This window comes from Eretmochelys imbricata, chromosome 1 (genome assembly GCF_965152235.1).
Source record: "Eretmochelys imbricata isolate rEreImb1 chromosome 1, rEreImb1.hap1, whole genome shotgun sequence".
Taxonomy (NCBI): domain Eukaryota; kingdom Metazoa; phylum Chordata; order Testudines; family Cheloniidae; genus Eretmochelys; species Eretmochelys imbricata.
The window spans coordinates 215030019-215174197 of NC_135572.1; the positions used below are offsets into that span (position 1 = coordinate 215030019).

At 46.9% G+C, this 144179-nt stretch overlaps 2 protein-coding genes across 2 annotated transcripts; one reads left to right on the forward strand and one right to left on the reverse strand.

The window, feature by feature from the left end:
* Window positions 1-7343: 7343 nt before the first annotated feature.
* ZYX (zyxin) lies at window positions 7344-30356 on the forward strand. Its single transcript, XM_077823616.1, has 10 exons — window positions 7344-7533; window positions 13780-14066; window positions 25206-25387; window positions 25877-25987; window positions 26478-27011; window positions 27349-27493; window positions 27598-27767; window positions 28001-28179; window positions 28400-28520; window positions 28737-30356. The coding sequence occupies exons 2-10, from the start codon at window positions 13802-13804 to the stop codon at window positions 28845-28847; spliced, it is 1818 nt and encodes a 605-aa protein (XP_077679742.1). The 5' UTR covers window positions 7344-7533; window positions 13780-13801; the 3' UTR covers window positions 28848-30356.
* A 14406-nt stretch (window positions 30357-44762) lies between these two features.
* On the reverse strand, window positions 44763-106280 carry EPHA1 (EPH receptor A1). The gene is made up of 18 exons (XM_077807358.1): window positions 106184-106280; window positions 95028-95095; window positions 72848-73123; window positions 68835-69225; window positions 61252-61407; window positions 60663-60995; window positions 59476-59600; window positions 55096-55255; window positions 53269-53365; window positions 51164-51219; window positions 50771-50896; window positions 50464-50649; window positions 49912-49973; window positions 48687-48896; window positions 47915-48064; window positions 46769-46962; window positions 46285-46440; window positions 44763-44841 (listed from the first exon to the last, which is right to left on the reverse strand). The coding sequence occupies exons 1-18, from the start codon at window positions 106278-106280 to the stop codon at window positions 44763-44765; spliced, it is 2922 nt and encodes a 973-aa protein (XP_077663484.1).
* Window positions 106281-144179: the final 37899 nt, after the last annotated feature.

Sequence of the window (144179 nt, forward strand, 5' to 3'; positions counted from 1 at the left end):
CACTACAAAAGGTCATCCGTCCACCCCCTCCCCCCCCCCGCTCTCCTGCTGGTAATAGCTCAACTTACCTGATCACTCTCGTTACATTGTGTATGGTAACACCCATTGTTTCATGTTCTCTGTGTACATAAATCTCCCCACTGTATTTTCCACTGAATGCATCTGATGAAGTGAGCTATAGCTCACGAAAGCTTATGCTCTAATAAATTTGTTACTCTCTAAGGTGCCACAAGTACTCCTTTTCTTTTTGCTGGTCTGTGGGGAGCTTGCTTCTGATGATGACCTTGGAGAAGCTGGGGGGTTGTTTGAAGGTCAGAAGATGGGGTTCAGGAAAAATTGTTTTCAGGATGGGGTCCCCATCAAGTATGGGTTGTAGCTGTTTGATGATACCCTGCAGGGGTTCCAGTGTGAGGTAGTAGTTGACAACTAGGGGTGTGCAATCAGGAGGTGGGTATTTCTGTATTGAAGCATGTTCTCTTGGGGGTATTTGGGTGGCTCATTCCATCATGCTATCTTCTCAGGAGGGTAGATGCTCTGGGGAGAAAGTCTGGGATATACGCCTACTCAAATTCAAAACTGCCTTCACCAAACAATGACAGTCCACCAGAGAAGTCGATCACATCATAGGTGCTGACTTTTATTTTTCCCTGGAGGTGCCCCACCCCTACTCTGTCCCTTCCCCCAAGGCCCTGCCCTTGCTCTCATAGAATCATAGAATATCAGGGTTGGAAGGGACCTCAGGAGGTCATCTAGTCCAACCCCCTGCTCAAAAGCAGGACCCATACCCAATTAAATCATCCCAGCCAGGGCTTTGTCAAGCCTGACCTTAAAAACTTCTAAGGAAGGAGATTCCACCACCTCCCTAGGCAACGCATTCCAGTGTTTCACCACGCTCCTAATGAAAAAGTTTTTCCTAATATCCAACCTAAACCTCCCCCTTGCAACTTGAGACCATTACTCCTTGTCCTGTCCTCTTCCACCACTGAGAATAGTCTAGAACCATCCTCCCTGGAACTACCTCTCAGGTAGTTGAAAGCAGCTATCAAATCCCCCCTCATTCTTCTCTTCTGCAGATTAAACAATCCCAGTTCCCTCAGCCTCTCCTCATAACTCATGTGTTCCAGACCCCTAATCATTTTTGTTGCCCTTCGCTGGACTCTCTCCAATTTATCCACATCCTTCTTGTAGTGTGGGGCCCAAAACTGGACACAGTACTCCAGATGAGGCCTCACCAATGTCGAATAGAGGGGGACGATCACGTCCCTCGATCTGCTCGCTATGCCCCTACTTATACATCCGAAAATGCCATTGGCCTTCTTGGCAACAAGGGCACACTGCTGGCTCATATCCAGCTTCTCGTCCACTGTCACCCCTAGGTCCTTTTCCGCAGAACTGCTGCCTAGCCATTCGGTCCCTAGTCTGTAGCTGTGCATTGGGTTCTTCCGTCCTAAGTGCAGGACCCTGCACTTATCCTTATTGAACCTCATCAGATTTCTTTTGGCCCAATCCTCCAATTTGTCTAGGTCCCTCTGTATCCTATCCCTGCCCTCCAGCGTATCTACCACTCCTCCCAGTTTAGTATCATCCAAAGTGATGAAGTGAGGTACTCTGTTTCTTCCCGCCCCAAAGCCCTGCCCTCATTCCGCTCCCTCCCCCTAGACCAGAGGTCAGCAAACTACGGCCCGTGGGCCACATCCGGCCCAAGGGACCGTCCTGCCCGGCCCTTTAACTCCTGGCTGGGGAGGCTAGTCCCTGGCCCCTCCCCTACTGTCCCCCCTTCCCAGCACCCTCAGCTCGCCGTGCCACCAGTGCTCTGAGCGGTGTGGCTGCGACCTCCTGCCGGGCAGTGCGGCAGCGTGGCTGGCTCTGGCTGGGTGGCATGGCTGGCAGTCCTGGTGCTCTGAGTGGCATGGTAAGGTGGTGGGGAGCGGGGGGGTTGGATAAGGGGCAGAGGGTCCCAGGGGGCAGTCAGGGGACAGGAAGTGGTTGGATAGGCATGGGAGTCCTGGGGGGTGGGGGGCCTGTCAGGGGGCAGGGGTGTGGATAGGGGTCGGGGCAATCAGGGAGCAGTGGTGGTTCCCAGGAGGGTGCGGTCAGGGGACAAGGAGCAGGGGGGTTGGATGGGCCGGGAGTTCTGAGGGGAGCAGTCGGGGGCAGGAATTGGGAGGGGACAGATAAGGGGCGGGGGCCAGGTTGTTTGGTCCTGTAGGGTCTTCCCTACCCAGCCCTCCATACAGTTTCAGAACCCCGACGTGGCCCTCAGGCCAAAAAATTTGCCCACCCCGCCCTAGACCCTACCCTCGCTCCACCTCTTCCTGCCCCTGCTCCACCCCTTCCCCAAGCCCTGACCCCTCCTGCTGCTCGCTGCTCTCCACCCTCCCCCAAGCCTCTCCCTGAGCCACCAAACAGCTGTTTGGCAGTCCCACAGATCAGCTGTTTGGCAGTGCCACCAAACAGCTGTGACTCGTGGGTGCTGAGCACCATTTTTTTTCCATGATTGCTCCATGGGGGTCGGCGCCTATGGATCACATCATGGGATGGGTCACACAAATGCCCCAAGATAACCTGCTTCAGGGGCATAGGAACAGGGGGGGCCAAGGGATCATGGCCCTTCCCCTTTTGAAAGTGAACAGGCCTGGCCCGTCCACTTTTTGCCATTGGCCCAGCCTCCTGTCCTTTCTCTTCCCCCAGAGGTCCTACCCCCAGCCAGGCCCAAAGCTTGAGCCTGGCCAGGGTAATTGAGGCCCGGGGAGCCCAGGCAGCTGTGGGGAGCCACAGACCCTCCAACTGCCCAGGATGGGGGGCCTCTGAGCAGCCCCTGGCCTGTGTCCCCACAGCCGTGCCCCCCGCACAGGGCAGGTAGAGGTCCGCGACTCCCCACAGCTGCCCGGAGACTGTACCATGGCCAGTTGTGGTTCTTCGGCCCCTGAAATCCCACCCCAGGCCAGGACAGAAGCCAGAGTTGAGTTGGGGTAAGAGCCATGTGGGTAGTTGTGGGAAGCTGCAGACCCTTCACCTGCCCTGGGCAGGGGGCAGGGACACAGGCCAGGGACTGCTTTCGGGTCCCCCCATCTCGAGCAGATGGAGGGTCCATGGTTCCCTGACCCAGCTCTGGCTTGACTGGGAGGCGGGGCCTTGGGGGGGAAGAGGAGGGGCAAGGGCGGGGCCACATAGGGGGTGTGGTCTCATATCTGCTCCACTTTTAGGAAGAATCCGTTGCCCTGACCTGCTTCAATACAGAAATAAAACCCCCTCCCTAGTTGTCACCTACACATGCCTATCACAACATCTCATGTACCTCATTTAGTGCACTAAATGCTCTAATAGTAACTATGGGTGAAACCAGACAATCACTATACTCTTGGATAAAAGGAGGACTTGTGGCACCTTAGAGACTAACAAATTTATTTGAGCATAAGCTTTCGTGAGCTACAGCTCACTTCATCGGATGCAACTCTTGGGTGAACTCACCCAGGAAAATGAAAAGACTATAACATCAGATCGCCTGTGGATAAACATTTTTCACAAAGCGATCACCCTGTATCTGACTTATCAGTCCTCAGCCTCAAAGGAAACCTGCATAACACTTTCAAAAGATGAAAGGAGCCTAAATTCATAACTTTGCTCGACACTAAAAATCATGGACTGAATAGAGCAGAAGTGGGCAAACTACAGCCTGCCAGCCACATCCGGCCCGCGGGAACATCCGGCCCGGCCCTGAGCTCCCCGGCCCCTCCCCTGCTGTTCCTCCTCCCCGCAGGCATGCTGCCACGCGGCGCAATGCTCTGGGCAGCAGGGCTGCAGAGCCCGGCTTGACCTGGTGCTCTGTGCTGCGCGGCTGCCTATCCTGGTGCAGCCACACTGTCAGCCACCGGTGCTCCAGGCAGCGCGGTAAGGGGGCAGGGAGCTGGGGGGGGGGTTGGATAGAGGGCAGGGGAGCTTGGGGGGTGATCAGGGGCATGGATAGGGGTCGGCGCGGTCAGAGGGCGGGGAACAGGGGGGTTGAATGGTGGCAGGGCTCCTGGGGGGGGACAGTCAGGAAGGAGAGGAGGGGTTGGATGGGACGGCGGGGGGCGGTCATGGGACAGGGAGCAGGGGGGATGGATGGGGCAGGGGTCCTGGGGGGGGGCAGTCAGGAAGGAGAGGCGGGTTGAATGGGGTGGTGGGGGGCAGTTAGGGGTAGGGGGCAGTTAGGGGCGAGAGGTCCGGGAGTGGTCAGGGAGAAGGGGTGGTTGGATGGGGCAGGGGTCCCGGGGGGGACAGTCAGGAAGGGGGGGGGTTGGGGGGGGCAGCAGGGGGCAGTTAGGGGTGGGAGGTCCGGGGGCTGTCAGGGGACCGAGAGCAGGGGAGGTTGATGGGGCAGGGGTCCCCGGGGGGCCTTCAGGGAACAGGGGGCGTTGGATAGGGCAGAAGTCCCGGGGGGGGCCGTCTGGGGCGAGAAGCAGGGGGGTTGGATAGGGGGCGGGGCCGGGCCATGCCTGGCTGGTTGGGGAGGCACAGCCTCCCCTAACCAGGCCTCCATACAATTTGAGAAACCCGATGCGGCCCTCAGGCCAAAAAGTTTTCCCACCCCTCAAATAGAGGCACCGGATTTATGGCTTATTACAACAATCTGTAACCCACTAACCCTCCTCCCTCTTCTTTTCCTCCCTGTGACTGTAGGGATGTTAACGGGTCACTTCACTGTGAATGGTCCCTTGAAATATGTGTTAACTACTTATGCTAAATAATCTGTTCAAACCTTGTATTTAGCTGTGACATTTTGAGTTACTGTAGTTTCTCAGACCTGAAGAAGAGCTCTGTGTAAGATCAAAAGCTTGTCTCTCTTACCAACAGAAGCTGATCCAATAAAAGATATGACCTCACACCCACCTTGTCTCTTTAATATCCTGGGACCAACATGGCTACAACAACACTGCATGCAACACTGGTGTAGGACATTCAATATTGCATAGATACATGCCTTACTGTAATGTACACTGCACGATTATAATTCTTAAGGACAAAATGGCTGAGAATTTAGAAATAAGATTGTAACAGACTGAAAAACCCAGTGATGATTGAAATTGGTGGTATTCTGAACAAAGTGAGATCTCGACCACACCTGTAGCTGCTTGTATAACTTCACATGGACTCAACAGATGTTTTAGGCTCCAGATCAATATTCCTGGAAGCTTTTATTATATAGATTATTCATATTCCAGTAGTGCCTTGAGAACCAAATGAGATTATGGCCCCATTGTGCTAAGCATGGTACATAGTACAAGGCAATCCTGGCCTTGAGGAGCTGAGTCTAAGCAGATGAGACGGACAAAGAGTGGAAGACTAAACAAATGGAAAGTAACATGCTCAAAATAGGTCACCAGCAAAGCCAGTAATAGAACTCATATCTCCTGAGTCTTAGTCCAGTGCCCTAATGCACTAGATCACACTGTCACCACCACACTGGGTTCTATGCTCTTGCAGCCAGAGCAGTTTGGGCTGGAACTCTGTTATCATAGCTAGCTCATATATCCTACAAAATCACATGGTGCATGAACTGTGTCTGGGGACAACCAGATTGTAAACGGGTCTCCTGACATGTCTGCACTTGTAGTATCATAATAACAATACTCAGCACTTGTATAAGAGATAATCAGTATAGTTAGTCCCATTTCACCAACAGAAAAATTGAGGCACAGAGAAATGCAGTGACTTGCTCAGGCTACACAATAGTGGAGGTGTCATGTTTCACATGACATGTACAATTAAGGGTTTGTCTGTGTTAGAGTTTTTAGACACTCTTGTAGCTACACCAACATAGCTGCATCAGTACAAATCCCTAGTTCAGACACTTTGTACCAGTGTAAACTGGGATTTGAACTAGTGCCTTTTACCCCAGACAAGCTGCACCAATGAAAGTCCCATGCACCACTAGGGGTGTGCACTGTGGCAGCTACATCAGTGTAATAGGTGGATAAATACCCCAGTGTAGATATGTCCTAAATCTTCTGAGCATTGCAAAGAGTAAGTAACCTCTGGAAATTTGGCAAAAGGAGGGCAGAAAGCCCAATATCATGGCCAGATTCCAAGGTGAAAGTATGGTGATTACATAAAGAACAGGAATTCCCCCTTGGCTCCCTACGTGGAAGCAATAGGTTTAGGGAGGCTGCCCTGCAAAAAGAAGGGCTCAAGGAAAGAGAACACCAAAGATAGGAAATTTCTATTTTAAACTCCTTGATGCAGGGACCAGATCTTCTTCTGTGTGAGGTACAGCATTAAGCACGGTATCCATGCTCAGATTAAAAACAAAACCTAATAGGTAATACTGGAATGGATTTGGGAATAATGTGGATCCTACAGATCAGTAGGTACAATTTGCAAAGCACAAAACTGGAATAGCCAGAGGATTGCATCATGGCTATGTTAGGAGTGAGGGGCATCAGTAGAGCTGTGTGGCCTGTGAGAGCATGTCACCAGGGAGTTAAGTGGTCTGTTTGGGTGCTGGGGTTTGGGATAAGGTCCTGTCCAGTACTGAGTAAATGAGGAATTACATTACTTGCAGTATTGTGGGTTTGGTTGTTTTTTTAAAAAAACAGTGCCTGTAGGATTGGGAAAGTCTGAGTCACATTCTCTTGCAGCTGGTTGCTGTGGGGAGGGGGTGGGGAAGAGACTGAGAGGGACCCTGACTCACCAGAACTGCCAAGTTTCTCCTTACATGTAGGGTTTAGTGGAAATGAAGTCACTGGTGGGTGAGGGAAAAGTGGGGGTCACTGGGTGAAGGAATGGGGTGGGGGTTGACACAGGGAAAACACCAGCTGCTGAAAAAGAAGGAGGCAGTTCCCATTCTGGAGCAAGAGATAAAACACAAGCCAGCAGGGGGAAGCCTAAACTGAGGGGCTTTGACTGAGCTGGGGGCTAGGGGGAAGAAGACAGGAGTGGATTGGAAGGGGCTGGGAAGCAGGATTAAGAGGCCTGGCAAATCTCGGGGGGAAGAGAAAATCCAGGAATAGAAAGAAAGCAGAAAGGGTATGAAATATGGGCCTTCCATAAGCAGCAATAGGACAGAAAACTAACACCTCCATCCCTTGAAAACACAGAGAGAAAGGGGGAAAGATAATGAGATGCTGATTTTAAGAGTGGGAGAGTTGCTGTTTTCCCCCCAACAGCCCTGTCTAGTGAATTCATCCTCCCCCGTTACCTCATTGCCACATTCCCTGGTGAGTGAGCTCAGCTGTTCACATAGCCTCTCTCCTTTTATGGTCAAACAGCTTCGCTTGGGCGAGGCCTTTTTGCTAGATGTGAGGGAAGTCCTTAGGCCTGGTAACTCTACCTAGAGCCACTCCTCTTCCTCCCCCCTCCCCTTTTTGGCAGACATGAAACTGAAGCAAGTCCAGAGTGGAGCGCAGGGGGCAGAGAGAGCAGGACGCTCAGCTACGGGGAGGAAGGAGTGAAGCTGGGCTTGTGTTCCAGCAGCACTAGAGACTTTACAAGCAGCAGCAAACTTTTAGTCCAAGGGACGCCACCCTTCTCTTCCTGAACTTCTCCCCAAAGGTGAGTCCTCTCCCCCACGCTCCCCTTGGAGAAGTTTATTAGTTTTATTGTAGCTTTATGCTCAGAAACTAAATGCATGTTTGTTGATCAGGGAACCCCACCCCCCAATTTCCTACCACACCCACGGCGGATGAGAGGCTGAACTTGCTGTTGTGTTTTGTGGTTTATGCTGGTTGCACAGCTTGGGACCGTATTTAGTGTTAAATTTATGGGTTTGACGTGTCTGTGTCCCCGACTTATTTTCCGTGGGAGCCTCAAATTTTTGAAAGCCTGACAAACTACTTGCCAACTTTTAGTTGGGTACGTTCCTCCCCTCCCCATCAAAATGAAATATCTTCCAAGTCGCCTCCTTTCCTTTGTAAAGGTTTAGCAATGGGGGGAGGGGGGAGGAGAAGGGGCTCCGCTGGCTGGTTTGAGTTGAGACATTCTTCTAGTGTGTGTGAGACCCGCTCTAGAGCCTTTTCCAGATGTGTTTAGGTGGGGAAAGAACCCGTAACACTTTTGGGAACTGCTTCATTTCTCCTCTGCCTTCCTGGGCGGGGATCTGAAGATACTTGTGCCTGCAAATTTGTGACTGCCTGGAGTCTGAAATATGTTTGCATGTTCCTTTCCTGCTGTGCAGAGAGGAAGACCGGGGGGCGGTATTTAGTTATGTGTGTGTTACAGATTCACTCCAGGCCTGGCTCGTAGCTTTGAAAGTTCCCCTTTCCCCGGTCCGATTCTTGATTACAATTTACATGCAGGGTTTAGTGACTGGAATGAATTTACTGGTGGGGGAAGGGAAGTGGGGGTCACTGGGCAAAAGAATGGGGGTGGTGGTTGAACAGGGAAACACCAGCTGCTTGAAAAATAAATGACTTTGTTGCTGGGGCTTTGTAACTTTTTTTGCCAACCAAGCAAACTTTGCAGGATTAACCAGAGTTTGAAGGGGTGGAAATGCATGTGGCTCTTTGTTTAATTAAAAACAAAACAAAATCCTTCAGTTTTTGGGTTTTTTGTAAATCAGCTTGATTCTTTCACTTCATATTTTTAATAGCACATCCCCTTTCTCCACTTTCCATTTGGAGGAGGCCTGTGACTCTGTGGGTGCAGTTGCCAGAGTTACTGGATTGTGGCAATTCTAAAACATTACCCCCCCTCCTCCCACCCAATACTTCCTGCTTGGTCTGAATTGATATCCTACATAGCAGGGTTTCTCAAACTTCATTGCACTGTGACCCCCTTCTGACATCAAAAATTACTACACGACCCCAGGATGGGGAAACTGAAGCCTGAGCCCACCTGAGTTTCAAAACCCAAGGGCTTCAGCCCTAGGCATGGGACTTATAACCTGAGCCCTACCACCCAGGGCTAAAGCCCTCAGGCTGCAGCTTCAGCCCTGTGTGCTTGGGCTTGGGCTTTGGCCCGGGCCCCAGCAAGTCTAAGCCAGCCCTGGCGACACCATAAAAATAGGGTCACGAACCGCTGCTTCATAGGGAAGGAATAATTTTGGAGGATGTTAGGGTGGGTCTCTTTCCATGTTCCCTTCCCTACTTGAGAGTGGGATGCACTGGAGACTGGCCCATGGAGGCAGAAGCCTAAGAAAGAGTTGGTTAGTTTCCCTTCCCAGAGTTGGTGGGTCACTGAGTAGGTATGGTTTAGGTCAGGGGTCTACAGCACTTGCATAGAAAACAGAGCAGTCTGTGATGCCTTAAAATGGATTGCTTTCATGTAACCAGTGCAACTATGGCCAGTGAAAGGATCTAAATCTCAATTTCTGCCCCTAATCAGTAGAGACAGGTCATACATAGCCCTTGCTTGAGGCTTTGGTGTCATTAGCCTCTACGGCTATATGGATCTGTGGCTACATCTTCTCATTGATGTAGATGTCAGGAAATATCTTTCTTTGGGGGAGGTCTGATAACTAATTTAGGCTCAGGCTTGCCTAGTGACACACCCTCAGTACTTTTTTTTTTTTTTGGTATGCTTGAATAACAGGACCCTGTTAATGCACATTTCATAATCGGGGAGCTGCAGGTCAGGATTGATGGATACCAGTAGAACTGTGGCGGAACCATAGCATGGATAGGGGGAGGAGAGGAAGGCCAGTCCCTGGCATCTCCGTTTTCCCTTCCCTCTAGGCTATAGGGTGGCTGGTGGACAAACAGAAGATATGCCTTCATGCTGTTTTTTAAGCAGAACTTGGGACAGACAGGGGCAGCTGTAGGAGGGAGGCTGCTGTGAGGAGAGAGAGGCTTTGGGCTAGAGAGAGTATATGGGGAAAAGGACTGCTCTGGGGTCAGGGAGATGGGAACAGCTGCTGGTAATGAAACTAAGGTATCTGCATGAAGCAGCAGATGTCCCACAATCCATCTCTATAAAGACCAGCCCCATTATAGAGTATGATCATGAGGTGAGTAGGATGTCATCTTCAAGTGCCGACAAGGGGAGAGGATTTTTCATGTCGGAGGACACTTTAAACTAGCCCGTAAAGGCATAACAAGACCCAGTGGCTGGTAATTAACCATTGGAACAGTTTACCAGAGTACATGGTGTATTCACCATCACTTGGTGTCTTTAAATGAAGACTGGATATCTTTCAAAATGATATGTCTTAGCTCAAGTGGAAATTAGTTAGAAGCAGAATCACTGGGTGAGAGTCTATGATCTGTTATGCGGAAGGTCCCAATAATGATGGTGTCATAAATATAAAGAGAAGGGTAAACATCTTTAAATCCCTCTTGGCCAAAGGAAAAACTTTCACCTGTAAAGGGTTAAGAAGCTAAGATAACCTTGCTGGCACCTGACCAAAATTACCAATGAGGAGACAAGATACTTTCAAAGCTGGCGGGGCGGCAACAAAGGGTTAGCTCTGTCTATGTGTTGCTTTTGCTGGGACCAGAGCAGGAATGCAGGTCAGAACTCCTTTAAAAAGTCAGTAAGCAATCTAGTTAGATATGTGTTAGATTCTGTTTTGTTTAAATGGCTGATAAAATAAGTTGTGCTGAATGGAATGTATATTCCTGTTTGTGTCTTTTTGTAACTTAAGGTTTTGCCTAGAGGGATTCTCTGTTTTGAATCTGATTACCTTGTAAGGTATTTACCATCCTGATTTTACAGAGGTGATTCTTTTACTTCAATTAAAATTCTTCTTTTAAGAACCTGGTGGTTGTTTCATTGTTCTTAAGATCCAAGGGTTTAGGTCTGTGCTCACCTATGCAAATTGGCGAGGATTTTTATCAATCCTTCCCCAGGAAAGGGGGTGTAGGGTTTGGGAGGATTTTCGGGGGAAAGACATTTCCAAGTGGGCTCTTTCCCTGTTATATTTGTTAAATGCTTGGTGGTGGCAGCAATAAGGTCCAGGGTCAAAAGGTAAAATAGTTTGTACCTTGGAAGTTTTAACCTAAGCTGGTAAAAATAAGCTTAGGGGGTTTTTCATGCAGGTCCGCACATCTGTACCCTAGAGTTCAGAGGGGGGAAGGAACCTTGACAGATGGTAAGGCCCCTTCTGGGCTTAACATTTGGTAATCTACTCCCCAGCACCCTTATGGATGGTTGATATGCCCAGTGCCTGACCTTGGGGGAAAAATAAGGTCTTGTGGTTTCAGACACTTAGGGCTTGTCTACATTGGCACTTTACAGCACTGCAACTTTCTTGCTCGGGGTAGTGCTTTAACATGGCTTTAACATTGCCAGTATAGATTTGCCCTTAGTCAATGCTGATGATGATTCTTCCCTCCCTGACCCTCAGCTGGATGTAAGTATGATATAGGGGGTGGAGGGGAGAGGGAGGGCTGGTGAGGATTGGTTCCAATATAACAACTAACTCAAATACAGTATCTGAGGTATCAGAGTACCCCACAACTTCGAGAACTTGTATGGGTAAGTGGCCCACGTATGTCTCCTCAGTGATAGCAGCACTGTGGAATAGCTGCAGGAGGACGTCCTGTTGTTACAGCAGCCCATCATCATCCATGCTGACAGTGCAGCAGCAGGCACTGTAGAAGAATGTTGTTCAAAACAAACTAAGTCCAAATGCTGGCATACTTGCCTCTCTACCGTTGGGAGCATTACTGTGTGCGGTCAGCATGATAAACTTAGTGCCTCTCTGGCCTGGATACCAGCATGGGGAGAAATCTTAGACATCTGGGCTCTTATCAGGAGATTGTCAATAGCTCCTGGCTGTTGTGAGTTTGGAAACATCCTGAGGGCAACATGAGTGGTGGTTTGGGGGTGGGGGGAGGATGGGGCAGGAGATGGGGAGTGTTTCAGGGAGTTCCAAGTTCGCCACATACAAGCCTTAGAGAACTCGCTTTTCAGGACATGGCTGGGCCCTGATCCTGGGAGTGGAAATATGCAGCTTGCTGTACCCTAGCTAGACCAGGGATTCTCAAACTAGGGGTCGGGACCCTTCAGCGGGGTTGCGAGGTATCAACCTTGCTGGGAACCCTGCTTTGCCTCTGGCATTTATAATGGTGTTAAATATATAAAAGTATTTTTAATTTATAAGAGGGGGGTTGCACTTGGAAGCTTGCTATGTGAAAGGGGTCACCAGTACAAAAGTTTGAGAACCACTGAGCTAGACCCTAGGAAGACACCTTTGGTAGGATGGACCTGTGAGCATATTCTGCGGCAAACAGGAAAGTGCTGCGTGCTGTGCTGTGCTATGCTGCACCCTGAGGCCAGGCCATGGATGGGCTGGCTTTAGGGCAGCATCTATACCAGAGGTGGGCAAACTATGGCCCGTGGAACCCTTCTGCCTGGCCCCTGAGCTCCTAGCCCGGGAGGCTAGTCCCCGGCCCCTCCCCTGCTGTTCCCCCCTCCCCTGCAGCCTCTGCGCCAAGCCACTGGCACAATGCCCTGGGCGGCCGGGCAGCGCAGTTGCAGAGCCACGGCCTGACCCGGTGCTCTGGGTGGCGCGGCTGTAGCGCCGCAAGCCACCGGCTTCCAGGCAGCACGGTAAGGGGGGAGTGGGGGTTGGATAGAGGGCAGGGGAGTTTGGGGGGTGTGGATAGGGGTTGTGGCGGACAAGGGCAGGGAACAGGGGGGTTGGATGGGGCAGAAGTTCTGGGGGGGGGCAGTCAGGAATGGGGGGGTTGGATGGGGTGGCAGGGGGCAGTCAGGGGTGGGGTGTCCGGGGTGGTCAGGGAGCAGGGGGGTTTGGTGGGGCAGGAGCCCTGGGGGAGCCGTTGGAGTGGGGGGGAAGGGGGGGTCTGATAGGAGGCAGGGGCCAGGCCAGGGGCCTGGCTGTTTGGGGAGACACCGCCTCCCCTAACCGGCCCTCTATACAATTTTGGAAACCAATGTGGTCCTCAGGCCAAAAAGTTTGCTCGCTCCTGCTCTATACAGCAGGGGCTGGGAGGGAATGACTCTAGGAATGTGTTAGTGAGGCTGGCTGGATCCAGGAGCTGCTTCCTGCAGGAAGGGGCGGGGGCAGGGCAGGCAGCCGTTGCGGCCATTGAGGATGCTGTAGGAGCTCTTGCTTATTGCTACAATGACAGGAAGGGACAGCAAGACAGAAATGACAGCAAGACAAAGGGCTTGGCTGGGGAATGTGTGACCTTATGGAATTGCCCAGGCTTCCCTTTGTTCTGCTTGTGCTGCAGCTGTCGGAGCTTCCCCACTGACCAGAGAGGGCTGAGGGTCTACAGGTAAAAGGATGGGGGTGGGGTTGTGAGGAGAGGATTGGGAGAGGTGGACAGACAGAGTTGGTGGGGATGCAGTGGTGACACACCCTCCTGAAGCCCCGAGCTTATGGGTGGTGGTGTGATGTGAGAGATGCTAAAGCTGCCTCTTGGTGGGGGGGGGGGGGGGGGCTTCAGTCTGAGGTGTGGGGATCTGAGCCATCTGCAGAAGGCTGGCTTCTCGAGCAGTTCTCTTCTGCATTGATCCCAGCTTTGTCCTTCTTTCAGTTTATAATTACTGCCTCCCCCCCCCCCGACCCCTCCATGTTTGTTAATCCCATTCAGCAAAGGGCTGAAGGTGGAGAGAGTTTATTGGTGCTTTGGCCAGTTGTTTCTCCCCTGCATCCCAGGGAGAAGCACTTGTTAAGGGTTTGCCTCTGGGTTAGACAGTATTTCTTACTTCAAAACATATTTGTCTCCCAGTCCTGGGGGCATCCAAGCTCTACTCATGTCCCTCAAATCTCACTCAGGTGCACCCACCCTCCAATTCTGTTTCCTGCTATGCCTTTCTCCAGATTTGTTTTCCCTTGCAGGGTCATGTCTGATCTCATGTCTGTGTCTCCACTCTCCTCCTGGCCCCCAGGTGCTGAGCAGCCAGCAGCAAGATGGCATCATCTGGTAGCCCGGGGACTCGCATGACTTCCACAGTCAGCATCAATATTTCCACCCCAACTTTCTACAACCCGCAGAAGAAGTTTGCACCAGTGGTTGCCCCTAAGCCCAAAATGAATCCATTCAAGGCTGGGGGTGCTGTACCTGGGAGTGCCTCAGATCTGCCACTGCCCCAGCCTTCTGGGGCTGGTGCCCAATGTGCTCGGATAGGGAAAGTGGGGGAGATCCCACCAGCTGCAGCACCTTTGCTTGCTGAAGGTATGTGATATCCATAACTTATTACTTTCTCCATCTGTGGGAGCTTATGTGCATTCTTGCGTTCTCAGTGCATATGGTCTGTGCCTGGTCTAAACAATGAATAAGCAACTTGCTACGAAGAATAGATGGGTGCTCACACTGGGAGGGTGGCAGGACTCCAGAGCGAGCTAAAAGGGGTGTGTGTGTTTGGGGGGGGGGGGGGAAACAGGAGGAAACTATTCTGATCACTTTGATCTAGGCATGCATAGCATCTTCCTCCCCAAGAGGAAAGGGGGCGGAGAGATTCTGGTCTCTCACCAGAGTCTGTAGGAATACCATAAATATCAGTGTAGGGGGCAGTTATATTGCAGGGAAGAATCCCCCAGCTTGGCTCACTGTGGGATGGCTCACACTGTCTTCCATATCTGTGATTCATCCCTTACCTCACTCTGTAGCTTGTCTCAGATTGTGAAAGCTCTTCCCCTTTGGTCTCACTCACTTCCTGCCATTTCACCATTGTGCATACCCTGCCTGAGTGGGTGGAGTAGTTGCAGGGACAGATGGGAGCTGCCATAAACAGGAAGTGAGACGTAGCGGTTTGCCTCCCTGGGTTTTGTTTTCTCTTGTGGGGTGTGTGTGGTATTTGTTGTTGTTGTTGTTGTTTGTGTTTCTTTTCTGGGCAGGGTTCTGGTGCAAATATAGCTTTTACTTTAGCTTTTGATCCCTGTTGGGGCCCTTTCCACTCCTCTAAGACCACCTGGTGATTTAGCCCCCATGCTAGACCTGGCCAGCACAAGCCACTAGGAGTATCCTTACTACCCACATTCTCCTTCTTGACATCCCTGTATATCACCACAGTGTCACTGGGTTTGTCTCGACTAGGATAGGTGGTGTGATGTTAGCCACCATCTTCTAAAAGGTAGTGTAGACAAGATAATGTCAACTTTAATGTCCGCTAGCTGGCCAAGTTAGTCTAGCAGGCAGCCTAACTGATGTTCTAACACCATCTTTAATTCATGGTTAAGACACACAGCCACAGAGGAGATAGGTGGTAATGGGAAAACTTGCTGTGCGCGCTGCCCCCCCGCCCCCCCTCCATTTTTTGGCAGTGTATCTGCATTGACTTCAGTGCTGTTCCTGACTGTACTCCACTGGTAAAATGAGAGCAGGATTAGGCCCCCCCACTAGCTTTTCATTGGTAGTCAGAATGAGGAACTGAGATGAGGAACTTTTTCTCTTGCCTTCTGAGTTTCTTCTGTTAATTTGCCCTACTGAAATGCTCAGTCCCTGTTCCTGAATTCAGCCCTCTGTGGCTTCGGTATCTCTTAGGTATATGCAAGTTGTGTGCTGCAGCCAGCTCAGAATGTCTGTGGAGATGATGGCTTGCAGTGTGTGGTCTGTCATTGCAGTAAAAGACACTGACTACATTGGGAAACATTAGGTTGGTATCCTGTAGCTGCTCTTCATCCAGCTTTAGGAAGCTGTGGTGTTGTCCAGTTGTGAATACTAAGTAGGAGTAGAATGGGGCAGTTGCTTAATGGGAGGATAAGAAAATTGGGGATGTGCTTTCTTCCTTCTGAGTAAGTAGTGATCTCAATGCCCCACGGTGGTGCTTTGCTGCATGGAGGTGGCTGGATAGATGGTGGTTGAGCTGTTGTCTATATCAGATGCTACTTCATTGGGTTATGTTCCTGATGCAGTACTATAGCCCTGGGCTCAGGCTGTGGGGAGGGAAGAACTTGAACAGAATATTGTATTTTTTTTAAAGGGTGGTACATGCTGGGAAACTCAAGGTTACATTTTTAAAGTAGACCTGCAGAGCGTGGTGAAAAATGAGCTTTGTACCCTTTCTTTGTTACTTTATAGGGGATAAAGGAGGCCTGAAATGCTTTCCCTCTGGGGAAAATATGGAAGGTTTTTTGTTGTTTGTTTCTCCCTCTTCTCTCCCTCCGTGCTTATTTCTTTTGTCTGGGAATTCAGGCCCTGTCTAGCTTAGGAGACTCTGGTGACCTAGAGAACTAGTGAAAATTGTGACACTAAACAGCAAAACCTGAGCAGGAAGGGGACTTTTAATTGGACTGGTTAAAACTTTTTTAAAAACACTACTCTAACTTCAGTGAAGACGGGTGCTCACTATATATATTCTTATCTATCCATTTCTCTGCTGTGGAGTCATATTTCAGTGTGTTCAAAATTCTGCACAAACATGAAGATTGGATAGACTTGAATCCTTAGTACTGCTTTGTGAGGTAGCTGTTCTCCCCGTTTTACTGAGGAGGAAACTGATGCTGAAAGGTAAAATGACTTTCATAATAGGCAACGTGGCTTTATTTATTAATCTCTGAACTGGGAGTCTAGAGACCTTTGTGTTCCCACTTCTGCCATGGGCACACTTGGACAAGGCACTGCTTCAGACCCTTTTTCCCCAGTTGGGAAACAGGGATATCCACTCCGTGGACTGTGAAACTCCCTTTTTCTGGAGTCTGGCTGTTTGTAAATCACATAGTGAGTCCTTGGAAAGGAGCTGTATAAATCCAAAGCTGCCTTGTTAGGGCCCACCTATTGTGACAAGGCTGGGACTAGATCTTGCGTATTGCTGGCTTCCAGCTTTCTCTTTGGCCACTAGATGTCTGTGTTCCTGTCCAAACAAGATGGCTGCTTGAAAATGGCAGGGTGATTATAAAACACCCAATACTCTCCAGACCTTAAGAGTCTGGAGAGGATTGGGCTCCACCTAACGAAGAGAGGGGAGAGCATCTTTGCAAGCAGGCTGGCTAACCTAGTGAGGAGGGCTTTAAACTAGGTTCACCGGGGGAAGGAGACCAAAGCCCTGAGGTAAGTGGGGAAGTGGGATACCAGGAGGAAGCACGAGCAGGAGCGCGCATGAGGGGAGGGCTCCTGCCTCATACTAAGAAAGCAGGACAAACAGCAAGTTATCTCAAGTGCCTATACACAAATGCAAGAAGCCTGGGAAACAAGCAGGGAGAACTGGAAGTCCTGGCAGAGTCAAGGAATTATGATGTGATTGGCATAACGGAGACTTGGTGGGATAACTCACGTGACTGGAGTACTGTCATGGATGGATATAAACTGTTCAGGAAGGACAGGCAGGGCAGAAAAGGTGGGGGAGTTGCACTGTATGTAAGAACAGTATGACTGCTCAGAGCTCTGGTATGAAACTGCAGAAAAACCTGTGTGTCTGGATTAAGTTTAGAAGTGTGAGCAACAAGGGTGATGTCGTGGTGGGAGTCTGCAATAGACCACCAAGCCAGGGGGATGAGCTGGACAAGGCTTTCTTCTGGCATCTAACAGAAGTTACTAGATCACAGGCCCTGGTTCACATGGGAGACTTCAATCACCCTGATATCTGCTGGGAGAGCAATACAGCAGTGCACAGACAATCCAGGAAGTTCTTGGAAAGTGTAGGGGACAATTTCCTGGTGCAAGTGCTGGAGGAACCAACTAGGGGCAGAGCTCTTCTTGACCTGCTGCTCACAAACTGGGAAGAATTAGTAGGGGAAGCAAAAGTGGATGGGAATCTGGGAGGCAGTGACCATGAGATAGTCGAGGTCAGGATCCTGACACAGGGAAGAAAGGAGAGCAGCAGAATATGGACCCTGGACTTCAGAAAAGCAGACTTTGATTCCCTTAGGGAACTGATGGGCAGGATCCCCTGGGAGAATAACATGAGGGGGAAAGGAGTCCAGGAGAGCTGGCTGTATTTTAAAGAATCCTTATTGAGGTTACAGGAACAAACCATCCCGATGTGTAGAAAGAATAGTAAATATGGCAGGCGACCAGCTTGGCTTAACAGTGAAATCCTTGCTGATCTTAAACACAAAAATGACTCTTACAAGAAGTGGAAGATTGGACAAATGACCAGCGCGGAATATACAAATATTGCTCAGGCATACAGGAGTGAAATCAGGAAGGCCAAATGACACTTGGAGTTGCAGCTAGCAAGAGATGTGAAGGGTTTCTACAGGTATGTTAGCAACAAGAAGAAAGTCAAGGAAAGTGTGGGCCCCTTACTGAATGAGGGAGGCAACCTGGTGACAGAGGATGTGGAAAAAGCTAATGTACTCAATGCTTTTTTTTGCCTCTGTCTTCACGAACAAGGTCAGCTCCCAGACTGCTGCACTGGGCACCACAGCATGGGGAGGAGGTGACCAGCCCTCTGTGGAGAGAAAAGTGGTTTGGGACAATTTAGAAAAGCTGGACGAGCACAAGTCCACGGGACCGGATGCTCTGCATCTGAGGGTGCTAAAGGAGTTGGCGGATGTGATTGCAGAGCCATTGGCCATTATCTTTGAAAACTCATGGTGATCGGGGGAGGTCCCGGACCACTGGAGAAAGGCTAATGCATTGCCTATCCTGAAAAAAGGAAGGAGGATATGGGGAGCTACAGGCCAGTCAGCCTCACCTGAGTCCCTGGAAAAATCATGGAGCAGATCCTCAAGGGATCAATTCTGAAGCACTTGAAGGAGAGGAAAGTGGTCAGGAACATTGAGCATGGATTTGCCAAGGACAGGTTAGTCAGGAATGACTTAATTGCCTTCTGTGATGAGATAACTGGCTCTGTGGATGAAAAAGCAGTGAATGTGCTATTCCTTGACTTTAGCAAAGCTTTTGACACAATCTCCCACAGTATTCTTGCCAGCAAGTTAAAGAAGTATGGGCTAGATGAATGGACTATAAGGTGGATAGAAAGTTGGCTAGATCGTCGGGTATTGATCAACGGGTATTGATCAATGGCTCCATGTCTAGTTGGCAGCTGGTATCAAGCGGAGTGCCCCAAGGGTCGGTCCTGGGACCGGTTTTGTTCAAAATCTTCATTAATTGTCTGGAAGATGGCATGGATTGCACCCTCAGCAAGTTTTCAGATGACACTAAACTGGGAGGAGTTGTAGATATGCTGGAGGGTAGGGATAGGATACAGAGGGCCCTAGACAAATTAGAGGATTGGGCCAAAAGAAATCTGAGGTTCAAAAAGGACAAGTGCAGTGTTCTGAACTTAGGACGGAAGAATCCCATGCACTGCTGCAGACTAGGGATCGAATGGCTCGGCAGCAGTTCTGCGGAAAAGGACGTAAGGGTTACAGTGGGTGAGAAGCTGGATATGAGTCAACAGTGTGCCCTTGTTGCCAATAAGGCTAATGGCATTTTGGGCTGTATAAGTAGGGGCATTGCCAGCAGATCGAGGGACATAATCATTCCCCTCTGTTCGACATTGGTCAGGCCTCATCTGGAGTACTGTGTCCAGTTTTGCACCCCACACTCCAATTTTTCCACATCCTTCTTGTAAAGAGTCCAATGGAGGGCAACAAAAGTAATTAGGGGCCTGGAGCACATGACTTATGAGGAGAGGTTGAGGGAACTGGGATTATTTCTTCTGTGGAAGAGAAGAATGAAGGGGGATTTGATAGCTGCTTTCAACTACCTGAAGAGTGGGGAGGGGTTCCAAAGAGGATGGATCTAGACTGTTCTCAATGGTAGCAGATGACAGAACGAGGAGTAATGGTCTCAAGGTGCAGTGGGGGAGGTTTAGGTTGGACATTAGGAAAAACGTTTTCACTAGGAGGGTGGTGAAGCACTGGAATGGGTTACCTAGGGAGGTGGTGGAATCACCTTCCTTAGAGGTTTTTAAGGTCAGGCTTGACAAAGCCCTGGCTGGGATGATTTAGTTGGGGATTGGTCCTGCTTTGAGCAGGGGGTTGGACTAAATGACCTCCTGAAGTCCCTTTCAATCCTGATATTCTAGGAAGCTTTTTTCACGTAACTTCCCTATCTATAAATTTCCTCTCTGATTCACTCAAAAACTTGCAACAAAAGTCTAAGGGCAAGAGGCCAAAGACAGACTTCATGCAGATTGGTTTTGTGAATTTTGAAGCTTAATTGTGGAGAGACACTGCCTTTGTGTTTATGGAGAGAGAGTAAAGAGAAAATGCCATGTTAATGTGGAAACTAAATACAAAATCAAGTAATGCAGTGTTAACTGTATCAACTTCTGTGGCCTGTTTTTATAGAGGAGGTCAGACTAGATGATTTGATGGTCTCTTCTGGCCTTAAAGTCTATGAAACTCAGCCATGCTGCACAGACAGACTCAACTAGTAGTACACAAACACTAGTAGTATAATGTTAAATGGGAAGAGAAAATGCTGCTTCTATGCAACATGGCAAGTAAATATTGCTATAAGAATTCTCTCATATCTACTATTTAGGATTAAGATCAAGCTAGTGTAGGTGCAGTAACTAACCAATTAATCCTTTATGAATAATGGTATGAAGCCATTTTGGTGGCTAATTCATAATCTGTCCTGGTACTGCACCTACCATCCTGGCAGATCTTGGTTCCATTTTGCAAACTGCTTTGTGGTGTTTGAGCAACTATTTTCTTTTTGCATTCAATCTTCCAGCATTATCTTTCCTTCTCCAGTTGAAACAGCTAAATGGACTTTGCTTGAACTTTCCGTTCAGTTGCGGGGGCGGTGTGTGCAGGCATGCAGAAACCAAGGTTTGAAAATTCCATTTGTTGGTGGCAAGCAGGAAGCTTTCCCTGAGTTGGGGGTCAAATTGCAGGTTCGGGGTGAAGGTGGTGGTACTTTCTCATGCTCTAGCTACAAAAATAAGCTCTGCCCACTTGAGGAGAAAATGAGATGGTTCTAGCAATAGACTATGCAGATGTTCAGAATACGATCACGTGTTCCACTGGGCTTTTGGTACCTGGCTCCTTCCATGAGCTCTTCTGGGTGCAGTGGGTCATAGAATCATAGAATATCAGGGTTGGAAGGGACCCCTGAAGGTCATCTAGTCCAACCCCCTGCTCGAAGCAGGACCAATTCCCAGTTAAATCATCCCAGCCAGGGCTTTGTCAAGCCTGACCTTAAAAACCTCTAAGGAAGGAGATTCTACCACCTCCCTAGGTAACGCATTCCAGTGTTTCACCACCCTCTTAGTGAAAGTTTTTCCTAATATCCAACCTAAACCTCCCCCACTGCAACTTGAGACCATTACTCCTCGTTCTGTCATCTGCTACCATTGAGAACAGTCTAGAGCCATCCTCTTTGGAACCCCCTTTCAGGTAGTTGAAAGCAGCTATCAAATCCCCCCTCATTCTTCTCTTCTGCAGGCTAAACAATCCCAGTTCCCTCAGCCTCTCCTCATAAGTCATGTGTTCTAGACCCCTAATCATTTTTGTTGCCCTTCACTGGACTCTCTCCAATTTATCCACATCCTTCTTGTAGTGTGGGGCCCAAAACTGGACACAGTACTCCAGATGAGGCCTCACCAATGTCGAATAGAGGGGGACGATCACGTCCCTCGATCTGCTCGCTATGCCCCTACTTATACATCCCAAAATGCCATTGGCCTTCTTGGAACAAGGGCACACTGCTGACTCATATCCAGCTTCTCGTCCACTGTCACCCCTAGGTCCTTTTCCGCAGAACTGCTGCCTAGCCATTCGGTCCCTAGTCTGTAGCGGTGCATTGGATTCTTCCGTCCTAAGTGCAGGACCCTGCACTTATCCTTATTGAACCTAATCAGATTTCTTTTGGCCCAATCCTCCAATTTGTCTAGGTCCTTCTGTATCCTATCCCTCCCCTCCAGCATATCTACCACTCCTCCCAGTTTAGTATCGTCCGCAAATTTGCTGAGAGTGCAATCCACACCATTCTCCAGATCATTTATGAAGATATTGAACAAAACCGGCCCCAGGACCGACCCCTGGGGCACTCCACTTGATACCGGCTGCCAACTAGACATGGAGCCATTGATCACTACCCGTTGAGCCCGACAATCTAGCCCTTGAACAGGGAGGGGAAAAAACAAATGGTATCTACTAACTTGTGGTGCCAAAATGAGCTTGTCACTCAGAGTAGATCCTTTTGTTTTTTACATACTTTGAGCAGTGAAAGAGCTAACCGTGACAGTTAACTTCAATACCGATTGATACTTTAACAGATGCTTAGATCAGGGTTGGCCAACCTGAGGCTGAAAAGGAGCCAGAATTTTGGCAATGTTCGTTGCCAAAGAGCCACAGTAATACATCAGCAGCCCCTAATCAGCACCTCCCCGCACCTCCCGATTAACTGTTTCATGGCAAGCAGGAGCCTTTGGGATGGTAGAAGGGAGAAGCAAGGGCACTGCAGATTCAGGGGTGGGGCGGGGGCAGGGTCTGTGGCAGGGCCTGTGGCAGAGCCAGGGGTTGAGCAGTGAGCACCCCCGGCCCATTGGAAAGTTGGCGCCTGTAGCTCCAGCCCTGGAGTCGGTGCCTAGACACGGAGCCGCGTGTGGTTCCGGAGCCACAGGTTGGCCACCCCTGGCTTAGGTGAATGGGCAGCGCCCACATCCCTGAGTTCTTGTTTTGGGCTCTCTGTAAACTCGAGCAGACCATGCTGCTATGGTTATGTTTGTATCACATCTTCATGGTTTTCTTTGCAACCATAACAGTTAAACTTATTTTTTTTTTTTTAAATGAAGGCAGAAATTTGGAGAATGAGAGCGGCTTGAGAGCAAGTCTGCATAACACCAAATTCACGAAAAGAGAAAAGGAGTACTTGTGGCACCTTAGAGACTAACATTTATTTGAGCATGAGCTTTCGTGAGCTACAGCTCACTTCATCGGATGCATTCAGTGGAAATTCAGTGAGCTGTAGCTCACGGAAGCTTATGCTCAAATAAATGTTAGTCTCTAAGGTGCCACAAGTCCTCCTTTTTCTTTTTGCGAATACAGACTAACACGGCTGCTACTCTGAAACCAAATTCACGGTGCACCTTGGCTAAAAGGAAATCTTAAGAAAAGGTGTATCCTATCCCTTGTAGTTTTGAAGAGAACCTCTCAAATGTGATCCAGCATATTGCTGATGGTTGAGTCTAACTTCCCCAAGCAGCAGCAAGTCAAAACCAACAAGGCTAGAAAGTTTCACTTCTGCTGCTCCTGCTCAGAGTTCTGTATCCAGCAGTGGAATGGACAATAATCAGGTCAATTTCATGCTGCTAGTCAGGGGTAACTATAAGCAGCAATAGACACAGTGGATTTCGGGTAAGGGATATAATAGTGGATGCCTTCCCTTTCCTAGCAGGAGCCAGAAGCCTTTGTAGCTTTGGGTTGAGGGGAGGAGAGAATGCAAGGAGAGTTCTATTCTCTTGTAGAAGGTGGGGAGGAGAAGAGGGTACAGGTTTATCTGAGCTCTGCTGGCTTGAGGACATCTGCCTCATAAGAACCTCAACAACTGGAGGGGAATGGAATTTTTCACCAGATGATCCCTGGACTTATGGGTCCCTTCCTCTTTCTTCTCTACCTCTGTCAAGAAGGTGTCTGGTAAGTTTCTCAAGGCCTTGTGGAGACCAGGCATGGAAAACTTTAACCCCAAAGTCAATGTTTCTTTCAGCTACCAGAAAAAGAATAGCTGCCTACAACAGCACCCTAGTGTCTGGTTTGTGTGATGGGCCAGATAGCCTAATGCAGTGGCTCTCTATCTTTCCAGACTATTGTACCCCTTTCAGGAGTCTGATTTGTCTTGTGTACCCCCAAGTTTCACCTCACTTAAACTGCCTGCTTAACAAAATGACACAAATATAAGAGTCATAGCACACTAGTACTGAAAAATTGCTTGCTTTCTAATTTTTACCATATGATTAGAAAATCAACTGGAATATAAATATTATGCTGAAGTGTAAGTACATAGTATATAGAGCAGTATAAACAACTCATTGTATGAAATTTTAGTTTGTACTGACTTTGCTATTGCTTTTTATGTAGCCTGTTGTAAAACTAGGCAAATATCTAGAGGAGTTGATGTACTCCCGGGAAGACTTCTGCATACGCCCGGGGTACATGTAGCTAGGGTTGACAATCACTGGTCTAATGCACCGGTTCCCAAACCTGTCATCCATATGTACTTGCTGGCAGGTTATATGGTCATATCTGCTTGGACTTGATCTATTTAGCCTTCTAGGCTCTTCATTGCAAAAAGCCTGGGTGCCTGAAAAGGTACTGGAAAATGAGGAATAGGCACTCTAACCTGTCCTAATGGAAGCTGCTATGTAGGAGTAAGAGAGGAAATGGGAAGCCACCTGCTAGTGGGAGAGGATCAGGCACTGGAGAAGCATGTGCAGGAGAATGAGGAGAGAGGACAAAATGGCTGGGAAGGGAGATATTTAAATAAGGGCAAACATGCATGGTGGTATATGCACACCCCTTCCCCTGCCAGGGTGGATAGTGGGTGTGTGGACACTGCGGTTACTGTCTACCTGACTGTCTCATACCTCACCACACAGAGGTCCAAGAGCCAGAGTGAAAGCAGCAGCCCTTGGGTTCAGGGTCGCATGGCCTAGCAGCCATTATCCAAGGGGCTGCTACCAGGGGTGTGGCAGCCCAGGTAGGGGGGCCTGGGCCCACCCAACTCCACCAGACCGCAACCCAGTGACAAAGTGGACCACCACTGGGTCAGCAGGGAATCCCAACGAAACATGCTGACCTCACACAGGTGGGGATATCACTTGCTCACCCTCCCTGAGTCACTTTCTGCCATGCTTTCTGAAGCTGTAGTCCATAGGCTATCAGGGTCTTTGGGCTCTTCAGCCCAGGTAAATCCCTGGGGCTTCATTGGCCACAGAGATCCAGTCTGGTTCTTGAGATCTCTAGCTCCTGCAAGCAAGGGCTGTGATGGCTTCCCAGTTAGAGACTCCACCAAGGTCCTCCCTCTCCAGCAGTCAGTCCAGACTGGGCTGCTCCCTTTTATACTGGCATAGCACTTGGATCATTCATCCGCCCATAGTGTGGTGTTAATCCCTTCTGGCCCAGTGTGGGGTATGCACACCCCATCACAGTGTGCAGGAGATCAGACTGGATGATCACAGTTTGTCCCTTCTGACCTTAGTCTGCATCTAAAATACATTAAATGCTATGGTAACTCTCCAAGGTGCACAATTGCTGTGTTTGTCTTTTATGCACTGGCAAATGTGTTGGGGAATAGTCTGTGTGATGCCAAGCTCGTGAGGGTTGTGGTCCCTGTGGGATGAGAGTTAGAGACCCCATAGTTTCACAGTTCTTGTGTCTCTGGTCTGACAAGCTCTCGGATCTTCTGTCTGAGTGTTGCTGGAGAAGCATGGTCAAAACCTGTCCTTTTTTTTCTTTTCCTTGTTCTTACCTGCAGAACTTCCACTGCCACCTCCGCCCCCTCCAGGAGAGGAGACAGTCATCTCCCCAACCAGTGCTTTCCCCCCACCCCCACCGCCATTCGAAGAGCCCTTCCCCCCAGCCCCAGAAGAGGTTTTTCCTTCTCCCCCTCCCCCCATGGCTGATGAGGGGCTTGTGACTGGGGTACCTGCCCCACAGGTAAGTATAGCCATGGCTAGTCTGGGGTTCTTTTCTTAGGTGGGCCACTCTAGTTCCCTCTGTTCTGAACACATACAGGCACTTGGCAGGGCTGTGTGGCCTTGAGTCAACATTTCTGCACGCACACCTCAGCACTGGGAAGATGCTGGGAGCAGAGAAGCTCTCTCACTTCAGGCACCTCCTCAGTGTTTTCAGAGTGCTTTGTTCCTGGAGAGGTCACTACTGTGGCACCATCTGTCTGGGCCTGCATTCCGTACTGCCCACAGTGCTCCTACAGCATGCACCTAACCCCCACCGTCACCTCCAGCTTGCCTCTCAACCGAAATGAGTTGTAGGATTATGCTATGATCCAAGACTCACAGCATTCTATTGCAGCAGAGGACTGTGGGGTTGGATAGGGATGACCCCAGGTTCGCAGCTGTTCCTGATAGGGGTGAGTCACGTAACATGTCCTATTGCTCCTTCCTCCCCCATTGGTTGATGACACAGGTGCGTGGGAAGATGAATAGCATTGATCTGGAGATTGACTCACTGTCCTCAATGCTGGATGACATGGAGAAGAATGACCCCTTCAAATCCCGGGTGGAGCTGCCCTCTAGGGTACATTGCGCTCTCTGGATGGATCATGTTGAAGGGAAGGGGTGGTAGGCTGGTTTCACTAGGGGTGAGGTGGGGTCAGAAGGGATGGCTGAATGGGGATATTGTGGGGGTGGGGGAAGGGGTAGCTGGAGCTGTTCCTGAAGTAGGAAATGAATAGATAAACCATAGGGAGAGGGAGCATAGCTGGAAGGGGGGAAAACAGTCCTGCAACTGAGATGTCAGGGATGTTTAGTGGATTGAAGGGTTAGCCAGATAGATGAGGTGGGGTGTGGAGTCAGGGAGAAGAAAGAAGGGCAGCTCTAGCCTTCCCTCAGTCTGTGGGAGTGGATGAGCTCAGTGTGTGTCTGAGGTTGGGGATTGCCTCAAGCAGTGATGCAGACTCTCCAAGGACCTTATACTGAAGTGCATTAACACTCCCTGCAAAGCATGGTGGATTATCACTTCATAATACTGATTGGCTGTCTGTTCTCCCTATCTGTTCTCCTTGCAGGCGTCTCCAGGATCCACAGCTCCCCTGGAAACACCTCCTGCCCCGAAAGGCCATATAGAAATCATGGCTGTGCCTAAAGATCCCCTAGCTCCTGCTTCTTTCCCCCCTAAGTTCACCCCAAAACCCAGTGGAGGCTTCATGCCAAAACCATCTGAAGTGGATGTGGTCCCTGCACCAGCACCTTGGGCAGCCCCACTGCAACGTAGAGACCCCACAGCAATGCAGTCCAAAGCACCAGCCCCATCTGCGCACCTTCTTACCTCAGGCCAGCCTGCCCCCAAATTTACTCCATCCCCGGTTGCCAGCTCCCCCAAATTTGGATCCAAACCAGCTGCCAGTGCTTCTGGGGTCCCCACAAACTCCATGAGATTTACTGCCCCACCCCCTGCTCAGACCCGATTCACAGCCCCTTCAGCTATGGGCTTGGCCCCAAGGCCCCAGCCTCCCAGTTTCACCTATGCCCAGCAGCGGGAGAGACCTCAGGTGCAGGAGAAGCCATGTCCCACAGGACAGCCTGCTGCCCCACAGGACATGGTAAGGAGCAGAGCCACACTTCAGATAGCTTGTGACAGGGAGTGTGTCTGGAGAGAACGCTGTTTCTCCCCCTCCCCATGTGAGGAAAGTTAGTACTCCTATCTGAGAGGGATCAGCTAAGGAAGAGCCTTCACGGTATCTTATTTGAGGGGAGGGGGCAGGCAGTATGTGGAGAAGGGTGTTCCCCAGAGATACCAGGGAAGGGGGCAGGCATTGCAGGGTGCTCCTGAGAGATACTGTGCCAGTGGGGAAGGGGGTGCAAACATGGAGGGAGGGAGGCTCCTGTCCCCCAGTAAATGCTCTCTGGCACTGAATGTCTTCCTCTGCCTTTCTGCAGCACAGGGCTCCTGTGGGCACTGGTTCAGAGTCCCCCAGGGGAAACACCTCACTGACCATGAAAGAGGTGGAGGAGCTGGAGATGCTAACCCAGAAACTCATGAAGGATATGGAGCACCCACCCCATGCAGAAGCCTCCACTTCTGGTGGGTGCTGGCAAGTGAGGTCCCCCCATGGAGAAGCTGGGTATTACAGTCTGGGTTGTGGTGGCTATCCCCCTTCTCTAACCCTCTCCCCCCTCCTGTGGCAGAGCTGTGCGGCCTCTGCCGGAGGCCCTTGTCCCGAACTCAGCCGGCTGTACGTGCTCTTGACCATCTCTTCCATGTGGAGTGCTTCACCTGCTTCAAGTGTGAGAAGCAGCTGCAGGGGCAGCAGTTCTACAACGTGGATGAGAAGCCCTTCTGTGAGGACTGCTATGCTGTGAGTGATGAAGGGGCCCAGGGTGTTGGGGCATTGCTGTGCTGGAAGGGGAATGGGCATGGGGTTGCTGCTGTGCTCTCAGTGGGCACAGGGCCCTGTGTGGTTGGCCTGCCCCAGTCTCCCCTCCCTCAATTGCCTGAAGGAGGGCTGCCCCTCCTGTCCAGTGTGCCACCCTGGGGATACTGTTGGGTTGGGCTCTTGTCTCTGGTTCACTTGCTCTTTCCTCTCCCTAGGGTACCCTGGAGAAGTGCAGTGTCTGCAAACAAACCATCACAGACCGGATGCTGAAAGCCACAGGCAACTCATACCATCCCCAGTGCTTCACCTGTGTGGTGTGCCAGACCCCACTCGAGGGAGCCTCTTTCATTGTGGACCAGGCCAATCAGCCCCACTGTGTGGATGACTATCACAGGTAGGCAGGAGGCCTCTGGCCAGAGGAGGAGCCAGCCCCATAGGTAGGTAGTCTCCCAAGAGAGGGGAGCCACACTCTTCCCCCCCCCCCCCCCCCACCATCCTTGCTGCAGGGAGGCCCTCTTCCATACCAGGCTGCCTCTCCGCTCTCCTGCACTGTTTGACTGGATCCCCATTGGGAAGGCTGCTATTGTCAGTGTCTCCTCTCCTCTGGGCTGCAGGAAGTATGCCCCCCGCTGCTCAGTCTGTGCCGAGCCCATCATGCCAGAGCCCGGAAAGGATGAGACCGTGCGTGTGGTGGCCTTGGAGAAGAACTTCCATATGAAGTGCTATAAGTGCGAGGTAACCAGCCGCTCTTCCAAATCTCCCTCCGTTTTCCCTATGTCCATTTCCTGTCATGTCTCACTATGGCATTGTCCTGTTCTCAAGCCTGTTAACCCTCCCACGGGAGTCCCCCATGTGCATCTGTCTCTTCTCCTCCCCCCCCCCCCCCCCCCCACCATCTCATTCACATTAGTGTTAGTTGTCACTGAACTTCATTCATCTTCTCCTCCCCAGGACTGTGAGAGGCCCTTGTCTATTGAGGCAGATGAGAATGGCTGCTTCCCTCTGGATGGTCACGTACTGTGTATGAAGTGTCACACCACTCGTGCCAAAGCTGCGCGCTGAGGGGCTTGGAGTGGGGTGGGCCCCTGATACCTCTCCTCCCCCATACCAATGGCCTGCATTCCCCTGCTCTCAATGGTCCAATCCCTTTGCCCCACAGGGCACATTCCTACCTACAGATACCCTGGCAGCAGTCCTTCCTTCACACAGGGATCACCACCCCTAATCCCCTCCTCCGTGCCAGGATCCCCTTCTGCAATGCCCGCTTTTCCTGGCCACAGTGCATTCCAGACTAGGGAGTATGGGAGATTCCTCTGTTTCCCCTAAATTGCTCTAGAATGGATATTTAAATAGTCTGGCCTCTCCAGCCCTGTGCTCTCTCACTCCTTCAGCTCCACCTGGTAGAGCTAGGCAGAACTACCTAGTGGTTGTCTGAGGCTAAAGGTATCTTTACTCCACGGAGCAGTACACGTATTTGGCATTGTGAGGTGAAGTGCCTTTCTCTTCAGCGCTCCTTTCTCTGCTGTCTCCCTCTCATGCCCATGCTCCTAGATGTAGGTATTTATGAGAAGAGTGGAGACCGAACTTGGTGGGTGGCCTTGCTCCCTGGGCTGGAAAGAGTTAATCTAGGTCAGGGGTGACCAACCTGAGCCGGAGAAAGAGCCAGAGTTTACCAATGTACACTGCCAAAGAGCCACAGTAATATGTCAGCAGCCCCCCATGAGCTCCCTCACCGCCCACCCACCAGTAGTGCCACAAATCAGCACCTCTCCTCCCCCCCCCATCAGTTGTTTTGTGGCATGTGGGAGGAGCGAGGGCATAGGCTCAGGGGAGGGGGTGGGAAGGGGTGGAATTGGGGTAAGGCCTGGGGCAGAGCCAGGGGTTGAGCAGTGAGCACACGCCACCACATTGGGAAGTTGGCACCTGTAGCTCCAGCCCTGGAGTCGGTGCCTATACGAGGAGCTGCGTATTAACTTCTGAAGAGCTGCATGTGATTCTGGAGCCACAGGTTGGCCACCCCTGTGCTAGGTTATAGCTTTCCTGCCTCTGTCAGATCTCACCAGCTGGCTGATCCTGTCTAACATTTTTCCCTGCCAGATAAACTAGTCAGCCTGGAGAGGGGCATCTCGCTGGGTTTGGGACCCTCTTCCTCCCCTCGTCTCCCAAAAGGTGTCTACTCCATTTCCTTTCATTCAGTGTCTTCCTTGGTGCTTGGCCCAGTTGCTTGGCATAGCAAACTATCCAAAGGATTTGTGTGTTTACAAAGGACTCTTAGAGCTCATTGTGGGGGCTGCCAGTGCCCAGTAGGGAATGGCCCCAGGGTGTGGTATGAGGATTCACTGCCAGCACAAGGTGGGAGGGATGTCTCCTCAGGTACCAATAGGGGTTGCTCACTGTTACTGGGAAGGCTGCAGTGAGATTGCAATGTCCTTGTTGGCTCTGCCTGTCACTAGGGTGATCCCCTCTTTCTGGGCTGGAATCTCTCTCTGACTGAACTGGCATTTTGGATACTGTACTTTCCAGCCACTGTGTGCATCTAATAAAGTGTTTTTGGGTGTTTTTTAATTGAAATCTCCTCCTTGGTCTGTTAATCCAACCTTGTGCACGAGAATCACCATGTTCCACCACCGTACAGCCATGAGATAGCATTGCTGTCCCAGCAATGATCCGGTCACTTCCCCATTCCACACCTGAACCCCAAGGTTATGGATTCTGCCTTTGCATGGGCAATGAAAAGGGCTAGGTTTCCCCCACCCTCTGTCATTCGCTTCCTCTTCACACTGTGTAAGCTGAAGAGCTCAAACTCTCTGCAAATCTGGCCCTTAGATCAAAGGTATTTAGGCACATATTGATGCAGATAATCAGGTGTTTTATCTGCTTAGGTACGTAACTCCTGTTGAAGCATCTCTAGGAGCCTTAGTACCTTTCAAAAATCTGACCCTAAAGCCCTCCATACTTTTGATTAGGCTAATTGTTTTTGTTCTCTGGACTGTCTCTAGAATTGAATGGTGCCCAACCTTGAATGCATGTCCTTCTTTGGAAGTACAGTAGCATCGCTGGGCTCATTCACAATGCTCCTGTTGTATCCTCTGCATTTTGACACCTAAATCTTTTTGTGGATCTAGCCCCACATGACACAGATCTTCAATTCCCCACTCAACTACTGCCTAATCCTCTAGGCACCTAAACTTCCTCTACTAAAGTTCCTTAGGTGCCAAGTTTCTGCCAGTGAGCATGTTCACAGCCTCCTCAGTTGAGGTGCCTAGGTACTTATCTCACACTTAAGTATCAGTGGGATTCTCAGGTGGGGAAACACCTACTTGATCTTGCCTGTGGGGCCTGATCCATTCAGAGTTCTCCAAGCATGCCAAACCCCACATAAAATGGCAGGAGTGGAGAGTAGGTGGGGTGCCCACTGGTTAGAGCTCTCAGCTGGGATGTGGGAGACCCAGGTTCAGTTCCTTTCTGCCTGATGTGGAGAATGGATTTGAATTTGGGTGTGTGTCGTGTCTCTCTCTCCTCCCCCCCCCCCCCCCCCGGCACGCAAAAGAATGCCCTAACCACTGGTCTATGGAGTCCTCTCTCAGAACAGCTCAAACAAGGGAATGAGAAGCATGTATGATGGGATAATATGATTTTGGCAATTAATTGATCTTTAAATATTCATGGTAAATAGGCCCGATGGGGTGGGATCTGAGTTACCCAGGAAAGAATTCTCTGTAGTATCTGGCTGGAGAATCTTGCCAATATGCTCAGGGTTCAGCTGATCGCCATATTTGGGGTCAGGAAGGAATTTTCCTCCATGGCAGATTGGAAGAGGTCCTGGAGGTTTTTTGCCTTCCTCTGTAGCATGGGGAACGGGTCACTTGCTGGAGGATTCTCTGCTCCTTGAAGTCTTTAAACCATGATTTGAGGACTTCAATAGCTCAGACAGGTGAGAGGCTTATCGCAGGAGTGTGTGGGATTCTGTGGCCTGCACTGTGCAGGAGGTCAGAGTAGATGATCATAATGGTCCCTTCTGACCTTAATATCTATGCCCCAGAATACTCCATAGACCAGTGTCTAGGGCACTTGCAGGGGAATGGGGGTGGGGTGGGGACTCAAGTTCCAGTTTCTTCTCCACATGAAGCAGAGAGGGCAATTGAGCCTGGGTGAGTGCTCTAACCCCTGGGGCAAAAATTATAAAGGGGGAGGAACAGTGCCACCATCTCCCTGCTTGTCTGTTTTTTAAAAAAAAACAAAAAACACACTCCTTGCCTGGCTTGGGTGCCTAGCCCCAGAAGAGGGGTTTGTGGCTGTGAATCCTGAGCAGAGATAGGCACCTAACCTCCTGTTAGCTTTGTCTAGTGTCTCTGTGGCACTCACAGGAGTGAAAAGCAGGAAGAACTGTAGACACTACAGTGTGTAGCTGGGACTCTGCTACACATGGTGTAGCAGTATAGAATGAGGAGGGGCCAGTTTCTCATAGAACCACATTTTGTCTCCCTCTCACTTGCAACGTTTCATGTGTTTAACCAGTTCAGTATGTAGGTTGCCTTACCTTTACAATTTACATACCATGAGTATGATTAAATTTTTGAGGCTTCAAAGTCAAACTATTAATTCAGTTTTCTATTTTAGAGACAGGCAACAGTTGCCTCTCTCCAAAGATCACTTGCAAACTGAGACGTGACTGACCACTGAGACATCCCACTAGCAGCTTAGTGGTCACATGAATGCTTGATGCTTCTAGCAAGCAAGTGGTTGTGTCTCTCGTTCATAGGCCTTTCTAGCCTGAATAAGGATCAGGTGGCAATAATACTTGTTGCTTTACACACAAGTTCTTACATTCATTCCATCACTTCACAACCATCTACTGCTAGCGACACCTCGGGGAGTTAGATGTATAAATACTCTCTATTTGACTGTCACTGTTGTCAGAAAACCCAGTAGCTCTTAGAGCTTGTCTACACTACCAAGTTTTGTTGACAAAACTTATGTTGATGCCCAAAAGTCGACAAAACAAAAAATTGCCAGTGTTCACACTTGCTCCCTCTGTCGACAGATCACGTCCACACTGGGGACACCATCAACAGGTTGAGCAAAGCACCATGTGTATGTATCCTACAGTGCAGTGTTGTGGGAAGGAAGAACTGATCGCTGTGCATCTTGGGATTCTCTGAGTTCTCCTACGGCCCCCTTAGCTACTGAGAGCAGCATCACGAATAGCTCTGTGAACTCTCTGTTATTGAGGAATGGCAATAACACGGCAGTCTGCCTGCTGCTATGTTCCTAGTGCCAGGCAGAACAGGAGCATGCCAATGATTTGCTCTTTGTTCCCCAAAGGGAGCAGCACACACATACTTCCAGGAGCTTTGAAAGGGGCCGGGCGCATGCCTGCAGGGCAGCAGAGATCAAAACACTGAGCAGAGCAATCAGGGCAGGCATTGTGGGACACTGGCAGAAGCCAGTTTTGTTGACAAAACAATCAGCAGTGTCTACACTGGCTTTGTCAACAATAAAGAGAGGGGAGAAGACAAAAAGTCTCATAGGGATGGAAGTTTTTAGTTGCCAAAACTGGGCCTGGGTGTTTTTCGTGATGAAAGTTCCATTGTAGTGTGTACCACTCTTGCTGTTTTGTCACCAAAAGGCAATTTTTGGTGACAAAACTTGCCAGTGTAGACAAGCCCTTATTTTGCCTGCATGTATGTGTAATCTTTTCTGCCTGATACTTGTTTACAGCTGAATTAATGCTTCTAGAGCAGTGATAGGTGCTTTTGATTTTTGGTGCTGAAGGCTTCTATATACGTAGATAGGTTAAGGCGATGCTGAGCTTTCAATTGCATTGAAGTTGGAAAAGCATGTCCCATTGTGCATATGACCTCTCAACTCAGACAGCAAGCAATAGGACTAACATTATGGGATTATAACAGAAGGTACTTGTAAAATGCATATGTAATGCATACACACCCCACCTGGTTTGTGTGCTGAGCACTGTGGGGTGTGTATGCATTTTACAAGTACCTTCTGTTATAATCCCATAATGTTAGTCCTATTGCTTGCTGTCTGAGTTGAGAGGTCATATGCACAATGGGACATGCTTTTCCAACTTCAATGCAATTGAAAGATCAGCATCGCCTTAACCTATCTACGTATATAGAATGTAACCTATTGCTTGTAATAAACTCATTGTTCCTGATGGCAGGAAACAAGGATGAGAGAGTTAAAAGCAACACTGCCAACTTGAAACTCATGTTTCCCTCTGAATGCTTCATTTCTATTCTAAATAACCCGCAAGATCAGTAGAATAGATGCACTCCATGCATCTAATGAAGTGGGTTCTAGCCCACGAAAGCTTATGCCCAGATAAATTTGTTAGTCTCTAAGGTGCCACAAGGACTCCTTGTTGTTTTTGCTGATACAGACTAACATGGCTATCACTCTGAAACCTAAAATAGAAGTGAAAGAGATTAGAGAACTATTCTCCTTGTTTGTTTACAATGTGTATTTGATAACATTGTCTAGCCATTTTTCCTGTTTTGTTGAAAGTTGGTTGCCCTTCCTGTATGATCCACTAGCATGATATCACTCAAATATTGCTCTGGGGAAGCTTCAGCCTATTCCCCAGGTTCTGCACAAGGGTATTTTACTTGTAACAAGTACAGCAAAGGGGTAGCTGGTAAATATATTGGGGAGGGTGTGTGTGTGTGTAAGGGACAGGAGAGGTAGATTCCAAGTTGCTCTTGAACTGACCTAAAAGTTCCTTCCACACCTAAGCTGGGTACCAGAAAACCATCACTGCCTGAACGTTTTGAAATTTGTCACCTTAAATTTAACTTTCAGGTTTACAGGGTCTTGCTGGGATAGATATACTGGCAAAGCAATTGTCATGTAGACAAGACCTTAGTTCCAGTGGCTGAGGCCTTAAAGGACAAAGAATCTGCATCTGTGTGTATGTGGCTATTGCTTGTCACATATACATCCCATGATCATAAAATTTGCCATAGAACCATAGGGTTAGAAGGGACCGCAAGGGTAATCTAATCTAGTCCCCTGCCAAGATGCAGGATTTATTGTGTCTAGACCATCCAAGACAGATGGCTCTCCAGCCTCCTTTTGAAAACCTCCAGTGAAGAAGCTTTCACAACCTCCCTAAGCAGTCTGTTCCATTGTCCTACTGGTCTTAAAGTTAAGAAGTTTTTCCTGAGATTTAATCTAAATCTGCTATGCTATAGTTTGACCCCATTGCCTCTTGTCCTGACTCTGTGGCAAAAGAGAACAACTTTTGCCATCTTTTTTTTATGGCAGCCTTTCAAGTATTTGAAGACGGCTGTCCTGTCTCCCCACCCCCACCTTAATCTCCTCTTTTACAAACTAAACATACCCAGGTTTCAGAGTAACAGCCGTGTTAGTCTGTATTCGCAAAAAGAAAAGGAGTACTTGTGGCACCTTAGAGACTAACCAATTTATTTGAGCATAAGCTTTCGTGAGCTACAGCTCACTTCATCGGATGCATACTGTGGAAAGTGTAGAAGATCTTTTTATACACACAAAGCATGAAAAAATACCTCCCCCCACCCCACTCTCCTGCTGGTAATAGCTTATCTAAAGTGACCACTCTTCTTACAATGTGTATGATAATCAAGGTGGGCCATTTCCAGCACAAATCCAGGGTTTAACAAGAACATCTGGGGGCGGGGGGGGAGTAGGAAAAAACAAGGGGAAATAGGTTACCTTGCATAATGACTTAGGTTTGAATAGAGACTGGGAGTGGCTAAGTTAATTGTATCAAATTTGCAAATGAATTCCAATTCAACAGTTTCTTGCTGGAGTCTGGATTTGAAGTTTTTTTGTTGTAATATCACAACTTTCATGTCTGTAATCACGTGACCAGAGAGATTGAAGTGTTCTCCGACTGGTTTATGAATGTTATAATTCTTGACATCTGATTTGTGTCCATTTATTCTTTTACGTAGAGACTGTCCAGTTTGACCAATGTACATGGCAGAGGGGCATTGCTGGCACATGATGGCATATATCACATTGGTGGATGTGCAGGTGAATGAGCCTCTGATAGTGTGGCTGATGTTATTAGGCCCTGTGATGGTGTCCCCTGAATAGATATGTGGGCACAGTTGGCAACGGGCTTTGTTGCAAGGATAGGTTCCTGGGTTAGTGGTTCTGTTGTGTGATATGTGGTTGCTGGTGAGTATTTGCTTCAGGTTGGGGGGCTGTCTGTAGGCAAGGACATCCATAGCGGCCAGGATGGTGTTATCAGAAGATCACCGATGGATTGTAGTTTCCTCAGGAAGTCAGTGGTGTCTCGAAGGTAGCTGGGAGTGCTGGTAGTGTAGGGCCTGAGGAGGGAGTCTACATAGCCAGACAATCCTGCTGTCAGGGTGCCAATGCCTGAGATGATGGGGCGCCCAGGATTTCCAGGTTTATGGATCTTGGGTAGTAGATAGAATATCCCAGGTCGGGGTTCCAGGGGTGTGTCTGTGCGGATTTGATCTTGTGCTTTTTCAGGGAGTTTCTCTATATCATATATCTATATCTACATATAGACATATATACATATACATGATATATATATATACACACATACATATATATATATATATACATATAGATATATTTATATCTACATCATAATCAAAAAGGCTGACAAAGGAGGTGCTGTTGTCATCATGAATAGGTCGGAATATGAACAAGAGGCTGCTTGGCAGCTCTCCAACACCACTTTCTACAAGCCATTACGCTCTGATCCCACTGAGAGTTACCAAAAGAAACTACAGCATTTGCTCAAGAAACTCCCTGAAAAAGCACAAGATCAAATCCGCACAGACACACCCCTGGAACTCCGACCTGGGATATTCTATCTACTACCCAAGATCCATAAACCTGGAAATCCTGGGCGCCCCATCATCTCAGGCATTGGCACCCTGACAGCAGGATTGTCTGGCTATGTAGACTCCCTCCTCAGGCCCTACGCTACCAGCACTCCCAGCTACCTTCGAGACACCACTGACTTCCTGAGGAAACTACAATCCATCGGTGATCTTCCTGATAACACCATCCTGGCCACTATGGATGTAGAAGCCCTCTACACCAACATTCCACACAAAGATGGACTACAAGCCGTCAGGAACACTATCCCCGATAATGTCACGGCTAACCTGGTGGCTGAACTTTGTGACTTTGTCCTTACCCATAACTATTTTACATTTGGGGACAATGTATACCTTCAGATCAGCGGCACTGCTATGGGTACCCGCATGGCCCCACAGTATGCCAACATTTTTATGGCTGACTTAGAACAACACTTCCTCAGCTCTCGTCCCCTAACGCCCCTACTCTACTTGCGCTATATTGATGACATCTTCATCATCTGGACTCATGGAAAAGAAGCCCTTGAGGAATTCCACCATGATTTCAACAATTTCCATCCCACCATCAACCTCAGCCTGGTCCAGTCCACACAAGAGATCCACTTCCTGGACACTACAGTGCTAATAAACGATGGCCACATAAACACCACCCAATACCAGAAACCTACTGACCGCTATTCCTACCTACATGCCTCCAGCTTTCACCCTGACCACACCACACGATCCATCGTCTACGGCCAAGCTCTGCGATACAACCGCATTTGCTCCAACCCCATCAGACAGAGACAAACACCTACAAGAGCTCTATCAAGCATTCTTGCAACTACAATACCCACCTGCGGAAGTGAAGAAACAGATTGATAGAGCCAGAAAGAGTTCCCAGAAGTCTCCTACTACAGGACAGGCCCAACAAAGAAAATAACAGAACGCCACTAGCCATCACCTTCAGCCCCCAACTAAAACCCCTCCAACGCATTATTAAGGATCTACAACCTATCCTGAAGGATGACCCAACACTCCCACAAACCTTGGGAGACAGGCCAGTCCTTGCCTACAGACAGCCCCCAAACCTGAAGCAAATACTCACCAGCAACCACATACCACACAACAGAACCACTAACCCAGGAACCTATCCTTGCAACAAAGCCCGTTGCCAACAGTGCCCACATATCTATTCAGGGGACACCATCACAGGGCCTAATAACATCGGCCACACTATCAGAGGCTCGTTCACCTGCACATCCACCAATGTGATATATGCCATCATGTGCCAGCAATGCCCCTCTGCCATGTACATTGGTCAAACTGGACAGTCTCTATGTAAAAGAATAAATGGACACAAATCAGATGTCAAGAATTATAACAATCATAAACCAGTCGGAGAACACTTCAATCTCTCTGGTCACGTGATTACAGACATGAAAGTTGTGATATTACAACAAAAAAACTTCAAATCCAGACTCCAGCAAGAAACTGTTGAATTGGAATTCATTTGCAAATTTGATACAATTAACTTAGGTTACCTTGCATAATGACTTAGCCACTCGCAGTCTCTATTCAAGCCTATTTCCCCTTGTTTTTTCCTACACCCCCACCCCCCCCAGACGTTCTTGTTAAACCCTGGATTTGTGCTGGAAATGGCCCACCTTGATTATCATACACATTGTAAGGAGAGTGATCACTTTAGATAAGCTATTAGCAGCAGGAGAGTGGGGTGGGAGGAGGTATTTTTTCATGCTTTGTGTGTATATAAAAAGATCTTCTACACTTTCCACGGTATGCATCCGATGAAGTGAGCTGTAGCTCACGAAAGTTTATGCTCAAATAAATTGGTTAGTCTCTAAGGTGCCACAAGTACTCCTTTTCTTTAAGCATACCCAGTTCCTTCAGCCTTTGCTCATATGGCTGCATTCCTTCCCTTTAATCATCTTTGTTGCTTGCGTCTGGATCGTTTCCAGGTTCTCTGTTTCTATGTATTGGTGACCAAGATTGGACACACTACTCCAGCTGAGGCCTAACCAGTGCCAAGTAGAGTGGTACTATCATCTCCCGTGACTTGCATGCTATGCCTCTGTTAACGCAACCTAAAATTGCATGTGTTTGCGTTTTTTTTTTTAACAGCATCGCATTGCTGACTCATGTTGAGGTTGTGATCCACCACAACTCGCAGATCCTTCTCAGCAGTGCTGCAGCCAAGACATTTTTTTTCCCCATTCTGTATTTGTGCCTTTGGTGCTAAACTCCAAGTTTAGCACCTTACATTTGTCTTTGTTGAATTTTATTTTGTTGTCTATAGCCCAATCCTCCAATTTATCAAGATCCCTCTGAATTTTCGCTCCAAGGTATCGGCAAACCCCTGCCCTCTCGCAGCTTTGTCTCATCTATAGACTTGATCAGTATGCTCTCTACCTCCAGGTCATTAATAAAGATCCCTGTGGAACTCCACTTGAGACCTCCCTCCAATCTGACATCATTCCGTTAATAGTTACTCTTTGCAGTTGTTTAACCATTTTTGTATCCACTTAATGGTAGTTCCACCAATCCTGCATTTCTCCAGTGTAGTTATCAGAATGTTATGTGGGACTGTCAAAAGCCTTGCTGAAGTCCAGGTATAATATGTCCATCATGTAGCAGTTGTGTGTGCAGTAGACAAAAGCCTTTCTGCAATACACCGGTGGGGGTGGGGTCAAAATTTGCAATAGGAAATCTAATTCTGGATTTCTTGTGTGCATTTAAACCAGCAATATGCCTTGTTGATTGTCTACTACATGCTTCCTGTAGTAGGAAGATGCTGAAGTGCTTGTGTTTGCATATAGAGACTTGCCCAGCGACCTAATAGCTGAATGTGGTTGTTGCTAGGGTGACCACACACAAGTGTGAAAAATCGGGATGGGCGTGGTGGGTAATAGGTGTCTATATAAGACAGCCCCAAATATCAGGACTGTTCCTATAAAATTGGGACATCTGGTCACCCTAGTCGTTGCATACCTGAAACTCTACCCAACAGGACAAGAAGTGAAGCATAATATTCCATCCTGTTGAAATGGCATGGGAGAGTGATTGGGAGTATAGAAAATGTGGGCTGCTGGCCTGAAATATGCAATTTTGCAGATGGAAAACTGGATCTTTTCCGGAAAACCAGTCTCACTGATTGGCGTGGGGCAGCGAGCACTAAGTACAAGCTAGACAAGATGGATACTGCATCTAGTACCGCAGTGGTCACCAACAGGTCGATCACAATTGACTGGTCGATCCTAGAAGATGTCCCAATTGGTTGCGATCTCTGGTAGTGGAGCATGGCTGCCGCTAAGGCAGACTCCCTACCTTGGCCCCACACTGCTCCCGAAAGCAGCCAGCGCGGCTCAGCTTGGGGGGAAGGGGTCTCCCTTTGCATGCTGCTCCTGCCTGCAAGCATTGCCCCTGCAGGTTGCATTGCCAGGGAGAGCTGTAGGGGCGGTGCTTGCAGAGAGGGCGGCATGCAGAACCACATGCCCCCCTTCGCAGGGGTACGTTGGCTCCTTCCTGGAGTGGTGTGGGGCCATGGTAGGCAGGGAGCCTACCTTAGCCTCCTTGCACCTGCCACCGACCGGGAGCTGCTGGAGGTAAGTGCTGCCTGGTGGGAGGCCGCACCCTATACCCCCCCTCCTGCACCCCAAACCCCAGCCCTGAGCCCCCTCCTGAAGCCAGCACCCTGTACCCCCTCCTACATCCCAATCCCCTGCCCCAGGCTCAGCCCAGAGTCCCCTCCCACACTGCGAATGCCTCAGCACCAGCCCGGTGAAAGTGAGGGTGGGGGAGAGCGAGCAGGGCAGGGCTTTGGGAAAGGGGCAAAAAAGTTGGTTGAAAAGTGATCTTGGGTGTAAAACAGAGACCCCTGTACTACTGACTGCGAGTGTCCTTCCACGGGGAGTTGCTGCTTGGTTGTGCCTCCTATTTTTATTCTGAGGGTATTTTCATGCTGCTGCTGTGCTTCTGCCTAGCTTGCCTGGCATTCTGGGGATGTGTCGTCATTCATGTCTGAGTAAAACACAAATACTCCAGTGACAGACAATGCATTTGTTTTTTCTTAGCACACTAATTCATTGCCAATTGTAGCCAACAGGGATACAAGTCCTAGAAGTGTCTTTGCTTGCTATCGAAGCAAGTGTGTTCAACAGGAAACTGATGAGTAGCCCCTCAAGTTGAATCAGCGGAAGGATCTTGTGCTGAGAGAACTTGGACTGGTGTGCCTTTTTGGAAAGGTGGTGTGGAACTGGAGCCTGCTGATTCCTCCTGTTCCCACCACACTGGAACATACTCCTAGCCAACTAAACCTGTGTGAAATGGGGGTGTCCAAACTGATGCAGGGGTATTTTGAGAACTGATTGGTCTTTTGAATTTAAGGGTTTTTAAAAATCTATGCTTCGGCTTTGTTTGAGGTGTGTGGTTTGTTTGTTTTTTTTTGTCAGAGCACAAGCAGTTGAGGGTTTTCTGGGATCAGGGATCGGGAGAAGGTAACTTTGGCAATGTGTGATTTTGTTTTTAAACAAAATCAGCTGTAACACCTCCATAGTTTAGAGTAGGAATTCAAAAACTGGCCTGTCATGTGTTGAGAGAAGTTGTCTTTTGTTGTACCTGTGACTTCCAAGTATTTGCCACGTTATCTATGCCTCTAAACATCTCACTGTTTGCCCAAGCTCAGTGCAGCTTACTCTACAGATGTTCCTTGATTTTGAAGAATGTTCCAAGTGCATAGATTCTCAGTACCCCTTTGTTTAGGGGAAGATGCACCAGGCTTGAAGTCAGCGGAACAGGGCCTCACGTATAGCCTTTTCTACTGCCTGGTGTTAATGTTTCTGTATACTTCATAACCCTTGTGGCTAAACAAGGCTGCATGTCCCTACCCAAGGGGCAGACAAATATTCTTCATTCTTTACAGCTGGAGGCAACTGAGAAATTGCACAAGCTTATGATCACATTACATACTTTCTTTCTCTTTCCCTCCCTATTCCATTATAAAGGATCTATATTGGCTGAAGAAGGGTTGCTTGTGGGATGCCTACCACACCGGAAGATGTGTAGACAATTAGGGAGGACGTTGCATGAAAAAAGATGACTTTGTGTTTAAGCCCCTGGATTGGAAACTAGGCAGTTTTTCTGTGTCTGACATAGACTTCAAGCTGCTATTGGGCAAATCACTTAAACCAGAGTCTTTGCAAGATTGCTAATTGTATGCTTCTCATTTTCTGGAGGCCCACCATGAAACACTTATGACCTGACTTCTGCAATTGTGAGAATGCTCTCAACTAAAGTTGGAGACAGTGGGTGCTGAAGATGGTCGTTGTATCAAAGGGGACTTAAAATAGTGGTCGTACACAACTTTGGCTTTAATGTCTCTGTGCCTGTGTTAGTTCTTCAGCTATCTTATCTCCATCTCCCAGGGATGTTGGGAAGTCGCATTCAGTTGTGTGGGAGGCTCTCTGACATTGTCAAAGAAGCCCAAGAGAAATGAATATTTTGTTCCTGCAGTCAAAAAAATAAATATTGGATAGCTGCCTCAGTGACCTGAGCACCATTGTTCTTGTGCACTGAATGAGGGAAGGTCCTAGGGAAAGATAGTATGTGATCATGTATATGTTGTACCCCAATATATACTAGGGTTACAGCATAAGGTAGGATGATAGTAGGGAATGTGTTACTGAACGTGGGGATTGTGAATAAATGTGGCTATTGCTGTGCAAATAAATTATTTAGCCCTGTGTTTACTCTGCCACTTTTGGTGTTGAGTAGAAACCAGGCTGCATCAAGTTTCTGAATCTACAGCAAGTAGGTTATCTCATCAGCCTCCTATGTTCCAGTTTATTAAGACAAATGTTTAGTTTTAGGTCAATAAGGTCAAACTGCCCCACTTGAAATCCAGCTAGACTTAACACTGCTGCTTAAAAATTGATGAAAGCTTTAACCATGGCTGTTCCAGATGGAGGACTGCACCCTCTTATTACCTATCATTCTGCATGGACTAGAAAGGCAAAAGTCTAGCTTGAGTTCCCAACATCTCTTCCTGTAGCATACAGCACTTGGGGAGGCACCCTACCCACCTATGAAGCCAGCCCCCTTATGGGGTGAGCACTGCTGAGCTGAGTCCCACAAGTCAAAATTAAGGAAATTCTGCATCTCCTGCAAATCCTGTCTTTTGCTTTATTTTAAAGGACTCCAGCTCTCTCCATCTCTTTTGTTCTTCTCTCCATGGCCCATGTGCCACTAGCACCCAGTGACAGCCCTCTGCTCTTGGCAAGGACATGAGGAAATCAGATTTCCTGCAGCACTAATAATGAGTGGGGGCCTTACATAAGCTAATCAACAGCATGTGGTATATGATCATGCAGTTCAGATAACTTTTTTTTTTTGTGACCAGCTGCAGAACTAATCCGAGGGAGGGGGAAAGAATGTCTTCTAAATAGAGAGCCAGGGGTAATGGTTTCTGGAAAGGGGTCCAGGCCTGGGGCTCCTGTTCAGCAGCCTGCATTGTATTTCACTACTGTAATTAAAATGCTACCTTATGCTTCAGTGGCGGGGGTAGGAGTTTTCTTGGGAAAGATTTGACATTCTGGTGTCTGACTCCCTTGAACTGGGGGAGGTTGAGAAAGCAAGCCTTGTAAGTTGAAGAGAAATCTCCATTCTCTGATGCTGGCTGGCCATAGAGTAGGGTCTCTCCTGCAGTGTGGCTGCAGAGCTGACAGGAGTGTCATTTCTGCAGCAGCAGCTGGGAGTGCCTACACTGGCTTCACTTGAGTGCTTGCATGGCTGACAGCTGTGCCACTGCAGCAGGGCTGTGGTTTGTCAGATCTTACAATGCCAGGGCAGCCAGTTTGGGCTGGAGCTGGGAGATCCCCAGGGACAACACAAGTGATACAGTATTAATAGATACAGCAGTAAATCCTGCCCCACTGGGGTGAGGGACTCCTGGGATTGAGTGCTGTTGGGGAACAGGGGAAGGTATAAGCCAGCTCAGGTTTGAGCAGTGCGGCACGAGAGAGCCTATGCCTAGCATAGCTGGCCCTTACAGATCTCGCCCTGCCTCTGGACACTACTGAAGGAAAGCTCCCTATAGTGCCCACATACTAGTCAAGGAAAGCCACAGAGCCCCTGCCTCTGCCATTAGTTTATTTACAAAAAAGTTACAGCCCACAGTGCCTTCCCCTGAGCACCAAGACTTTAAAAATCCATATTTATTCCACACAGGAACAATTCCCCCCTTGCAGCAAAAGCAGCCCATCCCCACATTTGGAACAGGCTGCAGAGGAGAACAGGAGAAGGGGAAGTACAGGCTACACATGGTGGGGTGTGAATACCCCTGCTTCAGCATTAACCCTGGTTTTGTCTCATGGAAGAAACTACAGGAAGCACATGAGCAAGAGCAGGGTACCCCATTTCCTTCTTTTTCAGGCTCTCCCCTCCCTCACAGGGAGGATGGTGCAGTGTATAATAGGGGAAGGTGTATATAGTTATTTAGCATTATTGGCAGATAAACTCACTGCAATGAGAGCTAAGAACAATCCTTACCCTGATCTCTGCAGATGATTGTACCTGCTTCCACCATAACAATGAAATGGGGAAGGCAGATGCCCTGTTGCTGCAATAAGGAACATGCTCCAGAGGTGGTAGCAGGAAAAGCAGGGATGGGGCTTTCTTCTGTCCAAGCCCCCATATAGGTTCCCTAGAGATTTCAGTTCTTGTCTCTCAACACATCTTAACAGGGCCGTCACTCCATGTGTCTCTGCATCCCTAAAGATTTCCTCCTCTGTATCACTCAGGCCCCAATCTGTGCTGCAGGGGCTATTTCAGTGCTGCACAGAATATTGTACAGAGAATGTCAAGTGCTGGAGCTGAGAACGCTGTCCTGGCTCTGGTGTATGTACAGCACCCTGCAGCCTCGGTGCAGACACACTCATGGATGGAGTAAAGGAGCAGGCAGAGCAGAGCAGGCAGGTTTTGCAAGAGAGTTCTTTTTGTTCTGTTAGTTGCTTTGATCACCTCAGTCTCTCATCTTGGAAACAACTGCTATGGGAATGGCTCCAAGTGACACCCAGTAGGCTTGGGAACGTTGGCAGCTTGAGGGCCTGAGGCCCGGTCACTCCTTGAAGCCCTGGATGCTACAGAGAATCCTCTTCTGGTGGCCTGGAAGTGACACCCCCATCTTTTTCAAGTCCCTTAAAGAGATTGGGGGAGGGAGAAGAGAAAGATCAGTTGACTCAATGCTCTTGCTCCTTGTTGACAGGGGAATGGAGTGGCACAGGGCTACCATTCATTCTGTGGAAATCAAACCCTAGGATCAGTTCCTAGGTCCAGGCACTTCTCCCTGCCTTTATCTTAGAGCCTACTGCCCCCCAGTGCCCTCCCCTGTAGTCAATGGATGTTGAGAGCCTACAGCAGGGCTGCATGTCACTACTGCCATCAGACTCAGCAACTTACTCTTCCTGCCGGCATGGGGATGTGGGACGTGAAGGGAGAAAGATGGACACCCATGACACTGGACCTAAATGTCACTGTTGTAACTATCACACATGATACACCAGTTGTCTCCCCCCCCCAAAATAAACCAGCATCTTCCCACGTCCCACTCCTGTGGCTCCTGCCCTTCCTCTAGGCAGATGCTTCCTTAAATTATGTACTTACCATACTCCCCTGGTGCTATGCCCCTCCCATTTCCTGATATCTCCTTACAAGCATGAGGGCTATGCCACCCACGCAGCTTGCTCTGACTCCTTCCTATTGAGCATCAACCGCATGGGCTCTCTGCTGTCCAGGTGGCATGGATGAGCAGCACCTGGTTCAGGCTCCCCATGGACAGAGCAGAGAAGACTGTCAGTTGGCAGAGCCTGCAGAGGAATCTGTCCTCAAAGGTAGGGGAAGTCCTGTTAGACTCAGCTCTGCTCCTTGATGTACTTTCCCCTCTGGGTCTGAGCAGCAGACAGCCCCCTTTCCTGGCAATGGAGTCCCAAGCAGAGCTTTAGCATCTCCAGACCAGACATGCTGTACCTGCAGCAGACTGTGCCTGCCACTGAGAAACTAAAGCTGGTAGAGCACAGAGTGGCTGGCCAGCTGACCGAGAGAGACCATGGACAACATGTCCCTACAGAGCCTCACATTCTGCCTTCCCTGCCTAGCCAGTTCAGAGTCTGATGCAAGCCCCTGCTCCTCCTTTCCAAAGTCCTACATGGCTGGGAACAGGCCTGCTCAGGAGACTGCCTCTCAGTGCTCAAGAAGAACAGCTGCCTGTGGCTGATGGCTGTCCACAATACGTCTGGGAGGACACAGCAGAACCAGAACTCCAGGAGGGCAGAGCAGAAAAGACTCAGCTGGCAGAGCCTATGAGGAGGTGGAGGGCTACAGCTATGGAACAAGCTCCAGGGGATTAGGATGAGTCAGTTTTATCACCTTCCAGGAAAGGGGAAAGCTTCCCCTCTTTGTGACTCCAGAGAGCTGGAAGGGGATGCTATGATCCCCATGGGTAATCTGTGTACTCATTTCTGGAGGTGTGCTCAGATACCACAGGGATGGCTGCATAAGTTTAGTGTGGGTCTCACCCCATGCCCTGCTGGCTCTAAGAGGAGCCAGGTCCACCCAGGAGGACCACAGTGGCTTCTGCTTACTCAGTAGTGAGCTCCAGGATGGATTCCATGGTGTCCAAGCCAGCGGTGCGGAAGTTGATGATATACCGCTTCATGCGGATGGATTCCAGCCATTCTGGGATTGACCTATAAGGGATCCCGTCAGACCCACTGCAGCTGGGGAGCCGCAGCGTCACCCTGGGGACAAAAAGTCATTATCAAGGCAACTACCTTGAACTGAATGCCAGCACCATAAAACTGAAACTTATCTAAAGAGCAAGAGTATCCTCTGCTGGGGCCAGGCAGGTTTGTCTGCTCCCTACACTCCCTGAGCCTTAACTCAGCAACAGTGTCCTGTGCTGGCACCAAAGAGACAGTACTTCCATGTCCTGCACACACAGCCTGGAGGCTCCTCTCCCCTGTGTTGTCAGTGCCCCATCTTCTGGGGAGAGCACCGATGCTGGAGCCAGGAACCAACTGCATTCTCTCCCAGTTCTGCGAAACCTCCCACCCCAGCACCACCTACCTGGGGTCGAAGTCTGCAACAGATCGGAGTAAATGGGGGCTGGAGATGAAATGTTCTAGCTGGCCCTGGATCTCCTGGAAGCGGGGCCGTCGCATGCGATCGTGCGACCAGCAGCCTTTCATGAGCTCATAGAGGATGGATGGGCAGTCCACAGGGGGGGGGAGTCGGTACCCATCCTCTATGCTCTTCATCACCTACACCCAGAAGGGCAGAGAGACTTGTGAACAAATTCTACTCATGGCAGAGACAGAGTAATGACAGAGATTATCAAAGAGGAGCCAGAATGCCTCCCTAGGGAAAGCCATGCGATGGTCACAGAGTTTTGTGGAGCCCTGTGTGATGAAAAGCAGGTGGGGTCACTTCATAAACACCCGTATGGGGGAAGGTTACTGGGCAGCCTAGTGAGGGATCAGGATGCTTGGAGGTGCCAGGGAGCACATTGATAGGTACAATGGGGTTTAAATTGACACTTGTCACTGGGCTCCCATCTCCATACACACATGTTCATCTTTCCAGATGTGAGATATGGGGGTCTATAGTCCTGTCCCAGGATTAGTGGGGAAAGGGTTAACAATCTCTGAGGAAGAATTCAGCGGGATAATCTTGCTGAGGCAGGGAGTGGAGAATAGGGATGATGAGGTAAAATAATTATCCAGAATACTACAAAAGGGTAGTCTGGGTGGGAGGAGACTGAGAGGGGTTTTCAGAGGTGAAGGGAGGAAAAGAGCTTTTCTCTGTACTTATGGTGGCCTTGGCCAGAGTAAGCCATCCTTTATCTTTATATGGGATTATAGCTGAAGAAGCCCTTGCATAACCAACTCTGCTGGGAACAGCCTGCCACGTGGTGTGGGGGAAATATAAGTGTGACACCTCAGAGGGCTGGGTCTTTTTTCCTCGCTCCACTAACATGAATGAGGTTAGGGTAACAAGAGTTTATTCCCCTGTCATACGGCAGGGGTTAGCATACACTGGTGGCAGTGGCTACTCTTAGAGGGGCAGGGGTGCCACGAGCAGGGATTGCAGACAGTGGGTTCCCCAAAGCAGGTGGTCCTGTGTGCCTTCTCCATTCCATTCAGCTTAGGCCCAGCCCTGCCTGCTCAGCACATGACCTCCACGCCAACACCACAGCCTCTCCCTCCCTGTTACCTCCTGATTGGTCATGTCTCCGTAGGGCTTGTCCCCAAAGGACAGCACCTCCCACATGACAATGCCGTAACTCCAGACATCACTGGCTGAGGTGAAGATCCGATGGGCAATGGCCTCGGGTGCTGTCCAGCGGATGGGGATCTTCCCGCCCTGCAGGGAGGGGTCAGAGCACAGCTAGCAGTTACCATCTGGTCATATTTCAGCACTGTTCACCCCAGAGGATCCCGAAGTGCATTACAAAACACATATAACAATGTGCTTGCTTCATCCACCAGTGACATGCAGCCATCGCTGGGCTAAATAAGACAACTTTTTAACAGTGAGTGACAGTTTTGGGGAAAAAATGAAGGAGACTCCTCTATCCAACTGAATCCATAGGGGGAATGCTAGGGAGGTGTCACAGAACCATCCAAGTTGGAATTTGGTCAGGACGCCATAGTTAATTCCGAAAGTTTATACAAAGTGACATAGGTTCTTAACTGACTGCAAATGGTCAGGACTTTGGTTTTACGCCTCACCTAAATGACAGCCACTCCAGCACAGTGCTTACCAGCACCACTCTGAGGTTCATACCGACTCCAGAGGGAAGAGCACCACCTTCTGAGTCACCCACACCCCTCCTTGGAGGTTTCCCATCCAAATCTTCACCTGGCCTGGTCTCCCTTAGCATGAGATCCAGAAGGCTCTCTACCCACAATGTACAATAATTCCATTTAGAAGTTATAAGACCCTGAGGGGCCCCCAGCATTCACACAGGTTGCTGCCATGTCACCTTAGTTTCGTATGTCCCCTCCACATCATTTTCCAATATCCGGGACAGGCCGAAGTCAGACACCTTGCACTGTAGGCTGTGAGTTACCAAGATGTTGCGGGCAGCCAGGTCCCGGTGCACGTAGTTGCGGTCTGAGAGGTAGGTCATGCCTGAGGCAATGCCCTGCAGCATAATTACGAGCTGTACAGAGCTGAACTTCTCCTCGTTCTCCTGCAGGGCAAGGGGGAAGATGTGGCAGTTCAATGATGAGACAGAACACAGCTTTATGCAAGCAAGCAGGCTGGTCAGCTGAGATGGGCTGTTCTGCCCCCCGCCTTCCACCTTCTCCTTTTATTATATTTCTCCCCCCTAAGCATTACACACTGCTACCGCAAAAAGATACACAAAGGAATGTATGACGTTGATTAATATACTTATTTACCATCTTTTATCTACTACAATCCTGGTTCTCAGGCCTTGAGCCCAGGCTAAGAAAGCTTCCCACAGCCACTGTCCCAACAATCAAGTTCTCATGGTTCATAGTGGGGGAGGTTTAGATTGGATATTAGGAAAAACTTTTTCACTAAGAGGGTGGTGAAACACTGGAATGCGTTACCTAGGGAGGTGGTAGAATCTCCTTCCTTAGAAGTTTTTAAGGTCAGGCTTGACAAAGCCCTGGCTGGGATGATTTAACTGGGAATTGGTCCTGCTTCAAGCAGGGGGTTGGACTAGATGACCTTCTGGGGTCCCTTCCAACCCTGATATTCTATGATTCTATGATATCTAGCCCTTGTCCTTGGGTAGAGCAATGTGTGCATTGCTTCTACAAAACAGTCAGGGTGTGCCCTGCCTGCTTCCAGGTGGAATAACTAAACATGAACCCTTCAGGAAGAAACAGGTCCCATCAAGTCACTGGAGTCTGCAGATTCTTGGCTAGCGGGCTTACCAGTTCGCAAGGGGACTAGCAAACATCACAGGTGAGAGGATCAGAAGGGAGGAAGGAGAGCCCTCTGGAATCATATACAGGGATCTGCAGTTCATTCCCCAGCAGGGAAAGCCCTTGGACAATAAACAGTCTGAATGGGATCCAGCCTCAGCTGCTGCAACTGCGGGAGCAATTCCCAGCAAACAGAGCTCTCTGTGAGTGGAAGTGGCCAAGTTGGCCTAGTTTCCCTGCCCCTCAGCACAGGCAATGGCTGGCAAATGCCAACAGCATACAAACACATTACAAACTCCTGTCCCTCACCCGGAGGAACGTGTCCAGGGCACCATTCTCCATATACTCAGTGATGATCATCATTGGCTTCCCTGGGGCAAGAGGAAAAAACAGCATCACCCACACTGCACCCCTCTCTGCTACAGGACCCACCGTGAGCCACCTGGCTCCCTTACTCACAAAGCAGCATGACTCCTCACCTCCTCTTCACCCTGCAGTGCCCTTCACCCCACACCCCCAACTTGGAGCCCAGCCCCAGCCAGCTCCCTGCCTTCCCCCCTCACACCTCCAGAGATGAATTCATACCTTTCCTCTCCTCATGCCCACAGGAGACACATCCCTATTCCTCACTCCCCCACCATCCCTACTGGGGGCTCTCATGATGGTGTCCCCCAACTCTCACAGAGCTACATCCCTCTCTCTGCCACAGGCTAACATGATGGTAGTCTTCCTCTCCCCCCTGCACAGGCTAGTGGGCAGCACTCTCTCCTCCTCTGGCTCTCACAGGAATATTGCTGTTCTATCCCCACCCTGGACTCACACAGCACTGCCCATCACTGCCCATCCCACATGGGATCTTACGCTTGGTGACAACCCCCTCCAGGCGCACGATGTTGTGGTGATTGAACTGGCCCATGATTGTTGCCTCACGCAGAAAATTCCACCACTGAGAGTCCGAATACGTTGACTTCAGGGTTTTGATGGCAACCACAATACGCTCCTTCCCTGGCAGGCGTAGGGTGCCGCGATAGACCTCCCCGAACTCCCCTGCGGCACCACCAGAGACAGGAGGTTACTGGGGAATGCAGGAATAGGGGCAGCAGGCAAGGGGAGGTGTGAGGGGGAAACCCAGGAATGAGGGCATGGAGCCAGCCCCAACGAGACTCACCCTCCCCGATAACATTCTCCATGGTGACATAGGCCACATCTAGTTCCTTGGTGAACTCCAAGACCCCCCTGCTCGGGTCCTCATAGGGCTGTAGATCCACATAGGGCTTCAACCAGACCTTCTCCTCTATGGCAAAGGGAAACAGAGAGAAATAAACACCCTATCACCAAGATTCCTGGGCGAATCAGCTGGCAATCGTATGTGGAAAACCAGAGCCATTAAGGGAAGAAACAAACTAATGTAGAAAGTGCTGACAGCCAAGGAAGCTCATCCAGAGCCAGGGCCCTCCAGTCTCTCTCATTAAGAATGTCTGACCCACCCCAGACCTCCTCCTGAACCCGCTGCCCTCTCTCCCAGCAGAGCTCCCCTCCCCTTCCTGGCTTTGGATTTCACCTCGGTCGAAGGCTGAGATGTCATAGTCTGGCCGTGCTTGGTGACAACGGGCTTTCCTGGAAGACATAGATAGACGGTCATCATTAAACCTGAACGATTAGCAGAGCAACAGGACACTAAGGCAAAGGCAAGAACAGACGTCTCGGAGTCCTTTCCCCAGCTGGTCAGGATCAGGGCTCCATGCACTCTGCAGCAGTGTGGATTCAAGTGCTGCACCCACTTCCTGTGTTCTGATGACGAAGGTGCAAAATACCGGAGCAGCTTCATTTACGCTTAAAACTGAGGTTTTAACTCACTACGCATGGGAATGAACAATACCATTGCACAGGGCCCAGGGAAGTTACTTAGAGATTAAAATCCATTAATTTACATTGTCCCCACACTTCTAGTTTTCAGTGTGCCACAGGTCCTTCTACTGACAACATATAATGGCATCATAGAGAAGCTGGAGAATTTAGTAGCTGAGCTGGCCTGGGGACAGCTGTGGGAGGTGGCATATGGGAGATTGAGATCATGGATATGAACATGAGCTGGATGTTTCTGCTGAAGTGATCAGTACTGAAATAAGTTACCCGTGCTATGTAAATTATTGCATAACAACAACAAACTGTCACAGCTAACACTCTCTTAATAGAAACAGAGCAGTTCACACCTCTGAGTTATTGTTCAGGCTGTCTGCAGACCCAGTCGCAGCACCACTTACATTTGGTTCACATTCTCAAGATTTTCTTTGCAACCAGGAGAGGCAGACCCATAATTAATAGGGGGTGGAGTTTGCTGCAATTTCTGCAGCTGCAGAATACATAGGCCCTTGTGAAAATGCACAAGACTGCCGGCCTCAAACCGCTGCTCTTCTAGTTCAGACTATGAACTTTACAATCTTTAGTGGCTAAAATGTCACAGACTTAATCAGCTCCTGCTTCCTTCCTCCTGAAAGAGCTCCCCTTCACATCCAAACATGAGCAGACAACATCAGCTTTCTATGGCAGGGGGTGGGCAGGGCCAGGGTTAGAATTTGGAGTCCACCATCCCAAACCTGTTCTGTCCCCCTGCAATGCATGAAATGGCACCCTGACAAAGATAATGCCATCACAGTGCCAGATCACAAAGGGGCAGTGTCCAAGCAGGGCCAGTGCAACCACTAGGCAAACTAGGCGGCCACCTAGGGCGCCAACTGGTTGGGAGTGGCTAAAAGCACGCTCTGGAGAGGCGGTGGAGTGGAGGTGAGCTGGGGTAGGGGGGCGTGGGGAGGGCTGCCTGCAGCTAGTAATGGGGCGGGAGGGGCTCGGCGCACAGGAGAACCACTCCCAACCCCAGCTCACCTCTGCTCCACCTCCTCCCCTGAGCATGCCAACCCGCTCTGCTTCTCTCAAACAGCTGATTGGCACCGCAAGCCTGGGAGGTGAGAGAAGCGGAATGGTGGTGGCGTGCTCGGGGAGGAGGCGGAGCAGAGGTGAGCTGGGGTGGGGAGCTGCCGCACAGACTCCCTGGGCCAAGGGGGGTGGGCCGGGGAACTGCCGCATGGCTCCCCGGGCCAAGGGGAGGAGGAGCTGCCGCAAGGCTCCCCAGGCCGCGGGGAGGGAGTGGGGTAGGGAGCTGCTGCATGGCTCCCCAGGCCGAGGGGAGGTAGGGAGGGGTGCGGGGAGCTGCCGCACGGCTTCCGGGGCGGGTGGGTGCACGGTGGAAGTTTCGCCTAGGGTGTGAAACTTCCTTGCATTGGCCCTGTGTCCAAGAGGAAATAGGATAGTGGGGAAAGCCACTACTCCTTTCTCAGTTGTCAGCAGTGAGTGCCAACCCCACAGACCTATCATGCAAACCTCATGCCAGCCCTGCAAGTCACCTTCTACAGCATGAGCACATTGTCAATGCAAATGGGTAAGTCCCTCAGTACACCGTCAAACCACAACTGTCTCCTTCCAGCTGGCCATGGCCTCCCATCCTTCCTTCCATCTCTAACCAGTCACCCCCAACTTCTATCCGTTCTGCTCCCCAATGAACAGCCAAGCCTCACCATCACACTGCCCGGCTCCTCTCTCCACAGCTCGTCCCTCACCATACCACCCAGCCCACCCCCCCCTTTTAACCCAAGAAGGGGCTGAGTTTACCTTTGTGTGAAGACGAAGATTCCCACAACCAGCCCAATAAACAGTAGGATTCCAAAGACAATGGAGACAAGCACCCCGCCAGATGGAGCCCCGGTGTCTGCGGGATAGAACGACAGTCACATGCTTTCCCCACACAAATGCAAAAGACCAGCACTCCCCTCCCCAGGTTGTGGTGACTGCGAATGTAACAGCCAGCCGGTCTAACAGATGGTGCTGAACGAGCCATGGCCATCTGCCCTCCCTAGTGCTGGGCAATAGCATAGAACTACAAGTGGCTAGAAATACCAGTAGTGTCATTTCAGGGAACATGGGAATGGGAGCAGGGAAGGAATAGCGCTGACACATCCTGAGGTGTGGCCATCAGCCAGACTGGACTCCCAGTGTATAATTATTACCCATGTACATAGTGCATAGCCACATGGCACTTTGAGTGTAAAAGCCAGCAGGTTTGGGCCAAATACCATTATTATTGTTATTTCACATGTTGGATGAATAAAATTCACCTTCAAATGGATGTCTGGATGAATCCCAGCTAAGATCCTGATATTCAGCTCCAACTGAATTATTTTTCCAAATACTTTCAGATACCAAATATTTCCGCTCCCTCCTTCTCAGCTGTTTGTACCTACCCACTTTGCATTAGACCCTTCGTTCTGCTCAGGAATGAAGTCAGGGAGCCTGGCACACAGGAGGCTTGAGTCTCCAAAGGAGTCTAGCTTGCCTTCTTCCCCACTCATGCAATCTGTCCTGAAAAATTGACATTTTCCTCCACCTTCTGCACACATTCATCAAACTCTGAGCTTGGTCCTGAGGCCAATTAGTTCATTGGCAGTTGCTGGGTACTGAGCACTTTTGAAAATCCAGCAGATGACTAATTATGGATTTGGGAGCCTAACTGCAGGCTCCTGTTTTTAAAATATTGGTCCTAGTTTCTGTCTTGCAACGGGGTTTGTGTCCGGTTTGTTTGGATAAAGCAGATTCTCTTCTCCATTCAGATTCTTGAGGCAGAGCAATTCTAGTCCACAACAGCCCATGCATGTTTATCACAACAAGAGCTACGTGACTAAGAGAGCTGGGTGAATTATATTAACTGAATCACTTACCTGACACAACTTCTCAACTCTATTATTTGATTTTTTTTTATTATTGTTTTTTACCCAGTTCTAATAACACCACTATTCTTTAGAAAATTTAACTAGTGGGACATTTGGGGAAACACCCAGGAGAAAGAAAAACAGGAAATTCCTAGACAAAGAAGAACTAAGGGAGAATGAAGGATGAGACAATATTTCACTCACAACCAATGCTAGCTAGACCACTAATTCAAAAGCCAAACAAAAAGCGTTAGAGCTAGTGGCAGCAGTGTGACATTAAGGAAGAGAAAGTTTAGGCTGAATGTCAGGACACTATGTTGAGATCTGTGAGTCTGTGGAATTGTCTCCAAAAGGGATTGAGAGGGAGACCCTTCATATAGGATGTAGGGAACAATCCTGCACTGACCTGGGGCTGGGGGTGAGAGGCCTGTGAGAGACAGGGTGCCTCCCCTATCACGTGGTGTCTGCAGCACTAATCGCTACACTCTGCGCTCTCAGGGAGACCTCCCTTCCTTCACCTACCTTGTTCCAGCTTGTAGCTGAGTTCACAACCAGAATCATGCTCAGGGGCCAGGTAAAATGCGGCAGGACTTGGCCCCAGATAACAAGAATCCCAAAAGTACTATTCGTCTGTTCTTTTCTTCCACAACTCTATGTGTTGGGGGAAGAACCTAGGGCATAAGTGGGAAGCCCCTGCAACCCACCAATCAGATAGAGGGAAGCTGTGCCTCACCTGGCGGGAGGGTGCGAAACTCCTGTTCCTGGGAGAAGGGGCCAGGGCCTAGGGGCGTGATGGAGCGCACACGGAGCAGGTAGGCTGTGTCCGGCTGCAGGTCCCTCAGAGTGACATTGGGTTCATGGAATTGCTTCACTGTGTAGTGTGCATCCTCTCCCTGTGGGGGCCAGACAACAGATAACAGCTAACACACACATAGAAACAGAGAACATAAGAACGGCCATAATGGGTCAGACCAAAGGTCCATCTAGCCCAGTATCCTGTCTTCCGAGAGTGGCCAATGCCAGGTGCCCCAGAGGGAATGAACAGAACAGGTAATCATCAAGTGATCCACCCCCTGTCGCCCATTCCCAGCTTCTGGCAAAAACACAGCCATTGATGGACCATGAACTTATCTATGAACTTATCTAATTCTTTTTTGAACCCTGTTATAGTCTTGGCTTTCACAACATCCTCTGGCAAGGAGTTCCACAGGTTGACTGTGCATTGTGTGAAGAAATACTTCCTTTTGTTTGTTTTAAACCTGCTGCTTATTAATTCCATTTGGTGACTCCTAGTTCTTGTGTTATGAGAAGGAGTAAATAACACTATCTTATGTACTTTCTCCACACCAGTCATGATTTTATAGACCTCAATCATATCCCCTCTTAGTCGTCTCTTTTCCAAGCTGAAAAGTCCCAGTCTTATTAATCTCTCCTCATATGGCAGCTGTTCCATACCCCTAATCATTTTTGTTGCCCTTTTCTGAACCTTTTTCAATTCCAATATATCTTTTTTGACTTGGGGTGACCATATCTACATGCAGTATTCAGGATGTGGGCATACCATGGATTTATAAAGAGGCAATATGATATTTTCTGTCTTATTATCTATCCCTTTCTTAATGATTCCCAACATTCTGTTCGCTTTTTTGACTGCTGCTGCACACTGAGTGTATGTTTTCCGAGAACTATCCACAATGACTCCACAATCTCTTTCTTGAGTGGTAACAGCCAATTTAGACCCCATTACTGTATATGTATAGTTGGGATTATGTTTTCCAATGTGCATTACTTTGCATTTATCAACATTGAATTTCATCTGCCATTTTGTTGTCCAGTCACCCAGTTTTGAGAGATCCTTCTATAACTCTTTGCAGTCTGCCTTTGACTTAACTATCTTGAGCAATTTTGTATAATCTGCAAATTTTGCCACCTCACTGTTTATCTCTTTTTCCAGATCATTTATTAATATGTTGAATAGGACTGGGCCCAATACAGACCCCTGGGGGACACCACTATTTACCTCTCTCCATTCTGAAAACTGACCATTTATTCCTCCCTTTGTTTCCTATCTTTTAACCAGTTACCAATCCATGAGAGGACCTTCCCTCTTATCCCATGACAGCTTACTTTGCTTAAGAGCCTTTGGTGAGGGACCCTATCATAGGCTTTCTGAAAATCTAAGTACACTATATCCACTGGATCTCCCTTGACCATATGCTTGGTGACCCCCTCAAAGAACTCAAGTGGATTGGTGAGGCATTATTTCCCTTTACAAAAACCATGTTGACTCTTCCCCAACAAATTATGTTCATCTGTATGTCTGACAGTTTTGTTCTTTACTATAGTTTCAACCAGTTTGCCCAGCACTGAAGTCAGGCTTACCGGCCTGTAATTGCTGGGATCACCTCTGGAGCCCTTTTTAAAAACTGGCGTCACATTAGCTATCCTCCAATCATTTGGTACAGAAGCTGATTTAAATGAAAGGTTACAGACTACAGTTAGTAGTTCTGCAATTTCACATTTGAGTTCCTTCAGAACTCTTGAGTGAATACCATCTGGTCCTGGTGACTTATTACTGTTTAGTTTATCAATTTGTTCCAAAACTTCCTCTAATGACACCTCAATTAGGGACAATTCCCCAGATTTGTCGCCTAAAAAGAATGGCTCAGGTTTGGGAATCTCCCTCACATCCTCAGCCGTGAAGACCGATGCAAAGAATTCATTTAGTTTCTCCGCAATGGCCTTATTGTCCTTGAGTGCTCCTTTAGCATCTCGATCGTCCAGTGGCGCCATTGTTTGTTTAACAGGCTTCCTGCTTCTGATGTACTTAAACATTTTTTTGCTATTTCTTCTTGAGTGTTTGGCTAGCTGTTCTTTTTTTGGTCTTCCTAATTATATGTTTACATTTCATTTGCTAGAGTTTATGTTCCTTTCTATTTTCCTCGCTAGGATTTAACTTCCACTTTTTAAAGGATGCCTTTTTGCCTCTCACTCCTTCTTCTACTTTGTTGTTTAGCCACAGTGGCACTTTTTTGGTTCTCTTACCATGTTTTTAATTTGGGGTATACATTTAGGTTAAGCCTGTATTGTGGTGTCTTAAAAACTTTCTATGCAGCTTGCAGGGATTTCACTTTTGGTGCTGTATCTTTTAATTTCTATTTAATTAACCTTCTTATTTTTGTGTAGTTCCCCATTCTGAAATTAAATGCTACAGTGTGGGGCTGCTGTGGTGTTTTCCCTGCCACAGGGATCTTAAGTTTAATTATATTATGGTCACTATTACCAAGCGGTCCAGCTATATTCACCTCTTGGACCAGATCCTGTGCTCCACTTAGGACTAAATTAAGAATTGCCTCTCTTCTCGTGGGTTCCAAGCTCAATGGGTAGTGATCAATGACTCGATGTCTAGTTGGCAGCCAGCATCAAGTGGAGTGCCCCAGGGGTTGGTCCTGGGGCCGGTTTTGTTCAGATCTTCATTAATGATCTGTATGATGGGATGGACTGCACCCTCAGCAAGTTCATGGATGACACTAAGCTGGGAGGAGAGGAAGATACACTGGAGGGTAGGGATAGGGTCCAGAGGGACCTAGACAAATTGGAGGATTGGGCCAAAAGAAATCTGATGAGGTTCAACAAGGACAAGTGCAGAGTCCTGCACTTAGGACGGAAGAATTGTATGCACTGCTACAGGCTGGGCACCGACTGGCTAAGTGGCAATTCTGCAGAAAAGGACCTGGGGATTACAGTGGACAAGAAGCTGGATAGCAGTCAACAGTGTGCCCTTATTGCCAAGAAGGCTAACGGCATATTGGGCTGCATTAGTAGGAGCGTTGCCAGCAGATCGAGGGAAGTGATTATTCCCTTCTATTTGGCACTGGTGAGGCCACATCTGGAGTACTGTGTCCAGTTTTGGGTCCCCCTCTACAGAAATGATGTGGACACATTGGAGAGAGTCCAGCAGAGGGCAGCAAAAATGATTAGGGGCCTGGGGCACATGACTTATGAGGAGAGGCTGAGGGAATTGGGCTTATTTAATCTGAAGAAGAGAAGAGGGAGGGAGGATTTGACAGCAGCCTTCAACTACCTGAAGGGGGTTTCCAAAGAATCATAGAATGTTAGGGTTGGAAGAGATCTCCTGAGGTCATCTAGTCCAATCCCCTGCTCAAAACAGGACCAACACCAACTAAATCATCCCAGCCAAGGCTTTTAGAGGTTGTTCTCAGTGGTGGAAGATGACTGATCAAGGAGTAATGGTCTCAAGTTGCAGTGTGGGAGGGCTAGGTTGGATATTAGGAAAAACTATTTCACTAGGAGGTTAGTGAAGTACTGGAATGGGTTGGTGAAGCACTGGAATACCTAGGGAGGTGGTGGAATCTCCATCCTTAGACTTTTTTAAGGCCCAGCTTGACAAAGTCCTGGCTGTGATGATTTATTTGGGGTTGGTCCTGCTTTGAGCAGGGGTTTGGACTAGATGACCTCCTGAGGTCTCTTCCAACCCTAATCTTCTATGATTCTATGACTAGCTGCTCCAAGAAGCAGTCATTTAAGATGTCAAGAAACTGTAACTCTGCATCCCATCCTGACGTGACATGTACCCAATCAATATGGGGATAGTTGAAATCCCCCATTATTAATGAGTTTTTTATTTTAATAGTTTCTCTAATCTCCCTGAGAATTTCACAGCCACCCTCACATCCTGGTCAGGTGGTCGGTAATAGATCCCTACTGCTATATTCTTATGATTAGAACAGGGAATTACTATCCATAGAGATTCTATGGTAGAGTTTGGTTCATTTAAGATTTTTACTTCATTTGATTCTACACTTTCTTTCACATATAGTGCCACTCCCCGACCAGCAAGACCTGTTCTGTCCTTCCGATATATTTTGTACCCTGGTATTACTGTGTCCCATTGATTACACTCATTCCACCAAGTTTCTGTGATGCCTATTATATCAATATACTCATTTAAAATGAGGCACTCTAGTTCACCCATCTTATTATTTCGACTCCTAGCATATTATTGAGACATCTAGAGGAGGAAAGTTTCTGAGTGTCACAAACAAAAAGCAGAAGAGACACAGGTAAGGAGCAGAGAGGAGGTGCCTCTCACCTTCTCAAAGTACATGACCTCGTACTGCACTGAGCTCCGGCTGCGGTGCCGTGGGGCTGGCCAAGACACAGACAGGCTGCTGTCATCACGTTGGGTGAGAGTCAGGTGGGACACCGTTACTGGAGCTACAGGGGAGAGCAATGGCATGAAACAGAAATTGATGAGAACACAGACTAAACCCACTCCATCCTCCCAGGCTCTGTGTGGCCCCTTTGCCCAGATTACAGCTTCTCCCATTGCTGCCCCTGCTGAGCTTCCAGTACTGCATTCAGCTCATCCTTTTCTGGTGTGCCTGAGGGTAAGCCAGGGGTTCAATAGTAAATCATTGCTGATGGCAAGGGCACTTCAGCTGTGATTTTGTTGTATTTTTGAAACATCATCCACACCCACTGTAGCTCTATTAATGCAGCATCAAGGTGAAGACTTTAAATGCAGAAAGGAATTTCCATAGGTAGGGCTCCTACAGCAACATGAAAACACCCTCACTTAACACCATACAGCTCTGACAAGTGACAGTGAAATGCCATTGTGAGACTTCACATTTATCATCTCTCAGCTAGTCCAGGGCAAACGTGTTCTGTTTAGGTGTGAAAACATGGTCCCCTAATGGCAGCATTGTGAATTATCCTGGGATCCAAGAGTCAAGCCACACTCTTTCCATGTCTCACACCATCATTGGTGGATAAGTGAGTGGCGAGGTAGGAACCTGCACTTGTGAATGTCCTGACTTCAGTGTGTTTAAAGGCTCTATTTGCACCAAGATGTTGTGGTTTGTTTGTTGCATATATCGGGCAGGGAGGTGTCTCTCTCTACAGGCCCAGTTCGGTACTGTTACATGGGGGCAGTTCCCATTGCCTTGCGGCTGTGTAACGGAGAGCAGACTTGGGCCCCATCATGACTGCAAAGCGCCTTGTGAACTTACTGCTTTTTCTGAGTGATTATTACAGCCACTACTTTGGTTTATAAACAGAACAGGAAAGTGACTGACAGAGACAGCGGCAGAGCTTAGATGCCAGAGCTACAGGCACCTTAGAAGAGACTCAGTCAATAGGCAGAAGGTAGGTACCATGCTGACGGGTGCAGCATAAGGAGGGATATAAGATGAAGAAGGCTCAGAGACCCACAGTGACTCTCCCCTTGCCTCCCCTTCGAAGGAAATCGCTCCCCTGCCCACCTCGGTGACTCACCTGCGTGCCCGACAGAGACCCAGACTGCAGGGGAGGTCCGCTGAGGGAAAGGGCTGACCTCTGAGACACCATTACGTGCCTTCACGGTGAAGCTGTAGTTGGTATAAGCCTCTAGACCATCCACATCTATGGATGTATTGTTGAGGCCTGAGGCACTGGGGGAGAAGACCACGCTATCCTCACATGGCTCGCATGCCAGGACAGAGCAGCGCTGGCATGAGATGCTGTAGGTCAGATCCTTGCGCCCACCATGGTCGCTGGGTGGCTGCCACCAAAGGGAGAGTTGCGTCCCCACCAGGGAGAAGCTGACATTGCGGGGAGTAGAAGGGGGACCTGCAGAGAGTGGGGGAGAGAGAATTAGATCCAGCATACAGGCTCCAATGCACAAACCAGTACAGTAGTTTCTCTTCCCCCTCATGCGGCTCAGGACTGCCTCTCTCCCCACCCCATAAGGCACTTCTCTCTCCACAGCACCAGCATCTCCCTCTCCAAAGCCTTCTCTCTGCACCTGGATCTCTCCCCTCCTCTCTTCTGCTGACCCTTCCTCTTCTCCATGTCCCCTTGCTCTCCTCCCCAAGCCCTGACTCACGAGTGCAGGCAACACTTTGACTCTCCGTGGGTGCCCGGTAGAAGCCCAGGTTGCAGGGACAAGCTGTGGCCCCTGTAGCACTGGACGAGCTGTTCGGGGGGCACTTGAGGCAGCGCTTGGTCTCTGGGGAGTGACGGTAGAATCCTCGCGGGCAGGCTGCAGACACACAAACAACAGGGAAGCACAGGGTTAGTGGTAAGTAACCAGCCAACTCTGCCTGGCTCCCACATCTTCCACCTCCACAGCCCTGGTACTCCTCCCTCTCTCCTGCTCCCAGGGGTAGGGAATACAAGATCATGGCTGCTGGAGACTGCACATGGGAGGTCCCTGGAAAAATCAACCAAACACTTAGGACTTGGTCAGCCTCAAAGAGACTCCTCCCAACATAAATACAGCACATTTCCTGTCCCTTCAAGATTTACACCAAACCTGGCTGTGCCACCCTGGGCTGCAAATGCCAGAGCTGGGTGTGGTCTAGGGCTAGGCAGCATTGGAACTGCTAGCACTTAGTTTTCTTGTACTACTCCTCTACTTTCTGGACCATCTGCTTGTCCAGAAGAGCAACTGTGAGGCAGATTTGATGCAGCCTGGTACCAAAAAAATGCCCACACTCTCATGAAGACTTTCCTTTTCTTTCTTATTTGATTGTTTCCCTTAATCTAAAATAAAAATTTCACTGGACATACAGGGTTTCTCTTTGGGCTGTGGAAATCCATAACAAGGAGGGGTGCCCACTGACACCACAGGTTTCAGTCGGAGGACTGTTAGCACGAGTGGCCTTGCCGATCTTGACAATGCATTACCTAGCCAGCCTCGGGGCATGTAGCAATTTCTAGATCAATGTCAACACCCTGAACTACACTTGGATGCAGCTGGACATGAAGCCAGTGTAGACTGCAAAGAAGAGGTACCATGTGCTCCCTATGGCCAAAACCACTAAGTCAGAGGGCAGCTGTATTCTGCATTGGTTGTAGCATCTCAGGAGTCTTCTAGGGAAGCCCAATGAAGAGTACTTGCAATCACCCAGTAGGGAGGTCACAGGTGTGGGTTACCGTGGTGAGGTTTGCACCACATAAATGACTGTAATCATCTCACCCAAAGGAGATGGAAAGAGATGCTCCAGGCCACCAATGCTATTTGGGAACTGGGGAGCAGTTGAGGGACCCAGCAATGTTTCCAGGAGCTCATTGACAAAGGGCAGGCATACCCCCTTCAACAACAGGGTCAGGCACTCTCTCTGCCACAAATTCAGGCTTCTCCCTAACTTCTGTCACTGCTGGACTGAGCCTCAGCCTTTCATTTCCATCCATCCTTTGTCTTGGCCAGGGAGAGCAGGCAGACCGCTCCATCCAGGTTTGATGACACAGACTTGTATGTCAGTCACATAATAGTGGCGTCATGACCCAAAGAGTGTCACAGCCTCACCCATCAGCTGTGGATACACATTGAGCAGGTAAAGCACAAAGAGTGAAGCCTGCAGAGTGCAGGAAGAGGGAACCACTGAGGACATGTGGGCACTTGCCCAGCAGCACTCTCTTGTCATCTTTCAGGAAAAAGCAGAACCATTCAAGTGTAAGCCCATCTTTGCTGGCCAGTATCTGCAGCTGAATCAACAAAATTACGTGCCCCGTGGTGTTAAAGGGTGCTGATAGATCTAGAAGAATCAAGGATGGGCCCCTGGCTAGTGCCGAGTGAATAACTGATTTGTCAGTTCATCCAGCAAACTGAAAAAATATTCAGTTATGAAAATGTTCTGATTTTGTCAACAAATTGAAAAAGTCTGCTTCAGGTTAGCAAACCATCTATGGGTATGTTTACACTGCAATTAAAATCCTGTGCCTGGCCCGTGCCAGCTGACTCAGGCTCACGGGGCTCGGGCTGGGGGGCTATTTCATTACACACAGATGTCTGGGACCACCGTGCAGGATCCTAGAGCCCAGGCTCAAGCCCGAGCCCAGAAATCTATATGGCAATTAAACCCTTCTAAGCAAACCCTAGTCAGATCACTAACACCCCAAAAGGGGCAACCATCTCACCATACAATTCTCAACCAACCCTACAGACCTCTTCTCATTCATGGACTGGAGGGACAAAAGCACTTATGTGATGCTCATCCCCTATGGACCTCAAAACCCTTTACAAACCCTGGGGAGCAGGAGCACTATCACCCCACCAGACAGACAGGAAGCTGAAGAACAGAGGGGAAGTGACTTTACCAAGGTTTCAAGCAAGTCAGTGGCAGAGCCAGGAATGGAACTCAGGTCTCCTCACGCTTACTGAACTACACTGCCTGCCAGGTATGTGGAGATGGCATATATACCCAGTCCCTGCTGCTAAGGTGAGCAAGGGCTGAATGGGGAAACCAAGTGAGGAGGACAACCACTTCAGGGGATACCAACCCTACATCCTGACTTTACCACCAGAAACCTGACTTCCTCTGCCCTTCCTTCCTCTGAACTCTCACTTGTCCAGCAATATCATCTGCATCCTCTTGTCATCTGCAGCAATCCTGCCACCAAGCAGCTTTGGGGGGTCTCTCTCGCCCTTCCCCAGGTGGCAAGGACTGCAGGTGGGAAAGAGTCCAGCGGAGGGCAACAAAAATGATTAAGGGACTGGAACACATGAGTTATGAGGAGAGGCTGAGGGAACTGGGGATGTTTAGTCTACGGAAGAGAAGAATGAGGGGGGATTTGATAGCTGCTTTCAACTACCTGAAAGGGGGTTCCAAAGAGGATGGATCTAGACTGTTCTCAGAGGTAGCAGATGACAGAATAAGGAGTAATGGTCTCAAGTTGCAGAGGGGGAGATTTAGGTTGGATATTAGGAAAAACTTTTTCACTAGGAGGGTGGTGAAACACTGGAATGCGTTACCTAGGGAGGTGGTGGAATCTCCTTCCTTAAAAGTTTTTAAGGTCAGGCTTGACAAAGCCCTGGCTGGGATGATTTAATTGGGAATCGGTCCTGCTTTGAGCAGGGGGTTGGACTAGATGACCTCCTGAGGTCCCTTCTAACCCTGATATTCTATGATTCTATGGGCTGCCAGGATTGGACAGGGCCTGGTGAAGCAGCAGCCTCCAGGGGTTTCCAAGTGCTACAGGCAGGGAGTGGGATGAGTGTGTTTTTATACTCTCCCCTTACGCTGTCCTGATACGTTTCCTCATGTACTACCCTTCTCCCCTCTCCTGCCCTGCACGGCTGGTGTTGGTGACAGTTGGCAAGCCCATCAGAAGACAATGCTTGGGGATGAGGCATCATTTGGTATGCGGCAGAAAGGGCATTTGACCTTAGCTCCCCCCAGCTCCCAGACTTTGAGGTTGGTGCCGAGGGTGGCAGATTTGGTCCAGCTGTCCCTGTGTCATGACAGGGGGCGGCTGGGCCTGGCCAAACAGGAAGAGGAACAGAGAGCCTCTGCCCTACCAGCCAGACAGGAAGCAGCACCAACCAGGGCCAGAGCTGAGCATGGAGCAAGCTGGGCCCTGATCCTTGTGCCAGGCCAGCCATTGGTGAAAAACACCCCACCCCCACCCCCACTTTTACCTCACTGCCCACTCCTCAGGATAGAACCAGCCAGCCACTTCCCCGCCCCCCACCAGGATAGGACCGGCCCACTAACCCCCCACAAGCTGCCACAGCCTCAGTGGGGAGGCGGAAGCAGGGATGCTGCTCGCCCTCCCTGCATTTTTCTGAAATGATGGCCCTGGGTGAGGAACGCCTAGTTAGACAGAGTGGGCTGCTGCTTCTAAAGGTAAGAAAATAAGATGGGAAATTGTAGTGTGGGCCTATGGAGGGTGTGCTGACGAGCAGGGGAGGGAACACGACTAGAATCTAACAGGGAAGAGGCATGCCAGACAGACAGGATTATGTCACCACACTGAGCTAGCATGAGAGAATGGAATGAACCCAAGTCAGATGGAAGGTGCAATGGTAACAAGTGCCTGCAAGGGGCAGCACCACACCAGAAAGGCAGATTCTTACTGCAGTGCAGAGTGTGGCAGCTTGCTTCCCATACCGGTGTCCTTAGGGACCCCTGCACACACTACCCCTGGGGGCTGGGGTGGCTGGATGGCAGGAAGGGGTTAAGCAAGATGGCAGGGGTAGCAGAACTAGGGGAGGAGCACAGGCTAATGCCGCAGCAATGGAAATATTATGAGAGCTGATCTATGTTTTGGTCCCCGCAATATTTCCTCTGTCCCATGGGAGGATTGATTATGAGAAGGGGCAGCCTGGGCTCCCTTGGCATGAGGGAGAGACATGGGGGCTGGTGGTAGGCTAGGTGGGAAGGGGTGGCCAGGCAGGTGTCATTTCAGGGATGTGAGGAGAGCTGTTTCCACTCCAGGGCAGGAACCTCTGCCAGTAGTCTAAAAGCAGCAGATGGGGAGCAGGAAGGTGGCTGGGGGGATGCTTTTGAGGCCTGGGGTGGGGGTAGCAGGGATACCAAGCTGCCTAACTGTGCCACTTCCTCAACCTGCTATTTGGGTCTGAGGCCAAGGTGAGTGCTTGCCCCGCTGCTGCCCTCCCACCCCCATGACTGCCAGAACCCCAAGCTCCCTGGCACACACCCCAGCCCCCACCCCCCACATTCAAAGCAAGGTTTCCCTGCCTCTGTCTGAGGGGCAGCTGTGCCGGGTCTCCATCCCAGAGCCGAGAATTCTAATTCACATGTGGGAGGAGGATATGAGAAGGGAACAAGTTTCAGATAAATCAGATACAAACTGGGGTGACCCCGCCACGTTAGCAGAAAATGAGGCACCCCTCCCCTGCGGGGGCGGTACAGAGCGTGGGACTGGCCCAGCGCGCTGTTGCCATCGCTGCCGCCACGTCCCACCCACCAATTATCTTTAACAAGGCCTCTGTGGGCTCATCAAACAGGAAGAGGAACAGAGAGTCTCTGCCCTCAATGCACCCAGAGTGGGAGGTGACTCCCCGTTAGAGACGTCAGCTGAGCCCTTCTCAGACTTCCTGTACCCTGCCCCTCCTCGCCACCCCCAACTGCCTGTTCCCCATGCCTTCCCAGCACATAGCATATGAGCAGCTTTGTTGTTTGGAATTAAAGTCCGAAGGAATCAAATGGGGAAAACAGGTTCTGGGAAAGGCAAAAGACCAGGACCGCCCTCCTGAGGGCAAAGATCAGAACCGGCTGCCCTGCCCTTCATTCATCGTTATTACAAGTATTTATTTGGTGCATGTCACTAGGGTGACTGGGCACCTTACAAGGATTAAGATGAGGCAATCAAGAGTTCAATAATAAAAGACCAAACCACATGCTCCCTGCTGCTTTGCCGTTCAGCTAGGAAACCAGGGGACCCAACTGGCTTGGAAGTCTTCGGCAAAGAGAGGCATCCTGCACCTTCATAATTAATTGTTTTACCGCAGGGAGCTCATGCCAGAGGTGCAGGCTGGCCACTGGGAAAGTTATGCCACCAGTGCCCACAAGCAACACCTTTGGGATGCAGAACCATCTATCTCCACATAAGCATAGATCTATAGTGGGTGCAAGGAGGTGAGATGCCTGGGCTTAGACCCCTTAAGGCTTTACACTCTGATATCAGTACCTGGAAAGTCACCCAACAGTTGTCTGAACTAGTGCACAGCTGGGACCCCCTCACACCACAATTACTATCCCTCCTCATCCTCCTATTCCAAGGCAAAGGTCAGAGATGTCTTCCATGCGATGCCCTCCTCCCTTATCAGAGGGTACAGGTCACAGCTGGATCTCCCCCCGCCCCCATCCCATCCCATCCCATCCCATCCCATCCCATCCCATCCCATCCCATCCCATCCCATGACTCTTCCTACCTTTCCACCCCTCTTCCCATCAGAGGACAACAAAGGCCAGAGCTGAGTCGTCCTCATGGAGGACCAGAGCTGAGTCCTCCTCCCCATGCCAGGACGGAGCTCTGAGCTGGAGCCCGCCTCCTTCCAAAGGCAAAGGTCAGAGCCACGATCCTGGCCTCTGCCGCACTGGGTGGGTTCAGCAAGAGATCTAGATCAGTTCTGATCCTTTGCAGAGCACTTGGCCCCTTGCCACTGGCAAGCAACTGGAATGGAGATGTGGGTGGACAAACAGGTGCCCTAGACCTAGCCTTCCTTCTTTGCATCCACCAACAAGATGCCACTTCAAGCTTTGCCATTCCCTCACACACACCCCACCCCACCCCCACCACCCGCTGGGCGACTACCCTGATCCCTGCTGTCCCTTTGGAGGACACATCTGGCTTCAGCTATATTTTGGTTGGGAGGGGGAGTAGCCAGGACCTGGAGGCTGTCCCACCCCATGATAGCGGTGAGAACCAGCCCAGGCATGATGGGTTCCCTGCCCCTTCCCAGGAGAGCGTGCTCAGCTCCCAGGAGGGCGGGGAGAGTTCAGCAGCAGCAGCTAAGTGGAAAAACTGGCTGAGCCATTGAAGGAGAGCAAAGGGGAGGGGCAGGGATCTCCCTTAACCCTTCATCAGCTCCCAGAGCAAGGCTGGAATGGGGAGGCATCAGCAATCCAAACAGAGATCAAGTTGCCACACTGGAGCAAACAGAGGGAGAGCAAGGCAGGGAGACGGGGAATCAGTCACGGCCCCTATAGACACTAAGAATCTAGTGTGGATTGCCTGACACCCTGTGCACTTAGGCTCCCATCAATTCTCCCTTTCCTCTTCATTCTTGTAGCTGCAACTATGCGGGACATGAGCCGGAATGTATCACTTGTGGACCCTGTAACTGCCTGGGCACAGTCACCACCCCCATCAGCAATATAGGTTCAGCAATGTGCCATCCACACACCCTCAACACATCCCCTTTCTCTCCCAGCTGCTACAGGCTGGAAGACGGTCCACTAGCACCTTCTCTCCCCTCGCTGCCAAAGGGAGACTCAATCTACTGCTGTGATGGGCCCAGTTCAGTTTGTCAAGCACTCCCCTCCAATACAGTCGGTGTGCCCATGGTCTCTCATGTGCTCGTTCTCCCTGAATGCTGAGTTGGGCTGTGCAGGGGGTGCTATACTCATTCCCCAACATAGCAGAATTCTCTCCCACACAGGGAATGCATGTGCACAATACAGGGGGAGCTTTGACCCTTCCCACCCACATATCCAAGTTCCTGGACATGGGGGACAAAGGTGCTGATCTGTCCATCTGCTCTTCCCTAACCTAGCTGCAGTACCCCAGAGAACACGGCTGCCATTTAATGGTTGGGAGCTGGTTGCTGAGTGAGTCAGTGTCAGTCATATACTTACAGCTCCCAGAAACCAGCTCCAGACCTGAAGGGCTGCTGGAAGGAGACCAAGAGGGAGTGGAGGAGTGTGTGCAACTGTTACACCTGACAGGGACAGGAACAAAAGAGAGAGAGAGAAATAAAGAGAGACTAACTGAATCAGTGAGAGACAGACAGGGCACAGACAGCAGGGGTGAGAGATGGGGACACAGAGAGAGAGGCAGTAGCAAAGTCAGATGCACTTAGGGTAGCTCTTGGTCAGGTGAGTATAACTCACCTCTCACCCCCTGCAAATACTGCTGGATTATATCACTGCCCAGATCTCCATCTCCCCATTGTTCCCCTTGCACCTGACTGCCCCCTTCCCACCTCTGCACACCTACCTACACAGCTTCTGTCAGCCTCCTCAAACCCAACAGCACACAGGCACCGGCCCATTGGCACCAGCCACTCCCCATCAGCACTGCAATGCATCCTGGGTGGGAAGCCTGCTTCTTCAGCTGCATCCTTTACACAGACCCCTGGCACCTCTGTCAGCCCCTCTGAGCCTGCCAGTGTCTCTGGAAAGCGGGCCAGTCCCCCCACTGTTTCTGGGCAAGTCTTGTAATATACCCGGACAGAGACCAGAGCCACACAGGCCCCAGAGTTCTGGAAAGCAAGGTAGAATCCGCGCTGAGACAGCTTCCGTATCGGGCACACTTCCACATTCAGCTGCATAGCGCCTGACTCAATGTCCCGGCTTGTGAAACTCCGATCTGCTGCCACTGTGTTGACCTGAATAGGAGAGGAAGAATCAAGATCTATGGCACCTGAAGATCTTCCTCCAAGGTTACATTTGTCATGCGTCTTTCACCCCAAAGCCCCTGTGTCAAGAGTGCTGAGATAGATGGGCCAGCACTCTGATCACTGTAGCCTCAATTAGTTTCCCAGTGACAGCTGATTGAGGAAATAGAGGAATTAGCTAATCAGATGGGGAATCTGGGTGAGTGAGGGAACTAACTGGCCCATCAGTTGACTATCTTGATAAAAGGCAGGAAGGAAGCATTAGCAGGAGGGGAAGACAGGGCTAGCTATGCCCAGACTGAAGCTGATCCCAAGAAAAGGAGGTCTCTTTTCCTCACAGGGCCCTGAAGAACAGGTAATAGGGTCATAGGTATTAGAATTGTTGTTATTGCACTGCACAAGTGTTGGTGGAGGCAACTGAATAAATTCTATGGAGTGGACACTAAAAGAAGAGAGTCTGAAGGGTTTTTGCAGTGATCAGGGATCAGGTGTGGGGAAGAAAACCTATGCCCTGTTACAGCCCCATACAGCCTTCATTGTAACTTCTTTCTCTATGGCCTCTCTAGCTCTGGTGCTCTGGACTCCAGGATCTTCCCATCTTTGCATGTGGATGACTAAGCACAAACACATAAAACCAGTGCACTCGTTCCCCATTGTTTCCCTCATTTTATATAACCCCTATGGACGTCCCCCATCTGCCTCACAAGCCTTGTTTCTATTTTTTCCTCCCAGCTCTCCACTTAACTTCTCTTCAAGAGCCATGTGACGGATTCATTGTTTGTACACCACCTAGCATAATGGGCCCTGATCTCAGGATGGCCTTTGAGCGCTGCCACAGCACACTTACAGACTACAGAAACAAGTCATTCTTCTGAGGTGGATTCGTTCTTTTTCTGTCAGCAATTTGTCTACCAATAAACAGTGATAGTCTTTGGATTTGTTTAGTTGAAATTACATGTTGAATAAACTGCTGCTGACAATTCTCTGTCTGTCAGGTGCTTGTGAGCAGTCCTGCATGTGCCTTCGATATTTCCCATCTGTTGATATAATCCATAGGGGACAGTGGGTGTGTTTCCAGACCCTGGCTAGATGGGCATCGCTTCTGCATTTAGGCTTTTGAGGCAAATCTGAAGTCCGTGGGAGTTGGGCACCTAACTCCCTTAGGTCTTGTTTACACTTACCGGAGGATTGATGCTGTGGCGATCGATGCATCGACCGCCGATTGCTCTCCCGTCGACTCCTGTACTCCACCTGATCGAGAAGAGTAAGGGGAGTCGATGGGAGAGCATCTCCCGTCCCCGTCGCTTAGTGTGGACCCCGCGGTAAGTAGATCTAAGCTATGTCAATTTGAGTTACGCTATTCATGTAACTCAAATTGCGTACCTTAGATCGACTTTTCCCTTTAGTGTAGACAAGGCCTTAGACTCCTCTGAAAACCCCAGCCTGAAACATCTCTGCAGTCAACTGGTAATCAGCTCACAAGAAACTTCAAGTGGGCTCAACTGCCATCTTTGGATGCAGCAACAACAGACGTGAGGAGTGGGGAATTGGGACAGCTGTTGCCGTAAAGCTGGATGCAAAGAAGTAGGTGTTAAAATTCCACAAAAAAACATGTCTAGTCACTTCTGCCCCTGCCCCAAGGGGGAGGAAAAGAGGTGATGAAGGCAGTGTTGCCTAGTGGATACAAAACCAGACTGGGACTCAAGAGACCTGGATTCTATTCCCAGCTCTGCCACTTGCCTGCTGGGTGACCTTCAGCAACCCTCTTCACCTCTCTGTGCCTCAATTTCCCCATCTGTAAAATGGGGATTTGATCCTGTCCTCCTTTTTAAAGTGCTTTGAGATCTACTGATGCAACATGTAGATATCAAAAAACATAGGCCCGTAACTACAGGATGTGGGACTCTGCTTTGGGAAACAGTGACTCTGAAAAAAATTTGGGGCTTGTGGTGGATAATGAGCTGAATATGAGCTCCCAGTGTGATGCTGTGGTTAAAAGAGCTAATGTGATCCTGGAATGCCTAAAGAGGGGAATCTCGAGCAGGAGCAGAGAGGTTATGTTACCTCTGTATTTAACATTGCTGTGGGACCATGGCTGGAATAGTGTGTACAGTTCTGTGCCCACAATTCAAGAAGGCTGTTGGTAAATTGGGGAGGATTCAGAGAAGAGCCACAAGAAAGATTAAATGATTAGAAAACCTGTTTTACAGTGATTGAGCTCTTTGAGTCTATCTATTTAACAAAGGTTAAGGGGTGACTTGATTGCAGTCTATTAGTATCCACATGGCGAATACATATTCGATAATGGGCTCTTCAATCTAGCAGAGAAAGAGATAATATGATCCAATGACTGGAAGCTGAAACTTGACAAATTCAGACTGGAAATATGATGTAAATTAATGTAAATTGAAGTGAGGGTAATTAATCACTGGAACAATTTACCAAGTGTCTTGGTCAATCACTGACAATTTTAAAATCAAGACTGGATGTTTTTTCTAAAAGGTTTGCTCTACAAATTATTTTGTGGAAGTTCTGAGACCTGTGTTATACAGGAGGCCACAATGGTCCCTTCTGGCCTTGGAATCTATGAATAAGATCTGGGTGATGATGATCTCCTCCTTTTTAATACTGGAAGCCCCAACTTCCTCCTACCTGTCAAAATCCCCACCTGTCCCCTACCCAACTGCCTAAATCTCCAGAATTTCACTAGAACATAGTGAAAATGTGGGGGCAGCGGGAATGAATAGAAAAACATGAATTTAATGTCAAAATAAATAACCCAAATGAAGTTACAAGATACTTGTATTTTTCATTTTCCTATTTAATTCAGTGCAACTCTCTGGGCTTGAGTTTACTAGAAGCTGCTGTAGAAATTTCAAGAAGAATTTTATCATGATGTGTTGCAGAAAATGAAGAGGGGAGGACTGCCAAAGAATGTAGGTCTATGGCTTGCCACAAAACATACTGGGCCCTGATTATGGGAGACTGTTTACAGGAAAGCTGAGATTCTCTTCACTGGAATTCAGCTGCTTCTGGGGAAGAAGGGACAATAAGTACCATATCCAAATGAAACTGCAGGAGAAACATAGGGCAGCAGAGCATGGTGATGCAAATAAGAATTTGGTACAACCAATGAGACCATTACCTCTACCCTCAAAGAAAATGCCACGCACTCTTTTCTGACCAGTGATCAGAGCAGGGGATTAGGTGTCGGGAGACCTATGTCCTATTTCTTTATCTGTCCTGACTTACTTTATTACCTTGGGCAAGTCACTTGATCTCTCTTGGTCCCAGTTTCCCTATTTGTAACATAGGAATGATGATGTTTGTTAGAACCCTTCATGGTCCTTGGATATGTAAATGCAAAGCATTACCATCAACATTAAATGTTCTCAGTCCCTCTGTTCTACAGCTCATTTGACAATTGGCACCTCCTGCAGCAAAGAGGGCCCTGACCATCATGCTCGGGCAGCAGGGAGAGAGCATTTCCTATGGCATCACCCATTCTGTTCCCTATGGGACCCCTGATTTCCATGGAGGTCTCCCATCTGGCCAGCCTCATCTTGTTTAGGTTGGGGGGTCAAAAGGATCCCCAACCCCCATTGCTACTGACCTTGGTGAACAGGGGGCGACGGAACTGGATACCGACATCCTGCTCTGACTCCATATAGTAGAGATTGAAGGTCTCTTTGCAGGTCACCACCTCACCCCTGAAGCTCTTGCAGTCACGCACGGTGAACTTTAGCTCCACGTAGATGCGGGAGGCTGCCTCACCCCGGTATATCCAGTTGGTGCGGAGCCAGTGATCAGTGTCGCCCAACGAGAGCACGCTGCAGTCCTGGTACATATAGATGGGGGTACTGTTTATCATCTGCTGCACCTCGCTCCACTACTCCCAGGGGGAAAAGAAAACACAACACATGCAAACAAGCTGATGTTATCCAGAGGAGAGACATGTGGCACTTAAATATGCAATAAAACCAGGCCCACAAGATCCAAGCCCCTGCAAACTTCGGACTCAGATTCTGACTAACCTCAAGGCCTTGAATAATGAACAAAATCTGCTTCTGGTTCAGAGCGCTGAACCTGCCTTAACACTGTGAGCACGGAGCAATAAATATGATCTGCAATTCGGGTATGACTCAGGTCTAGCTGACAATGACTCACCACTTCTCCTGAACATGAGCTCCTGGTGCAATGCTGTGGCCAGAAGGGCTAATGTGATCCTTGGATGTATAAGCAGGGGAATCTCAAGTAGGAGTAGGGAGGTTATATTACCCCTGTATTTGGCACTGGTGCAACCACTGCTGGAATGCTGTGTCCAGTTCTGGTGTCCACAGTTCAAGAAGGATGTGGATAAATTGGAGAGGGTTTAGAGAAGAGCCATGAGAATGATTAAAGGATTAAACAATATGCCTTCTAGTGGTAGATTGAGCTCCTTGAGTCTAGTTAGCTAAACAAAGAGAAGGTTAATGAGTGATGATCGCAGTCTAAAAGTACCTACAGATGGGGAACAAATATTTGATAATGGGATCTTCAATCCATCACAGAAAGGTATAACATGATCCAATGGCTGGAAGTTGAAGCTTGACAAATTCAGACAGGCAATAAGATACAAAATTTTAGCAATGAAGGTAATTACCTTTGGAATAATTTGGAATACATCTATGGCGTATTCTCCATCACTGGCAATTTTAAAATCAAGATTGGGTGTTTTTCCAAGGCTATGTCTACACAAGATAGGGCTGTGATTCCCCTACTTATGTACACATGTTCATGCTAGCTCTCATCAAGTTAGCATGAGTATAAATAGCAATGTAGCCTTGGCAGCATGGGTAGTGGCTGAGCTGTGCCAAGTACAAACCCAACTGAGACCTATGGGTATGTAGTGAGTATGGCTAGGGCCTCCCATCTGCCCTTGAAAATTGTGTCACCAGAAGGGGTATCAGACGCTAGCGTATCCCCCTCTACAAAGGCAATACCAGCTTGGAGAGTAGAGTGAGTAAGGAGATGGGTCTGTCACAGAATCTCATTGTGGGAGGGTCAATCACAGGGCTTTCTTTCTTAATCCTAGTCTAAAATGACATGGAAACACACAGCTGCCACACCATTCAGTTAGCATCTGGGCTGGCAGCTGGCTCATGGGGAATTTTAAAGTAAATAAGCATTTTCCATGCTGCAAAAGAAAGCAAAAGATTTATTGGATGGTTTATTAATTGTGTAAATCTACCAGTGACAATCTAGACTAATGTGTTTAGTTGTGTCTTGTAGAAACACTCTCCTCTTGCTTATTGTTTTTCATAAATATGTTTTAATTCTTTTAAGGAAACTGGCAGCCTGCTTACATAAACGAGTAATGTTTACCCCTTTCAGCCAGCATGGTGCTACCATCAGGGCTGGCTCCAGGCACCAGCTTTCCAAGCAGATGCTTGGGGCAGCATTTCATAGAATATCAGGGTTGGAAGGGTCCTCAGGAGGTCATCTCGTCCAACCCCCTGCTCAAAGCAGGACCAATCCCTAATTTTTGCCCCAGATCCCTACATGGCCCCCTCAAGGATTGAACTCCCAACCCTGGCTTTAGCAGGCCAATGCTCAAACCGCTGAGCTCTCCCTCCCCCCATTGAGAATGGGGCTGCAGTCCGTGTCCCGCAGCAGCAATTTGGTGGCAGCTCCGCTGCTCTTCCTGCTGTGGTGGCTTGCGGTGGCAGCTCCGCTGCTTTTGCAGCGGCAGCAATTCGGTGGCGACTGCTTGGGATGGCGAAATTGGTAGAGCCGCCCCTGGCTGCAATGGCATCTACCTGATGAACATCCGGAAACAGAGGCAGAGACAAGAGACCCCATAACAGAGAGATGGTTTGGGGAGAGTTTTCATACAGCAGGCAGCACAGGAAGGGTTGGCTAACCATTATTTCTTCAGGAGGAAGTTATACTTTGGTAACAGATACATATTACCTGCAGCAAACTCTTATCTGAAATACAAAGATTCTCCTGCACAGCCTCATTATACCTAGGAGCCTGATTTGGCTAGCATTTCCACTGATGTAACTCCATTGATTTCAGGGGACTCATTCCTGACTTACATTGGTGGAAGTAAGCTCAGATTCAGCACCAGGTTGCCTATTTGAAAGCCACCTTTTCACAGGAAATCATACATTATTTATTTTGATAGTCTGCAGCAGCGATGGGTAGCTTCTTCCTTTGGTCTGGTCTATGCTATGGATCTATATTGGTATAACTACATTGCTCAGGTGTGTGAAAAATCCACACCCCTGAGCAACGCACTAATACCTACCTAACCTCCAGTGCAGATAGTGCTATGTTGGCAGAAGAGCTTCTCCCATCAACACAGTTAATCCACCTCCCTGAGAGGAGGTAGCTATGCCGGCGGGAGAAACTCTCCCATCAACTTACAGCAGCTTCATTAAAGCACTACAGCAGTGCAGCTGTGTCAGTGCAGAGTTTTAAGCGTAGACTTGCCTGTAGTCCTGTTTATGTCCCTTGCCTGTGAAATGTTTAGCAAGCTGCTACTGTTTTGTATGGGAATTTACCAGGAATCAACTAATCACTAGGGCTGAGAGTTTGTCATAGTGACTGTTTCTCACTGGCATAAACTAGTCATGTGCCCTGCCACAGCGGCCCATGAACAACCAAGGGTACCACAGAGGTGTGTGTGAGCAGTACAGAGACTAACAATGGATGCAAAGTAGGTTGAGGGATCAAGGTAGTGAGGGTGGGGGAAGAGGAAGACCATAAAGGTTAATTAACAGCAAACCTGACACTGAAAGAGATAAAGGAAACTGAGGCTGGAATATTTTGAAGGAGAGAAAAGACAAGGAATAAAAGAGAAACAGCAAAGCCAAGGGAGAGGCAATAACTCTAATGTCATATACCATTTGAGGCAAACACAGCGAGAATGGTATAGAGTTGAACTTAACTCAGGAGACATGATTAGATAGAGGATGGGTGGGTGTGTGGGTGGATGGGAGACATGGGAATGCTGTGATGTATTTTTCAAGTTCATTACACTGAGACGGGCTTTTGGAAGGTTTTCTGTATACAGTATGGCTGTATGCCTGCATGTCTGTTGGGAAATACATGAGTATGCTGCTACAGCAGGTCAGAGCAGATGATCACAATGGTCTCTACTAGCCTTGGAATCTCTGAATATGAGGCCCAGCAGCTGTGCTGCACTGTTTGCCACAGGCAAGATATTTAAGTACAGCATTTCAGATGAGTACCATCAGGTGGCTTAGTGATTTTGCATACATGTTTGAGGGAAGGGAAGGGCAGCAGAGGCTGGAAAGGTTCGAAAAGATATGGAAAGGTTAGAAAATAAATGAGATCTGTGTAAAGACTTGCATGGACTGGATAGCAGTCCTGTGGAAGATGCTGGGGGGGCTTCAGTGACAAATGTGCTTGGGAAATTCCAAAGCTTTCCATTGTAACCCAAATGACGGTGTACACAAAAAGGAACAGTTTCCAACATGACTTAGGCCCTTAGGCGCTTTTGAAAATTTTACCCTAAGTTCTGGACAAAACCACCGAGTCCTCCCCACCTGCAAACAAATAACAATGAAACTGGCAACAAACCCTACACAAGTTAGACCGGATGGATAAAGCAAAGCAGAATGAAGCCATCACCTATTAACGCAATTTTTCCCATTAAACAGTTCAACTTTTAAATTCAGCTAACTGTGAAGTATGCAACATTGATTAAAGGGTTAATCAGCTCACCAGTTGCTAGGCAGCAGTGTAATGTCCTTGGAACATCAGCAGCCAATCAGAGTTTATGCCTCTGATGCAATGCTTATTAATTCAATGTCCTTGCAGAGTTGTGTGGGTGAAATTTGGCTCAATCACTCTAAACTACCTGCCCTTCCAGCTTGCCTGCTGGTGGTATTTAATTAATCTCCTCTAAAACAGTCGTTACCTTTCCATTTCATCTCCACACTCTTTACCATTGCTCCAGTCACCACAGGTTGGCAATGAGGAAAAGAATTGGTGTTGCTTAGGAAGAGAGGGAAAAACAGAGAAAGGACCATTTTAGCAGTGAGTCTGGATTGTGCTTTTGTGATCCTACAGAAAGCATTAGAGCTCATGAGAAGCATCTAAGAGTTTTTAGAAGCAGGGCCAAGATTTTCAAGACAGGATCCCATTAGGGACCTGGTTTTCAAAGAGGGCTAAGCACCTTACCCACTCCACCTGGGATCAAAAGGAGTGATTGGGTACTCCATACTTTTGAAAAATTAGCCCTCTTACTTAGGCATCTAATTTTAGACTCCTAATAAGCAAGCCTTGGCTAAATACCTTAAGAATAATGCAGAAAGAGAGCCAAGTTCTTGTCACTGTTGTGCCCAAAGGCATTTGGTCAGCTAAAGGACATATCCAGGATAAAACCAGGTTTAATGTTACCATCAGAGCGCTAAGTGAATGAATATCTCTTAAGATAGCTATCTTAGCAAAAAGAAAAGGAGTACTTGTGGCACCTTAGAGACTAACCAATTTATCTGAGCATGCTCGGGGGTCGCATAACTTAGCAAAAGTACCATTAGTGCCCATAGACAGCTGGGAGCAGCAAAGCAATCTAATTTAGAGAAAATGCAAGAGGCTTGGGCTTCCCTGGGCAAGTGTGATTTTATGTCAGGAGAATGGCTGGGAGGTAAATTTGTTCAGGGGATTATTAGTAGTGAGCTGAGCAGCAAATCAGTAAAGGCAGCCTTTGGAGAAGACTGGTCTTGGATCTGAACTCTGGCCATTGCGAATCATTGGGAGAGCATTAGACACAGCATTTAATGATTTAACTCTGATAACTGGCGATTTTAAAATCGAGATTGGATGTTTTTCTAAAAAAATATGGCTCTAGCCTAGTTCAGAGAGGAATTAATTCAGGGAAGTCCTATGGTCTGTGTTATACAGGAGGACAAACTAGAAGATCACAGAGGTCCATTCTGGTCTTAGTATCTACAAACTGCATAATGCTGCTCTACACAGGCATACTGAACATTCTGATCATAGAGCAATATGGAGCTGGAAAGCAAGACTTATAAAGATTTCAGCCCTTTGTTTTCACTGACTTAGGGCTTGTCTACATTGCTCACTGGATCGACGGGCAGCAATCGAGTCAGCGGGGGGTCAATTTATCGTGTCTAGTCTAGATGCGATAAATTGACCGCCAAGTGCTCTCCCATCGACTCCCATACTCCACCGGAGCAAGAGGCGCAGGCGGAGTTGATGGGGGAGCGTCAGCAGTTGACTTACCACAGTGAAGACACCACGGTAAATAGATCTAAGTACGTCGACTTCAGCTACGTTATTCACGTAGCTGAAGTTGCGTAACTTAGATCGATCCCCGCCCCTACTGTAGACCAGGCCTGAGGACTAGCACTGGATATATTCAGGTTTAAAGACATTCTAGAATTGGATATGTTCACAGTGGAGGCAGATCAAGAAGGATGTGGAATTAGGAATCAGATTTCTTTTGGCCCAATCCTTCAATTTGTCTAGGTCACTCTGGACCCTATCCCTACCCTCCAGCATATCTACCTCTCCCCCCAGCTTAGTGTCATCTGCGAACTTGCTGAGGGTGCAATTCATCCCATCATCCAGATCATTAATAAAGCTGTTGAACAAAACCAGACCCAGGACCGACCCCTGGGGCATTCTGCTTGATACCGGCTGCCAACTAGACATCAAGCCATTGATCACTACCCATTGAGCCTGACAATCTAGCCAGCTCTCTATCCACTTAATAGTCCATTCATCCAAACCTTACTTCTTCAACTTGCTGGCAAGAATACTGTGGGAGACTGTACCAAGAGCTTTGCTAAAGTCAGTATATATATCACATCCACTCCCAAGTCATGCTTCTGTCAACCCTCCCCTCATCCCTACAGTGAGTACCTTAGTGTAGAGAAAAAAGAATGAGGAGTACTTGTGCTACTTTAGAGAATAACAAATTTATTTGGGCATAAGCTTTTGTGGAAAACCCACTTCATCAGATGTATGGAGTGGAAAATACAGTAGGAAGATATATATATATACACATACACATATACACAGAGAACATGAAAAGATGGTGGTTGCCTTACCAACTCTAACGAGATAAAGCAATTAAAGTGGGCTATTATCAGCAGGAGGAAAAATCACTTTTATAGTGGTAATCAGGATGGCCCATTTTAAACAGTTGACAAGAAGGTGTGAGTAACAGTCGGGGGAAAAATTAGCAGGGGGAAATAGTTTTTAGTTTGTGTAATGACCCATCCACACCCAGTCTTTATTCAGGCCTAATTTGATGGTGTCCAGTTTGCAAATTAATTCCAGTTCTGCAGCTTCTCGTTGGAGTCTGGTTTTGAAGTTTTTTTGTTGAAGAATTGCCACTTTTAGGTCTGTAATTGAGTGTCCAGGGAGGTTGAAGTGTTCTCCAATTATTTTTCGAATGTTATAATTCTTGACGTCCATTTATTCTTTTGTGCAGAGACTGTCTGGTTTGGCCAATGTACATGGCAGAGGGGCACTGCTGGCACATGATGGCATATATCACACTGGTAGATGTGCAGGTGATTTCTCCCCTCTTGCCTCCCCAGCCCACAGCAAAAGCAGTTCATTTTTCACTGAGCTGAATATTTATTATGAGGAAGAACATGGCATTTCCCACCTGGTGCGGATGAGGAGCAGCAGGAGTGGAAGAGTGAGAAGGCAGAAGGAGGAGATGGTATGATGGGATAACATGATTTTGGCAATTAATTAATCTTTAAATATTCATGGTAAATAGGCCCAATGTCCTGTGATGGGATGTTAGATGGGGTGGGATCTGAGTTACTACAGAGAATTCTTTCCTGGGTATCTGGCTGGTGAATCTTGCCCATATGCTCAGGGTTCAGCTGATCACCATATTTGGGGTCAGGAAGGAATTTTCCTCCAGGGCCTCTTCCAATCTGCCCTGGAGGTTTTTCACCTTCCTCTGTAGCATGGGGCATGGGTCACTTGCTGGAGGATTCTCTGCTCCTTGAAGTCTTTAAACCATGATTTGAGGACTTCAATAGCTCAGACATAGGTGAGAGGTTTATCGCAGGAGTGGGTGGGTGAGAGTCTGTGGCCTGCATTGTACATAATGGTCTCTTCTGACCTTGATATCTATGAATCCATAAGAAGTGTTTCTATTTCCACAGCCAGTCGCTGTTGATTTTGCAAGTCAAACAAAACCCTACCAGTGTTTTATCCCAGGTTTTCTAACTTCCTTGCAAACTTAGTCCAGATGAAGGAGCTGCAAACCTGACAAGCCCCATACATTAACAGCAGGTGGAATTACAGAAAGCAACCCCACCCAGGACTTCTTAGCGAACCCCCCACCTACACACCCCTTGATTCAGTCCTTCCACTCAGAGCCATATGGAGACAGACTCATCAGCTGGGGGACAGACAAATATTAGGTATAGAATTTCCACAGGTTATTTCCCCTGCAATCTATCAATCTATCTCAGTCTTATCTGGAATGAGCTTCAACTGGCTAGGTCTCTGCAAGCCCTTATTTCAGGAAGATACTGAGAAAGCTGATTAATTGCACTGTCTAGGTATGATGCAAGACACAGAGCTGGTATTTAGCTGCACAGGGAAGGCAGCACAGCCCACAATGCTTCCCTATCTCCCCTAATGACAGTGTTGAGGTGTTCAGCAGGAGTGATTATACAGCCCTCTGATATCCTGCTTGTGAATGCCCTCAAGGCAGACGAGCAATCAGCTAACGCTACCCTTTGGGACCTCTCAGAAAGGGAAGGATTTTACAGGAACACTGTCTATCCTTGCCAAGGTCAGCAGGCATGTAAACAATACCTGGTAGTCAGTGGTATCAAAGACTGCTGACAGGTCATGGATCAGTGATCTTCACCTATCACTACAAGAAAATCATTGACCAATGCAGTGCCTCTGCAATGCCTGGGATTGAACACCAGACTAACAGGGAAGAAAGAGAACACAGGGAACTATAGCCTCACTTCAGTCCCCAGCAAAATCATGGAGCAGGTCCTCAAGGAATCCATTTGGAAGCACTTGGAGGAGAGGAAGGTGATCAGGAACAGTCAGCATGGATTCACCAAGGCCAAGTAATGCCTGACCAACCTGACTGCCTTCTATGATGGGATAACTGGCTTGGGGATATGGGGAAAGAAGTGGATGTGATACATATTGACTTTAGCAAAGCTTTTCATACATTCTCCCACAGAATTCTTGCCAGCAAGTTGATTGGATGAATGGACTATTAGGTGGATAGAGAGCTGGCTAGATTGTCAGGCTCAATGGGTAGTGATCAACGGCTTGATGTCTAGTTGGCAGCCGGTATCAAGCGGAGTGCCCCAAGGGTTGGTCCTGGGTCTGGTTTTGTTCAACAGCTTTATTAATGATCTGGATGATGGGATGAATTGCACCCTCAGCAAGTTCGCAGATGACACTAAGCTGGGGGGAGAGGTAGATATACTGGAGGGTAGGGATAGGGTCCAGAGTGACCTAGACAAATTGAAGGATTGGGCCAAAGGAAATCTGATGTGGTTCAACAAGGACAAATGCAGAGTCCTGCACTTAGGAAGGAAGAATCCCATGTACCGCCTCAGGCTGGGGACCGAATGGCTAAGCAGCAGTTCTGCACAAAAGGATCTGGGAATTACAGTGGATGAGAAGCTGTATATGAGTCAGCAGTGTGCCTTTGTTGCCAAGAAAGCCAACGGCATGTTGGGCTGTATTAGTAGGAACATTGCCAGCAGATTGAGGGAAGTGATTATTCCCCTCTATTTGGCACTGGTGAGGCCACACCTGGAGTATTGCGTCCAGTATTGGTCCCCCCACTACAGAAGGGATGTGGGCAAATTGGAGAGAGTCCAGCAGAGGGCAACGAAAATGATTAGGGGGCTGGGGCACATGATTTATGAGGAGAGGCTGAGCAAACTGGGCTTATTTAGTCTGCAGAAGAGAAGAGTGAGGGGGAATTTGATAGCAGCCTTCAACTACCTGAAGGGGGGTTCCAAAGAGGATGGAGCTAGGCTGTTCTCAGTGGTGGAAGATAACAGAACTAGAAGCAACGGTTTCAAGTAGCAGTAGGGGAGGTATAAGTTGGATATTAGGAAACACTATTTCACTAGGAGGGTGGTGAAGCACTGGAATGGGTTACCTAGGGAGGTAGTGGAATCTCCTTCCTTAGAGGTTTTTAAGGCCCAGCTTGACAAAGCCCTGGCTGGGATGATTTAGTTGGTGTTGGTCCTGCTTTGAGCAGGGGATTGGACTAGATGACCTCCTGAGGTCTCTTCCAACCCTAATATTCTATGATTCTATGAACAGCGGCAAAGAAAATCTGACAACTCTGTCTACTGCTGAAGTTGTCCTATTCACAGATTCCAAGGCCAGGAGGGACCATTGTGATCATCGAGTCTGACCTCTTGTGTAACACAGGCAAAACGACCTCACACAGTAATTCCTGCACCAAGCCATAACTTTTCACAACAGTAATGGCTGGAGTTAGCGGTACTGACTTGCTCACCGTTTTGTGACTCTGACCAGGTTCAGGTGACTGGGATGAGGTGCACACCCTTATTACCAAGTGTCAAAATGAAACTACAGTAGAACCTCAGAGTTACAAGCACCAGAGTTAAAACCTGATCGGTCAACCACACACCTAATTTGGAATTATAATTATCATACTATCTATGATTCTATGAACTGGAAGTACGCAATCAGGCAGCAGCAGAGACCCCCCCCCCCAAAAAAAAGGAAAAGAAAAGGCAAATACAGTACAGTACTGTGTTAAACATAAACGACTAAAAAAATAAAGGGAAAGTTTAAAAAAAGCTTTGACAAAGTAAGGAAACTGTTTCTGTGCTTGTTTCACTTATATTAAGATGGTTAAAAGCAGCATTTTTCTTCTGCATAGTAAAGTTTCAAAGCTGAATTAAGTCAATGTTCAGTTGTAAATCTTTGAAAGAACAACCATAACGTTTTGTTCAGAGTTATGAACAACCTCCATTCCCAAGGTGTTTGCAAAGTTAGCAAAATTGGACTAAATGAAACCTCCTTCATCCTGAAAGGTAAACGGTCAGGAAACTGAAGCCGGTGGCAGCACTTCAAAGCTTTCACGGAAGTAAGTAGCACTGCAGAGAAACCAGAGAGGCTAAATCCTCCACAACACTACATGGGGCAGACCCCGAGCCACTGAAGGCCCGAGGCCTGCCATACTCTCCAGTGGGAGCACAAGGGTACTGCAAACCACCCAACAGAGCCATTGAGAAATCAGCAAGATACTGTGATCCATGCAAGAATGTCAGTTGGAGAAAATATATTTTAAACCACAAGAAACTAGCTGATAGGTGAGAGCAGAGCCTATGTAATAATGCTAAGTCATGCAAATTTGAAAATTAAGAGAAGGACTAGAGACGAAGTTATTTGTGAAATAACTGATGACCAGGTCAAAACAAAGTTTTTGTGAAAAACTGACTGTGAAAAATAATAGGGTAGTTGCAGGGCTAGTGAGAAGTTGTGCTTCCCAAATAGAAGCATTAATAAGTAGCAAAACAACTAAAGTGCATTTAATTAAAGATGTATACAGAGGTATAAAGATAGAACACAAGGATAAACAGCAGAGTGTGCAGTAAATGTGGAAGCAATTGCAATACCACACACAGATATCTAGAATAAGGAATATAGTGTTAAGCATGCAATAAAAGCAAGTATTGTGCAAGTGTCACTCACAACAGACGGCAAATAAATACAGTAGCCAAATATATTCATGAACATTGATCTGAATGATGCAAGCACAGTTGAGCATCTTAATACATTTACCAAAAAAAAATCTATAAGTGTGGCATTTTATGGTAGACACTGGAGTTGAGTTGCAATGTAATCATAGCAAACATATATAAAAAAATAGTGATTGTTCAATGCTGAAGTTGAAAATGTCATGAACACAAAAGAAGCCCATGTGGCAAAATTACATTGGCATATCAATAGGCACAGATACCACTCTGTTTAAAATAGCCGAACAAGAAGAACTGGAAGTCCCCTGTGTGCTTGGGCTGAAAAGCAGACTGAAAATGCAGCTAATCAGCAGGTATATAACTTGTCTACAGGAAGCAAATGTGAATGAATAATAAAACACATGAGACTTCTCATCACCCTTGATCCAAAATTGATGTAAATCTATTTCTTTTAAAGAAAAAAATTACTGTAGCTTTTAAAATTGTGTTATTCTACAACACACCAAGTAGCAGGATAATAAATGTGTTGTAAATCAGTTTGCTTACTTTTAGGATTCCAGATGAATTCATAACAGATATCTTGAAGTATATCAGTTCAAGTATCCCATGCTAATCTGTACAGTTTAGTGTGCTAGGAGAAAAGTCAAGACAAATAATAAAGGAGTTGATTTAAAGAGTCCTGATGAATTCAAGGGATCTGTCTTTAGTTAGCATTGTGAGAATATCACAACAGACTTCACAATGCTTTACTGGATTCACTAGCTCAGAGACTCATAGATACGACAAAATATATCTAAACTCCTTGATAAAAGACAATTAACTTTGCAATAGTTATGAGCTATAGGCCCCATCTCGTCAGGCCCAGAAAGTTCTGTTTTTCAATCATGTTTGCTTAAAATGGGTTCTTAACAGTCATTAAGATGCAGACTAACACACTTTCATACATTTTAGCCTGTGACTTAGACCTCGCCCAGACTAGGATTTAAGGTTTGACAGTATGCTAGCTACCACATACACCCTTTAGAAGTCTATTGTAGAGAAGGAGTACTTGTGGCACCTTGGTGCCACAAGTACTCCTTTTTTTTTTTGCGGATACAGACTAACACGGCTGCTACTCTGAAACCTGTCATTATTGTAGAGAAGACACTGCCCATGTAAGTTAAAGCTTAGCTTGCCCACTAAGCTTTAAACATGAGTTTTGCATGTGTTAAAGGAAACAATGTCTACACTAGATATTTTTAAATGTGTTAGTTAGCAAGTTAGCTAGCACATGCTAACATCACACCTTGAAGTCTAGACAAGGTCTTGTCAAGTACTGAGTGCTTTTCAATCACATTAAGCAACTTGACTGAAGAAAAAAAAAAACACACCTTTTTGCCCATTGTGGTCAAAACTCAATAACTGAAAAATGTACAGTTCTGTTCCCACAGACAGACAATCTCCTCTCTAAACCCAAGTGACCGTATCCACAAAGTAAACTAAAAATTCCTCCCAGCGAGAAATGCTTGCTGCCTCTATAGCTAAGCAGACAGATGATGACTTGAAAGCTCCAGGTTATCCACCACTGATGAGGCCTTTGCAGATTGGGTGGAGGCAACAAATCGTTTCTTTGCTCCTGTATAGATGTTAGCTTTCAAACATTCTTTATTTCACAAGTCAACTTAATTTGGGCCACGGTTTCACCACAAGGTACTCTAACCTTCACCGCTCCCGAGTCACTTGTGGCAGCCCATTCTCCTATCAAAATTACCTCAGAGGACAGAAGAGGGTGAGAGGTCTTTTTATGTGTCATTGTGCCAAAGACACAAAATTACGCTCCGACCAGGCCATCAAAAGAGTGGTCTGTCAGAATTCATCCTTAAAGTCACCCAAAAGCAACCTGGTTTCATTAGCTTCTGAGGTAAGATCCGTATAATAGGTTCCATCACTTCAGTGAGAGACGTGAGCCCTTGACCATGAAAGAGAGGGTAATAGCTAGTCCATGACAAGAGTATAACTCTACTCCTCTCCTCCTCTCTTATCCACATATGTCTAGCTATATACCCCAAATCAGTAACATCCAAGATGGCCAGCGGTCGTGAGCTAATCCAGAACAATCACCAGGATGGATAATCACGTCACCCAGAATAAACAGTTTCAGCAACTCCTAAAACCACTGCCAGAGGAAACTCAAATCATCTCAAGCAGAGCCTGTGAACATGTGTGGCGTGGCCAATACACCAACACTGTCCCCATCCGAACTCCAACCATATGTCTTACACACAAGACAAGCACATTCACACGAATCCAGTTTGGAATGGGAGATCCTGTATTTGAGAACAGCAGTTACCACCAAATCCTCATCCTCCTTCCAGTCCTTTAGCTATTAATCAAGCTGCTTAAGCTATTCATTGTTAACCTAGCCATTTTTATTCAAGAATTTTATGAACTGATCCTGATTTGCTTGGAAGATGTTATTTCCAATTTTTTGGAGGAATAGCTTTCAAACTGAATTGTTCATGAACTGTTCGTTTCAACAACATAAAAACAGCCATACTGAGTCAGACCTATGGTCCATATAGCCCAGTATCCTGTTTTCCAACAGTGGCCAATGCCAGATGCTTCAGAGAGAATGAACAAAACAGGCAGTCATCAAGTGATCCATCCCCTGTCATCCAATTCCAGCTTCTGGCAATCAGAGGCTAGGGATACCTAGAGCATGAGGTTGCATCCCTGACCATCTTGGCTAATAGTCATTGATGGACCTGTCCTACATGAACTTATTTAATTCTATTTTGAACACTGCTATGGTTTTGGCCTTCACAGCATCCTTTGGCAACAAGTTCCACAGGTTAACTGTGCGTTGTGTGAAGAATTACTTCCTTTTGCTTATTTTAAACCAGCTGCCTATTAATTTAATTGGGTGACCCCTGGTTCTTGTGTTAGGTGAAAATATAAATAACACTTCCTTGTTCTCTTTCTCCACACCATTCATGACTTTATAGACCTCTGTCCTATCCCCTCTTAGTTATCTCTTTTCCAAACTGAAAAGTCCCAGTTGTGTAATCTCTGCTCATACAGAAGCTGTTCCATATCCTTAATCATTTTTTGTTGCCCTTCTCTGTATCTTTTCCAACTTTTATATATCTTTTTTAAGATGGGGTGACCAGAACTGCACACAGTATTCAAGGTATGGGCATACCATAGATGTATATAGTGGCATTATGATATTTTCTGTCTTATTTTCTACTCCTTTCTTAATGGATCCTAACATTCCGGTAGCTTTTTTGACTGCCACTGCACATTGAGAAGATGTTTTCAGAGAACTATCCAAAATAACTCCAAGATCTCTTTCTTGAGTGGCAACAGCTAATTCACAGCCCATCATTTTGTATGTATAATCGGGATTAGGTTTTCTAATGTGCATCATTTTGCATATATCAACATTGAATTTCATCTGCCATTTTGTTGCTCATTCACCCAATTTTGTGAGATCCCTTTTTAACTCTGTTTTAAACTTAACTATCCTAAGTGATTTTGTATCATCTGAAAATTTTGCCATCTCATTGTTTATCCCTTTTTTCAGATCATTTATGAGTATGTTGAACAGTACCGGCCCCAGTACACAAACCACTATTTACCTCTCTCCATTCTGAATATCGACCATTTATTCTTACCCTTTGTTTTCTGTCTTTTAATCAGTTACTGATCCATGAGACGACCTTCCATGTTATTCCAGGACTGCTTAATTTGCTTAAGAGCCTTTGATGAGGGACCTTTCAAAGGCTTTCTGAAAGTCCAAATACATTATATCCACTGGATCACCCTTGTCCACATGTTTGTTTATCCCCTCAAAGAAACCTAATAGATTGGTGAGACATGATTTCCTTTTACAAAAGCTATGTTGACTCTTCGCCAACAAATTATGTTAATCTATGTGTCTGATAATTCTGTTCTTTACAATAGTTATAACCATTTTGCCTGGTACTGGAGTTAGGCTTACTGGCGTATAATTGCCAGAATTGCCTCTGGAGCCTTTTTAAAATTTGGTGTCATATTAGCTATCCTCCAGTCAAGTGATACAGAAGCTGATTTAAATGATAGGTTAGATATTACAGTTAGAGGTTCTGCAATTTCTCATTTGAGTTCCTTCAGAACTATTGGGAGAATACCATCTGATCCTGGGTGACTTATTACTCTTTAATTTATCAATTTGTTCCAAAACCTTCTCTATTGACACCTCAGTCTGCGACAGTTCCTCAGATTTGATACCTAAAAAGAATGGCTCAAGTATGGGAATCTCCCTCACATTCTCAGCCTTGAAGACTGATGCAAAGAATTCATCTAGCTTCTTCGCAACAGCCTTGTCTTCCTTGAGTGTTTCTTTAGCACCTCGATCATCCAGTGGCCCCACTGATTGATTGGCAGGCTTCTTGCTTCTGATATACTTAAAAAAAAATTATGCTGTTAGTTTTTGAGTCTTTGGCTAGTTGCTCTTCAGATTCTTTTTTGGCCTGCCCAATTAAACTTTTACACTTGACTTGCCAAAGTTTATGCACCATTCTATTTTCCTCAGTAGGATTTAACTTCCAATTTTTAAAGGATGCCTTTGCCCATTGTTTTTGTGTTTGTGGCAACTTTTCATCTATTCACATTACAGTTACTGAGAAATGATCAAGCAAATCCCTGCAATCTTGTTGGTAGAAAACCAATACAGGTCAGAGATCAGGGAGTTCCATAAATGAAAAGTAATCAAACAGTCATGGAGCAGTAACCATAGAATACCCTCTCTCAGCAAGTCTCAGCTCAATTCCCTTTCAAAATAGTCTCTCACCTCTCCTATTTCACTAGGCCTCTATTAGTACCACCAGTACAACCATGGAAGTCTTTTCAATGCACATTGCAGTTAAGTCACTATCACTCTCCGCTGTATGGTACAGGCCATTTTGTAAGTAGGCAGGCTAAAAATACAGTTTGTGTTTGTTGACTGTTCTGTAAAAGTCTCCATAAAACCCATCTGGCAACCTGGATTTCTCAGTGGTCTAAGAATATTTGCTGCCCAATATGCACAGATGAACCTAGTATTGCCAACCCCATCTATTCAAGAATCATGAGATTTCAAAATACATGGGCTCTTCTCTTTGCCTGTGATTTCTGAGCCTTTGGGATACAAGTGGGTCACATTCTCAAGCATTTCTCTGCAACTGCAAGGGCTAGAAACTTTTTTAAAATGGAAGGTGAGATATTCATGCAATCTCTTGATGCAAGCAGCTGGGGCATTGGGAAACTCCCCCCCGCTCCCTCCCACCCCCCTTCCACCAAATATTGTGACGTGGCAAAACCTACTCAAAAAATAACTTTGCCGCTAACAGACAGAGTTTGTTCTCTCTACCCCACTTCATCTCCCAAATCCCCTTACCTAATCATTTTAACCGGCACTCCTCACTCCCTGCTGCCTGATCCTAGGCTTTTCTTTCAACAGTTGGGGCTGCACACCTCCTCTTCAGAGTCCAAGAGTCCAAAGTGGGGTTTATATTGCTACCAATCTACTGGAGTGGAACATTTGGATTCCATACTCCCCATTAGCCAACTGGGAATATTGTATTAGTCAAAGCCACATGGTGGTGGCAAGGCAGGCGGAAAGACTGAGAAGTGTTACTGGCATAACTATTTTGGTTAGAGGCGTGATTTTTTTTTTAAAACAAAATAGTAATACTGGTAAAAGTCCTAGTGTGGATGCAGTTTTGCTAACTTATTCTGCTTCTTAAACTGGAATAAGTTATACTGATACAAGCACATTTATACGGATATAACTGTGATCACACTGATGGGGGGGCAGGGGTGGGGGCGGGGGATTGCACAGGAATTGTCATGCCCTGTAATTGCATTCCCAGCTCCCAAGAAACATAGAGAAGGGGCATTATTTTAGTTGCTGCAGCTACAGTACAAAGACAGGCTCTTTGGATAGGCATTGCCAAAGTTGGCTATCCAGGCTTATCCTATGCAGATGAAGATATTATCTTGGTGCCAACTAGTGAAACCCTTCCTGTGGTAATGGTATGTGGCTATGTAGCACTTCATTTTACGCATAGTGCATCTTTAAACTTTCTGAAGAAATCTGCTATTTTGTGTGCAGTTCAGATGCCACACATTACGGAGAAGACAAAAGACCATATCGTCTTCTCTTATTTTGGTGAGGGGTTGGGTTCCCTTGATCTAAAACAAAAGTAATTTTATGGAGCGTACACAATTGCTTTGTTTGTACATAACAGATAAGAGCAGAAGAAAACCAAGCACTCAGTGAGATGTGTAAATGCCAGGTCAGAGTTTGTAGTGCTGGCAACTAGAAAAGTCATATTATGATTTGTAATAATAATAGATCTCAAAGCACTTTAAAAATGAGGCCAGTATCCTTATTCCCATTTTACAGATAGGGAAACTGAGGCACAGAGAGACGTGACTTGCCCAAGGTCACCCAGCCAGGTCAGTAGCACAGGCAGAACTAGAACCCAGGTTTCCTGAATTCTAGTGTAAGGCTCTATCCCAGGGGTGGGAAAACTTTTTGGCCCAAGGGCCATATCAGGGTGCGAAACTGTATGGAGGGCTGGGTAAGGAAGGCTGTGCCCCCCAAACAGCCTAGTCCCAGCGCCCTACCCACCCCCACCCACTTCCCACCCACTGACTGCCCCTCTCAGAACCTCCGACCCATCCAACCTGCACCCCCGGCTCCTTGTCCCCTGACCGCCCTGACCCCTATCCACACCCCTGCCTCCTGACAGGCCCCCCAGGACTCCCATGCCCTATCCAACCCCCGCTGTTCCCTGACCCCTGACAGCCCCGCCTCAGAACCTCTGCCCCATCCAACCGCCCCCTGCTCCCTGTCCTCTGACTGCCCCCCCGGGATCCCCTACCCAACCCCCTTTGCTGCTGCGCACGCCGTCGCTGCTGCCCCCTTACCATGACGCTCAGAGCTGCAGGAGCTCGCAGCCCTGCTGCCTGCACGGAGCCAGCCGCACTACCTGTATGGTGGCAGAACTGCAGGGGAGGAGGGACAGCGGGGGAGGGGCCCGGGACTAGACTCCTCAGCCAGGAGCTCAAGGGCCTGGCAGGATGGTTCTGTGGGCCGGATGTGGCCTGCGGGCCGTAGTTTGCCCACCTCTGCTCTATCCACTAGACCAGTGGTCACCAACCAGTCAATCACGATTGATTGGTCGATCCTAGAGGAACCAACTGGGGCAGAGCTCTTCTTGACCTGCTGCTCACAAACCAGGAAGAATGAGTAGGGGAAGCAAAAGTGGATGGGAACCTGAGAGGCAGTGACCATGAGATGGTCGAGTTCAGGATCCTGACACAGGGAAGAAAGGAGAGCAGCAGAATACGGACGCTGGACTTCAGAAAAGCAGACTTCGACTCCCTCAGGGAACTGATGGGCAGGATCCCCTGGGAGAATAACATGAGGGGGAAAGGAGTCCAGGAGAGCTGGCTGTATTTTAAAGAATCCTTATGGAGGTTTCAGGAACAAACCATCCCGATGTGTAGAAAGAATAGTAAATATGGCAGGCGACCAGCTTGGCTTAACAATGAAATCCTTGCTGATCTTAAACACAAAAAAGAAGCTTGCAAGAAGTGGAAGACTGGACAAATGACCAGGGAGGAGTATAAAAATATTGCTCGGGCATGCAGGAGTGAAATCAGGAAGGCCAAATGACACTTGGAGTTGCAGCTAGCAAGGGATGTGAAGGGTAACAAGAAGGGTTTCTACAGGTATGTTAGCAACAAGAAGAAGGTCAGGGAAAGTATGGGCCCCTACTGAATGGGGGAGGCAACCTAGTGACAGAGGATGTGGAAAAAGCTATGTACTCAATGCTTTTTTTGCCTCTGTCTTCACGAACAAGGTCAGCTCCCAGACTACTGCATGGACAGCACAGCATGGGGAGGAGGTAACCAGCGCTCTATGGAAAAAGAAGTGGTTCAGGACTATTTAGAAAAGCTCGATGAGCACAAGTCCATGGGGCCGGATGCACTGCATCCGAGGGTGCTAAAGAAGTTGGCTGATGTAATTGCAGAGCCATTGGCCATTATCTTTGAAAACTCATGACGATCGAGGGAGGTCCTGGATGACTGGAAAAAGGCTAATGTAGTTCCCAGCTTTAAAAAAGGGAAGAAGGAGGATCCGGGGAACTACAGACCAGTCAGCCTCACCTCAGTCCCTGGAAAAATCATGGAGCAGGTCCTCAAGGAATCCATTTTGAAGCACTTAGAGGAGCAGAAAGTGATCAGGAACAGTCAGCATGGATTCACCAAGCTCAAGTAATGCCTGACTAACCTATTTGCCTTCTATGATGAGATAACTGGCTATGTAGATGAGGAGAAAGCAGGTGACATGTTATTCCTGGACTTTAGCAAAGCTTTTGATACGGTCTCCCACAGTATTCTTGCCAGCAAGTTAAGGGACTTTGGGCTGGACGAATGGACTATAAGGTTGATAGAAAGCTGGCTAGATCGTCAGGCTCAACGGGTATTGATCAATGGCTCCATGTCTAGTTGGCAGCCGGTATCAAGCGGAGTGCCCCAAGGTGTCGGTCCTGAGGCTGGTTTTGTTCAATATCTTCATTAACGATCTGGAGGATGGCATAGATTGCACCCTCAGCAAGTTTGCAGATGACACTAAACTGGGAGGAATGGTAGAAATGCTGGAAGGTAGGGATAGGATTCAGAGGGCCCTAGACAAATTAAAGGATTGGGCCAAAAGAAATCTGATGTGGTTCAACAAGGACAAGTGCAGAGACCTGCACTTAGGATGGAAGAATCCCATGCACTGCTACAGACTAGGGACCGAGCGGCTTGGCAGCAGTTCTGCAGAAAAGGACCTAGGGGTTACAGTGGACGAGAAGCTGGATATGAGTCAACAATGTGCCCTTGTTGCCAAGAAGGCTAACAGTATTTTGGGCTGTATAAGTAGGAGCATTGCCAGCAGATTGAGGGACATGATCATTCCCCTCTATTCGGCATTGGTGAGGCCTCATCTGGAGTACTGTGTCCAGTTTTGGGCCCCACACTACAAGGAGGACGTAGAAAAATTGGAAGTTCAGTGAAGGGCAACAAAAATTATTCAGGGGCTGGAGCACATGACTTATGAGGAGAGGCTGAGGGAACTGGGATTATTTAGTCTGCAGAAGAGAAGAATGAGGGGGGATTTGATAGCTGCTTTCAACTACCTGAAAGGGGGTTCCAAAGAGGATGGATCTAGACTGTCTTCAGTGGTAGCAGATGACAGAACAAGGAGTAATGGTCTCAAGTTGCAGTGGGGGAGGTTTAGGTTGGATATTAGGAAAAACTTTTTCACTAGGAGGGTGGTGAAGCACTTGAATGGGTTACCTAGGCAGGTGGTGGAATCTCCTTCCTTAGAGGTTTTTAAGGTCAGGCTTGACAAAGCCCTAGCCAGGATGATTTAGTTGGGGACTGGTCCTGCGTTAAGCAGGGGATTGGACTAGATGACCTCCTGAGGTCCCTTCCAACCCTGATATTTTATGATTCTATGATCTCCCAGTTGATCGCGATCTCCAGTGGCGCCGCATAGCTGCTGCTAAGGCAGACTGTCTACGCTGGCCCCATGCCACTCCTGGAAGTGGCCAACACGGCCCTGTGGCCAGGGGTCTCCCTCTGCACACTGCTCCTGCCTACAAGCAGAACCACCGCAGCTCCCATTGGCTGGGAGAACTGCGGGGGCGGTGCTTGTAGAGAGGAGCAGCTCATGGAGCCACGTGTCTTCTGCCCCTTCCCCCAGGGACCGCAGATGTGCGTTGACCCCTTCCAGGTCTCGTATGGAGCCAGGGTAGACAGGGTGCCTGCCTTAGCCTCGCAGCGCCCACTGCCAACCAGAGGCTGCCAGAGGTAAGTGCTGCCCAGCGGGAGGCTGCACCCGAATGCCCAGCCCTGAGCCCTCTCTCGGAGCCAGATCCCCAAGCCTCACCCTGAGCCCCCTCCCAGAGCCAGCACCCCAAGCCCCCTTCTGCATCCCAACCCCCCTGCCCCAGCCCTGACCCCCCTCCCAGAGCCAGCACCCTGTACCCTCTCCTGCACCCCAACACTCTGCCCCAGCCTGGAGTCCCCTCCTGCACCCAAACTCCCTCCTAGAGTTTGCATCCCTCACTCCCTCCTGCACCCCAACCCATGCCCCAGGCTCAGCCCAGAGTCCCACACTGCAAAACCCTCGGCCCCCACCCAGAGCCTGCACCCCAATCCCATAACCCAGCCGGGTGAAAGTGAGGGTGGGGGACAATGAGCAACGGGGGGTGGTGGGGAATGGAGTGAGGGGGCGGAGCTTTGAAGAAGGGACGGGGCCTCAGGGAAGGCATGGGGGTAGATCCTTGATTGCCCTTAGATTCAAAAGGTGATCTTGGGTGTAAAAAGGTTGGAGACCACTGCACTAGAACATAATGCTTCTCCATGGGGCAGTCTCTCAATTGACTGTTCACAGTCAATTAATAATCTAGTATATTCAGTTTATAACCCCTGAGAGGGAGCGAACAGAGAGTCCCACTTATTTTCAAATTGTTCCAGATTCTTCAAAATCATTAGGAAGTAGTTCTGTCGTGGGTATTTCAATGGGAGTGGGAAGCACATACTCTACTTACAACAAGGGACAGAGGAACTCAGGTGACAAGACAGGACATCAGTTTTATTCTTCTTCCTCCTGTATTTAGATTCAACATATGAATCCATTTGAAAGATTTCATATTTAAATACCAACTGCCAATAATCACTAAAAAGTAACAACATTAATATATTTCTTTAGTAATGGGATCCATGGCACTGAACTAACAGGGCAGGGCAGGACTTAGGGGCATTGGCAGAGCTGTGAGGGGAGCCCAGGACTGGAATAACAGGGCGGCTGCAGGGCAGGACTGAGGGGCATTGGCAGAGCTGTGTCGGGAGGCCAGGACTGAAATACTAGGGGGAGCTGCATGGCAGGACTAAGGCTAAGACTAAGAGTCCCTTTTTGGGATTAATCCTTCATTTCTCTCCGTTTCTCTCCAATACTCCAGAGTTCTGCCCTTCCTTCCCCAGCATAGTACTCACCCCTGTTTCTGGAGGATCCGGAAGCCAGCCCAGTTCACTCTGTGCAGTGCTTGTGTCCAGGAGATTCACTGAAAGCCAAAAGGAAAGGATGAGAAACCCAACTATCACGGTTTTTGGAACAGGCATAGAGAGCCTTTCCATTTTGTCACTGCTTCTTAGCACTACTGCTTTTGACTTTCCCCATTCTATTCAATGTGACTGTATCCAGGTCATTCAGCAATGTCTGCAGCTCTGCCCTGCAATTCATAGCCACATCATCTCTCCCCAATTCCTTCTTCTCCAGCCAGGAAAAGAGCATCTTTCCCCTCCACTCATGCAACAGCATGGCTAGAGGGAGGATAGCAATAGATTGCAGTAACACTGCAGCTATCCAAAATTCTTTCCAATCCACAAACCTAGGCAGCAAAAAACCAAAGAGGAGCCCCCCCTGAAGCCCATCAGAGAAGGCTCCCTCTCAGTGCTCTCCCACCCCTCCTAAATGGGTAAGAGATACTGGGATGAATTAAAATGGGAATTCAATGCCCCAAAACTGGCATGGTAATGGAATCCTCTCCAAGAATCTCCCTTCAGAACAGGAGTAGCAAAGCCAACAGGGGGATGAAAAGAGATAAGTGCTGACGTGACTGAACAAATTACCACCAGAAAAGGTCAATTTGTGTTGCCTCAGGGAACTAGCCAGGGCTGGGGAGGGGAGAGCAAGGAGGGTCATGGGAAGGTGCTGTGTAAAGAGACCACATGAAGAGTGTAACCTCCACTGTATCAGTCACAGCAACCAGGAGCCTTTAGCAGCTAGTTCATGGATGTATCATCTCCCCTACATATGGAAAAACAATGAGGAGTCCTTGTGGCACCGTAGAGACTAATAACTTTATTTGGGCATAAGCTTTCATGGGCTAAAACCCACTTCATCAGAAGCATGGAGTGGAAAATACAGTAGGTAGGTATAAATACACAGCACATGAAAAGATGGGAGTTGCCTTACCAAGTGGGGGGACACTGCTAACAAGTCAGTTCAATTAAGGTGGAAGTGGCCTATTCTCAACAGTAGGCCACCTTAATTGAATAGGCAGGAGGGTTTCGGTCAGCTATGTTTTAGTATCAACTGTCCACAACCACCCAGTTTCTCTCTCCTCTCCCTCTGTATTTCTGTGGGGAGGTGTTTTAACTCAAAGATCTCCTCCATGTGCAGGGATGGGAATAAGAAAGAAATTTACAAGCCTTATCTCAGCATTCACCTTCCCCCATATCCCAATATCTCCCTCACTAACCTTCCATCTCCCATCCCTCATACCCATGCTGTTCAACTCATCACTCTCCTTTGACTTTTGTAACCCATGACCTCCACCTTTCATCCCTTCCCCTTTCAAATGCACTGCCTCAACTGCTTCATGCAGTAGCTAACTCAGCAAGTGTGCAAGGGCTGCAGAATGCAGTATTGCCACTTCTTGTGGTTTTCTCATGAGTCTCAAGCTGTTTGGTGTTTTTCTTAGTGTCTTGACTCCTGGAAAGCATGTGATTAGGTGAGAATCCTGCTTTCAGTTTAGTTTCCAGCCCTCATGGTTGCTGTGAAAAAAATGAAAATGTGATCTGTGTGCACCCTAAAGTCTTGGGATCTAGAAGTAGGGCTGGCTCCAGCATTTTTACTGCCCCAAGCGGCAAAAAAACCACAACTTGCCGCTGAACGGGGAGGCGGAATCCTGCCCGCTGAACACGGAGGCAGAGTGACGATGTGCCCGCCGAATTGCCGCCGGTGAACAAAGAAGAATTGCGTTCCCCGCCACCAAATTGCCGTCAAGAGTGAAACGTGCTGTGACGGAGTGGCCACCGAATTCCTGCCGCCGCCGAGGGCGGATTGCTGCCCCAGAGGCCAACATCCTGCCACCCCTTTACATTTGCCGCCCCAGGCACCTGCTTGGTTCGCTGGTGCCTGGAGCCGGCCCTGTCTAGAAGCCAGTCTCATGATTTTTTGAGGTTTGGCTCATGATTTTTGAATGCTTTTGTAGTTGGCAATCCTGAGGCCAGGCCTACACTATAAAGCAGGGGGTCTCAAACTGGGGGTCGGGACCCCTCAGGCGGTCACAGATTATTACCTGCAGGATCATGAGCTGTCAGCCTCCACCCCAAACCCCGCTTTGCCTCCAGCATTTATAGTGGTGTTAAATATATTAAAAAGTGTTTTTAATTTATAAGGGGGGGGGGGTCACACTCAGAGGCTTCCTATCTGAAAGGGGTCACCAGTGCAAAAGGTTGAGAACCACTGCTATAAAGCTTTGCCGGCTCTGTTGGCCAAGGTATGAAGAGGAGTGTTCCCTGATCAACAGAGCTGTGCTGACAAAAGTCCCTAGTGTAGATACAGTTATACCAGCAGAACTGCACTCTTCCATGTATTGCTTGTTTTTAGGCTTGGAAGGATTAGATTTTTATTGGTCAGTGTTAGTAACAATTCACACAAACTAATAAAAAATATTTCTATTGATAATTAAAATGTGCAGTTAGGCAAAGTAAGAAAAATGCTGCTTGAGAACTTTACTAGAGTTTGATTAAGAATATTTACTTTTTATATTTTGCCATGTGATGTTGACAATTTGTGTTTTAGCAATTATAAAGCTTTAACTTTCTGAATCTCAACATCTACTGTCATTAAATAATTATTGTCTGACCTCCCCCCCTAATTTTCTACTACTATGAAAATTTAAATTGATAAGCATTGAAAAACTGCTTAAAAATAAACATTGCCATTATCCATCGAAATGATCAAAAAATAAAACCCAAATCCTGCTAAGTCTACTGGTTTGTCTTGGGGTGTGGGTTGTGTCCAGGAATAAACTATACCAGCAAAGAGTAGTTTTGCTGGTATAAGCTGCATCCTCACTAAGAGCACTTTGCTGGTATAATATTCCAGGTCAGCTATACCAGAAAAGGACTCCTAGTGTAAACCTGGCCTGAGAATTACAGTTTTGCAGCACATAGAAAAAACCCTGAAGATGCCCTGTCGAATTCCACTAGCTTTGCTCTGAGGGACATATCCAACTGGACTGGGAAAGAACTGGGGGTGATAAAGAGCCATTTAAATAGCTGGAACCTCTCTCTTGCTTCCCCTGACTAGATCAGTGTTGCCTGCCAGCTACAGAACAAGGAGCAATGGTCTCAAGTTGCAGCGGGGGAGGTCTAGGTTGGATATTAGAAAAAACTTTTTCATCGTATTTTCCCCAGGAATTGAAATTGGGGGGGGGTGTTTGAATTTACGAAAGGGGGGTGGTGTCAGGGTCAATGAGAGGTGAGACTGTGAGGGTGAAGGCAGGCTGTATGTCACCACAGTAAAAACTGAAAAATGTTTCATGAACATTTTATTTAGATTTAACTCATGTTTTAAAATCACCACACAAATTAAAGTTGGCTACTCAAGCCTTCTATGAAGCACTACATCTACATCCTTCTTGGTTTCTTGTTATAATTTTGCACAACTCTGTTAATGAACTTCTTGAATGAAATGCATTCATCTTTGGTGGCTTCTTGTGTGTCCGGTACTTCCATTCCTTCAAGTGATATGTTCATTAGTTCATTCACATGATCAGGCAGAAGGCGACTTCTTTCAGAACACAAAATTCTATTCAATGATGAAAAAGAACGCTCAACTGTGGCTGTTGTGACTGGGAGTAGCAAAAGATGAATTCCCACTTCTTTCAGCCCAGGAAACATAACACAAAGATTGGGTTGAGCCACTAGTGATGATAAAGAAGAATCCGAAGTCAAATCTTCATTCATTCGTCATATGATATTCCACTCTGTGTTCAAATTCTCTATTCTGTCCTGAGCAAATGGCAGCCCCATTGCTGGTAGCGCCTCACTCCACTCAACTGTCAGTGTTTTATAGGACAGGGATCTGTAAAAGCTACGTAGAAGTTGAGCAGAATCTAGAAGTCGCTGTTGTAGATTTTTAAGAATCAAGTCTGTGTACTTGTTCAGTTGTCTTAACAAACACTACTTGTCCTCTTCACTTAAGGATTCAACATAAATGCCTTCATTCGTCAACTTCTGGACTGAAGTCTTTGCTTCTTCCAGTACTTTTTCAATGGATAGCTCTCTGATTGATCCAAATGTAGCTTCTATTGCTGAACAAAGATCTACTACTGTTGTAGCAGATGCCTGGATGGCATTGTTTAATAACCCAAGTGGTTTTAACAGTAGACTTACAAGAGAGAGAATGGCAATAGTTTTCTCTGAACGTAGTAGAAAAAGTAATCCACCAGCCTCACTATTAGATCCATCCCATCTTGGTAGATACTTTACAAAGCCAGTAATAATGGCTGGAGTAATTTTAAGACAACAGCCAAGGATCGCTCATGAGAAAGCCAGCAGGTTTTCCCAGGTTGGGCTAATTTGAACTTCAGTCCCAGTGTATCGTCTATATTTTCCAAGATATTCAGTCTTTTTGGACTCTTGCTGAAAAAAGAATATAATGAAGACATTACATTTATAGCTCTTTTAACGTCTTTTGAAGAGTCTGCAGCTCAAACTAGCACTAGTTGGAGTAGATGGCCTCTGAAGTGTGTATAGGAAAGATTAGGGTTACGCTTTTCTCTGAGCAAAGCTTGTACTCCACCATGTCTTCCAGAGAAGTTTGCAGCTTCATCAAAGGCACAAGCAGCCATCTGTTTGGGGTCCAACTGACAAGCATTTAACGCTTCTAATATGTGGGTTGCCACAGATGCAGCGGATGCGTCTTCTATAACTTAAACATCTAGAAATTCATCTACTTGCCTACCACTGACATTAAGATAACTTACACAATGACTTAATACTTGATGCCCATTTGCATCAGTGCATTCATCAGCCATGTATGCAAACTTTTTGAATGTGGTGAAAGAGTTCTTCACTTTTTCAACTGTTGAGTCTTTCACCACATGCTTCTAGCCAGTCAGTTGAGTTTCTTGCAGAAAGATAGTGAGCATTTGCTGGTCTTGTTCGGAACCAGTGTTCAACTTCAGGATGAACAAGTGACAATGCACTTAACATTGGCCTCCAGTTTGCAGTGTGTGGTATCTCTTGCTTAAATAGAAAGTATGATACCACAGCTACGTTTGTTCGCATGAACTGTGTTGTGTCTTCAGCATTCTTAACAGCCTCATTAAGTACTTCTAAAATTGGCTTTGAAAGTGGACTTTTAAGGCTTTCTGCATGTTGATGCACTCCAGAGGCCTGGTGTTTTGCAGCCTTTTCACATAGTTTGTCAGCATTGGCTTTGCTGATGGGTCTAACAAACCAAGCTCCTCCACTTTTACCAGTTGTAACACTGGGAAGCTTTCCTTCTTCGTAAGCTTTTCTGCAAGAGGTGCACCAGTAGCATCTTTTATAACTTCAATAAATGGGAACACTTTGACTGACAAAGACTGGGAACTGCCTTTAGGTTTTGGAGACACTGTTTCTTCAGTAGGTAGCTGTATTTGTGCTTTGGGCTGCTCAGAGGTAGGCACACCACTTGAACCTTCAGATGACATGTTGATGTATTCTTGGTTCTTGATGTGTTCTTCACATTGGTTGGTTTTTGAGGCCTTTGGGTGGAAACGTTGTTGCATTGTTTTTTTTCCTTTTCATTTTCACTTTGACCTGCAACATAGAAAAGAGATATGAATAAATTAAATGTTTTGTTAGGATAATGCAAATTTAACATAAGGATAATGCAAATTACAACAAAACACATAACAGTTCTAGATTTCTAAAACAAATATACATTTCTTTTTTAAAAATATTTAATTTAAATTGACTTTTGAAAAGTAAGCCATCATGGGGTAAGAGGGAAGGTCCTCTCATGGATCAGTAACTGGTTAAAAGATGGGAAACAAAGGGTAGGAATAAATGTTCAGTTTTCAGAATGGAGAGAGATAAACAGTGGTATCCCTGAGGGGTCAGTACGGGGACCATTACTGTTCAACATATTCATAAATGATCTGCAAAAAGAGGTAAACAGTGAGGTGGCAAAATTTACAGATGATACAAAACTATTCAAAATAGTTAAGTCCAAAGCAGACTGTGAAGAGTTACAAAGGGATCTCACCAAATTGGGTGACTGGGCAACAAAATGGCAGATTAAATTCAATGGTGATAAATGCAAAGCAATACACATTGGAAAACATAATCTCAACTATACATACAAAATGATGGGGGTCTAAATTAGCTGTTAACACTCAAGAAAGAGATGTTGAAGTCATTGTGGATGGTTCTCTGAAAATATCTACTCAATGTGCAGGGGCAGTCAAAAAAGCAAACAGAATGTTGGGAATCATTAAGAAAGGGATAGATAATAAGACAGAAAATATCATATTGCCTCTATATACATCCATGGTACACCACATCTTGAATACTGTGTGCAGATCTGGTCACCCCATCCCAAAAAAGATATATTGGAATTGGAAAAGGTACAGAGATGGGCAACTAAAATGATTGGGGTATGAAAAAGGAGGAGAGATTAAAATGACTGGGAATTTTTATCTTAGAAAAGAGATGACTAAGGGGGGATATGATAGAGGCTTAAAAATCTTGACTGGTGTGAAGAAAGTGAATAAGGAAATGTTATTTAATCCTTCACATAACACAAGAACTAGCAGTCACCCAATGAAATTAATAGGCAACAGGTTTAAAAAAACAAAACAAAAGGAAGTACTTCTTCACACAACATAAAGTCAACCCATGGAACTCTTTGCCAGGGGATGCTGTGAAGACCAAAACTATAACAGGATTAAAAAAAGAACCAGATATGTTCATGAAGGTTAGGTCCATCAGTGGCTATTAGCCAGGATGGGGAGGGATGCCACACCATGCTCTGAGCATCCCTAGCTTGTTTGCCAGAAGCTGGGAATGGGCAACAGGGGATGGATCACTTGATGATTACCTGTTCTGTTCATTCCCTCTGAAGCACCTGGCCTTGACCACTGTCAGAAGACAGGATACTGGGCTATATGGACCACTGGTCTGACCGAGTATGGCCATTCTTATGTAAAAATTAATTATAATAATAAGAATGTTTAGTACAGAAACTCCCCAACATAATGACCTCTCAAGATAGCAGCGATGTGAGATAACAACCTTGGCAAATAATGCACTTTAAAATCTTGGCCTGCTAGGAAACATATTTATATAAGTTTCCATTCCCAGTCACAGATCTAGCATTCTGGAGCAAAGTCACTAAAATATAGTCCAATAAACAAATGTCTATTTAACGTGCCCCTCACTTTTCCCTCCACCACACCCCACTCACTGGTGTTGTCCTTGGTCAGTGGAGACTCAGAGTTCAGAGGTGCTTTCACATGAGTTCACCTCCCAGGTGGGGGGCAAGAAGGCACCTTGCTTGTTCTTCCAGCTGCTCACTGTTCGCTCTGGTCACTGTTGTTCATTGTGCTACCGTTCACTCCATCGCTCTGTTGCCAATGGCCCTGTGCCGTCACCTTCTGCTGCCACTGTGACCCTGCAAGTTGGTCTCTTGTGATTTCAGCTGAGCTCTCAGTGGGGGAACCTTGCTGCTAGTGCAGGCAGGGCTGTCTCTTCCACAGAAACACTGTCCCACAGCAGGTCTAAGCACTTAGACCTGACTATCAATGCTTTCAGCTGTAGTGCTGACTTAACAAAACAAAAGACTATATCTATGGAGCCTAATCAGATCTGTCTGTAAACACTGGAGAGGGGCAGGTCAAATAGTACTTGTTTCTATGGCAGACCATCAAGCAAAACACCTGTTCCCACCCTCTCTCTTGATGCCCCCAATCAGCACAGGTTAAGTACAGTTCTACTGCCCTTTACTCATACAATAAGAATAACAACATTTCATCACCCCCCCCCCCCCCCGCACATTCAAGTGGTTTGTAACCCAACCCCAGCCAAAATCACTTGGGCAACACAGCTCTGTCTGCTGTATATCTAGGTAGATTAGGTGTGAATGTAAATACAATCTGGTCCTGAAGCCTTTCCCCCCAACCCCCAGCTCATTACTACCTGTCAGGGAGAGTTCAATTAGACTTTGCTTACAAATCATAATTTGAAATTATTAGATTGGCCAACATCACCGAAATGAATGCATTGACATTGTCATAAAAACAACAGCTGTATAAGGAAGCTAGTCTATGTTCATACTTTTCAAATCTATTATACTTTTTCAGATAAACATATTTTATCATACACTTTATATGCTTTTAAAGTGCGTATTAATGTTTCCATTTCAATTCAAATTCCCAAACAATCACTAAACTGGCAACACTGCATGTAACTAGTTCACAAAACTGGGATGGGAGGGTGGGGGATGTATGGGAAATTCAGGTGTGGTGTAGGGAAATCCCTGCTTTTTCACTAGGAGGTTGGTGAAGCACTGGAATGGATCACCAAGGGAGGTGGTGGAATCTGCATCCCTAGAGGTTTTTAAGGCCTGGCTTGACAAAGCCCTGGCTTTCACAGCTTGACAGAGCCCTGGCTGGGATGATTTAGTTGGTGTGCTCTTGTTTTGAGCAGGGGATTGGACTAGACGACCTCCTGAGGTCTCTTCCAACCCTAATCTTCTATGATTCTACACCCAGTAGAGTATAAAGTGCAGGAGAGAGCATGCAAGAGACCTGTGGAATGAGGAAGCAGGGCATGGCCCAGGATCAGAGATTCGGTCATGAATCTTTGCACCCCTCCCTTCTTCTTCCCTTCTCCACTGTATTCTCTCTGGGACTTTTGAGGAGATAACACTTCCACAGTACTTGTAGTCCCAAATCCTATTTGCACGAGGTGCTCCTCACTCCAGTCACTTCCTAGAGGACACAGTATCTATTCCACACTAGTAAGGGGCAGGATAAAGTGAGGGAGAAGAGATCTGAGAGGGACAGGCAGTTTTTATAATGGTAGGGAGAGGAGACAAATACTGTAGTCAACAAGAGAGATTTAAGAGCTTTCTAGGCAAGGACAGGACCCAGCTGTGCAGAAGCTCATGCTGCCTTGGAGTACCATCTGGTAGTACAGGATTGCTGCTGTGAGTTGTGGTGGGAACACATATATGCACAGCCTGTCCCCATGGACAGTGCACCGGCAAGGCAGGTCTCCAGATGGGTCACACCCACAAGGCTCACAATTTGGATGCTGCATGGAGGTGGAGGGAAGGTAGTGTTGAGCCACTGACCTGCAAAGTTTAGATATTGTGGGACAGAGGGCACACTGGTGGGGTAGAGAGCTTGGCTGCCCATCCCCTGGCATGTGCAAGGCTCACTGATATGTGACATATAGTGAGGGAGAGAATCTCTCCAAGAGAAATAAAGGCCCCATCCATATTGGGACCCAAACAGAGTCAGGGGATATGATCAGTGGGGATGAGTCCTATTAGGGCCTGTCTACCCTTTGGGCTGGGGGCACAATCCCCAGCGCAAGGAGATATACTTGCACTGGCTCTGACTGAACTAGTGTGCTAAAAATAAAATGTAGCAGCCGTGGCTGGCATCAGGGGCTAGCTGACCCAAGTACCTATCCATCAAAGACTCTAGGCATAGACTGTAGCCGCAGTGGAGAGATCAGCTAGCCACCCTGAGTCCATGGTATGAACTGGTATGTATTCAGGGAGACTAGCCCCTCCTGCTGCTGTGGCCTCACTCTATTTTTAGAGCTCTAGTTTGATCAGAAATGGCAGGGGTATGTCTCCTCAAGCTGCGAATTACACCCCTAGCTGAAAGCATCTCAGGGCATGTCTACACATGTTCTAGGGGCTGGACTTGAGGAAGGGATCACAGCCACAACCAAAACAAAACAATCTGAGGCAGGTGAGCTGTTAGTGAACGGGGCATGGCAGATGTATTTGAACAAGTTATCCAGTCCCCAAAATGTTATCACCAACTATTCTTCCAATAGACAAGTCTGTTCCTGGAGTTCATTTGGAGCCCAAATTAGGTTCTAACCCAATCTGATCCTCTCTGCAACAGATGCGGCCAAACCTGTCTAGAAACTTATTTATCCGGAACCCTATTTGAAGTGTGTCTGAGAACGACATCCAGTATAAAGCCCAGAGCAGGGCCAGAGAGAGAGAGAGAGGCCTATACCCTAATCTGCACAGAGGTGGACAGCTCTTCTAGTTGAGTGCTAGGGGAAGAGCAACTCCAGTAGGAGGGGAGAACACTGAAGCCGTTCATACAAATGTGCAGAGAAAGGTGACAGACAGGTGGCGTAAAGGAGGGTCAGACAGTTTCACAAGTTCACTTTAACCTCTCAGAAAGGTAGAGAATCATTCCTCCCACTCCCTGTTCTACACAGGTTCTGAATCCCTCACAAGCACCACACTGTCTAAGAATATCTATCACTACATCTGGCAAAAGGGGCTAAGTGGGAGAGGAGGGAGAAGGAGCTTAGCAGGAAAGGGAAGTAGAGCAGAGGCAGGCCAAGAGGTGGAAAGGAAAGACAAATGGGAGGAGGGAGGACAGGGATCAAGGGGAAGGCAAAGGGCAGGGTAGATAAGTTGTGCAGGGTAGATGAACCGTTCAGGTCCCTCGCCCTGCCACAAGGAAGTGGAAGGGGAGACCAGTACTGATGGGTTTTCTAATGCAGAAATCTCCACAAGAGCTACAAATCAAACAAAAAATGTTATTGCTGAAAGTGTTAACTCCCCTCAGTCCCCAGAGAGATTCTTCAGGGAGAGGGGGAGGGGATTTATTTATTTGGTTTGTGTTTGAACTTGTAACCCCAGAGCTTGTGTTAAATGCAAAAGGAGAAAAATCCCTTCTGGATCTACAAATGCTTTAAGGTGTTGTGCTTAAAACTGACTGGGGGGAGGGAAGGTGCAGTTCCCTGAAGTTGCAGCAACACGCCTGCTTCCCCACACACCTGGAGGAGTGTGAAAATAATTTACAGAGTCACAAAGAAAAGTAAGGAGTGAGGCGTTAGTTTCCTGAGCAAACCCCACCTGTCTCCCCACAGCCCTCCACACACACAATTCCCTGTCTTAATTTTACAACTTCCTCCCTCCCTATTCCGGTGCCCCTTTGAGGAAAGCCAGTCCAGCCCCCCACCGGGGAGGTTCTCCTTCCCAGGCCTCCCAAGGAACATTCCGTTCCCACCCCTCTCTCAGCCAAGCTGCAGGGGTTCCTGTTGCTGGAGGCAGAGCCCTGCCCAGCTCCCGGGGGATGGGGGAGGCTAGGCACTATCCTTACCTTCTTTCCCAGGTATCTCAGGAGGCAGGAAAGCACAAAGCAGGAGAAAGAGCCCAGTGGAGAGGCCTGTCCTGCTGCCAGGGGATCGCATCTCCATAGTCCCCGGGGAGGAAGCCCTGCTCCCCCCTGCCCCTTGCACCCTGAGTCTCTGCTTCCTTGGCTTAGGCCCTGAACACTTGGCACTTGCTCCCTGTGCGTGAAGTATTCCCGGAGCCTCCTGACGGGAGCGCACACATTGCAAAATCTGCCTGCCAGGCCCGGAGTTATGATGAAAGACCAAAGCGAGGGGTGGAGAAGCCAGTTCTCTCTCTACCCACTTGCTGCTTTACCTGCTCTTTAAAGGGGCTGGTTACAGACTTCCCATCTGGCAGGCAAATAAATCCACCTTAAAGGCAGCCAGCCACCTATTGCCGGGATCGTCCCAACACCCGACCTTTGCTCCAAAGCTGTGCATGGTTCCTGGATGCCACCTTCTGGGCTAGCGTTGCTACAGCCCCCATCCGGGGTTAAAGCCATGCATCCTGCAATCTGAAAGTTGTTCCAGCTGCTTCTTGGTGACCTCTGTGAAAGGGCCTTAGCTGGTCAGTGTATTCCATTCCTTGACAGAGCGCTAGGTAGAAAAGACAGTGCCACTTTTGTTTGGTTTTAGTGTGTCCTATGGGAGAGACTGGGACTGGAACAGTTAAATGAGGAGATAAATCAGAGGATGACATTGAAACCTCTGAGTGCCTGGAGTGTTTCTAAACACACAAATCACTAATATTATGCAAAACTCTCCTGCCTCCCCCTTACAGCTGAGCCCCAGAGAATGTCATAGAATATCAGTGTTGGAAGGGACTTCAGGAGGTCACCTCAAGGATTAAACTCACAACCCTGGGTTTAGCAGGCCAATGCTCAAACCACTGAGCTATCCCTCCCACAATGTCTGAGCTTCATCATTAGTGCTAACTGTCTGTACACATGCTTTTATCTTTGTAAGTCCCAGGTTCAGGCCCTGGCGTCGGCCAAGATGGCAACTGTTGTACATGGATGGAATCTGGTACCGGCAAAAGCAGCAGATGGGGCTGGTTTCTCAGAAAGAAAGGCCTAAAAGCAGGAGGGGATAGCAACAAACTTGTCAGATAGGCTGAATGAAGGGGGTGGTGGGGAACTCTCTCCCTGTCTAGTTTTACCGGAGTGTTTGCTCTCTCTTAGGCCTTGACTCCATTGGGGTTTGCCCCATTTCAGCTATAGCTGCAGCTCCACCAGTATAAAACCCAAGTGTAGACAAGGAAGCTGCAATTTACACCAGTGGAGCTTACCCATTTCAAGTTCCATCAATACAAATATTGCACCAACCCCTATAGACAAGGCCTGAGACAGAGATTGTGCTGAGGAGATGGAAGGGGAGAGAACCAGCAGTAGGAGAGGGGAATTGCACTAAGGATGACGATTCTAGTTGTGTTCAACAGCTAAAAGAAGTCACAGCAGGAGGGAGAAGAAGAGAGAGAGCTGAGGACTTACTTTCAGGTCCTTAGTTCTGTAAGAAGTGTGTCTGTGTGTATGATGTTTTCACAGCTTCAGAAGGATACTCCAGAAATTCTAGAAGCAAGTTTATCAAACAGCCATCACTCTGATATGACCTGCTCAGGAATTTCCTGTCCATGGCTCCTGTACAAGGTTGCCATTTCTCTATGTTGCCAATTCATCAGCCAGCCAACTATTGGGAGTCTGAACAACATGGCTTTGGGTCTTAGCTAGTTAGTGTATGGGTCATAATGCCAGGAATAGCATCAAGTAGCTTTACTGTTGCTTTAAGTGCTGGAATTTGCTAGCTGTTTGTATATATTTTCTACCAGTAGCTCATTCCAAGATAGTGAAACAAAACACTCTGTGATGCCACATTAAGATCTGGGCAAATAGTTTAATATAAAACAGGAAATGAACCCAACCATTCAAAACTCAAACCCAAATCCCCCTTACTATCTTTGATGGTTGGGAAAAACATTCAGTTATGTTTCCTTATCATCCATCCTGTTCACTGAATGAGGCAGGACCTGTGGAAAATAGAATATGCAATCATGCAGATAAAGACTGTGCAAAAATAAATACACACATGAGCCAAAATAAGGTTGCACAGGAAAGCTTAATTCTGGCATTTCCTAATCTGAGTGCCTGACTTTGCAGCCGCAATAGTCTTTTAAACATAGTTAACATGTCATAGACACATATTCAGCAATTTCTTCTAGTCTTTCCTCACTCACTTCCTCCAGGCACATGATCACTTTGTTGCTGTTCTTTGAACACCCTGATTTGTCTGTATCTTTGTGGGAAATGTGGTGCCCAGAATCAGGGATTGTATTCTAGATGCAGGTGCATCAGTCATATAGAAATGCTCCATTGACATGATGCCTTTGCATGTGCAGCTCAGAATGGGATTGTCTCTCTGCAGGCATATCACATTGCTAAGTCATGTCTAGAAGGTGCCTAGTACATTTCTGGATGATCAAAAGTAGAATCTATTTGGTGTCTCATCACCTCTAGGTCTTTCTCAGTATCACAGCTTTGCACATTCCTTCCTTCCACTGTGTATCTGTTTCAAATCCCCTCCCAACCCCATTCAAATGTATTAGTTTCATATTTCCAATTTGCTTCTTATTCTGTTGTTTTTTGCCCAGGTTCCTTGGCTCTCTAGGTCTCTTCTGAACTATTTTTCCAGTCCTTGTCACTGTTTGCTGTTCCTCCCAATTTTAGTAACATTTGTGAATTTTCAGTGTTCTGTTTGCTCATCCTTCCAGATCATGACTGATGATTAATAAGACAGGGCCCAACACTGCTCCTTGTGGTTCCTCATTAGTTACCATGCTCCACATTGATTCACTGCCATTTATCACAAATCTTTCTTTACAATCATTTAGCCAATTCTCAAACTATATGACTGCAAGTTGGAATTCATTTTTAAGTTAAAAGATTTTATGACAGACAGTACTAAATGATCCAGAGATCCAAGGGTCCAATTCTCCCCTGCAGGATACCAGTATTCCTTCTTAAGTCTAAGGCAGTTACTCATATCCTGGGGAAGGGGAAGGGTGGGGGGGGGGAGGAGGAACAAGACCCCAGCTGTAGGGCCTGTAATGCCTTCCCCTCATCTGTTAATTTTGTAACTGACAGGAAAAACAGACAGTTTTCCTTGCAGTTTCTCTCTGTCAACACTTACTACTGTCTATTTCAAGAGAGTTTCTGTCCTTCCTTATGTCTCTGCCCTTCCCTCACCCACATACCCCACAGTATACCTGTCCAGTATTTCTTTATCTCTGAAAGTTTCCCAGCTGTCTGCCCAAAGGTACCTTAGTAGTTTTACTGTCCTTCTGCAGAGGATGGACTCTTGGCGCCATCAAGTGGCTTTAAATTCTCACTGCGGTTCACCTACTTTAGCCTGAAGGTCCCACATTATTTAAGGTAAGTGAATTTCAAAGAGCAGCAGATTCTTTGCCTTGTTCTGCTCTCTTCATTCTCAGACACACAGTATTGCTAACTTTGAACATTCAAAAACATAAGTCAAGCACACAAACCATGAAATTGGCCCCAAACCAGGAGATTATTTTAAAATTGTAGTTCTTTTTATTTGCCTTCTCGTTTCTTTACCTTTAGGGTGCACTTGCTTTGTGCTTTCAAGCTTTTCTCTGCAACCATGAGGTCTAGAAATTTACTTTAAAAAAATGAAGCTGAGATTTTCATGCAATCTTTTGATTCCATGAGCTGAAACTTTAAGAAATACCTAAAAAATCACAACTTGCAATAAAATCATAAGAGCTGATAACCTTGGAAGCCATCTGCAAGTCCTCCCTTGGGGATTCACTCAACACTCCAAGTACTACCCTCCTGTGGGTGTAGTACTGGCATAGCTGGCTCCTATACCTGCTTATGCTGTATTCTGGGGTACATGAGCAAACTGTGTCCTGGCTAGTCCCAGTTAGCATATGGCCTGTTGAGGACTATACCCAGTTGGTGCAAATTAGAGCAACCCCCAGGCTGCTTTAAACAGGGCTGAGGCAGAGAAACAAGTAGCTGTAATTGGTTGTTGATTCACTTCTTTTCCCTTCTCCTGGGATACCCTGAGTGGCTGTTGGGAAAGGGAGCCATCCAGCAGTAGGCTCAGGCAGAGCCAGTCAAGATCCTATCCTGTGGTCCTTGGGTCAGGAAAGCTGACAATGGAACAACCAGAGCAATTCTTTTCACTTTGGGACACAGTAGATGGTCAGATGGGGAACTGCTGAGCAGCTCCAAAGCACACAGTCAACCTGTGGAACTCCTTGCCTGAGGAGGTTGTGAAGGCTAGGACTATAACAGGGTTTAAAAGAGAACTGGATAAATTCACGGAGGTTAAGTCAATTAATGGCTATTAGCCAGGATGGGTAAGGAATGGTGTCCCTAGCCTCTGTTTGTCAGAGGGTGGAGATGGATGGCAGGAGAGAGATCACTAGAACATTTCCTGTTAGGTTCACTCCCTCTGGGGCACCTGGCATTGGCCATTGTCGGTAGACAGGGCTGGATGGACCTTTGGTCTGACCCAGTATGGCCATTCTTATATTCTTATGTTCTCCTGCAGGGAAATGTCTGCTGGTGTTCCCAGAACTCCCAGCTCACACCACACCTGCTCCTATTGCTGCAGCAGATGTCAAGGGAGGCACAGGACCAATTCAAACACAAGTTTAAAATCTTAGTACACAATTTGGTAAGCACTGTGACAGGTTGCCCCCCTTTAAGATGCCACCTGATGTGCTGGGATACCACTGAGCCCACCTGTTCTGCCAGCCTGGGCACCCTTTTTACCTGTCTTGCTGAGCCAGGCTATTAAGCCTCCTCCAGCACACACACAGAGGCAGGACCACCCCCAACTGTGCATTATGAATTGTACAAATGGGCTTATATTATAAACAAGAAATAAGTTTAACAACTACAAAAGGTGAATTTTAAGTGGTTAAAGTGATAGCAAACAGAACAAAGCAGATTATTAAGCAAATAAAACAAAATATGCAAACTAAGCTTGTTTCACTAAAGAAACTGGTTACAAATAGTAATTTCTCACCCTAGATATTGTTACAGACAGATTGCTGAAAGTCTTGAAAGGCAGCGTACACGTCACTGAGGGTAACATTTGATCTGCATAATCTTGATTTTTAGTGATGACAAAGAAAGAGTAGAGCTTAAATTCAAACAGTGTTTGAATATATTAGGAGCTAGAACTGGGGGTTAATTAACTGATGCACAGTTCAAATTCTATCTATAGTAGTCCCTGCTTGAAAAGTACATATATCCTAGAATATCAGGTTTGGAAGGGACCTCAGGAGGTCATCTAGTCCAACCCGCTGCTCAAAGCAGGACCAATCCCCAATATTTGCCCCAGATCTCTAAATGGCCCCCTCAAGGAGTGGGCTGACAACCCTGGGTTTAGGAGGCCAATGCTCAAACCACTGAGCTCTCCCTCCCTGCAAAATATCTCTGTATTCTGTCACCTGTTACTATTTTCAGACTAGTACAGGGGTCCCAAACACTCCGCCTGCAGGCCGCATGCTCCCCGCGGCCCACCAGCTTCCCGCGGCCCCCCCAGGGTTTACCTAGAGCAGCTCTGGCCTTGTGTGCACTGGGGGCATGGCAGGCTCCCTGCCTGCCTGTCCTGCCCCTGCACCACTCCGGGAAGTGGCCAGGACCTGGGGGGACGGGGACGGACACAGGGGGTCTGTATGTTTTCCTGGTCGCGCCTCCAGGTACCTCCCCCAAGCTCCCACTGGCTGTGGTTCCCCGTTTTCGGCCAATGGGAGCTGCGGGGGGCAGGGCCTGGAGGCGCAGCCAGGGCAACACACAGACCCCTGTGGCCCCCCTCCCCCAGGTCCCGGCCACTTCCCGGAGCGGTGTAGGGGCAGGGCAGGCAGGCGGGGAGCTGCCCGCACTCCTCCTGCACCCGGACCCTCAGCAGCACCCAGCACCCCTCCTGCACCCCAACCCCCTGCCCTGAGCCCCCTCCCGCAACCTGCACCTCTTCTGCACCCTTGGGGGCAGGGAGGGGGCGGAGTTGGGGTGGGGATTTCGGGGAAGGGGTTGGAATGGGGGCAGGGAAGAGGTGGGGCAGGGGTGGGGCCTCATGGAAGGGGTGGAGTGGGGGTGGGGCCGGGGCAGTAGGGGAGGTCAGTGGTGCGGCCCTTGGGCCAATGTACTAGTCCTCATGTGGCCCTCGTGGTCATTTGAGTTTGAGACCTCTGGAATAGTAGATGTTCTGAATGCCACTGAAAAAGTTTTCAGTCTTGTTTGGAAGTGTTTTTACATTTGTTTCCAAGTGTCACTGATCTGAGGATAGAAGGGAGAAAAAATGTAAATAACTGTAGCCAACATGTCTATAACTATTTTTATTGTATAATTTTTCCATTGAAATAGCTGAAGATGAAGACTTAATGCAGGTTTTCCATGTCTAATTTGTATGGTATGTTCAGGCCTGTCAAGAGAAATTTGGGGCTCCAGTACATCATGTTTGCTGAGGCCGCACCCCCTTCTGTTCACTTTATTTACACAGACATTATATTTACACAGACATTGACCCATCCTTGAGCCTGGGGCCCCTGGTACAATTGTCCCCCATTTCAATCCTTCTGGTCAATATCTCTTTCAAATTTGCAGCAGTTTTCAGTTTCAGTTTCATTTTCTTGGTAAATTCCATATTGATCCACAATGCAGGTACAATTGAGAGGGGTCATACACTTAGCAATGGACTTGTCACAATGTCAGAATACATTGATACAATGTCAGAATACATTGAGACCATTACTCCTTGTCCTGTCCTCTTCCACCAGGAGTAATGGTCTCAAGTTGCAGTGGGGGAGGTTCAGGTTGGATATTAGGAAAAACTTTTTCACTAGGAGGGTGGTGAAACACTGGAATGCGTTGCCTAGGGAGGTGGTGGAATCTCCTTCCTTAGAGGTTTTTAAGGTCAGGCTTGACAAAGCCCTGGCTGGGATGATTTAATTGGGTGGGTCCTGCTTTTGAGCAGGGGGTTGGACTAGATGACCTCCTGAGGTCCCTTCCAACCCTGATATTCTATGATTCTATGATTCTATGAATAGAGTTGCCATCCTTTTCTGCCTAATGCATAAGTGAAGAAATTCCAGCTGGTTGCTGTGTTAACTACCTTTGTCTGTCCTGAACAAATCTCTGTTTTGATCCAGGACCACAGCCATTTGAACCAGAAGACCACATTGCCATCTAGGAGCTCGAACAATGGCCTGGCACTAACCACAACAGTAACATCTTCCCAACTCATGTTGTTCACTTGAATGACGAGGCTGGACATTTCAGATTCTAAATCAGAGTAAAACATGGAAACATTTATCACATGCTGCAAGCCCCCACAACTCCAAAATAGCATGGAGAAGGTTTTGGACATTACTAAAGTTGAGCTCTGTAGCAATTACATCTGTAAATCCCATTCCTTGTGCCTCTGAGCCACCAGACCCTCCCCTCCCTTTCTGAATCCTAGCTTTTGTAATGATTTGATATAAAACAAAAGGCTTTTGAAGTTGGAGTATCATAAAGCTGTGAGAAGAGGGCAGAGTCTCTTAAATTGGGGAGAATTACATACTGTTATACAATTATTTTTTTAAAAATATTCTAGTTATTCTACAGTCTCAAGCCTGAAATCCTATAACATTTAACAAACAATAATAGACTTTCTAGACTTTTTTGCAGCCGTCCTATGAAATTTCATAGAAAACTATATCCTGGCTATGGAATTCTATAGGATGGTGCAAAAGCCTACAGCAAGAATCTCATTCCGTAATAAATACAACACTGTGGTTTCTACCCTACTAAATTCCACAGGGGTTATTTTGATTAAAATGTCCCTAATAGAAAATTTGTATCTTTTCTCTGATTAGAATTTACCATCTCTGCCTGTTTATTCCCCTTCTGATGGCAAAATCCTTTGCATATGTTTGTCTTCAGCAGGATTCACAGCTCCCACTTTGGTAAGATGAGACTTTTATATTGTTGTGGATAATTGAATGAGCGAGTCTAACCTCAGTTCTCACTCATTCATTTGCAATCATTCCATGTGCCTGAGACAACAGTCCACAAGCAGCGGTTATGGATAAGCACCTAAAAGTCCATGGGCTTTTACACATCTCATCTGAACATCTAGGGCATGTGAAACAGAGCTAAGACTCTTCCAAGAGAGCAAGCTCTCTCAGCAAGACTCCTGGTACTTCCTGATTCTGGTTAGCAGGAATGTCCTCTCTTGCTGATATTTTCTGAAGAAGAGCTAACAAACCTTTTCAATCCTCAAAAAAAGTTTAATTTGTTTTGTTTAGAGGTTGGTTTTTTGGTTTCTTTTTTGTTTAGACGTTGTGTCTGATAACCCTCAGCTTGGCACTGGAGCCAGGAGTCTGCAGCTAGCGAGAGCACAGTGATGCATGAGCTCCCCCAAACTCGGCCCTGGGATCTCTCCTGGCTGGGAATCAAGCTCCAGCCTCCAGCCCCACAGTCATGGCCCTGAACCAGAGCAGAGATTCCACTGCCCAGAGTAGGAGTGGGTGCATGAGGTGAGTACATTTGCTAGAAGGGGCCTGCAGATGGTCAATCCACAGGCCAGGTGTGATGAGAATTACAGCGGTTGCTGCCCAGGCACTCACTGACACAGTTCTTCCCATCCAGGGTCCGGTCAAACCCTTCCTGGCATAGGCACTGGAAGGAGCCAATGCTGTTTATGCACTGGCCATTCCAGCACACCTGCCCCACCAGGGACGAGCACTCATCAATGTCTGCAGAGAGCAGGAGAGAAAAGCACAATGGGACAAACCCACAGGGTGAGTGTGTGACACCCGACCCTCACACCCACACAGCCATGGCTGTGTGACACTGACCCTTACGACCTCACACCTGTGTCTGTGTGACACCCTCCCCTCACACCCACACAGCTGTGACTTGTGTGAAACCTGACCCGTACGACCTCACAGCTGTGACTGTGTGACATCCGACCCTCACACCCATACAACTGACTCTGTGTAACACCCAAACGTCATGCCCAGACAGCTGTGACTGTGTGACACCTGACCCTTATGCCCTGACAGTCGCAACTGTGTGTGACACCCAACCCTCTCATCCACATAGCCATCACCGTGTGTCACCTGACCCTTACTCTCACACAGCTGTGACTGAGTGACACTTGACCCTCATGCCTACACAGCTGTGACAACCAACCCTTGTTCCCACATAGCTGTCACTGTGTTTACAACCAACCTTCATGTCCACACAGCCGTGACAGAGATATCTGACTCTCACATCCACACAGCAGTGACTGTGTGACACCTGACTCTCATGCCCACAGAGCAGTGACTGTGTATGACTCTCATCCATGCAGTCATTACTGTGTGTCAACTCAAAGCCAGGGAAGCAAAGGCAGTTGTGGGAGCCGACTGCATTCTTGCAGGTGCTATTCCCACAGGGCTGCCGGTCGCATTCATAGATATCTGAAAAGGGAAGATCAGTGCAGATCAGGGGCCGATTCCTCGCTTGCCTGTGGCTGGGCAGTCTGTCAGTGCTGCTCATGATGTGGGCGGCAGCCTGGTGCTGCTTAAGTGAGCATGAGGACTCAGAAACCTGGGGCCGAGGAGATTCAATGGCCCAGCTCCCTGCCTGCCTTACGATGTGCCATGGCCTGTCCTTCTCCTGCAAGCCCACTCACCAGGGGCCCAGAGAACTCTCACTTCCTTTGTAAAGGGCTTAAATCTATTGACAAGCAATAGGGAACAGCCCACGGGGCTGCCTAACCCATGCACATGGTCTTCTCTCTTGTGGTCTTGAACCATTGTGAAAGATGCAGATATAGCTGTCCTCGGTGTACACACAGTCCCCATGGCTGCAGACATTGGGGATTCCTGGCATTCATTGCGACCTATAACAAAAGAACCCAGAAAGCTTAGAAAGTTTACATTTATTAGGAAGTGGGGAAACTTTTGGGATAGGAGGAGCCTATACAGGAAGGATAGAATCATAGAATCATAGAATCATAGAATATCAGGGTTGGAAGGGACCCCTGAAGGTCATCTAGTCCAACCCCCTGCTCGAAGCAGGACCAATTCCCAGTTAAATCATCCCAGCCAGGGCTTTGTCAAGCCTGACCTTAAAAACCTCTAAGGAAGGAGATTCTACCACCTCCCTAGGTAACGCATTCCAGTGTTTCACCACCCTCTTAGTGAAAAAGTTTTTCCTAATATCCAATCTAAACCTCCCCCACTGCAACTTGAGACCATTACTCCTCGTTCTGTCATCTGCTACCATTGAGAACAGTCTAGAGCCATCCTCTTTGGAACCCCCTTTCAGGTAGTTGAAAGCAGCTATCAAATCCTCCCTCATTCTTCTCTTCTGCAGGCTAAACAATCCCAGCTCCCTCAGCCTCTCCTCATAAGTCATGTGTTCTAGACCCCTAATCATTTTTGTTGCCCTTCGCTGGACTCTCTCCAATTTATCCACATCCTTCTTGTAGTGTGGGGCCCAAAACTGGACACAGTACTCCAGATGAGGCCTCACCAATGTCGAATAGAGGGGAATGATCACGTCCCTTGATCTGCTCGCTATGCCCCTACTTATACATCCCAAAATGCCATTGGCCTTCTTGGCAACAAAGGCACACTGCTGACTCATATCCAGCTTCTCGTCCACTGTCACCCCTAGGTCCTTTTCCGCAGAACTGCTGCCTAGCCATTCGGTCCCTAGTCTGTAGCGGTGCATTGGATTCTTCCGTCCTAAGTGCAGGACCCTGCACTTATCCTTATTGAACCTCATCAGATTTCTTTTGGCCCAATCCTCCAATTTGTCTAGGTCCTTCTGTATCCTATCCCTCCCCTCCAGCGTATCTACCACTCCTCCCAGTTTAGTATCATCCGCAAATTTGCTGAGAGTGCAATCCACACCATCCTCCAGATCATTTATGAAGATATTGAACAAAACCGGCCCCAGGACTGACCCTTGGGGCACTCCAGTTGATACCGGCTGCCAACTAGACATGGAGCCATTGATCACTACCTGTTGAGCCCGACAATCTAGCCAGCTTTCTACCCACCTTATAGTGCATTCATCCAGCCCATACTTCCTTAACTTGCTGACAAGAATACTGTGGGAGACAGTGTCAAAAGCTTTGCTAAAGTCAAGAAACAATACATCCACTGCTTTCCCTTCATCCACAGAACCAGTAATCTCATCATAAAAGGCGATTAGATTAGTCAGGCATGACCTTCCCTTGGTGAATCCATGCTGGCTGTTCCTGATCACTTTCCTCTCATGCAAGTGCATCAGGATTGATTCTTTGAGGACCTGCTCCATGATTTTTCCAGGGACTGAGGTGAGGCTGACTGGCCTGTAGTTCCCAGGATCCTCCTTCTTCCCCTTTTTAAAGATTGGCACTGCATTAGCCTTTTTCCAGTCATCCGGGACTTCCCCGGTTCGCCACGAGTTTTCAAAGATAATGGCCAATGGCTCTGCAATCACAGCCGCCAATTCCTTCAGCACTCTCGGATGCAACTCGTCTGGCCCCATGGACTTGTGAACGTCCAGCTTTTCTAAATAGTCCCTAACCACCTCTATCTCCACAGAGGGCTGGCCATCTCTTCCCCATTTTGTGATGCCCAGCGCAGCAGTCTGGGAGCTGACCTTGTTAGTGAAAACAGAGGCAAAAAAAGCATTGAGTACATTAGCTTTTTCCACATCCTCTGTCACTAGGTTGCCTCCCTCATTCAGTAAGGGGCCCACACTTTCCTTGGCTTTCTTCTTGTTGCCAACATACCTGAAAAAACCCTTCTTGTTACTCTTGACATCTCTCGCTAGCTGCAGCTCCAGGTGCGATTTGGCCCTCCTGATTTCATTCCTACATGCCTGAGCAATATTTTTATACTCTTCCCTGGTCATATGTCCAACCTTCCACTTCTTGTAAGCTTCTTTTTTATGTTTAAGATCCGCTAGGATTTCACCATTAAGCCAAGCCGGTCGCCTGCCATATTTACTATTCTTTCGACTCATCGGGATGGTTTGTCCCTGTAACCTCAACAGGGATTCCTTGAAATACAGCCAGCTCTCCTGGACTCCTTTCCCCTTCAAGTTAGTCCCCCAGGGGATCCTGGCCATCCGTTCCTGGCGATAGGCTCCACCTAAACCAAAGTGGATCCAGACTGCTGGCACTTGACATTAAAAAGGTTGCAGAGCAGTTTTTAAACTAAGAGATGGGAGAAAGCTGACTGCTGCAGAGGCGCACGTGGATCGGACAGAGACTTCTCTTAGAGGATAGTCTATTGATAGAGATTCTCTCGGTTTTAGTCAGGGGAAGGGGATGAAAGAGGATAAAGTATGGGCCAGATCAGATGAGAAACATTCACATAAAGAATCTGACACATCAGAAAAGCGCAGACAAATAAACAGTGACAAGTTTTTAAAGTGCTTGTACACAAATGCTAGAAGTCTAAATAATAAGATGGGTGAACTAGAGTGCCTTGTGTTAAAGGAGGATATTGATATAATAGGCATCACAGAAACCTGGTGGAGTGAGGACGCAATCATTCCGGGATACAAAATATATTGGAAGGACAGAACAGGTCGTGCAGGGGGGAGTGGCTTTATATGTGAGAGAAAATGTAGAATCAAATGAAATAAAAATCTTAAATGAATCCACATGTTCCATAGAATCTTGATGGATAGTAATTCCATGCTCTAATAAGAATATAACAGTAGGGATCTATTATCAACCACCTGATCAGGACAGTGATAGTGATGATGAAATGCTAAGGGAGATTAGAGAGGCTATCAAAATAAAAAACTCAATAATAGTGGGGGATTTAAATTATCACCATATTGACTGGGTACATGTCACCTCAGGACAAAATGCAGAGACAGAATTTCTTGATACTTTAAATGACCGCTTCTTGGAGCAGCTGGTAGAGGAACCCACAAGGGGAGAGGCAACTCTTGATCTAGTCCTGAGTGGAGCGCAGGATCTGGTCTAAGAGGTAACTATAACAGGACCGCTTGTAAATAGTGACCATAATATAATAACATTTAACATTCCTGTGATGGGAAGAACACCTCCACAGCCCAACACTGTGGCATTTAATTTCAGAAAGGGGAACTATGCAAAAATGAGGAGGTTAGTTAAACAGAAATTAAAAGGTACAGTGACTAGAGTGAAATCCCTGCAAGCTGCATGGACACTTTTCAAAGACATCATAATAGAGGCTCAACTTAAATGTATACCCCAAATTAAAAAAAACACTGTAAAAGAACTAAAAAAGAGCCACTGTGGCTTAACAACCATGTAAAAGAAGAAGTGAGCGATAAAAAGGCATCTTTTAAAAAGTGGAAGTCAAATCCTAGTGAGGTAAATAGAAAGCAGCATAAACACTGCCAAATTAAATGTAAAAATGTAATAAGAAAAGCCAAAATGGAGTTTGAAGAACAGCTATCCAAAAACGCAAAAGGTAATAACAAAATGTTTTTTAAGTACATCAGAAGCAGGAAGCCTGCTGAACAACCAGTGGGGCCCCTGGACGATCGAGATAGAAAAGGAGCACTTAAAGATGATAAAGTAATCGCAGAGAAACTAAATGAATTCTTTGCTTCAGTCTTCACGGCTGAGGATGTTAGGGAGATTCCCAAACCTGAGCCATCTTTTGTAGGTGACAAATCTGAGGAATTGTCACAGATTGAAGTGTCACTAGAGGAGGTTTTGGAATTAATTGAGAAACTTAACAGTAACAAGTCACCAGGACCAGATGACATTCACCCAAGAGTTCTGAAAGAACTCAAATGTGAAATTGCAGAACTATTAACTATCGTTTGTAACCTGTCCTGTAAATCAGCTACTGTACCCAGTGACTGGAAGACAGCTAATGTAATGCCAATATTTAAGAAGGGCTCTAGAGGTGATCCTGGCAATTATAGACCAGTAAGTCTAACGTCAGTACCGGGCAAATTAGTTGAAACAATAGTAAAGAATAAAATTGTCAGACACATAGAAGAACATAAATTGTTGCACAAAAGTCAACATGGTTTCTGTAAAGGGAGATCATGTCTTACTAATTTATTAGAGTTCTTTGGGGAGGTCAACAAACGTGTGGACAAGGGGGATCCAGTGGACATAGTGTACTTAGATTTCCAGAAAGCCTTTGACAAGGTCCCTCACCAAAGGCTCTTACATAGATTAAGTTGTCATGGGATAAGAGGGAAGATCCTTTCATGGATTGAGAACTGGTTAAAAGACAGGGAACAAAGGGTAGGAATAAATGGTAAATTTTCAGAGTGGAGAGGGGTAACTTGTGGTGTTCCCCAAGGGTCAGTCCTAGGACCAATCCTGTTCAATTTATTCATAAATGATCTGGAGAAAGGAGTAAACAGTGAGGTGGCAAAGTTTGCAGATGATACTAAACTGCTCAAGATAGTTAAGACCAAAGCAGACTGTGAAGAACTTCAAAAACATCTCACAAAACTAAGTGATTGGGCAACAAAATGGCAAATGAAATTTAATGTGGATAAATGTAAAGTAATGCACATTGGAAAAAATAACCCCAACTATACGTACAATTTAATGGGGGCTAATTTAGCTACAACTAATCAGGAGAAAGATCTGGGAGTCATCATGGATATTTCTCTGAAGACGTCCACGCAGTGTGCAGTGGCAGTCAAAAAAAGCAAATGGGATGTTAGGAATCATTAAAAAAGGGATAAAGAATAAGACGGAGAATATCTTATTGCCCTTATATAAATCCATGGTATGCCCACATCTTGAATACTAAGTACAGATGTGGTCCCCTCATCTCAAAAAAGATATCCTGGCATTAGAAAAGGTTCAGAAAAGGGCAACTAAAATGATGAGGGGTTTGGAACGGGTCCCATATGAGGAGAGATTAAAGAGGCTAGGATTTTTCAGCTTGGAAAAGGGGAGACTAAGGTGGGATATGATAGAGGTATATAAAATTATGAGTGGTGTGGAGAAAGTGAATAAGGAAAAGTTATTTACTTGTTCCCATAATATAAGAACTAGGGGCCACCAAATGAAATTAATGGGTAGCAGGTTTAAAACAAATAAAAGGAAGTTCTTCTTCACTCAGTGCACAGTCAACCTGTGGAACTCCTTGCCTGAGGAGGTTGTGAAGGCTAGGACTATAACAGGGTTTAAAAGAGAACTGGATAAATTCATGGAGGTTAAGTCCATTAATGGCTATTAGCCAGGATGGGTAAGGAATGGTGTCTCTAGCCCCTGTTTGTCAGAGGGTGGAGATGGATGGCAGGAGACAGATCACTAGATCATTACCTGTTAGGTTCACTCCCTCTGGGGCACCTGGCATTGGCCACTGTCAGAAAACAGGATACTGGGCTGGATCCGACCCAGTATGGCTATTCTTATGATCTTTTGGTCTTAAAGCAGCGAATAGGAAAGACCCCAACCAAAGTGGGAACAGATGCCCTCCCAGCGTGGCCATGTGGCTTCCATGCCTGTGGATACCAGCTGGTAGCAGTCTCTCTGAGCAGCAGTGCTGCCAACACCCACGATTGTACCTCAAATCTCATGCTATCTGGTGTTTTAATGAAAGCCCTAGCTCCTGGAGCTCTGAGAAGCTCAGGCCTTGTTTCTAAAAACAGCAAGTTGCTAGCTCTCCTGGCTGCAGAAAAGCATGTGACAGTAGGACCCCTCGAGCAAGGCCTCTAACTGCTCAGAACACAGGAGGCAAAGAAAAAGAACCCAGAATTTATCATTTTTTAGCCAATTGTATGATTTTCCGGGCCCTGATCCATGGACTGCAGAGGTATGAAGTTAGAACATAAGAATGACCATAATGGGTCTGACTAATGGTCCATCTTGCCCAGTACCTTGTCTTCCAAGAGTGGCCAATGCCAGGTGCTCCAGAGGGAACGAATAGAACATGGCATTTATCAAGTGATCTAACCCATCATGCAGTCCCAGCTTCTGGCAGTCAGAGGTTTAGGGACACCCAGAGTAGCATGGGGCTGCAACCCTGACCATCTAGGCTACTAGCCACTCTTCCCCAACATATTGTGTTCATTTATGTGTCTGATAAATCTGTTCTTTACTATAATTTCAAGCAATTTGTCTGGCACTGAAGTTAGGCTTCCTGGCCTGTAATTGTCAGGATTGCCTCTAGAGCCCTTTTCAAAAATAGGCATTACATTAGCTACCTGTCAGTCATGTGATAAAGAGGCATGTTTCAGCAATAGGTTACATACCACAGCTAGTAATTCTTCAATTTTATATCTGAGTTCCTTCAGAACTTCTGGGTGAATACCATATGGGCCTGGTGACTCATTACTGTTCAATTTATCAATGTGTTCCAAAACCTCCTCTATCGACACCTCAATCTGGGACAGTACCTCAGACTTGTCACCTAAAAAAAATGGATCAGGTGTGGGAATCTCCCTCACAACCTCTGCTGTGACGACCAAATCCAAAGAATTCATTTATATTCTCCTGAATGGCCTTGTCTTACTTGAGTGCTCCTTTAGACCTTGATTGTCCAGTGGCCTCACTGATTGTTTGACAGGCTTCCTGCTTCTGGTGTACTTACACAAAATTTTGCTACTAGTTTTTGTGTCTTTTGCTCCTCAAATTCTTTTTTGGCCTGCCTGATTATACTTTTACACTTGACTTGCAAGAGTTTATGTTTCTTTCTATTTTCCTCTGTAGAATTTGACTTCCAATTTTTAAAGGATGCCTTTTTACCTCTAACTGCCTCTTTTACTCTATTGTTTAGCTATGGTGGCATTTTTTTGGTTCTTTTACTGTTTTTTAGTTCTTTTACAGTGTTTTTTTAATTTGGGATATACATTTAGTTTGAACCTCTATTATGGTGTTTTTAAATAGTTTCCGTGCAGCTTGCGGGAATTGCACTCTTGTAACTGTTCTTTTTAATTTCTGTTTAACTAGCCTTTTCATTTTTGTGTAGTTCCCCTTTTTGAAGTTAAATGCTACTGTGGTGGGCTTCTTTGGTATTTTTGCTCCTACAAGGATGTTAAGGTCACTATTACTGAGCGGTTCAGCTATATTCACCTCTTGGACTAGATTCTGTGCTCCACTTAGGACTAAATAAAGAATTGGCTCTCCCCTTGTGGGTTCCAGAACTAGCTGCTCCAAGAAGCGGTTATTAATGGTGTTTAGAAACTTTATCTCAGCATCCCATCCTGAGGTGACATATATCCAGTTGTCAGGGTTCTCCCCCACTCTGAGCTCTGGGGTACAGATGTGGGGACCTGCATGAAAGACCCCCTATGCTTATATCCTACCAGCTTAGGTTAAAACTTCCCCAAGGCACAAATTCCTTTCCTTGTCCTTTGACAGTATTGCTGCCACCACCAAGTGATTTACACAAAAATTCAGGGAAGGGTCACTTGGAACCCCTATCCCCTCAAAATATCCCCCCAATGCCCTTCATCCCCTTTCCTGGGGAGGCTTGAGAATAATATACCAACCCATTGCCTTAGCAATGTGAGCATAGACCAGTCCCTTTGGCTTCAGGACACTGAAAATCAATCAGGTTCTTAAAAGAAGAACTTTATTTATAAAGAAAAAAAATAAAAGAATCACACTTGCAAAATCAGGAGAGAAGGTAACTTTACAGTGTAAATAAAAGATTTAAAACACAGAGGATTCTTCTCTGGCTCAGATTCACAGTTACAAAAACAAGAATAAAACTACCTTTGTAACATATAAAAATCCACAAGCCAAAACAAAAGATAACCCAAAGCATTTCTTTGCCCTACTTACAATTTCTGTGATTTTAGATGAATTATTCCAGGTATATTTTCAGGAGATGTTGTACCTGTTTGGCTTCTCCTTCCATCCGGAGAGGGAACAACAAAGAGAACAACAAACAAATCATTCCCCTCCCCCTCCCCCCCAGATTTGAAAGTATCTTCTTTCCTCATTGGTCCTTCTGGTCAGGTGCCAACTAGGTTATTTGAACTGTTTAACCCCTTACAGGTAAAGCAATCCAGTATAGCTGCCAAGGAGGGATTTTATGCTACTCTTTCCTCTGTATTTATGACACCAGTCAATATGGGGATAGTTGAAATCTCCCATTATTGTTGAGTTTTCTATTTTTATATCCTCTCTAATCTCCTGGAGCATTTCACAATCACCATCACCATCCTGGTCAAGTGGTCGATAGTATATTCCTACTGCTATATTCTTATTATTCAAGAGTGGATTTCTATCCAGAGAGATTCTATGGTACAGTTTGATTCATTTAAGATTTTTACTATACTTGACTTTGTGCTTTCTTTCACATATAATGCCACTCCACCACCAGCACAACCTACTCTGTCATTCCGATAGATTTACCGTGGAATTACCGTGTCCCATTGATTATCATCATTCCACCAAGTTTTTGTAGTGCCTATTATACGAATAGCCTCATTTAATACCAGGCACTCAAGTTCACCCATCTTAGTATTACACTTCTAGCATTTGTATACAAACACTTATAAAATCTGTCAATATTTAGTTGTCTGGCTTCATGGGATGTAACTGAATGGGACTCTTTTTCATTTGACTGTTTCTTTTAGTTCCTACCAGTACTTTATCACATGCTATTCTCTCCTCTTCACTAGCATATAGAGCAGGGGTAGTCAATAGGCAGACCGTGGGCCAAATCTGGACCACCAGATGCTTTTGAATGGACCCCAAAATCTTTTTATTTACAACTTATCATCTTTATTGTTATTTTTTTAATTATTTTCTCTGGAGTCTGGACCTTGACTATACCTTGACCAAGAAATTAGGATCTTGACAAAAAATAATTGACTATCCCTGATATAGAGAATCCCATTGAACAAATCCTCTCCTAAGAGATCTGAACGGTGTGCTCCTCTGCCCCTATCAGCTTTCCATCAGCCCTCATTGGAATGAGACCACCCCATTGAGAGGAATACATCCTGACCCAATAGCACAGTTCATCCCAATGTGCTTTCTTCTCCCACCCTCTCCAAAAGTCTATCCCAGCTGTGCAGTGGAATATCAGTTTTCAAGACTATCTTGCTAGCTATGGGGGCTTGAGAGCAATCTGAATATTAAAATCAGCTCCTTATCAGAGGGGCTGTGTTTGAGGAACTCCTTGTCCAAATGACCTACCCCCCTTCCCTTGAACCACCAACCCTATCTTGGGCCCTGCTGTGGTGAAGTGATGTTGGAGGGAGGGGTGGCAGCAGGATTTCAGTGTTGCAGCAGGATTTCAATTTTAAAAACAGTAAAAAATGCCTATCAAACTTCTGTCTTCTGGATTAGAGTCTCACTGAAAATGTTTGTTATAGTCTGTGTACTGCTTGACTTTTCTATAGCAGTTTGTTCAGGGGGTGGGGGAGATCATTTAAGGTTTGCTATGACTGTTCTGAAAAGGGCCATGTAATTCAATTTTTCCTATTGTCTGGCATTTCCTTTGGACTCCTTTCCAAGGAAGTACAGCACTTTGAAGGGTGAAAATGACAGGTGGGATCCCTTGGTTGCTGTGGACTGGATGAATGATTGTAGAACACTGAAACTTGTTTTCTGCGTTTATTTTTTATGATAAATTGAGTTATTCTTTAGACCGAGGACAGTATCCTGGTGCCATATTAGTTGGCATCAACTGTCCTTAGAATAGGGTTCTCTGTCATGGGTGTATATCCTGATGCTCAGCAAGCCCTTTGATCATGCTGACATTGATGAGAATATCAGATACTCCCACCCCTCTAGGTTAGGGGTGGGTGCATGGGGGAGACAAGTATGGGGGCAGCTCACATTGCCATTGCCTGTGTAACACCAACAAACCCTGGTCGTCAGTGGGCGGGATCGAACCGGGGACCTCTGGAGCTTAGTGCATGAGCCTCTATCACATGAGCTAAAAGCCAAACTGGCTGTTAGCAACGGCTGTTGAGCAGACCCATTTAACTCTCTTTCTAAGTGGTCTCGGTGCCACTAGATGGGACAAAAACACCACACCCAGAAGATGTGTGGGTTACACCTGCACCTTTGCTTGTACCTGGGCTGTGGAGAAGTAGATAGGCTCACTTCCTAGGCCTGGATTATTATAGTAGCACCATGAAGATTATGGTTGACAGCTGATTTTTTCTAAATGCTCTAAAATTCACATGCTGAGTCAGATTGTCTTGAAAATTGCTGTATCTCTCAGGGGTCTGGGATAAGGCTACTGGTCCAGATTTGAGGTTGTTTGAGCAAGGGGTTCCCAAGTTACAGCCCCCCTAAAAATCAAATGCCATCAAAATTTAACAGTTCTTACTTTTTTTTTTTGCACAAACCTGTGGCTCAAACTCTGGCTCTGGTCCTCCCTAGGCAGATCTCATCTGGTCAGGTTTGATTTCAGCCAGTGTCTGGCACCCACTGGGCCTTTGAGGAAGCAATATTTTAAAAGTCATTTGGGTAAAAGTTGGATCTCTAGTCCAGCTCAAGCCAACCTGATAAGACAGGCAAGGTCATTTGTGCAGGTGCAGAAGGACTGGGACTCTGTTGCAAGTCAGTGTTTGCAGGCAGCATATGGGTTCAGGGTGGCATATGGTAAATGTGACTAAGAAGATGATACAATCTGACCAGAAATATACTGGGCTAAGTGAAGGGCATGTCTCTGGCTACTGGTCCAGGGAAGTTCCACAACAGTCCTGGCCTCCTCAGCCAGAGAGGACTCCTCCTTCTTAAGGGTAAATACCTGCCTACCCCAATAATCAGTCAATCAGCTCTCCATGGTGTTTGCAGATTAGGCCAAGACAGGTCCAGAGCAGAGTCTGTGATTCTCTCTAACCATCTTGGCAGTGGTGCTGGGGGATGCCCTGAGCATGTTCCCAGAGCCCCACCACAGCACAGCCCTTGGGCAGGATGTTCCCATCAGACATTGAGACAAAATGGCACAAAGGATAACAGGGTCATGACTCGAAGTCATGAAGCTCTCCTGGGCTGATCTCTCTGCTCCAGGGGCAGAAGGGAGCCAACCCAGTGTCTGGTGGGATGGGGGCACAGAACATCCTCGGCTCCAATGCTCCAGAGCAGTTTTCAAACGATAGTTTAGCCATGCCCCAGACAGTCACTTTCCTGACCCCTCACTGGTTACACTCCAAGGCTGCAGGACGGGCAGAGTGACATTACTTGTCCCTAGAATGGGGATTCTCAGTGTATGGTGGGAAGAAAGCCCATTTCCCCCAGTCTACATGAGTAACTGCTAGTCTCACCACAGACCCACCACAGACCCAGCCTCCACAGCTAGAGCTTGGCAAAAAACAGAAACAAGATGGTTTGGTTCTCTGGCCATTGGGGAAAAAAAGCAAAAAAACCCAACATTGTTTTGAGTTGAGCCAAAAATGACTTTGTGTGTGTGTGTGTGCACACGCAATTTTTGGCAAATGCAAAAGTAAAAAAAGTTTAATGTTGAATGAAACCATTTGGTGTTCTTTTGGACATTAGTTAATGTTTGTTTGTTTTTATAGATAAAATTAAAGGAACTTTCTAATGGAAAAATACTATAAAATTGAAAAAAACAAAATGTTTTCTTTAGAAAGTGTTGAAAGGAAATGAATTGTTCTGTGTGTATTTGGAACAATTGGGTGAAATCGACAGGAATTTGTGAAATGTTTCGGTGTCTCAGAATCTGCATTTTTCACCAAAACATTTTGCAATGGAGACTTGTGCCCAGCTCCAAGGACAAGCTCACAGGGCTGAAGCTGCAGTGATTTAACTCTGGGTCAGGGCCTCAGATGGAAAGGGCATTAGAAAGCTGCTCCCTGTTAAGAGTGAGACACACAGACCTGAGCGACTGAACTTCTCCTGCTTCTCTCTCATCAGGTTTCCTTGTACACGGCCTCAGAGAAGGGAGCCAAGTGTCCTCTGGAGCCTGAAAACAAAGGGCAGGGTTTGCACAGGGTCATTGAAACCAGAGACGGGAAACACTCGTGGGATCATCCAGTCCCTCTGCCTGGGCCCACTGTGAGCCTGAACCCTACCGCACATTCCCACTGCTGGAATTTAAATGAGCCAGGTGACAGGGTTTCTTTCCACAACAGCCCTTTGATGATGGTTCCCAGGGCTAGTTCGCTGTCTGGAAGCTTCCTCACATTCATCTTAAATGTTCCCTTTTTTATCTCATCCCATTATTCCTGGCTATTCCCCTTTGGAGCAGCTTAAATCATTCTTCCTCCACGCTGGTGTTTAACTGCAAAATGGTGATAACACCTTTTTTTTCCCCATTGAGTTTAAGGCCAGATGGGACCATGAGAACATCGAGTCTGACCTCCTGTACAATACGGGCCACTGCATTTCACCCAGATCCCCCGAGGTTTGAGCCCAAAGATGCACTTAGACTAAAGCATTTCAGTCCTCAAGAGAATAAGCTATTGTGTGCCACAGGCAGTAACCAGGAGCGACTAAGGTACCACCAATGCCCAAGGCCCCTCCAATGGCATGGAACTGACTGGGTGAGAGATGCCGAGATAATGCGGAAAAAGACCTAGGGGTGACAGTGGACGAGAAGCTGGATATGAGTTAGCAGTGTGCCCTTGTTGCCAAGAAGGCCAATGGCATTTTGGGATGTATAAGTAGGGGCATAGCGAGCAGATCGAGGGACGTGATCTTCCCCCTCTATTCGACATTGGTGAGGCCTCATCTGGAGTAGTGTGTCCAGTTTTGGGCCTCACACTACAAGAAGGATGTGGATAAATTGGAAAGAGTCCAGCGAACGGCAACAAAAATGATTAGGGGTCTGGAACACATGAGTTATGAGGAGAGGCTGAGGGAACTGGGATTGTTTAGTCTGCAGAAGAGAACAATGAGGGGGGATTTGATAGCTGCTTTCAACTACCTGAGAGGTGGTTCCAGAGAGGATGGTTCTAGACTATTCTCAGTGGTGGAAGAGGACAGGACAAGGAGTAATGGTCTCAAGTTGCAGTGGGGGAGGTTTAGATTGGATATTAGGAAAAACTTTTTCACTAGGAGGGTGGTGAACCACTGGAATGCGTTGCCTAGGGAGGTGGTGGAATCTCCTTCCTTAGAAGTTTTTAAGGTCAGGCTTGACAAAGCCCTGGCTGGGATGATTTAGTTGGGGATGGGTCCTGCTTTTGAGCAGGGGGTTGGACTAGATGACCTCCTGAGGTCCCTTCCAACCCTGATATTCTATGATTCTATGATTCTATGAATGCGGGCATGCAATCCATATTCCATGGTTCAGAGGAAGAGGAAAACTCCCAGGGTCCATTTTGCCAATGTGACCTGGGGGAAATTCCTTCCTGACCCCAAATCTGACAATTGGTTTGACCCTGAGCATGTGGAAAAGACACATCAGCCAGATATCTTAGAAAGAGGTTTCTCTGTACCACTTCAGAGGACTGGTCCAGCCTATCCAGCATCACAGCTCCCTCTGTAGCTAAAGTCTGATGCTTCACAGGAAGGCAAGAAACAAAGCAAAGCAAAACAAAACACAAATATGGGGGCTTCCCACAATTCCTTCCTGAGCCTTGCAGGTGACTGGCTGAAGCCCTGAACCATGAGGTCTGATTATAGTCTTTGTCTTATTGCAAAGTTTTGAATGTTACGTGTATGTTGATGGCAAGGAGCTGGTAGCTAATGTTTGTACAGTGTTTCATAGAATCATAGAATATCAGGGTTGGAAGGGACCTCAGGAGGTCATCTAGTCCAACCCCCTGCTCAAAGCAGGACCAATCCCCAACTAAATCATCCTGGCTCGGGCTTTGTCAAACCTGACCTTAAAAACCTCTAAGGAAGGAGATTCCACCACCTGCCTAGGTAACCCATTCAAGTGCTTCACCACCCTCCTAGGGAAAAAGTTTTTCCTAATATCCAACCTAAACCTCCCCCACTGCAACTTGAGACCATTACTCCTTGTTCTGTCATCTTTTACCACTGAGAACAGTCTAGATCCATCCTCTTTGGAACCCCCTTTCAGGTAGTTGAAAGCAGCTATCAAATCCCCCCTCATTCTTCTCTTCTGCAGACTAAACAATCCCAGTTCCCTCAGCCTCTCCTCATAAGTCGTGTGTTCCAGTCCCCTAATCATTTTTGTTACCCTTTGCTGAACTCTTTCCAATTTTTCCACATCCTTCTTGTAGTGTGAGGCCCAAAACTGGACACAGTACTCCAGATGAGGCCTCACCAATGTTGAATAGAGGGTGGCCCCCTGGCCTGGTGGTCTATAGCAGACTCCCACCACAACATCACCCTTGTTGCTCACACTTCTAAACTTAATCCAGAGACTCTCAGGTTTTTCTGCAATTTCATACCAGAGCTCTGAGTAGTCATACTGCTCTCTTACATACAATGCAACTCCCCCACCTTTTCTGCCCTGCCTGTCCTTCCTGAACAGTTTATATCCATCCATGACCGTACTCCAGTCATGTGAGTTATCCCACCAAGTCTCTGTTATTCCAATCACATCATAATTCCTTGACTCTGCCAGGACTTCCAGTTCTCCTTGCCTGTTTCCCAGGCTTCTTGCATTTGTGTATAGGCACTTAAGATAACTCGTTGGTCATCCTGCTTTCTCAGTATGAAGCAGGATTCCTCCCCTCTTGCGCTCTCCTGCTCATGCTTCCTCCTGATATCCCACTTCCCCACTTACCTCAGGGCTTTGGTCTCCTTCCCCAGGTGAACCTAGTTTAGGGCCCTCCTCACTAGGTTAGCCAGCCTGCCTGCAAAGATGCTCTTCCCTTTCTTCATTAGGTGGAGCCCGTCTCTGCCTAGCAATCCTTCTTCTTGGAACACCATCCCATGGTCAAAGAATCCAAAGCCTTCTCTCCGACACCACCTGTGTAGCCATTCGTTGACTTCCACGATTTGACAGTCTCTACCCAGGCCTTTTCCTTCCACAGGGAGGATGGACGGAAACACCACTTTCACCTCAAACTCCTTTATCCTTCTTCCCAGAGCCACGTAGTCTGCAGTGATCTGCTCAAGGTCATAGAAATATAGAATATCAGGGTTGGAAGGGACCTCAGGAGGTCATCTAGTGCAACCCCCTGCTCAAAGCAGGACCAATCCCCAGTTTTTGCCCCGGATCCCTAAATGGCCCCCTCAAGGATTGAACTCACAACCCTGGGTTTAGTAGGCCAATGCTCAAACCACTGAGCTATCCCTCCCCCCAAAACAAGACTGTCCCTCTTCTAAATGACAGGTTGTATCCAACTTTTAGAAAGGTTCTACCCAAAGAAGATTCACCATTGAATTGGAAGCCTGAGTAACACAGTTGGTTGCCAGGTCATTCTTGGCAGTATCATTGGTGCCCACGTGGAGAAGCAGGAAGGGGTAGTGATCTGAGGGCTTGATGAGTCTTGGCAGTCTCTCTGTCACATTTTGAATCCTAATTCCTGGCAAGCAGCACACTTCTCAGCTTTCCCGGTCGGGATGGCAGATAGATGACTCAGTCCCCTTTAGAAGGGAGTCCCCAACCACCACCACCCGCCTCCTTCTCTTGGGAATTTGGTCATGGAACACCCATCCCTAGGAAAATCATAGAATCATAGAATATCAGAGTTGGAAGGGACCTCAGGAGGTCATCTAGTCCAACCCCCTGCTCAAAACAGGACCAATCCCCAACTAAATCATCCCAGCCAGGGCTTTGTCAAGCCTGACCTTAAAAATATCTAAGGAAGAAGATTCCATCACCTCCCTAGGTAACTCATTCGAGTGTTTCACCACCTTCCTAGTGAAAAAGCTTTTCCTAATATCCAACCTAAACCTCCCCCATTGCAACTTGAGACCAGTACTCCTTGTTCTGTCATCAGCTACCACTGAGAACAGTCTAGATCCAAAGGAAGAAAGGAGAGCAGCAGAATACAGATGCTGGACTTCAGAAAAGCAGACTTTGACTCCCTCAGTGAACTGATGGGCAGGATCCCCTGGGAGAATAACATGAGGGGGAAAGGAGTCCAGGAGAGCTGGCTGTATTTTAAAGAATCCTTATTGAGGTTACAGGGACAAACCATCCCAATGTGTAGAAAGTATAGTAAATGTGGCAGGCGACCAGCTTGGCTTAACGGTGAAATCCTTGCTGATCTTGAACACAAAAAAGAAGCTTACAAGAAGTGGAAGCTTGGACAAATGACCAGGGAGGAGTACAAAAATATCGGGGATGCAGGAGTGAAATCAGGAAGGCCAAATCACAGCTGGAGTTGCAGCTAGCAAGAGATGTTAAGAGTAACAAGAAGGGTTTCTTCAGGTATGTTAGCAACAAGAAGAAAGTCAAGGAAAGTGTGGGCCCCTTACTGAATGAGGGAAGCAACCTAGTGACAGAGGATGTGGAAAAAGCTAATGTACTCTATGCTTTTTTGCCTCTGTCTTCACGAACAAGGTCAGCTCCCAGACTACTGCACTGGGCAGCACAGCATGGGGAGTAGGTGACCAGCCCTCTGTGGAGAAAGAGGTGGTTAGGGACTATTTAGAAAAGCTGGACGTGCACAAGTCCATGGAGCTGGATGCGCTGCATCCGAGAGTGCTAAAAGAGTTGGCGGATGTGATTGCAGAGCCATTGGCCATTATCTTTGAAAACTCATGGCGATTGGGGGAAGTCCTGGACGACTGGAAAAAGGCTAATGTAGTGCCCATCTTTAAAAAAGGGAAGAAGGAGGATCCTGGGAACTACAGGCCAGTCAGCCTCACCTCAGTCCCTGAAAAAATCATGGAGCAGGTCCTCAAGGAATCAATTCTGAAGCACTTAGAGGAGAGGAAAGTGATCAGAAATAGTCAGCATGGATTCACCAAGGGCAAGTCATGCCTGACTAATCTAATTACCTTCTATAACAAGATAACTGGTTCTGTGGATGAGGGGAAAGCGATGGACGTGTTGTTCCTTGACTTTAGCAAATCTTTTGACATTGTCTCCCACAGTATTCTTGCCAGCAAGTTAAAGAAGTATGGGCTGGATGAATGGACCATAAAGTGGATAGAAAGCTAACTAGATCATTGGCTCAACGGGTAGTGATCAATGGCTCCATGTCTAGTTGGCAACTGGTATCAAGCGGAGTGCCCCAAGGGTTGGTCCTGGGGCTGGTTTTCTTCAATATCTTCATTAATGATCTGGAGGATGGTGTAGATTGCACCCTCAGCAAGTTTGCAGATGACATGGTGACGTTGCACCCCATAACACTTTATGGAAATATGTTTATGAATGTAAATATGACATAACTGGAATATGTTTTATGCTACATATGCCATGTAACATATCTCTGTAAAGGTTATGATCTACTGAATATATTCATCCTATTTGTATGCATGTATCATTTTTGTATTTGAAGTTATGAATATTCGCTGTGTACTTGTTTGATTTTAAGTAGCCTTAATAAAGCATTTGGTCAGCTTCTTTAGAAAGAAATTTGCAAGTTAAGTGCCCAATCAAGAAACACTTAACCAACAATGGAACCTAGGAAGACTCCAATCCACATAAGAAGTCTACCTGGGGACATTCAAAGTAGCATGTGAACAATGGCTGCCACCTGTAAAGTTCTGAGTCATGCATGGACATGTGATTTGCCCATGTGACTCCAAAACTCCACCTTGCAGATGGATTCTGCATAGGAGAGAGGAGGGGGTCTCCACCTACAAGAGAAAGTCTATTTAAGTCCCTCCATTTTGTCTTCAGCTGGCCTCTCCATCCCCAAAGGATTCTTGAAAGAAACTGGAACAAAGGACAATAACCACAGGGTTGTGAGTGATTGCTGGACCCAGACTAGAAGGAGGCTAGTATATAAAAGAAATTTTTGGAACATCTCTGAGGGTGAGATTTCATCTGTAATCACTTTCCTACTGTATTAGGTTTAGACTTGCATGTTTTATTTTGTTTTGTTTGGTAATTTACTTTGTTCTGTCTGCTGTCACTTGGAACCACTTGAATCCTACTTTTTGTATTTAATAAAATCACTTTTTACTTATTAATTAACCCAGAGTACGTATTAATACCTGAGGGGCGGGCGGGGGAACTGCTATGCATATCTCTCTATCAGTGTTATAGAGGGCAAACAATTAATGAGTTTATCCTGTATAAGCTTTATACAGGGTAAAATGGGTTTATTTGGGGTTTGGACCCCGCTGGGAGCTGAATACCTGAGTGTTGGAGACAGGAGCACTTCTTAAGCTGTTTTCCGTTAAGCCTGCAGTTTGTGGGATGTAGTTCAGACCTGGGTCTGTGTTTGTAGCAGGCTAGCGTGTCTGGCTCAAACAAAGCAAGGTTCTGAAGTTCCAAGCTGCCAGGGAAAATGGGCTTAGAGGTAGTCTCAGCACATCAGTTGGCAGTCCCAAGGGGGTTTCTGTGATCCAACCCATCACAGACACTAAACTGGGAGGAGTGGTAGATATGCTGGAGGGTAGGGATAGGATACAGAGGGACCTAGACAAATTAGAGGATTGGGCCAAAAGAAATCTGATGAGTTTCAACAAGGACAAATGCAGAGTCCTGCACTTAGGATGGAAGAATCCCATGTACCGCTACAGACTAGGGACCGAGTGGCTAGGCAGCAGTTCTGCAGAAAAAGACCTAGGAGTTACAGTGGACAAAAAGCTGGATATGAGTCAACAGTGTGCCCTTGTTGAAGAAGGCTAACAGCATTTTGGTCTGTATAAGTAGGAGCGTTGCCAGCAGATTGAGGGATGTGACCATTCCCCTCTCTTTGGCATTGGTGAGGCCTCATCTGGAGTACTGTGTCCAGTTGGGACCCACACTACAAGAAGGATATGGAAAAATTGGAAAGAGTCCAGCAGAGGGCAACAAAAATGATTAGGGGGCTGGAGCACATGATTTATGAGGAGAGCTGAGGGAACTGGGATTATTTAGTCTGAAGAAGAGAAGAATGAGGGGGGATTTGATAGCTGCTTTTAACTACCTGAAAGGGGGTTCCAAAGAGGATGGATCTAGACTGTTCTCAGTGGTAGCAGATGACAGAACAAGGAGTAATGGTCTCAAGTTGCAGTGGGAGAGGTTTAGGTTGGATATTAGAAAATCTTTTTTCACTAGGAGGGTGGTGAAGCACTTGAATGGGTTACCTAGGGAGGTGTTGGAATCTCCTTCCTTAGAGGTTTTTAAGGTCAGGCTTGATAAAGCTCTGACTGGGATGATTTAGTTGGTGATTCGTCCTGCTTAGAGCAGGGGGTTGGACTAGATGACCTCCTGAGGTCCCTTCGAAGCCTGATATTCTATGATTCTATGGGCATGGCTACACTGGCGAGTGAGAGTGCATTAAAGTAGCTCCGGGCACCCTAACTCATGATGCGTCCACACTGGTAAGGCACTTAGAGTGTCTGGACTTTGCGGCTGGAGCGTTCCTGGTAATCCCCCTCCACAAGAAGCATAACGTTTGATACACCCCAGCTGGAGCGTGGTGCCAGTGTGGATGCCTGGTCTATCAGTGCACTCTGATTGGCCTCCGGAAGTGTCCCACGATGCCTGTTCTAGCCACTATGGTCATCACTTTGAACTCTACTGCTCTGCCCTAGGGTGACCAACTGTCAGACCCGACCTTTAAATTCTCTGGAAATTTTGAAAATCTCCTTCCTGTTTGGTCAGCAAGCATGGAGTGCTCTCAGAGAATCTTTCCAGGTGACCATGCCTCCACATGCCAGGTGATCCCAAGTATGGAGCAATGGTGAGGTGCTGGACCTCATTAGTGTTTGGGGGGAGGTTGTAAATGGTCTATTTACCTGCAAGCCTTCTAGTGCTCCCAGTGGATCTTTCCAGGTGACCATGCCTCCACATGCCAGGTGATCCCCAGTATGGAGCAATGGAGAGGTGCTGGACCTCATCAGTGTTTGGGGGGAGGTTGTAATGTCCTATTTACCTGCAAGCCTTCCTGTGTACGTTTGGGCCAGCCCATGGGTACTGAAGAATGAGGTCTTACAGTGACATGTGACCATGTCACCTGATAATGAAATCCATCTTAAATCTGGTACTTTTCCATTTAGAAGGAGGGGTTGGGACCATGAGAAAGCTCCGTCTTACCACCTGAGATGTCTGCTGGAACTAACAAGGACTGTAACAGAGGAAAAGGATTGGGCCCAGACTAGGAAGGAGCCTAGTCTGTGAAAGAAGCTTATTGGAACATCTTTGAGGGTGAGATATTGCCTGTAATCAGTTTCTTAATGCATTAGGCTTAAACTTGTGAGTTTGTTTTATTTTGCTTTTGTGACTTACTTTGTTCTGTCTGTTATTACTTGAAACCACTTAAATCCTACTTTTTATACTTAATAAAATCACTTTTGTTTATTGATAAACTCAGAGTAAGTGATTAATACCTGGAGGAGAAAACAGCTGTGCATATCTCTCTATCAGTGTTATAGAGGGCAGACAATTTATGAGTTTATCCAGTATACGCTTTATACAGAGTAAAACAGATTTATTTGGGGTTTGGATCCCATTGGGAACTGGGTGTCTGGGTGCTGGAGAGGTGACCTGCTGAGCTGTTTTTGGTTAAAGTCTGCAGCTTTCGGGGTGTGGCCCAGACCCAGAGTCTGTGTTGCAGCGGGCTAGCATGTCTGGCTCAAGAAGGCAGGGTTCTGGAAGTCCGCAGCTGACAGGGAAAACGGGCTCAGAGGTATTTTCAGCACATCAGGTGACAGTCTAAAGGGGGTCCCTGTGACCGAACCCGTCACAGGAACATTGGTCCAGGAGCTCACATCTGTTACTGGCTTGGTGAAATCTACTTGTAGAACACACCACCAGTTTGGGGTATTGCCTTGTTTCTCACCATCTGCCCTGCAATGGGCAGTCAGAGCTGTGAGCTACTCCAGACAGTGTGACAGGGATCATGATATCAAATAGTTTGACCTTCTGTAAAACAGCAGCATAGAGTCTAATAACTTGAGTTTGACTTAAGCATAGCTTTCAGAAAGGCATCCAATCTAGACAGGAAGACTTCAAGAGATGCAGAATGTACCATTTCCCTGGTAGTTTATTCCGATGGTTAATCACCTTCCCTGTTAAAAACCTGGGCCTTATTTCTGATGTGAATTTGTCTGGTTTCAGCTTCCAGCCATCAACTCTTGTTCTGCCTTTCTGCATTAGATTAAAGAGCCCTTTAGTAAGTGGTATGTTCTCCTTGTGAAGGAACTTATGCACTGTAATCAAGTTACCTCTTGATCATTTTGATAAGCTAAACAGATTCAGCATCTTAAATCTCTCACTGTAAGTCTTTTATTCAAGCCTCGAGATTTCCTTTATTGTTAGCAGCAGGAGCCCAGTATCCATCTGATTTTTATAGCTAAAAGGCAAAAGTGAATGTATTAGAACTACAACAAACTTAAATTCATTCACATTCATAACATCTAAGTCACAATATGAAACTTAAAATTAGATTCTCATCTGCTATCCACAAGATGTAACTATACAGCACTCTTTAATAATGCAGTTATCCTCTATCTCTGTCCTTAACACCTATTAGCATGACTATAGGTATGGCTGATTTGGGTATCTGTTTCATTGTGAGTGAGCCTGGGCAAAAGACTCTGTTTATGTCTTCAGGTGACAAGTGTGGAGAGAAATGGGAGAGTGAGCTGCTGAGACCAGCAGGCTGCTCTTTGAGCCTTCTAGCTCCCTCCCTGCATGACTGAAAGTGCTGCATTATCTGCAGAAAGTTACCTGCCTGGCAGCAGCCAGCTGTTGTGAAAGAAAGATTTATTCAAGTGTACAGAATGAGGAAGAAAGAAAGGGAAACCCATGAAACCCTGGCATGAGTCACTGCCCCTAAAAGGCAAAGGGAACTGGATAAAAAAATAAAACTAAAAACGGGAAGTGAATGTGCACTAGTCATGGATATTCTCATCATTAAGATGCCTCCGCTCAGCTAGAAAATGCAATACAGGATGCAAAGTTTGCTGGCTGCTTTGTGCTGACATTATGAACACCAGCTGCAGTGCTCTGGGAAATGCCTGAAACAGCACTCAACTAGTTTCCCCAAGATTTTAGAGAAAGGAAGATGTTGGAATTCTTATTTATGCAGGGTATTACCACGACACTAATTTAACCATACATTCCTTTATTAAAGCCAAAGGCTGATCTGTATTTATACAATTGCTCTAAACATGCCTAAAAAGGCCTAAATAATAAGCAATTTACTACGCAAACAGGAACAAAACATTGATAAGCATTTGATCAAGACACTTACAAACAGGATAAACCCAGAGGTGCTTAGACCCATATTGGTTAGTTCCAGCTTGGTCATGCAGCTTTTAACAATGAATCCTTTAAGAGTTTACTTCTTTATACTCTTTAGCAAATGGCAGATTTTTCTAGGGGTCCCCCAGTTGGTCCCTGGGCACGGGCCCAGTGGCTAATCTGCCACTAATAGTGAATACTGTAAGCAAACTGTTTTCCAACAGATATCATTAGAGGACAATAGGCAGAGGCTGTAGATTTCCAGGTGGAAGTTGGCTAGAACAGTGCCATGTGAATGCCTGTTCTCACTTTCAGGTTACATTGTAAATAAGAAGCGGGCAGCATTATCTCCCATAACTGTAAACAAACTTGCTTGTCTTAGCAATTTGCTGAACAAGAAGGAGGACTGAGTGGACTTGTAGGTTCTAAAGTTTTACATTGTTTTATTTTTGAGTTCAGTTTTGTAAAAAATAATCTACATTTGTAAGTTGTACTTTCACAATAAAGAGATTGCACTACAGTACGTGTATGAGGTGAATTGAAAAATGCCATTTCTTTCCTTTATACTTTTTACAGTGGAAATATTTTAATAAAAATAATGTAAAGTGAGCACTGTACACTTTGTATATTCTGTGTTGTAATTAAAATTAATATATTTGAAAATGTAGAAAACATCCAAAATATTTAAATAAATTTTATTCTATTATTGTTTAACAGTGTGATTAAAACTGCGATTAATCACAATTTAAAAAAATCTCACGGTTAATCATGATTTTTTTAATCGCTTGACAGCCCTACTTATTATTTGATAATTTGGGAATAGCCAGGTGAGCAAATTTTTATTTGCAGGAACATTTATGAAAAGCAAAATGGTATTGGAGGTAATACTTTTGCAAATATCTAATTCTCACAAGTATTCACATGGTAATTATTTGCACAGTCGTCTGGAAAAGATTTTGATTTATTTAACGTAAGAACATAAGAATGGCCATACTGGGTCAGAACAGTGCTCCATCTAGCCCAGTATCCTGTCTTCTGACAGTTGGCCAGAGCCAGATGCTTTAGAGGGAATGAATAGCATTTGGAAAGGATTGAGTGATCCATTCCCTGTTGTCCAGTCCGAGCTTCTGTCAGTCAGAGCTTTAGGGACACCCAGAGCATGGGGTTGCATCCCTGACCATCTTAGTTAATAGCCACTGATGCACTTATCCTTCTTATCTAATTCTTTTTTGAATCCAGCTAGACTTTTGGTCTTCACAACATCCCCTGGCAATGAGTTCTGCAGGTTAACTGTACGTTTGTGTGAAGAAGCACTTCCTTATGTTTGTTTTAAACATGCTGCCTATTAATTTCATTGGGTGACCTCCAGTGCTTGTGTTATGGGAAGGGGTAAATAAAACTTCCTTATTCAGTTTCTCCACAGCAGTCATGATTTTGTACACCTCTAACATACCCCCCCCCCTTAGTCATCACTTTTTTCTAAACTGAACAGTCCCAGTCTTCTGAATCTATGTTCATATGGAAGCTGTTCCATACCTGTAGTCATTTTTGGGGATTTCTCTTTTCTGCATTCTAGTACATCTTTTCAGAGATAGGGTGACAAGAATGGCATGCAGTATTCAAGGTGTGGGCATACCATGGATTTATATAGTGGTATTATGATATTTTCTATTTTATTATCTATCCCTTTCCTAATGGTTTCTAACATTCTGTTAGTTTTGCTGGCTGCTGCTGCACATTGAACAGATGTTTTCAGAGAACTATTCACAATGACCCCGAGGTCTCTTTCTTGAGTGGTAACAGCTAATATAGACGTCATCATTTTGTATGTATAGCTGGGATTATGTTTTCCAATGTGCATTACTTGCATTTATCAGTATTGAATATCATCTCCCATTGTGTTGCCCAGTCACACAGCTTTGTGAGATCACTTTGTAGCTTTTCACTTAAGTATCTTGAGTAATTTGGACTTAATTATCTTGAGTAATTTTGTATCATATGCAAACTTTGTCAGCTCACTCTTTACCTCTTCTTCCATATCATTTAAGAATATGGTGAACTGCACTGGCCTAGTATGGCCTAGTCCCTGGGGGACACCACTATTTATCTCTCTCCATTGTGAAAGCTGATCAGTTTTTCCATGACAGCTTACTTTGCTTAAGAGCCTTTGGTGACAGACCTTAAGAGCTTTCTGAAAGTCCAAGTATACTGTATCTACTGGATCACCCTTGTTGACATGTTTGTTGACCCCCTGAAAGAATTCCCATGGATTGGTGAGGCATGATTTCCCTTTACAAAAGCTGTGTTGACTCTTCTACAACATAATGTGTCCATATTTGTGTCTGATAATTCTATTCTTTACTATAGTTTCAACCAATTTGCCTGGTCTGCATTTAGTTACTGGACTGTAATTGCCAGAATCACCTCTGGAGCCGTTTTTAAAGTTGGCTTTGCTTCCTGTGGTTTATAAATATTTCAGTCATCCAGCCAGTGAGCATAAGCAATACTCTAATGACTTAGGGCACAGGTTATGCAATGAGAATGGCAAGCCACTCATAGGTGAGACTTGCATGAACATTCACAGGAAATGAACAATCCATAGATTAAAGCTTTTACAAAATATTGAACATGATAACAATTAGTTCATAAAATCTGTTGCAAATAATAAAAGGGGGACTTTACTGTGTGAAGCCAGCACGCTTCTTGTGTAATGAAGTGATGAACTTTCTGTTGTTCCATAGCAGGGAAATGCCTACAACCAGCTGGTTTGAGGCGAAGACAAGGCTCAATTGATGTTATCTAGCTCATTAAAAATTAAGTTTTGCAGGTAAGAAATGAGTGAAGGGAACTGTGACAGTGCAGCCCATATTCTTCATAGTGGTATCATTATGATACGATTAAGACATAGTAGTAATGCATTTTGTACAAAATAGAGCATGTAAGGTGTCATTGGAAACGTTATGATTTGATTAATATGATTATCCTATTTGTATGCATGTATCATTTTTGTATATGAAGTTATGAATACTGACTATGTATCCTGAGGTCCCTTCCAGCCCTTATGTTCTTTGATTTTATGATTCTATCTGTATTTCAGATGTGCTCACACTAGAAAACATCCACAGCTAGCATTTCAGGTACAACAATAAAGAAGCTAAACGGTGCTGATGCCCCAACAGCAATGACAATGGACTGTGGCAGAGCTTAGCCTTCCTGTAAATGTTTCAGCTGGCTTGTAAGTAATGGCTACTATGACTCAGCAAGGGCATGTGACCAGACCACATGATACTGAACGCTGTTTTCGGTACCTGTATTTTTCCACAAACTGGGCTGGGAACTGTTTTTGGAACAAAGGGTTCCTGCCATATGTTAAAGCTATATAAGGTGGGGTGTGACATCATCTAGGGGCCTCACTCCCCACACAAGAGAACTCCTGGAAACACCTGAGGAAAAAGGACTGAACTGAAGGAACTGCTGGACACAGGCTAAAGGGATTTCTAGACTGTGTATGGAAACCTGATGAACTGCTAGTGTGACAGGTTTGGTAAAAGAGACCCCCTTGGGACTGTCACCTGACATGCTGAGCCAGTTTTCCCTGCTAGCTTGGGACTCCAGAACCCTGCCTTGTTGAGCCAGACAAGCTAGCCTGCTGCAACACAGACTCAAGTCTGGTCCATGACCCAAAGCTGCAACCTTTAACCAAAAACTGCTCAGCAGGTTACTTGCCTCCAGCACCCAAACACTCAGTTCCCACTGGGATCCAAATCCCAAATAAATCCATTTTACCCTGTATAAAGCTTATGTAGGGTAAAAACTCATAAATTGTCCTCCCTCTATATCAGTGATAGAGAGATATGTGCAGCTGTTTCCTCCCCCAGGTATTAATCACTTACTCTGGGTTCAATAATTCTCAGGGTTCCTCCCCAACTCTGAACTCTGTGGTGCAGATGTGGGGACCGCCATGAAAGACCGCCTCAGTTTATATTCTACCAGCGAAGGTTAAAACTTCCCCAAGGCACAAATTCCTTTCCTTGTCCTTGGACGGTACTCTTGCCTCCACCAAGTGATTTACACAAAAATTCAGGGAATCCCCATCCCCGCAAAATATCCCCCCAATCCCCTTCACCCCATTTCCTACCAACCAATTGCTTTAGCAATGTGAACACAGACCAGAACCCTTTCAGGTTCTTAAAAAAGAACTTTATTTATAAAGAAAAAGAATCACATCTGCAAAATCAGGGTGGAAGGTAACTTTACAGAGTAAATAAAAGATTTAAAACACAGAGGACTCCCCTCTGGGCTCAGCTTCACCGTTACAAAAACAGGAATAAAACTACCTTTGTAGAACAGGAAAATTCACAAGCTAAAACAGAAGATAATCTAATGCATTTCCTTGCCCTACTTACAAGTTCTATGGTATTAGATGGATTACTATGCATAAACTGGGAGGAGTGGTAGATACACTGCAGGGTAGGGATAGGATACAGAGGGACCTAGACAAATTAGAGGATTAGGCCAAAAGAAATCTGATGAGGTTCAACAAGGACAAGTGCAGAGTCCTGCACTTAGGATGGAAGAATCCCATGCACTGCTGCAGACTAGGGACCAAGTGGCTAGGCAGCAGTTCTGCAGAAAAGGTCCTAGGGATTACAGTAGATGAGAAGCTGGATATGAGTCAACAGTGTGCCCTTTTTGCCAAGCAGGCTAACAGCATTTTGGGCTGTATAAGTAGGAGCATTGCCAGCAGATTGAGAGATGGGATCATTCCCCTCTATTCGGCATTGGTGAGGCCTCATCTGGAGTACTGTGTTCAGTTTTGGGCCCCACACTACAAGAAGGATGTAGAAAAATTGGAAAGAGTCCAGTGGAGGGCAGCAAAAATGATTAGGGGACTGGAACACATGATTTATGAGGAGAGGCTGAGGGAACTGGGATTGTTTAGTCTGCAGAAGAGAAGAATGAGGGGGGATTTGATAGCTGCTTTCAACTACCTGAAAGGGGGTTCCAAAGAGGATGGATCTAGACTGTTCTCAGTGGTAAAAGATGACAGAACAAGGAGTAATGGTCTCAAGTTGCAGTACGGGAGGTAGGTTGGATATTAGGAAGAACTTTTTCACTAGGAGGGTGGTGAAACACTGGAATGGGTTATCTAGAGAGGTGGTGGAATCTCCTTCCTTAGAGTTTTTAAGGTCAGTCTTGACGAAGCCCTGGCTGGGCTGATTTAGTTGGGGATTGGTCCTGCTTTGAGCAGGGGGTTGGACTAGATGACCTCCTGAGGTCCCTTCCAACCCTGACATTCTATGATTCCAGGTATATTTTCAGGAGATGTTGTACCTGCTTGGCTTCTCCCTCCCTTGGGAGAGGGAACAACAAGAAAAGAGACCAACAAACAAATCCTCCTCCTCCCCCCGATTTGAAAGTATCTACTTTCCTCATTGGTCCTTCTGATCAGGTGCCAACTAGTTTATTTGAACTGTGTAACCCCTTACAGGTAAGGCAATTCAGTACAGCTGCCAAGGAGGGATTTTATGCTACTTTTCCCCCTATTTATGAAATCCCCCCCCAAATCAGAGACGGTGCTGGACAGCCTGTTCCACACTGGCTGTGATTTCTTCCTGGAGCTCTAGGAGAAAACAGAGTTAATAAGACACATGCACCTCTAGACAAACTACTGATTAGATAAGAACTAACAGGATTTTTTACATTTTAAGGACTATTTTAACCAGTTGATTCTTCCACAGGAGCATGCATCAGCGACTTTGTTAGAAGTTCCTGAAATGTGTTGTATTTCAAAATCAAAATCTTGGAGAGCTAAACTCCACTGAAGAAGTTTTTTGTTATTTTCCTTGATG

Coding starts and splice junctions, on each gene's coding strand:
- EPHA1 (XM_077807358.1), bottom strand. CDS start 106,280: ATGGAGATGCGATCCCCTGGCAGCAGGACAGGCCTCTCCACTGGGCTC. Junction 95,096..106,183: donor TGAGATACCTGGGAAAGAAG/GTAAGGATAGTG, acceptor TTTGGCTTTCAG/TGAATCTCCTGGACACAAGC. Junction 59,601..60,662: donor GGTCTCTGTCGGGCACGCAG/GTGAGTCACCGA, acceptor TCTCCCCTGTAG/CTCCAGTAACGGTGTCCCAC.
- ZYX (XM_077823616.1), top strand. CDS start 13,802: ATGGCATCATCTGGTAGCCCGGGGACTCGCATGACTTCCACAGTCAGC. Junction 27,012..27,348: donor CTGCTGCCCCACAGGACATG/GTAAGGAGCAGA, acceptor GCCTTTCTGCAG/CACAGGGCTCCTGTGGGCAC. Junction 27,768..28,000: donor TCTGTGAGGACTGCTATGCT/GTGAGTGATGAA, acceptor TCCTCTCCCTAG/GGTACCCTGGAGAAGTGCAG.